General features: G+C 44.3%; 1 protein-coding gene across 2 annotated transcripts; it reads left to right on the forward strand.

Moving 5' to 3' along the window:
• The first annotated feature begins 56,857 nt into the window (after positions 1 to 56,857).
• On the forward strand, positions 56,858 to 119,096 carry DNAJB12 (DnaJ heat shock protein family (Hsp40) member B12). 2 transcript variants are annotated; one of them, XM_056530459.1, is made up of 9 exons: positions 56,858 to 57,195; positions 84,010 to 84,172; positions 95,250 to 95,395; positions 106,305 to 106,484; positions 107,225 to 107,304; positions 110,380 to 110,489; positions 114,728 to 114,900; positions 116,400 to 116,551; positions 118,496 to 119,096. In XM_056530459.1, exons 1-8 carry the CDS (start codon positions 57,063 to 57,065, stop codon positions 116,519 to 116,521), a joined length of 1,107 nt encoding a protein of 368 aa, XP_056386434.1. In that variant the 5' UTR covers positions 56,858 to 57,062; the 3' UTR covers positions 116,522 to 116,551; positions 118,496 to 119,096. The 2 variants fall into 2 exon arrangements, with proteins under 2 accessions (XP_056386434.1, XP_056386433.1); XM_056530458.1 differs by having other exon boundaries at positions 56,924 to 57,195; positions 116,400 to 116,541.
• Positions 119,097 to 140,936: the final 21,840 nt, after the last annotated feature.

Raw genomic sequence — 140,936 nt, forward strand, 5'->3', positions numbered from 1 at the left:
ATTCCCCTTGTCATCCTTGTCCACCCCTCACCCCTGTTAACCTCCGCCCCCCCATGTCCACCCCCCTTTCTCCTGAGTCCACCCTCCTGTCATCCATGTCTACCTCGGCCAACCCTGTCCAACCCCTGTTACCTATGTTCACCATCTCCTTCCACCCCTCTGACAACCTCCAATCCCCCCCCCGTCTACCTCTCTGTCACCCATGTTCATTACCTATTCTCCCCTTTATCTCTCCTGTCCACCCCTCTTTCACCCCCTTGTCACCCCTGTCCACCCCTCTAACCCCCTGTCTCCCATGTCCACCCTCTTTTAATCCATGTCCACCTTGGCCATCCCTCTGTCACCCTTGTTCACCCCCCATTCTCCACCCCACTGGCCACATCCTTGTCACCTATGTCCATCTGTTCTGTCCCTTTGTCACCCTGTCCACCCCTCTGTCACCCCCTACGCCCACCTGTCACCCATCTACACTCTTCTACACCCATCTGTCACCCATGTACACCCCTATACACCCATCTTTCACCCCTACAGCCCTATGTCACCCCCTACCACCCCCAGTCACCCATGTACACTCCTCTACACCCCTCTGTCACCCATGTAAACTTTTCTACACCCCTCTGCCACCCATGTACACTCCTCTACACCCCTCTGTTACCCATGTACACTCCTCTTTGCTGATGTGACAATGATGGCGCGGACCAGATGAAGAAGAAAAGGGATCAACGCTGATTAGAGAAGACACCATTTGTGAGTTGCTGTATAAAGCAACACTGTAATCTACATACCCACAGATAAATAGATATTGTGCATTGTGGCTTTTTCCACTTGTTTTTTTCTTTTTGTCAGTGTTCTTATTCACAGGAATATTCTTTTTAAGTGTTTTTGATCACCCATTTACACCTCTCTGTCACCCTCTACGCCCCGTCACCTATGCACAGTCTTCTATACCCCTCTGTCACCACGTACACCCATCTATCACCCATGTACACTCCTCTACACCCCTCTGCCACCCATGTACACTCCTCTACACCCCTCTGCCACCCATGTACACTCCTCTACACCCCTCTGTTATCCATGTACACTCCTCTACACTCCTTTGTTACCCATGTACACTTCTCTTTGCTCCTCTGATACCCATGTACACTAATCTACACTCCTCTATCACCCATATTTACCCCTCTATACCCCTCTGTTATCCATGTACACTACTTTATGCTCCTCTGTCACCCATGTACACTCCTCTACACCCCAAACACCCCTCTGTCACCCATGTACACAATCACTCCCTAGACCCCTTACGCCCCCTCTCACCCATGTACACTCCTCTACACCCCTCTGCCACCCATGTACACTCCACTACACCCCTCTGCCACACATGTACACTCCTCTACACCCCTCTGTCACCCATGTACACTACTCTGTAACCCATGTACAGTCCTCTATGCTCTATGCTCTTCTATTACCCATGTACACTTCTCTACGCTCCTCTGTCACCCATGTACACTCCTCTACACCCCTCTATTACCCATGTACACCCCTCTACACTCCTCTGTCACCCATGTACACTCCTCTACACCCCTCTGTCAACCATGTACACCCCTCTACACCCCTATGCAGGGCCGGACTGGGTGTGAAAACCAGCCCTGGAAAAAAATTACATACCAGCCCCTTAGTGTTGCGTCATTATACCAGCACGTCGTCATTTTCTTGTTCATAAAAGATAAACCAGGGGTAGACATGCTGTTGCTACTCCGGATGTTGTGGACTACACCTCCCATGATGCTTTGCAAGCCTTATCGGAGATGTTATCCAAGGTTACCTACCCATGCTCTAAACCAAAAATATATCATATTGCAATATATAATACCATCACCCTAGTCTTTCTCCCTCAACCTATTTACATTTCCTTCCCCACAAATATATATAATATTAAAATATATAATCACGACAGCCCAAGTTGCCTAACTTTAGACCCCTACATAATATAATCTAAAAATGCCTCATCTCAAATTCCCATGTCAGATCTTTCCCGTCCTCCACTCTTTCCTGCGCTCTAATACAATGCTGACTCCACTCCTGAGCTCTAATACAATCCCTAATCAAATACACTGCAGACCCCCCCCCCCCCACTAATACACTGCAGTCCCCCACCCCCTTAATATACTGCTGATCCCCTCCCCCTAATACACTGCTAATCCACCCTCCCCCTAATACCATGCTGATCGCCCCTCCCCCTAATACAATGCTGATTCCCCCCTCCCCCTAATACAATGCTAATTCCCCTCAGGGCCAGATTAAGGCTGCCTGGAAGTCAGAGCACTTCATTAAGTTGCCCCCCCCCCCTGACAGTTCCCCCACATTAGGTGCAGTACAGTTCCTCAACATTAGGTTCAGTACATTTCCCCCACATTAGGTGCAGTACAATTCACCCACATTAGGTGCAGTACAGTTCCCCCACATTAGGTGCAGTACAGTTCCTCCACATTAGGTGCAGTACAGTTCTCCCACATTAGGTGCGGTACAGTTCCCCCACATTAGGTGCAGTACAGTTCCCCCACATTAGGTGCAGTATAGTTCCCCCACATTAGGTGCAGTACAGTTCCCCACATTAGGTGTAGTATAGTTCCCCCACATTAGGCGCAGTATAGTTCCCCCACATTAGGTGCAGTACAGTTCCCCCACATTAGGTGAAGTACAGTTCCCCCACATTAGGTGCAGTACAGTTCACCCACAATAGGTGCAGTACAGTTCCCCCACATTAAGTGCAGTACAGTTCCCCCACATTATTTGCAGTACAGTTCCTCCACATTAGGTCCAGTACAGTTCCCCCACATTAGGTGCAGTACAGTTCCTCCACATTAGGTGCAGTACAGTTCCCCCACATTAGGTGCAGTACAGTTCCTCCACATTAGGTGCAGTACAGTTCCCCCACATTAGGTGGCGTACAGTTCCCCCACATTGGGCACAGTATAGTTCCCCCACATTAGGTTCAGTATAGTTCCCCACATTAGGTGCAGTATAGTTCCCCCACATTAGGTGCAGTACAGTTCCCCCACATTATTTGCAGTACAGTTCCTCCACATTAGGTGCAGTACAGTTCCCCCACATTAGGTGCAGTACAGTTCCCCCCCACATTAGGTGCAGTACAGTTCATCCACATTAGGTGCAGTACAGTTCCTCCACATTAGGTTCAGTACAGTTCCCCCACATTAGGTGCAGTACAGTTCCTCCACATTAGGTGCAGTACAGTTCCCCCACATTAGGTGCCGTACAGTTCCCCCACATTGGGTACAGTATAGTTCCCCCACATTAGGTTCAGTATAGTTCCCCCACATTAGATGCAGTATAGTTCCCCACATTAGGTGCAGTATAGTTCCCCCACATTAGGTGCAGTACAGTTCCCCCACATTATTTGCAGTACAGTTCCTCCACATTAGGTGCAGTACAGTTCCCCCACATTAGGTGCAGTACAGTTCCCCCCCACATTAGGTGCAGTACAGTTCCTCCACATTAGGTGCAGTACAGTTCCCCCACATTAGGTGCAGTACAGTTCCCCCATATTAGGTGCAGTATAGTTCCCCCACATTAGGTGCAGTATAGTTCCCCCACATTAGGTGTAGTATAGTTTCCCACATTAGGTGCAGTATAGTTCCTCCACATTAGGTGCAGTATAGTTTCCCCACATTAGGTGTAGTATAGCTCCCCCATATTAGGTTCAGTATAGCTCCCCCACAGACATACAGCCTTCAGCCATATACAGTGTATGGCTGGAGGCTGTATAACTGTTTACTGCCCCTCTTCAGTGTTCCGACCACCATTCCTCCGGTCGGGGGACCCCGGGGACCGTGGTCACGATCTACTGCTATGGCCTATGGGCCATAGCAGTAGGTCCCGGGAGAGGAGGTTGGAACACCGAAGATGACGTGCCGCTTGTAACTTACCATTCGCGTGCGTCCATCTTCTCACAGCTCCGCTCTGCATTTCTTCTATGGGCGCTCGCACGGGACATCAATGACATCCCTGCGTGCGCAAACTCACGTCAGCCCCTGCGTTTTTAAACTTAACGCGGAGGCCGCTGCAGAGAGGTAACCGCCGAAACATCCTTGTGTCCTGAAAAGATTTTTCGGGACAAAGGGATGTCCCTAGTATGAAGGGGGCCCCCTGTGGGTACGGGGCCCAGAGCAGGCGCTCCATAGAGCCGATGATGATCCGGCCCTGTGCATAGACACTATAACAGGGTCTGGCTTTCTGCAACTGGTCTTTACTAGACTTATTATACACCTTACTTCCGAACACATAAGCATGAGTTTAAAAAAAAATCAGCCTGCATAGGTTTGCAATTTACATCACTGTTCACACAGTCAAGTAGTGACACACTGGTCTTTACTAACTCAGGAATCTTTGTGTGCAGATTCTCTGGCGCACTCTCCTCATCTCACAACTGCAAAAAATATGGAAAGTCTCTGCCCAGTATAATTTCTACCGTAAGTTCGGCACACACCTCCATAATATGGCTCACTGTCCCAAAACATGTTTCATAGTTAATTTGAATAGACTTACCAGGCTCTGGTCAGGACTTCACAAATGGAATAATGTCCGGCATAATTCTGGAAACAGCCTGGTAACAATCCAGTTCCACAAGCAGGGGGATTCCACCCACCAGTAACTCACGGGTCCTCACATCTGTCTTGCTCCCAGCAACGGCCTTTTGATATTGACCCATTTTGCTTGCCGCGATCCATTGCCCCTAGCAACTTTCCACCACAGGCTCAGTCCTCCACTTGTACTCCTCAGCTGGGCTAGTCCGACATTCAACATGCAGGAGGTAGGGTATGCTCCTAGCAATGGCTTGACTGCAATTCGTCCGTTGGTTGCCCTTAGCAGCGTGAAGCCCGCATCCTCCACCAAATGTAAGGATTCCTCCCTTGGGATAGCTCTGGGATTGTCCTGGACACCGACACGGGACACGTTTCCACTCACGGTGAGTAGTTGCCTAGTAACATCTGGAGGGTTACAGTTTGAAGACCACTATACAGTGGTCTCTAAACTGTAGCCCTCCAGATATTGCAAAACTACAACTCCCAGCATGCCCAGACAGCCTTTTGGGCATGCTGGGATTTGTAGTTTTGCAAAACTACAACTCCCAGCATGCACGAACAGCAAATGGCTTTCTCGCCATGCTGGGAGTTGTAGTTGCGTACCTCCAGCTGTTGGATAATTACATCTCCCAGCGAGCCCTTCGGTGATCAGTACATGCTGGGAGATGTAGGTTGGAAATTACTGAGTTAGGTAACAGAACCTAACTGAAGGTATTCCAACCACTGTACCTCCAGCTGTTGCAAAAGTACAACTCCCAGCATTCACAGTCTGTGCATGCTAAGAGTTGTAGTTTTGCAATAGCTGGAGGTTTTCCCTCCCCATGTGAATGAATAGGGTACATTCACACGAGTGGTTTAACAGTGAGTTTCCTGCTTCAAGTTCGAGCTGTGGCAAATATTCTGTAGCGGCACAAACTCCTAGCGGGAAATTCACTGTAAACCCCCGCCCAAGTGAATGTACCCTAAAAACACTACACTACACTAACACAAAATAAAGGGTAAAACACTACATATACACCCCCTTACACTGTAAACCCCGCCCCCCCCCAATAAAAATTAAAAAAATGTATCATACGGCAGTGTTTCCAAAACGATGCCTCCAGCTGTTGCAAAACAACAACTCCCAGCATTTCCGGACAGCCACTGACTGTCCAGGCTTGCTGGGAGTTTAGCAACAGCTGGAGGCACCCTATTTGGGAATCACTGGCATAGAATACCCTTATGTCCACCCTTATGCAATCCCTATTTAAGTCCTCAAATGCGTATGGCACTCTCTCAGTTTGAAGCCCTGTCGTATTTCAAGGAAACAGTTTAGGGCCACATATGGGGTATTTCCGTACTTGGGAGCAATTGCATTACAAATTTTGGGGGGCTTTTTCTCCTTTCACTCCTTATGAAAAGGAAAAGTTGGGGTCTACACCAGCCTGTTAGTGTAAAAAAATAAAACAAATTACACTAACATGCTGGTGTTGCCCCATACTTTTTATTTTCACAAGAGGTAAAAGGAAAAAAAGACCCCCAAAATTTGTAACGCAATTTCTCCTGAGTACGGAAATTAACCATATGTGGGCGTAATATGCCCTGCGGATGCACAACAAGGCTCAGGAGTTTGAGCACACTATGTACATTTGAGGCCTAAATTGGTGATTTGCACAGGGGTGGCTGATTTTACAGCGGTTCTGACATAAACTCAAAAAACTAAATACCCCCATGTGACCCCATTTTGGAAACTATACCCCTCACAGAACGTAACAAGGGGTATAGTGAGCCTTGACACCCCACAGGTGCTTGACGAATTTTCATTAAAGTTGTATGGGAAAATGAAAAACAAAATGTTTTTTTTACAAAAATGCTGGTGTTACCCTAATTTTTTTTTCACAAGGGAGAGTAGGAAAAAAAAACCCCAAAATTTGTAACCCCATTTCTTCTGAGTAAGAACATACACCATATTTGGATGTAAAGTTCTCTGCGGGTGCAATACAATGCTCAGAAAATAAGGAACACCATTGGGCTTTTGAAGAGAAAATTTGTCCGGAATTGAAGGCCAAGTGTGTTTGCAAAGCCACCATAGTGCCAGAACAATGGACCCCCCCACATGTGTCCCCATTTTGGAAACTACTCCCCTCACGTAATGTAATAAGGGGAACAATGAGCATTTCTGCCCCACAGGTGTCTGACAGATTTTTGGAACAGTGGTCTGTGAAAATGAAATTGTTACGCCGAGCGCTCCGGGTCCCTGCTCCTCCCCGGAGCGCTCGTGGCGTTCCTCTCTCTGCAGCGCCCCGGTCAGACCCGCTGACCGGGAGCGCTGCACTGACATTGCCGGCGGGGATGCGATTCGCATAGCGGGATGCGCCCGCTCGCAAATCGCATCCCAAGTCACTCACCTGTCCCGGTCCCCGGCTGTCACGCTCCTTAGGGCGCGCGCGCCAGCTCTCTAAGATTTAAAGGGCCAGTGCACCAGTGATTGGTGCCTGGCCCAATCAGCCTAATTAGCTTCCACCTGCTCCCTGTCCATATTACCTCACTTCCCCTGCACTTCCGGATCTTGTTGCCTTGTGCCAGTGAAAGCGTTTAGTGTTGTCCAAAGCCTGTGTTTCCAGACCTTCTGCTATTGCTATTGACTACGAACCTTGCCGCCTGCCCCGACCTTCTGCTACGTCTGACCTTGCCTCTGCCTAGTCCTTCTGTCCCACGCCTTCTCAGCAGTCAGAGAGGCTGAGCCATTGCCGGTGGATACGACCTGGTTGCTACCGCCGCAGCAAGACCATCCCGCTTTGCGGCGGGCTCTGGTGAAAACCAGTACCAACTTAGAACCGGTCCACCGACACGGTCCACGCCAATCCCTCGCTGACACAGAGGATCCACATCCAGCCTGCCGAATCGTAACAGTAGATCCGGCTATGGATCCCGCTGAGGTGCCGCTGCCAAGTCTCGCTGACCTACCCACGGTGGTCGCCCAGCAATCGCAGCAAATTGCCCAACAAGGACAGCAGCTGTCGCAGTTGACCGCCACGTTACAGCAACTTCTGCCACTGCTACAGCAGCAACCATCTCCTCCGCCAGCTCCTGCACCTCCTCCGCAGCAAGTGGCCGCTCCTAGCCTCCGCTTGTCCCTGCCGGACAAATTTAATGGGGACTCCCGACTCTGCCGTGGCTTCTTGTCTCAATGTTCCCTGCATATGGAGATGTTGTCGGACCAATTTCCTACAGAACGGTCTAAGGTGGCGTTCGTAGTGAGTCTTCTATCTGGAAAGGCTTTGTCTTGGGCCACATCGCTCTGGGACCGCAATGATCCTGCCACAGCCACTGTCCAGTCCTTCTTCGCTGAAGTCCGTAGTGTCTTCGAGGAACCAGCCCGAGCTTCTTCTGCCGAGACTGCCCTGCTGAACCTGGTCCAGGGTAATTCTTCAGTAGGCGAGTACGCCATCCAATTTCGTACTCTTGCTTCCGAATTATCTTGGAATAACGAGGCTCTCTGAGCGACCTTTAAAAAAGGCCTATCCAGTAACATCAAGGATGTGCTGGCCGCACGAGAGATTCCTGCCAACCTGCAAGAACTTATCCATTTGGCCACCCGCATTGACATGCGTTTTTCTGAGAGACACCAGGAGCTCCGGCAGGAAAAAGACCTTGATCTCTGGGCACCTCTCTCACAGTATCCTTTGCAATCTACCCCTGTGCCTCCCGCCGAGGAGGCTATGCAAGTGGATCGGTCTCGCCTGACCCATGAAGAGAGGACTCGCCGTAGGGATAACAATTTATGTCTGTACTGCGCCAGTACCGAACACTTCTTAGTGGATTGCCCTATTCGCCCTCCACGTCTGGGAAACGCACGCACGCACCCAGCTCACGTGGGTGTGGCGTCTCTTGGTACGAAGTCTGCTTCTCCACGTCTCACTGTGCCCGTGCAGATTTCTCCTTCTGCCAACTCCTCCTTCTCAGCCACGGCCTTGTTGGACTTTGGTTCTTCTGGAAATTTTATTCTGGCTTCTTTGGTGAATAAGTTCTGCATCCCGGTGACCCGTCTCGTCAAGCCGCTCTACATTTTCTCGGTCAACGGAGTTAAATTGGACTACACCGTGCGTTACCGCACAGAACCCCTGCTCATGAGTATTGGACGGCATCACGAAAAAATTTAACTTTTTGTTTTGCCCAACTGCACCTCTGAAGTCCTCCTTGGTCTGCCATGGCTCCAACACCACTCTCCTACCCTTGATTGGACCACCGGGGAGATCAAGAGCTGGGGGGCTTCTTGCCATAAAAAATGCCTCACGTCTGCTCCCAGTCCCGTCAGTCAAACCTCAGTGTCTCCTCCTTTACCTGGTCTCCCCAAGGCCTATCTGGACTATGCTGTGTCTCCTAACACTTTGCCCCGTGCCCAGCTTCATCCTCTTCCCCCCCCTCCCCACTCCCACGCCTTCTCGTTTGCCCGCTGTTGATGAGGTTTCCCGGGACTTCTCCACCATCTGGAAAGAGACTCAAAAATCCCTCATACAGGCCTCATCCTGGATGAAGAAATATCCCGACAAAAAGAGGGGGAGACCTAAGGGCGGGGTACTGTTACGCCGAGCGCTCCGGGTCCCTGCCCCGACCTTCTGCTACGTCTGACCTTGCCTCTGTCTAGTCCTTCTGTCCCACGCCTTCTCAGCAGTCAGCGAGGTTGAGCCGTTGCCGGTGGATACGACCTGGTTGCTACCGCCGCAGCAAGACCATCCCGCTTTGCGGCGGGCTCTGGTGAAAACCAGTAGCAACTTAGAACCGGTCCATCGACACGGTCCACGCCAATCCCTCGCTGACACAGAGGATCCACATCCAGCCTGCCGAATCGTAACAGAAATATGTAATTTTTCATTTGCACAGCCCACTGTTCCAAAGATCTGTCAAATGCCAGTGGGGTGTAAATGCTCACTACACCCCTTATTAAATTCTGTGAGGGGTGTAGTTTCCAAAATGGGGTCACATGTGGGGGGTCCACTGTTCTGGCACTATGGTGGCTTTGCTAACACACTTGGGCTTTGTAAATCCACAAGGCCCCCGACTTCTATTCCAATCAAATTCTCTCTCCGAAAGCTCAATGGCACTCCAAATTCTCTCTCCTTGACGTCCACACATGGGGTATTTCCATACTGAGAAGAAATCGGGTTACAAATTTTGGGGGGCATTTTCTCCTATTACCCCTAGTAAAAATGTAAAATTTGGGGAAAAAACTGCATTTTAGTGAAAAAGAAAAATTTCATTTACACATCCGACTTTAACGAAAAGTCGTCAAACACCTGTGGGGTGTTAAGGCTCACTGGACCCCTTGTTACGTTCCCTGAGGGGTTTACTTTTCAAAATAGCATGCCATGTGTTTTTTTTTTCTTTTTTGCTGTTCTGGCACCATAGGGGCTTCCTAAATGTGACATGCCCCCCAAAAACCATTTCAGAAAAACTCACTCTCCAAAATCCCACTGTCACTCCTTCCCTTCTGAGCCCTCTAGTGCACCCACCGAGCACTTGACATACACATATGAGATATTTCCTTATTCGAGAGAAATTGGGTTACAAATTTTAGGGAGATTTCTCTCCTTTTACTCCTTGTAAAAGTTCAAAAACTGGGTCTACAAAAAATGAAGATTTTGAATTTTCTCCTTCACATTGCTGCTATTCCTGTGAAACACCTAAAGGGTTAACAAACTCACTGAAATTTTAAATACTTTGAGGGGTGCAGTTTTTATAATTGTCATTTTGCACATCTGAGGAAGGGGCGCTGTATGCCCAGAAACGCGTTATGTTTTGGCTATTTTATGGAACTTCAATAAATACGTTGATGTAGAAATATATACGAGCATCATTCTGTCCTTCTGAAGTAAGCAGTTGCGCCTGGACCTGGGTTTTTTGGTTGTACGACTATCCCTTATCCTGTTAATTTCCAGTGGATTGGAGGATCCCTATCCGGCACCCGGTGGCTGCACTGCCCAATATCTTGAACAAGCGATAAAAGTTGTTGTGTCTTGCATACACAACACAATCAGGTGAGCGGATTTAAATTTGTCCACCAACCTGTTACGGCTTTAGAATACTGCGCAATGAGAAGCTCTGCTGTCTTTTCTTTTCACATATAGACTTTGTATAAAAGTAAAAACATGTAAACTTTATGATTCCAACATAAAGTAGCCATATTGTATATGTGAATCAATATATAATTTATTTGGGATGTCCATTTTCCTTATAAGCAGAGAGTTTCAAAGTAAAAAAAAAATAAAATTATTTTTCACCAATAAATGATGCAAGCATCAACGAAAATTTAGCATTAACATAAAGTAGAATATGTCACGAAAAAACAACCTTGGAACCAGAATGAAAAGTAAAAGCATCCCAGAGTTATTAATGCTTAAAGTGACAGTGGTCAGATTTGTAAAAAAGGTGAAAATGAGCTGTGTCCTTAAGGGGTTAGACAGGTTGCAGGAAAAAATAAACATAAAGCAGGAACAAAATAAAATCCTAGACCGTCTGGTCACTAAATACACAGAACAGCACATGCCCTGACTAATAACTGGTGAGCTACCCTGAGCCAGTTTAAGGGGTACTCCGCCCCTAGCATCTTATCCCTATCCAAAGGACAGGGGATAAGATGTCAGATCGCGGGGGTCCCGCCGCTGGGGACCCCTGGGATCCCCGCTGCAGCGCCCCGCTATCATTACTGCACAGAACAAACGCGATACAGGGGCCGGAGCATCGTGACATCACGGCTCCGCCCCCTCATGAAGTCACGGCCTGCCCCCTCAATACAAGTCTATGGGAGGGGGCGTGATGGCCACCACGCCCTCTCCCATAGACTTGTATTGCACGGGGCGGGCAGTGACATCACGAGGGGGCGGAGCCATGATGTCACGATACTCCGGCCTCTGTGTCGCCGGTCATTACGCACAGAACAAGTTTGCTCTTTGCAGTAATGATAGCGGGGCGCTTCAACGGAGATCCCGGGGGTCCCCAGCGGCGGGACCCCCTCGATCTGACATCTTATCACCTATCCTTTGGATAGGGGAGAAGATGCTAGGGGCGGAGTACCCCTTTAAACATATGCCTCCTGCAACCTTTTACTCACAGTTCACACCACTCTTTGGGCCACTCACAGCTCGGGCTGTGTGTTCCTCAGCAGGACCCGAGTCTCTCCCCTACAGCCAACTTGCTGTTTCCTAGGGAGAGCAAAGACTACACTATTTCTCTTCCTTATAAACACACCTCCCTTCCCTGCTGCCTCATTAACAAGGCCACAGGTGGAGGTTTCTCCAGGGTGAGCCAGGGAAACACACCCATTCCTTGCCACAGTATCACAATATCTATCTATCTATCTAGGAAGGATGCCGCAGCACACGGAAGGTTCAAAAGTGTAAACAGTGGTTTATTCCATGATAATACAAGTTAGCAACGTTTCTGCTGCCAGTGCAGCCTTTGTCAAGCCAAAGGCTGCACTGGCAGCAGAAACGTTGCTAACTTGTATTATCATGGAATAAACCACTGTTTACACTTTTGAACCTTCCGTGTGCTGCGGCATCCTTCCTTGATGTCTGAATTGCCTTGACCGGGGCTCCACTCGCTGCTTGCACCGCTATCACAATATTGTGGGACGTGCTGCTCTAATTCTCCTGTGCTGTATCTATCTATCTATCTATATATATATGTATTATACATATTATATAATGAGGATAGTCCATCAATTATATTAGCCTGGAAACCCCAAATGAGCAAACTTTGGTCACCTCATTGCACAAGTAGTCTTCCCCTATGGTGCTGTTTCTCAGCTTCCTTTTGCTTGAAAACTATTACAACATTTATTATAAAATTAGACGGCCTGAGCAGCCCTGTAAACAAATTGCGTCACCAGTCTATAGGCTGATCACACCCAACTACGGGATATACTTCCTCCTGTGATAATTATTTGGCTCTCCTCAAATTCAATCATTCTGACATCAAATTACTTCTGTTTCTAATTTTACTTAAACCCATTAAATTTCTGCATACTTCCTAGGCCCCAGGCCCACCATCATGGAGGTACATGTCATTGTTATTTGTCTTTCCTTCAGTCCATCCTGTTGACCTCATGTGCCTCACTATTCTTCTTACCTCTCTATTGGCCTTTGTCATTTACCTTTATTATGATTCATTTTTACTGTACCTCCTATTCAAACTAAAAACTATTATCATAAAATAGCATGTGAAAAGCTTAAGAGTGAAAACAGATCTTTGACGAACCTAGCCTTGAATTTTAGAGTGTCATGGCAATTTACTATTGTATTTATATCTCATCATGGAGCTGGACAACTCTGTTTTACTTCATCTTCTTTACAGTAAGTCAGAAACTGTTAAACAAAATTAGAGAAAACTCCACACACACCAAAAACAACCTCACCATTATTATGAAGCCTTCCCATAATATTTTGTAGTGTTCCTCAGAATGCAGAGTTTAATTTGCTATTTCTTTTCCATTCTGATGATTTTTTTTTTATTAATACAAGACAACAGCGACCTCTATTGGAAAATAGGAAGAATGCATGAATACCTATTTTTTTTCTTTCTTTCTTATTTTACTTTCATGTATCTTTCTTTTGCTCATGTAAAGCAAATTCCGCAGACAGAATAGACAGACATGTCTATTCTTTCTGCAGACAACGGAATTTGAAATTCTCCTATGTGAACATTGAATTCAATAGGACTCGGCTGCTGTGGAATCTCTTTGCGGAATTCCACACGGAAATTCTGCCTTGTGACCATTGCCTCTTCTGTTGCATTGAATTTGCTTTATTTCTGAGCAGAGAAAAAGGGGCATGCAGGATTTTTTTCCCTTCATAAATAACAGATGTAGTAATTTAACCCCTTAAGGACCCAGCCATTTTACACCTTAGGACCCAGCCATTTTTTGAATATCTGACCACTGTCACTTTAAACATTAATAACTCTCGGATGCTTTTACTTATCATTCTGATTCCGAGGTCGTTTTTTCATGACATATTCTACTTTAACATAGTGGTAAAATTGTGTGGTAACTTGCATCCTTTCTTGGTGAAAAATCCCCAAATTTTATGAAAAATTTGAAAATTTAGCATTTTTCTAACTTTGAAGCTCTCTGCTTGTAAGGAAAATGAATATTCCAACTAAAAAACTTTTTAATTCACATATACAATATGTCTACTTTATGTTTGCATCATAAAGTTGACATGTTTTTACTTTTGGTAGACACCAGAGGGCTTCAAAGTTCAGCAGCAATTTTCCAATTTTTCACAAAATTTTCAAACTCACTATTTTTCAGAGACCAGTTCAGGTTTGAAGTGGATTTGAAGGGTCTTCATATTAGAAATACCCCACAAATGACCCCATTATAAAAACTGCACCCCCAAAGTATTCAAAATGACATTCAGTCAGCATCTTAACCCTTTAGGTGTTTCACAGGAATAGCAGCAAAGTAAAGGAGAAAATTCTTAATCTTCATTTTTTACGCTCGCATGTTCTTGTAGACCCAATTTTTTTTATTTTTACAAGGGGTAAAAGGAGAAAATTTATACTTATGTTTATAGCCCAATTTCTCTTGAGTAAGCACATACCTCATATGTCTATGTAAATTGTTCGGCGGGCACAGTAGAGGGCTCAGAAGGGAAGGAGCGACAAGGGGATTTTGGAGAGTATGTTTTTCTGAAATGGTTTTTGGGGGGCGTGTTGCATTTAGGAAGCCCCTATGGTGCCAGAACAGCCAAAAAAAAAAAAAACACATGGCATACCATTTTGGAAACTAGACCCCTTGAGGAACGTAACAAGGAATTAAGTGAGCCTTAATACCCCACAGGTGTTTCACGACTCTTGCATATGTAAAAAAAATTAATAAAAATGTTTCACTAAAATGTGTGTTCCCCCCCAAATGTCACATATTTGCAAGGGATAATAGCAGAAAATACCCCCCAAAATGTGTAACCCCATCTCTTCTGAGTATGGGGGTACCCCATAAGTTGACCTGAAGTGCACTACGGGCGAACTACAATGCTCAGAAGAGGAGGAGTCATATTTGGCTTTTTGAGAGCAAATTTTGCTCGGGGGGCATGTCGCATTTAGTAAGCTCCTATGGTGCCAGGAGGATAAAAGGCTTCAGAAGGAACCCGGTTCCACGGCGCTGAGCGACCAAAGCAGGTGAAGGATTAAAAGGATTTTATTGTCCAGAATGCAAAGCGTTTCGCTGCGCATGCGCAGCTTCATCAGGCATGACAGATAGAGTACACAGCAGGTTTAAATAGGTAAGATTTAACACTTTGGTTAACAAAGAAAGTGGATAAAATTTAACTGTTTCATTAAAGGGGTAGTCCAGTGGTGAAAAACTTATCCCCTATCCTAAGGATAGGGGATAAGTTTGAGATCGCGGGGGGTCCGACAGCTGGGGCCCCCTGCGATCTCTCTGTACGGGGGCCAGGCTCTCCGGCCAGATAGCGGGTGTCGACCTCCGCACGAAGCGACGGCCGACACGCCCCCTCGATACATCTCTATGGCAGAGCAGGAGATTGCCGAAGGCAGCGCTTCGGCTCTGCCAAAGAGTTGTATTGAGGGGGCGTGTCGGCCGCCGCTTCGTGCGGAGGTCGACACGCCCCCTTCCCGCGGGCTGTCGGGGCTCCGTACAGGAGATCGCAGGGGGCCCCAGCGGTCGGACCCCCGCGATCTCAAACTTATCCCCTATCCTTAGGATAGGTGATAAGTTGTTCACCACTGGGTTCACCACTGGACTACTCCTTTAACAAAGAAGATTTCTTCATTTATCATTAACCATTATTGCAAGTCGCCAGGGTCCACTGCTGTACTACAGCAGAGGATCCGGAGAACCGCAATACTACTGATAAAACATGCAAAAAATAAATAAGAATATATAGTAAGAATATTCTTCTCATCATATATCAACATTGCAAGTTGCCCGGGGAGACAGCATATGCCGAATCTGCCGTGGGATGCAATGTGTGATATACATGGAAAAATATTTTACCTTAAATATATAGTAGTATTGCAGTTCTCCGGATCCTCTGCTGTAGTACAGCAGCGGACCTTGGCGACTTGCAATAATGGTTAATGATAAATGAAGAAATCTTCTTTGTTAATGAAACAGTTACATTTTATCCACTTTCTTTGTTAACCAAAGGGTTAAATCTTACCTATTTAACTCCTTAAGGACTCAGGACGTACCGGTTCATCCTGAGCCCAGCTCCCGGTGTTTAAAACGGGGTCACGCCGCATCACACCGAGTTGGTCCCGGCTGCTAATCATAACACTGGGCTAACAGTGCGCGGCACCGATCGTTGTGCCGCGCGCTGTTAACCCTTCAGACACGGCGATCAAAGTTGACCGCCGTGTCTGAAAGTGAAACTAAACGCTTCTCGGCAGCTCAGTCGGGCTGATCGGGACATCGCGATAAAATCGCGATGTTCTGATCAGCTGGGACGCAGGTGGAGGTCTCCTTACCTGTGTCCGCGGCATCCAATCGGGGTTTGATTGCTCCAAGCCTGAGCTACAGGCTTGAGCAATCGAGCCCCTATCTCGTGAAAAAAAAGTTAACAAAGGTCATTTAACCCCTTCCCTATTAAAAATTAGAATCAGCCCCCTTTTCCCATAAAAAAAAAACTGTGTAAATAAAAATAAACATATGTGGTATCGCCGCGTGCGTAAATGTCCCATCTATAAAAATATATAATTAATTAAAGTGCATGGTCAATGGCGTACGTGCAAAAAAATTCCAAAGTCCAAAATAGCGTATTTTTGGTCACTTTTTATATCATAAAAAAATGAATAAAAAGCGATCAAAAAGTCTGATCAATACAAAAATGGTACCGATAAAAACCTCAGAACACGGTGCAAAAAATTAGCCCTCATACAGACCTGTGTGCGGAAAAATAAAAAGTTATTGGGGTCAGAAGATGACAATTTTAAACGTATACATTTTCATGCATGTAGTTATGATTTTTTTCAGAAGTGTGACAAAATCAAACCTATATAAGTAGGGTATCATATTAATTGTATGGACCTACAGAATAAAGATAAGGTGTCATTTTTACCAAAAAATGCACTGCGTAGAAACGGAAGCCCCCAAAATTACAAAATGAAATTTTTTCTTCAATTTTGTCGCACAATGATTTTTTTTTTGCAAATACATCTGAATATAGGAAATTGGATAGTACTACATATAATAGACTAAACAAACTTGAAATTGAAATGATAAATAAAAAGGTTCATAAATTTAACAGAGACAAACATGATTATGCATGTGGTCAAATACATAAATGGCCAAAAAATAATCTAGGTAACAGGAAAAATGATACAAATTATACACAAAATATTACGGCAAAATCAGGTGATTTTTCTCAAAGACCAGCTGAAAATATACCCACTTTCAGCCCTATGAGTACTGATACTACTATGAATTTTGGAAAACCTCCCAATTTTATTACCTCTTGAGTTATTTGAAATTCTTTTCGTTAAAAATCCACAAAAATTTCCACTCCAGTACCTCCGAAATCCAAAGAGACACTGAAAACCGCAGAAAAACCCGACCAAACACCTAGTCTGAACAAGACCCTCACCACTTTTCCGACATTACATGATTCATCACTCATTAAACCTCTATATAAAAATAGTTTGCCACATACATCTGCTAATATAGAATCTACCACTTGTATTTTAGATTTATCCAAATGTCGACCGGACAAAAACATCATCTGTCCGTTGCTACCACCCTTAGTTACATCTCATTCATTAACCACTTTATCAACTTCAGTTACCCCAACCTGCGGCTCATCTTCCATTACTTCGGCATCCACATCGGATCCATCATCTAATATTAATACATCCATTCTTACTGTTCATTCATCATTATCTCCATCTGGTTCTGACAGTTCTAATCTATCCTCTAATTCTACCCTTACATCCCTATCTATGTCTATGCCTTCTTCTCCGTCTTTTTTATGTTTGACACCGGTCCCTGTTCACACTGCAATCACTCACCACCACCCACCTTCACCTACCCAACCACTCCCCCCTCCACCAACTCGCCATCGTATAACCCAGTACTTCCCCCCACTGACCAGAACCACACTAAAAAGAAAAGGAAACCCCGGGGTTGTAGAGGAGGAAAGAATGAAACACATAAAACCTCCTCACAACCAGGAGTTGAAAAAGAAAAAATAACTCATAAAAAAGAAAAAAATCAAACTGTTTAACTTATCTTCTCACTTATTACTTGAAAATGAAAGTAGTTAAAGGCCAATTAAAGGCCTTTCTTTTTGTCCTGTCACATATCCTAGTGATTTTCAATTATTTTTGGATTTAAACCAAAGTCGTGCAAGTGTTAGAAAATTGACACTTGCACGACATTTCTCTATTTTATCCCATTCATCAGATATTCAAAAAGAATCCAGAGAATTCTGCTTTGTATAATTCTAATGGAGCTACTCTCAATTTTGAACTAAATAGTATTGCCAATGTGAATCCCACCCTAGTAAAAAATGTGGATGTCAGACCTCGGTCCTCCTTTTACCCCATTCACCACCGGGGCAATTTTTTAGACACTTTTTATACCTTGGTTATGAAAGATTTTGATAGCTTGACAGAAAAATCGGCCAAATTTAAATATAATGACAACCTAACTCCTCAAGAGAGAGGAGCTATTAGAAGTCTGCTGTTACGCTGAGCGCTCCGGGTCCCTGCTCCTCCCCGGAGCGCTCGCGGCGTTCGTCTCTGTGCAGCGCCCCGGTCAGACCCGCTGACCGGGAGCGCTGCACTGGTGTCACCAGCGGGGATGCGATCCGCGTAGCAGGACGCGCCCGCCCGCCGGTCGCATCCCAATCTCCTCACCTGCCCCGTCCTCTGTCTGCTCAGTCCCGGTGCACGAGGCCCCGCTCTCTAGGGCGCGCGCGCGGCGGCTCTCTGAGATTTAAAGGGCCAGTGCGCCATTGATTCATGCCTGGCCCAATCAGTACCTGCACCTGTGTCTTGTGTATATAAACCCACTTCCCCTTCCTGTCCTCGCCGGATCTTGTTGCCTTGTGCACTGTGAAAGCTTTTAGTGTGTTCCCAAGCCTGTGTACGCAGACCTTCTGCTGTTGCCCCTGACTACGACTCTTGCTGCCTGCCCGGACCTTCTGCTACGTTCGACCTTGCTCTTGCCTTGTCCCTGTGTACTGCGCCTGTCTCAGCTGTCAGCTGGGGTTGAGTTGCCATCGGGTGGAACGACCTGGGGGTTACCTGCCGCTTCATGTCCATCCCGCTTTGCGGCAGGCTCTGGTGAAAACCAGTAACCCCTTAGACTCCGTTCCCCTGGTACGGCCCACGTCATCACCCCACTGACACAGAGGATCCACCACCAGTGTCCTCACTGCATTCCAGTCCGGATCCTGACAGTAGATCCGGCCATGGATACCGCTGAGGTCCCGCTGCCTAGTGTCACTGACCTAACCACGGTGGTCGCCCAGCAATCCCAACAGATCGCGCAACAAGGACAGCAGCTGACTCAACTGACTGTCATGCTGCAACAACTTTTGCCACAGCTTCAGCAATCATCTCCTCCGCCTGCTCCTGCATCTCCTCCACAGCGAGTGGCCGCTCCCAGCCTCTGCCTGTCTCTACCAGACAAGTTTGATGGGGACTTTAAACAGTGCCGTGGATTCTTGTCCCAGTGTTCCCTACACTTGGAGATGATGTCAGACCAATTCCCCACTGAACGGTCTAAGGTGGCTTTCGTGGTCAGTCTCCTGTCTGGAATGGCCTTGTCATGGGCCACACCGCTCTGGGACCGCAACGATCCTGCCACTGCTACAATCCAGTCCTTCTTCGCTGAAGTTCGTAGTGTCTTTGAGGAGCCAGCCCGAGCCTCCTCAGCCGAGACTGCTTTGCTGAATCTCGTCCAAGGGATTTCTTCCGTAGGCGAATACGCCATCCAGTTTCGTACCCTCGCCTCAGAGCTATCCTGGAACAATGAGACCCTCTGCGCGACCTTCAAGAAAGGTCTTATCCAGTAACATCAAAGATGTCCTGGCCACATGAGAAATTCCTGCAAATCTGTCTGAACTTATCCATTTGGCCACCCGCATCGACATGCGTTTCTCTGAAAGATGCCAGGAACTTCGACAGGAAAAGGATCTTGTTCGCACCAGGCGATTTCTCTCCCCGGCTCCTCTCTACCAAAGTCCTTTGCAATCTGTTCCTGTGCCTTCCGCCGAGGAGGCTATGCAAGTGGATCGGTCCCGCCTGACCCTACAAGAGAGGACTCGCCGCCGTAACGAGAATCTGTGCCTGTACTGTGCTAGTACCGAACACTTCCTAAAAGACTGTCCTATCCGCCCTCCGCGTCAGGAGAGACGCACTCCGCTACCTCACAAAGGTGAGACGACTCTTGGTGTGAATTCTGCTTCTCCACGTCTCACTGTGCCTGTGCGGATTTCTCCTTCCGCCAACTCCTCCTTCTCAGCTGTTGCCTTCTTGGACTCTGGTTCTGCAGGAAATTTCATTTTGGCCTCTTTTGTTAATAGGTTCAGCATCCCAGTGACCAGTCTCGTCAAACCGCTCTATATTTCTTCTGTCAACGGAGAAAAGTTGGACTGCACTGTGCGCTACCGCACAGAACCCCTGCTTATGAGCATTGGACTGCATCATGAAAAGATTGAATTTCTTGTTCTGCCCAACTGCACCTCTAAAGTTCTTCTCGGCCTGCCATGGCTCCAACGTCATGCTCCTACCCTCGACTGGACCACCGGGGAGATCAAAAGTTGGGGTCCTTCTTGTCTCAAACGATGCCTCTCATCTGCTTCTACTTGTCAAACCCCTGTGGCTCCACCTATACCGGGTCTTCCCAAGGCCTACCAGGACTTTTCTGATGTTTTCTGCAAAAGGCAAGCAGAGATCTTACCACCTCATAGGCCTTATGACTGTCCCATTGACCTCCTTCCTGGTACCACTCCACCCCAGGGCAGTATTTACCCTCTGCCTGCCCCAGAGACTCAAGCCATGTCCGAGTATATCCAGGAGAACCTAAAGAGAGGTTTTATTCGGAAGTCCTCATCCCCTACTGGAGCAGGGTTTTTCTTTGTCTCTAAAAAGGATGGATCCTTACGACCATGCATTGACTACCGCGGTTTAAATAAAATCACCATCAAAAACCGCTATCCCCTGCCTTTGATCTCTGAACTCTTTGACCGTCTTCGTGGTGCTAATATATTTACTAAATTGGACTTAAGAGGCGCATATAATCTTATTCGCATCAGGAAAGATGGACATTTCGAATATCTAGTTATGCCCTTTGGGCTCTGCAACACCCCTGCAGTCTTCCAGGACTTCGTTAATGAGATATTTAAGGACTTACCTATTAAATACCTATGTTGTGGTTTACCTGGACGACATCTTGATTTTCTCCTCTAACTTGGAGGAACACCGTCGTCATGTCCATCTAGTGCTCCAAAGACTTCGTGAACACAACCTGTATGATAAAATTGAAAAATGTCTCTTTGAATGCAACAGTCTTCCTTTCCTAGGTTACCTAGTCTCTGGCCAAGGGCTTCAAATGGATCCAGATAAACTGTCAGCGGTTTTGGATTGGCCACGCCCTTCTGGACTCCGTGCTATCCAACGCTTTCTGGGATTTGTCAACTATTACCGACAGTTTATTCCCCATTTTTCCACCATTGTGGCCCCTATTGTGGCCCTGACCAGGAAGAATGCTAATCCTAAGTCATGGCCTCCTCAAGCTGATGAGGCCTTCAATCGTCTCAAAACTGCCTTCGCTTCTGCACCAGTGCTGTCCAGACCTGATCCATCGAAAACTTTCTTTCTGGAAGTTGACGCCTCCTCAGTCGGAGCCGGAGCCATACTTCTCCAAAAAAAACTCTACCGGACGTAACATTACTTGTGGTTTCTTCTCTAAAACTTTCTCTCCGGCAGAAAATAATTACTCCATTGGAGATCCTGAACTTCTGGCCATCAAGTTAGCAATCGAAGAGTGGAGGCATCTATTGGAAGGTTCCAAACATCTCATAGTCATTTACACAGACCACAAGAATCTCTCGTACCTCCAGTCTGCTCAGCATCTGAACCCTCGCCAGGTTAGATGGTCGTTGTTTTTTGCCCGCTTTAACTTCGAGATACACTTCCGTCCCGCAGACAAAAAATGTCAGAGCTGACGCCCTTTCTCGTTCCTCTGATGCCACAGAATCTGAAGCCCCTCTGCAGCATATCGTACCGCCTGAGTGCGTGGTCTCCTCTGCTCCATCCTCACTGGGACAAACTCCCCCTGGAAAGACTTTTGTTCCTCCACGCCTTCGCCTCAAGATCCTCAAATGGGGACATTCCTCTCACCTTGCTGGCCATGCCGGCATTAAAAAGTCCATCCAGCTCATTTCCCGTTTGTATTGGTGGCCTACACTAGAGGGTGATGTTACTGATTTCGTTCGGGCCTGTACTATTTGTGCCCGGGATAAAAAACCCCGCCAGAAGCCTGCTGGACTCCTCCTTCCTTTACCCGTCCCTGAGCAACCATGGTCCCAAATTGCCATGGAACAATGGCTTGGGATACACAAGGAACGCTTTCACTGGCACAATGGCAACAAGATCCGGCAAGGAAGTGAAGGGGAAGTGAGGTAATATAGGGAAGTGCACAGGTGAACATACTAATTAAAACCATGCGCCAATCAGTGACGCACTGGCCTTTAAAACGCAAAGAGCCGGCGGGCGCGCACCCTAGGGAGCGGGGCCGCGCGCGCCGGGACAGCACAGATGGGGAACGAGTCTGGTAAGCGGGTCGGGATGCGCACCGCGAGCAGGCGCGTCCCGCATCGCGAATCACATCCCGGCTGGGGACATTATCTTTAACCGAGAAGACGTCTGAGAACCCGGAGACAGGAGTAGGAGCAACAACCTTGGGAGAGAAGCGGTTAAGGATAAGCGGTTTAAGGAGAGAGACATGAAAAGCATTGGGAATACGGAGAGAAGGGGGAAGAAGGAGTTTGTAGGAGACAGGGTTGATTTGGCACTTGATTTTAAAGGGTCCAAGATAACGTGGTCCGAGTTTATAACTGGGGACACGGAAGCGGATATACTTGGCGGAGAGCCACACTTTGTCTCCAGGAGCAAAGACAGGAGGAGTTCTTCTTTTTTTGTCGGCATGTTTCTTCATCCGAGATGAGGCATGTATGAGGGATTTTTGAGTCTCTTTCCAGATGGTGGAGAAGTCCCGGGTAACCTCATCAACAGCGGGCAAACCAGAAGGCGTGGGAGAGGGGAAGAGGGTGACGGCCGTACACCACAAAGAACGGGGATTTAGCGGAGGACTCAGAGACTTTGAAATTGTACGAGAATTCGGCCCATGGTAGGAGATCGGCCCAATCATCCTGGCGTGAGGAAACAAAATGTCGCAAATAGTCACCAAGAACCTGGTTAACTCTCTCCACTTGCCCATTGGATTGGGGATGATAGGAAGACGAGAAGTTTAATTTGATTTTAAGCTGATTACAGAGGGCCCTCCAGAATTTCGACACAAATTGAACGCCTCTATCCGAGACGATATGCGTAGGAAGCCCGTGAAGGCGAAAAATGTGCAAAAAAATTGTTTCGCCAACTGTGGCGCAGAAGGAAGACCTGGAAGTGGAATAAAATGTGCCATTTTGGAGAAACGATCAACGACCACCCAAATGACTGTGTTGCCGTGGGATAAAGGCAGGTCTGTTATAAAGTCCATAGAAATCTGAGACCATGGTAGCTCAGGAACAGGCAGAGGATGAAGGAGGCCGGCAGGTTTCTGACGAGGAGTTTTGTCCTGGGCACAGACTGTACAAGCCCGAACAAAATCAGCAACATCTGCTTCCAGGGTAGGCCACCAATAAAAACGAGAGATGAGCTGGATGGACTTTTTGATGCCAGCATGGCTGGCGAGGTGTGAGGAGTGTCCCCACCTGAGGTTCCTGAGGCGCTGGCATGGAGGGACGAAGGTCTTTCCAGGCGGTGTTTGTCTGATGGATGCTGGGGAAGCGGAGATCAGACACTCAGGAGGAATAATGTGTTGCAGGGAGGCTTCCATTTCAGAGGCATCCGAGGAACGAGAGAGGGCGTCAGCCCTGATGTTCTTGTCAGCAGGGCAAAAATGAATCTCAAAATTAAAACGGGCAAAAAACAACGACCACCTAGCCTGGCGAGGGTTCAGCCGTTGGGCAGAGTGAAGACAAGAGAGATTCTTGTGATCAGTGTATATAATAATTGGGTATTTGGACCCCTCCAGCAGGTGCCTCCATTCCTCGAGGGCCAGTTTTATGGCCAGTAGTTCTCGATCACCAATGGAGTAATTTTTCTCCGCCGGAGAGAAGGTTCTAGAAAAGAAACCACAAGTAACGCCATGTCCAGAAGAGTTTTTCTGTAGGAGTACAGCTCCGGCTCCCAACGAGGAGGCGTCTACCTCCAGTGAGAAGGGTTTAGATGGATCAGGTCTGGAGACGGTTGAACGCCTCGTCTGCTTGAGGAGGCCAGGACTTAGGGTTGGCGTTTTTCTTGGTTAGGGCCACAATTGGGGCCACAATGGTGGAAAAATGTGGAATAAATTGTCTGTAGTAGTTGGCAAACCCCAAGAAACGTTGGATAGCTCGGAGTCCGGAGGGGCGTGGCCAATCCAACACGGCCAACAGTTTGTCTGGGTCCATTTGAAGTCCCTGGCCAGAGACTAAATATCCTAGGAAGGGAAGAGATTGGCATTCAAAGAAAACTTTCTCCATCTTGTCATATAACTGATTGTCCCGGAGTCTCTGAAGAACCATGCGGACATGACGGCGGTGTTCTTCGAGGTTAGAAGAGAAAATCAAAATGTCGTCCGAGTAGACCACAACACAGGTATATAATAAATCACGAAAAATTTCATTTACAAAGTCCTGGAAGACGGCAGGGGTGTTGCAAAGCCCAAAGGGCATAACCAGATATTCAAAGTGTCCGTCTCTGGTGTTAAACGCGGTCTTCCACTCGTCCCCTTCCCTGATGCGGATGAGATTATATGCACCTCTTAAATCCAATTTGGTAAAGATGTTGGCGCCACGTAGGCGGTCAAAGAGTTCCGAGATAAGAGGCAGGGGATAGCGTTTTTTTATAGTGATTTTATTAAGACCGCGGTAATCAATGCATGGTCGTAAGGAACCGTCTTTTTTGGAGACAAAGAAGAACCCTGCTCCGGCAGGGGAGGAAGACTTGCGGATAAATCCCCTTTTTAAATTTTCTTGGATGTACTCCGTCATGGCTTGTGTTTCAGGAGCAGACAGAGGATAGATTCTGCCTCAGGGTGGAGTAGTACCAGGAGGGAGATCAATAGGACAGTCATAAGGCCTGTGAGGAGGCAAAGTCTCTGCTCGTATTTTGCAAAAAACATCGGCATAGTCCAGATAGGCCTTGGGGAGACCTGGTATTGGAGGAGCCATAGGGTTTTTACTGGCAGGACTGGGAGCAGACATAAGGCATTTTTTGTAGCAAGAAGTACCCCAGTTCTTGATTTCCCCGGTGGTCCAGTCAAGGGTAGGGGAATGGCGTTGAAGCCAAGGTAGTCCGAGAAGAATTTCAGAAGTGCAGTTAGAAAGTACCAGAAATTCAATCTTTTCGTGATGGGGTCCAATGCACATTAAGAGGGTTTCTGTGCGGTAACGCACAGTACAGTCCAATCTTTCCCCATTAACTGAGGCGATGTTAGATACATTCCTGGAACAAAATAACATTAATGCAGAATTATAATACTACATCCCTTTCCCTTATCCCCTTACACCCTTCCCTTCAATTGCCTGGTTGGACTTGATGGACATATGTCTTTTTTCAACCATACTAACTATGTAACTATGATGTAGAGAGGTCTGGCGAGACTGGTCACTGGGATGTTGAACCTGATAACGAAAGAGGCCAAAATAAAATTTCCTGCAGATCCGGAATCCAAGAAGGCCACAGCTGAGAAGGAGGAGTTAGAAGAAGAAATCCGCACAGGCACAGTAAGATGTGGAGAAGCAGAGTTCACACCTAGAGCTGTCTCACCTTTGTGCGGAATCGGAGTGCGTCTTTCCTGACGTGGAGGACGGATAGGACAATCCTTCAAGAAGTGTTCGGTACTGGCACAGTACAGGCATAGGTTCTCATTGCGGCGGCGTGTCCTCTCTTGTGGTGTCAGGCGAGACCGGTCTACTTGCATAGCCTCCACGGCGGAAGGCACAGGAACAGATTGCAGCGGACCAGAGAAGAGAGGAGCCGGGGAGAGAAACCGCCTAGTGCGAACAAAGTCCATATCCTGGTGGAGCTCCTGGCGTCTTTCGGAAAAACGCATGTCAATGCGGGTGGCCAAATGAATAAGTTCATGCAGGTTGGCAGGGATTTCTCGTGCGGCCAGCACATCTTTGATGTTACTGGATAGGCCTTTTTTGAAGGTCGCGCAGAGGGCCTCGTTATTCCAAGATAATTCGGAGGCGAGAGTACGGAATTGGATGGCGTACTCGCCTACTAAAGAATTACCCTGGACCAGGTTCAGCAGGGCAGTCTCGGCAGAAGAGGCTCGGGCTGGTTCCTCGAAGACACTTCGAATCTCCGCAAAGAAAGACTGTACGGAGGCAGTGACAGGATCATTGCGGTCCCAGAGCGGTGTGGCCCATGACAGGGGTTTCCCAGACAGGAGACTAACCACGAAAGCCACCTTTGACCGTTCAGTTGGAAATTGGTTCGACATCATCTCCAAATGCAGGGAACATTGCGAGAGAAAACCACGGCAAAGTCTAGAGTCCCCATCAAACTTGTCCGGCAATGATAAACGGAGGCTGGATGCGGCCACTCGCTGCGGAGGAGGTGCAGGAGCTGGCGGAGGAGATGGTTGCTGAAGCTGTGGTAGAAGCTGCTGTAGCATAACAGTCAGTTGAGACAGCTGATGGCCTTGTTGCGCTATCTGTTGCGACTGCTGGGCGACCACCGTGGTAAGGTCAGCGACAACTGGCAGCGGGACCTCAGCGGGATCCATGGACGGATCTACTGTCAGGATTCAGCAGGCTGGAGGTGGATCCTCTGTGTCAGAGAGGGATTGGCGTGGACCGTGCCGGCGGATCGGTTCTAAGTTGCTACTGGTTTTCACCAGAGCCTGCCGCAAAGCGGGATGGTCTTGCAGCGGCGGTAGCAACCAGGTCGTATCCACCGGCAATGGCTCAACCTCTCTGACTGCTGAGATAGGCGTGGTACAAGGGATTAGGCAAGAGCAAGGTCGGACGTAGCAGAAGGTCAGGGCAGGCAGCAAGGATCGTAGTCAGGGGCAACGGCAAGAGGTCTGGAACACTGGCTTGGGATACACAAGGAACGCTTTCACTGGCACAATGGCAACAAGATCTGGCAAGGAAGTGAAGGGGAAGTGAGGTAATATAGGGAAGTGCACAGGTGAACACACTAATTAAAACCATGCGCCAATCAGTCCTCCTATCACCCCCAATCCAATGGACAAGTAGAGAGAGTAAACCAGATTCTTGGTGACTATTTGCGACATTTTGTCTCCTCCCGCCAAGATGATTGGGTCGACCTTCTGCCCTGGGCTGAATTCTCGTACAATTTCAAAAATTCGGAATCCTCTGCCAAATCCCCATACTTTGTGGTGTACGGCCGTCACCCTCTGCCCCCCCCCCTCCCCATTCCCACTTCTTCTGTACTGCCTGCTGTAGATGAAGTTACGCGGGACTTCTCTGTTTTCTGGAAGGAGACTCAAAAGTCGCTCCTACTGGCCTCGTCTCGTATGAAGAGACATGCAGATAAGAGAAGAACTCCTCCTGTCTTCGCTCCTGGGGTCAAAGTGTGGCTCTCTGCCAAATATATCCGCTTTCGTGTTCCTAGCTACAAGCTGGGTCCACGTTACCTTGGACCGTTTAAAATCAAGAGTCAAATCAATCCTGTCTCCTACAAACTTCTTCTTCCTCCTTCTCTTCGTATTCCTAACTCCTTTCATGTTTCCCTTCTCAAACCTCTTGTTCTTAACCGCTTTTCCCCCAAGGTCACCGCTCCTGCTCCTGTCTCTGGCTCCTCTGATGTCTTCACGGTAAAGGAAATCCTCGCCTCCAAGGTAGTCAGAGGTAAAAAAAAAAAAAATTCTCATTGAGAATTGTGGCCCCGAAGAGAGGTCTTGGGAACCCGAGGATAATATCCTCGACAAGGAACTCATCCATAGGTTCCTGGGCTCCAAAAAGAGGGGGAGACCAAAGGGGGGGGGTACTGTTACGCCGAGCGCTCCGGGTCCCTGCTCCTCCCTGGAGCACTCACGGCGTTCGTCTCTGTGCAGCGCCCCAGTCAGACCCGCTGATTGGGAGTGCTAAACTAGTGTCACCGGCGGGGATGCGATCCGCGTAGCGGGACACGCCCGCCCGCGGGTCGCATCCCAATCTCCTCACCTGCCCCGTCCTCTGTCTGCTCAGTCCCGGCGCGCGCGGCCCCCCTCTCTAGGGCGCGCGCGTGCCGGCTCTCTGAGATTTAAAGGGCCAGTGCGCCATTGATTGGTGCCTGGCCCAATCAGTACCTGCACCTGTGTCTTGTGTATATAAACCCAATTCCCCTTCCTGTCCTTGCCGGATCTTGTTGCCTTGTGCCCTGTGAAAGCGTTTAGTGTGTTCCCAAGCCTGTGTACCCAGATCTTCTGCTGTTGCCCCTGACTACGACTCTTGCTGCCTGCCCTGACCTTCTGCTACGTCCGACCTTGCTCTTGCCTTGTCCCTGTGTACCGCGCCTATCTCAGCTGTCAGCTGGGGTTGAGTCGCTATCGGGTGGAACGACCTGGAGGTTACCTGCCGCTGCAAGTCCATCCCGCTTTGCGGCGGGCTTTGGTGAAAACCAGTAACCCCCTAGACTCCGTTCCCCTGGTACGGCCCACGTCATCACCCCACTGACACAGAGGATCCACCACCAGTGTCCTCGCTGCATTCCAGTCCGGATCCTGACATCTGCAAAATAATAAAGACATCATTATCCGCCCTGCCGATAAAGGGGGAGGGGTCGCCATACTTGATCGGGCCAGTTACGTTGAGGAAGCCCTGAAAATTTTACCAATAGATCCGTCACTTCATAATTACCAACAATATTCTAATCTTATAGATACAGCAAATAGGAAGGGCCTTTTGAATAAAAAGGAATTAGCCTTTCTCACTGTTAAGAATTATTCTTTGCCACATTTTTATTATTTACCAAAATTGCATAAATGTTCGGTTAAGCCACTGGGTCGCCCGATTATTTCCGGGATTTCCTCCATTACAGCAAATCTTTCACATTATGTTGATTTATTTTTACAAGCCTATGTTTTAAAATTACCTTCATATCTTAAAGATTCAACACAATTAATTTTTGAACTAAATAACATTACATCACCATCCACTTTTTCTTTTTTAACACTTGATGTTTGTGCCCTTTATTCTAATATTAATACAAATTTAGGTTTATTGGCTTTGCAGGAATTTTTTCTCTTAGACACTTCCATGAATACGGATTAAATGAATTTTCTTTTACAGTCTGTTTCTTTTATTTTGGAACATAATGTTTTTTCGCTTGCTGATATTATTTACAGGCAGACCAGGGGCTGTGCTATGGCGACGCGCTTCGCACCCAGTTATGCAAAATTGTTTATTGGTTGTTTTGAGGCACTCTACATAGCTCAGTCCCTGGTCTATTCCCCCATATTGCATTTTTTCGTAGGTACATTGATGATTTATTTTTCATTTGGACAGGCACTCATACACAAGCATTAGATTTTGTTGAATATTTGAATTCCAACACTTTGGGATTCAAATTTTCTCTTAATTTTTCAGATGAAGTTATCCAATTTTTGGATCTTGAGATTTTCAAGACAGCAGGAGGTATATCTACTAGAACTCACTTCAAATCCATAGATATAAATAGCTTTTTGCACTATGACAGCGCCCCTTATCCTGACTGGCTGAGAGGCGTTCCCTATGGTCAGTATCTGAGAATACGTAAAAACTGTACCTCTGATGCTGACTTTGTTCAACAATCGTCTATTCTTAGGGACCACTTCTCAGCCAGGGGGTACCCCCAAAGCATACTGAAAAGGGCTTACCAAAATGTAAAAGAAAAAAACAGCTAGAATTGGTCACTTCTCAGGATAAAACTACAACAGTACAAGAAATTGATACCAAAAATGATAAATCCAAAAATAAAAATAAAAATAGTTTTAATACAATTGTGTTACTAACTACAATTGTCGAGCGAGCGAAATTAAAAATATCCTACAATGTAACTGGCCCATACTTTGCGGTGACCCGATATTGGAAAAAATGATACCTATTAATCCAGGTGTAACTTTTCGTCGATCTAGAAAGTTGCAGAGTCTGATAGCTCCTAATAGATTTAAAACCGATAATGGAGAAAAACAAACTCCTTCTGGATTAAAATTGGGCTGTTTCCCTTGTAATAGAGCACGATGTTTATGTTGCTCCATGATTGATACTCCAAAATTTACTTTTTCATCTACTCAAACTAAGCGAACATTTTCTATTGAACACAAAGTTAGTTGTGACACCAAGTTTACGAAGGTTCGCCGAAACGATCGTAGGGGTGGCGTCACTCCTGCTCTGCTGCTGGTATTATTAGTCACATCTTACGAGTGGTATACATGTCTGTATTTTTAACTATGTGCACTTTATAGAGGTCTTTTCTTGACCCTTTGATGTATGCACTTTATCCAATGCACCATGCACCTTTATTTGTATTATAGTATTATGCACATGAGCAGGTAGTGTCGCCCCTTTTTGTCTAAACACCCACAGTTAGTTTGTTCTTTCCCCTTTTCTATGTTTTTATGAAATTAATAAAAGCAATCATGTTTTAATCCTATTTAAATGACTCCGTTCTCTTGGTGTTTTGTCTAACAATTTTTGGAGGCCATATATGAAGCCCCTTTGTACCGGGGATGCACTTTAGACATATTGCATGTCTTATTGATATATTTACACCCCGATACTTTGTTGCTATTTTATTATTTTTCACCAAGTTTGCGGTATATCTCCTGAGTTGTAGTTGCCAATTACATTATGTGGGTCGCACAATTCAAACTGTGCGATCGAGAATGTCTAAACACAGATCTAATATAAAAAATAGTTTTTTATTGCATAGTATATCTGTTACGCCGAGCGCTCCGGGTCCCCGCTCCTCCCCGGAGCGCTCGCTTCACTTCCTCCGCTGCAGCGCCCCGGTCACATCCTCTGACCCGGGGCGCTGCGATCCTGCTGCCAGCCGGGATGCGATTCGCGATGCGGGTAGCGCCCGCTCGCGATGCGCACCCCGGCTTCCCTACCTGACTCGCTCCCCGTCTGTTCTGTCCCGGCGCGCGCGGCCCCGCTCCCTAGGGCGCGCGCGCGCCGGGTCTCTGCGATTTAAAGGGCCACTGCGCCGCTGATTGGCGCAGTGGTTCCAATTAGGGTTTTCACCTGTGCACTTCCCTATATTACCTCACTTCCCTTGCACTCCCTTGCCGGATCTTGTTGCCTTAGTGCCAGTGAAAGCGTTCCTTGTGTGTTCCTTGCCAGTGTTTCCAGACCTTCTGCCGTTGCCCCTGACTACGATCCTTGCTGCCTGCCCCGACCTTCTGCTACGTCCGACCTTGCTTCTGCCTACTCCCTTGTACCGCGCCTATCTTCAGCAGCCAGAGAGGTGAGCCGTTGCTAGTGGATACGACCTGGTCACTACCGCCGCAGCAAGACCATCCCGCTTTGCGGCGGGCTCTGGTGAAAACCAGTAGTGGCTTAGAACCGGTCCACTAGCACGGTCCACGCCAATCCCTCTCTGGCACAGAGGGTCCACTACCTGCCAGCCGGCATCGTGACAGTAGATCCGGCCATGGATCCCGCTGAAGTTCCTCTGCCAGTTGTCGCTGACCTCACCACGGTGGTCGCCCAGCAGTCACAACAGATAGCGCAACAAGGCCAACAGCTGTCTCAACTGACCGTTATGCTACAACAGTTGCTACCACAGCTTCAGCAGTCATCTCCTCCGCCAGCTCCTGCACCTCCTCCGCAGCGAGTGGCCGCTCCTGGGATACGCTTATCCTTGCCAGATAAATTTGATGGGGACTCTAAGTTTTGCCGTGGCTTTCTCTCCCAATGTTCCCTGCATCTGGAGATGATGTCGGACCTGTTTCCCACTGAAAGGTCTAAGGTGGCTTTCGTAGTCAGTCTTCTGTCCGGAAAAGCCCTGTCATGGGCCACACCGCTCTGGGACCGCAATGACCCCGTCACTGCCTCAGTACACTCCTTCTTCTCGGAAATCCGAAGTGTCTTTGAGGAACCTGCCCGAGCCTCTTCTGCTGAGACTGCCCTGTTGAACCTGGTCCAGGGTAATTCTTCCGTTGGCGAGTACGCCGTACAATTCCGTACACTTGCTTCAGAATTGTCCTGGAATAATGAGGCCCTCTGCGCGACCTTCAAAAAAGGCCTATCCAGCAACATCAAAGATGTTCTGGCCGCACGAGAAATTCCTGCTAATCTACATGAACTTATTCACCTAGCCACTCGCATTGACATGCGTTTTTCTGAAAGGCGTCAGGAACTCCGCCAAGATATGGACTCTGTTCGCACAAGGCGTTTCGTCTCCTCGGCTCCTCTCTCCTCTGGTCCCCTGCAATCTGTTCCTGTGCCCCCCGCCGTGGAGGCTATGCAGGTCGACCGGTCTCGCCTGACACCCCAAGAGAGGACACGACGCCGTATGGAGAACCTCTGCCTGTACTGTGCTAGTACCGAACACTTCCTGAGGGATTGTCCTATCCGTCCTCCCCGCCTGGAAAGACGTACGCTGGCTCCGCACAAAGGTGAGACAGTCCTTGACGTCTACTCTGCTTCTCCACGTCTTACTGTGCCTGTGCGGTTGTCTGCCTCTGCCTTCTCCTTCTCTACAGTGGCTTTCTTGGACTCTGGATCTGCAGGAAATTTTATTTTGGCCTCTCTCGTCAACAGGTTCAACATCCCAGTGACCGGTCTCGCCAGACCCCTCTACATCAATTGTGTAAATAATGAAAGATTGGACTGTACCATACGTTTCCGCACGGAGCCCCTTCTTATGAGCATCGGATCTCATCATGAGAGGATTGAACTTTTGGTCCTCCCCAATTGCACCTCGGAGATTCTCCTTGGACTTCCCTGGCTTCAACTTCATTCCCCAACCCTGGATTGGTCCACTGGGGAGATCAAGAGTTGGGGGTCCTCTTGTTCCAAGAACTGTCAAAAACCGGTTCCCAGTAACCCTTGCCGTAACTCTGTGGTTCCTCCAGTAACCGGTCTCCCTAAGGCCTATATGGACTTCGCGGATGTTTTCTGCAAAAAACAAGCTGAGACTCTACCTCCTCACAGGCCTTATGATTGCCCTATCGACCTCCTCCCGGGTACTACTCCACCCCGGGGCAGAATTTATCCTCTCTCTGCCCCAGAGACTCTTGCCATGTCCGAATACGTCCAGGAGAATCTAAAAAAGGGCTTTATCCGTAAATCCTCCTCTCCTGCCGGAGCCGGATTTTTCTTTGTGTCCAAAAAAGATGGCTCCCTACGTCCTTGCATTGACTACCGCGGTCTTAATAAAATCACGGTTAAGAACCGCTACCCCTTACCCCTCATCTCTGAACTCTTTGATCGCCTCCAAGGTGCCCACATCTTCACTAAATTGGACTTAAGAGGCGCCTATAACCTCATCCGCATCAGAGAGGGGGACGAGTGGAAAACGGCATTTAACACCAGAGATGGACACTTTGAGTATCTGGTCATGCCCTTTGGACTGTGTAATGCCCCTGCCGTCTTCCAAGACTTTGTCAATGAAATTTTTCGTGATCTATTATACTCCTGTGTTGTGGTATATCTGGACGATATCCTAATTTTTTCTGCCAATCTAGAAGAACACCGCCAGCATGTCCGTATGGTTCTTCAGAGACTTCGTGACAACCAACTCTATGCCAAAATTGAGAAATGTCTGTTTGAATGCCAATCTCTTCCTTTTCTAGGATATTTGGTCTCTGGCCAGGGACTACAGATGGATCCAGACAAACTCTCTGCCGTCTTAAATTGGCCACGCCCCTCCGGACTCCGTGCTATCCAACGCTTTTTGGGGTTCGCCAATTATTACAGGCAATTTATTCCACATTTTTCTACCATTGTGGCTCCTATCGTGGCTTTAACCAAGAAAAATGCTGATCCCAAGTCCTGGCCTCCTCAAGCAGAAGACTCCTTTAAACGACTCAAGTCTGCCTTTTCTTCGGCTCCCGTGCTCTCCAGACCTGACCCTTCCAAACCCTTCCTATTGGAGGTTGATGCCTCCTCAGTAGGAGCTGGAGCTGTTCTTCTACAAAAAAATCCTTCCGGGCATGCTGTCACTTGTGGTTTTTTTTCTAGGACCTTCTCTCCAGCGGAGAGGAACTACTCCATCGGGGATCGAGAGCTTCTAGCCATTAAATTAGCACTTGAGGAATGGAGGCATCTGCTGGAGGGATCTAGATTTCCTGTTATTATCTACACCGACCACAAGAACCTCTCCTACCTCCAGTCGGCCCAACGGCTGAATCCTCGCCAGGCCCGGTGGTCTCTGTTCTTTGCCCGATTTAATTTTGAGATTCACTTTCGTCCTGCCGATAAGAACATTAGGGCCGATGCTCTCTCTCGTTCCTCGGATGCCTCAGAAGTTGATCTCCCTCCGCAACACATCATTCCACCTGACTGCCTGATCTCCACTTCTCCTGCCTCCATCAGGCAGACTCCTCCAGGAAAGACCTTTGTTTCTCCACGCCAACGCCTCGGAATCCTCAAATGGGGTCACTCCTCCCATCTCGCAGGTCATGCGGGCATCAAGAAATCTGTGCAACTCATCTCCCGCTTCTATTGGTGGCCGACTCTGGAGACGGATGTTGGGGACTTTGTGCGAGCCTGCACTATCTGTGCCCGGGATAAGACTCCTCGCCAGAAGCCCGCTGGTTTTCTTCATCCTCTGCCTGTCCCCGAACAGCCTTGGTCTCTGATTGGTATGGATTTTATTACTGATTTACCCCCTTCCCGTGGCAACACCGTTATTTGGGTGGTCGTTGATCGATTCTCCAAAATGGCACATTTCATCCCTCTTCCTGGTCTTCCTTCTGCGCCTCAGTTGGCTAAACAATTTTTTGTACACATTTTTCGTCTTCACGGGTTGCCTACGCAGATTGTCTCGGATAGAGGGGTCCAATTCGTGTCTAAATTCTGGAGGGCTCTCTGTAAACAACTCAAGATTAAATTAAATTTTTCCTCTGCATATCATCCCCAGTCCAATGGACAAGTAGAAAGAATTAACCAGATCCTGGGTGATTATTTGCGACATTTTGTTTCCTCCCGCCAGGATGACTGGGCAGATCTCCTTCCATGGGCCGAATTTTCGTATAACTTCAGGGTCTCTGAATCTTCCTCCAAATCCCCATTTTTCGTGGTGTACGGCCGTCACCCTCTTCCCCCCCTCCCTACCCCCTTGCCCTCTGGTCTGCCCGCTGTGGATGAAATTTCTCGTGACCTTTCCATTATATGGAGAGAGACCCAAGATTCTCTTTTGCAGGCTTCTTCACGCATGAAGAGGTTCGCGGATAAGAAGAGAAGAGCTCCCCCCGTCTTTTCCCCTGGAGACAAGGTATGGCTCTCCGCTAAATATGTCCGCTTCCGTGTCCCTAGCTACAAGTTGGGACCACGCTATCTTGGTCCTTTCAAAATTTTGTGTCAAATTAATCCTGTCTCTTATAAACTTCTTCTTCCTCCTTCTCTTCGTATCCCTAATGCCTTTCACGTCTCTCTTCTCAAACCACTCATCCTCAACCGTTTTTCTCCCAAATCTGTTCCTCCCACTCCTGTTTCCGGCTCCTCGGACGTCTTCTCGGTCAAGGAAATTTTGGCTGCCAAAAAGGTCAGAGGGAAAAATTTTTTTTTAGTTGACTGGGAGGGTTGTGGTCCTGAAGAGAGATCCTGGGAACCTGAGGACAACATCCTTGACAAAAGTCTGCTCCTCAGGTTCTCAGGCTCCAAGAAGAGGGGGAGACCCAAGGGGGGGGGTACTGTTACGCCGAGCGCTCCGGGTCCCCGCTCCTCCCCGGAGCGCTCGCTTCACTTCCTCCGCTGCAGCGCCCCGGTCACATCCTCTGACCCGGGGCGCTGCGATCCTGCTGCCAGCCGGGATGCGATTCGCGATGCGGGTAGCGCCCGCTCGCGATGCGCACCCCGGCTTCCCTACCTGACTCGCTCCCCGTCTGTTCTGTCCCGGCGCGCGCGGCCCCGCTCCCTAGGGCGCGCGCGCGCCGGGTCTCTGCGATTTAAAGGGCCACTGCGCCGCTGATTGGCGCAGTGGTTCCAATTAGGGTTTTCACCTGTGCACTTCCCTATATTACCTCACTTCCCTTGCACTCCCTTGCCGGATCTTGTTGCCTTAGTGCCAGTGAAAGCGTTCCTTGTGTGTTCCTTGCCAGTGTTTCCAGACCTTCTGCCGTTGCCCCTGACTACGATCCTTGCTGCCTGCCCCGACCTTCTGCTACGTCCGACCTTGCTTCTGCCTACTCCCTTGTACCGCGCCTATCTTCAGCAGCCAGAGAGGTGAGCCGTTGCTAGTGGATACGACCTGGTCACTACCGCCGCAGCAAGACCATCCCGCTTTGCGGCGGGCTCTGGTGAAAACCAGTAGTGGCTTAGAACCGGTCCACTAGCACGGTCCACGCCAATCCCTCTCTGGCACAGAGGGTCCACTACCTGCCAGCCGGCATCGTGACAATATCTCACCACTTTTCTACAATACACAACAATAGCATCAATGATTTGCAACCTATTATTTTAGAAACCATTCCAGTAATAACTCCTAACCGCTATCAAAAATTTATAAATCGAGAATCCTATTGGATCTTTAAATTGGCCACACTTTCCCCCCAGAGACTTAATGAATCAATAGAAAATGTTCGATAGTCATTCATATAAATATAATATTTGTAATTATGTTTATATTTTTTTCCTTAATTGTTGTGCTTTGCATTTTTAGTCATTTTTGTAACATTATAATTTTTATATGTTTATATTTTTATAACTAATGATTATATTAATGTAATTACCTATATATTTAAGGTAAAATATTTTTCCATGTATATCACACATTGCATCCCACGGCAGATTTGGCATATGCTGTCTCCCCGAGCAACTCGCAATGTTGATATATGATGAGAAGAATATTCTTACTATATATTCTTATTTATTTTTTGCATGTTTTATCAGTAGTATTGTGGTTCTCCGGATCCTCTGCTGTAGTACAGCAGCAGACCCTGGCGACTTGCAATAATGGTTAATGATAAATGAAGAAATCTTCTTTCTTAATGAAACAGTTAAATTTTATCCACTTTCTTTGTTAACCAAAGGGTAAAATCTTACCTATTTAAACCTGCTGTATACTCTATCTGTCATGCCTGATGAAGCTGCGCATGCGCAGCGAAACGTGTTGCATTCTGGACAATAAAATCCTTTTAATCCTTCACCTGCTGTGGTCATTCAGTTCCTTAAGTCTTTTATCCTCTTGTGTTATATCTACCGGAGGGCAGAAGACGACCTAACATCTTCCTACGCCTACATCATTGTTGTGTATGAAGTTGCACAACCACCCAGGGTGAGCAATTTATTTATATGATTACCTCACCATTGGACCCTAAACGTTACTACTCTATGGAGCGCCTGTTTTCCTTATTCCCTATGGTGCCAGGACAGCAAAAAAAAAAACACATGGCATACCATTTTGGAAACTAGACCCCTTGAGTAACGTAACAAGGAATAAAGTGAGCCTTAATAACCCCCAGGGGTTTCACTACTTTTGCATATGTAAAAAAAGAAAAAAAATTTTCACTAATATGTGTGTTTCCCCCCAAATTTCACATTTTTACAAGGGTTAATAGCAGAAAATACCCCCCAAAATTTGTAACCCCATCTCTTCTGAGTATTGCGGTACACCATAAGTTGACCTGAAGTGCACTACGGGCGAACTACAATGCTCAGAAGAGAAGGAGTCATATTTGGCTTTTTGAGAGCAAATTTTGCTCGGGGGGGCATGTCGCATTTAGTAAGCTCCTATGGTGCCAGGAAAGCAACAAAAAAAAACACATGGCATACCATTTTGGAAACTAGACCCCTTGAGGAACGTAACAAGGAATAAAGTGAGCCTTAATACCCCATAGGTGTTTCACGACTTTTGCATATGAAAAAAAAAAAAATCACTAAAATGTGTGTTCCCCCCCAAATTTCACATTTTTGCAAGGGTTAATAGCAGAAAATACCCCCCACAATTTGTAACCCCATCTCTTTTGAGTATGGAGGTACCCCATAAGTTGACCTGAAGTGCACTACGGGCGAACTACAATGCTCAGAAAAGAAGGAGTCATATTTGGCTTTTTGAGAGCATATTTTGCTTGGGGGGCATGTCACATTTAAAAATACCCACATGGCATACCATTTTGGAAACTAGACCCCTTTAGGAACGTAACAAGGGGTACAGTGAGCATTTACCCCCCCACTGGTGTATGTCAGATCTTTGGAACAGTGGGCTGTACAAAAATTTTTATTTGCACAGCCCACTGTTCCAAAGGTCTGTCAGACACCAGTGGGGTGTAAATTCTCACTGCACCCCTCATTACATTCCGTGAGGGGTGTAGTTTCCGAAATGGGGTCACAAGTGTTTTTTTTATTTATTTTTTTGCGTTTGTCAAAACCGGTGTAACAATCAGCCACCCCTGTGCAAATCACCTCAAATGTACATGGTGCACTCTCCCTTCTGGGCCTAGTTGTGTGCCCCCAGAGCACTTTGCACCCACATATGGGGTATCTCCGTAGTCGGGAGAAATTGCATTACAAATTTTGGGGGGCTCTTTTCCCTTTTACCTCTTGTCAAAATGAAAAGTATAGGGTAAAAATTTATTTTTTTTACACTAACATGCTGGTGTAGACCCCAACTTCACCTTTTCATAAGGGGTGAAAGGAGAAAAAGCCCCCAAAAATTTGTTAGGCAATTTCTCCTGAGTACGGCGATACCCCATATGTGTCCCTAAACTGTTGCCTTGAAATACGACAGGGCTCCAAAGTGAGAGAGCGCCATGTGCATTTGAGGCCTGAATTAGGGATTTGCATAGGGGTGGACATAGGGGTATTCTACGCCAGTGATTCCCAAACAGGGTGCCTCCAGCTGTTGCAAAACTCCCAGCATGCTTGGACAGTCAACGGCTGTCCGGCAATACTGGGAGTTGTTGTTTTGCAACAGCTGGAGGCTCCATTTTGAAAACAGTGGCATACCAGACGTTTTTCATTTTTATTGGGGAGGGGGGCTGTGTAGGGGTATGTGTATATGTAGTGTTTTTTACTTTTTATTTTATTTTGTGTTAGTGTAGTGTAGTGTTTTTAGGGTACAGTCACATGGGCGGGGGATTACAGCGAGTTTCCCGCTGCGAGTTTGAGCTGCCGCACAAAATTTGCTGCATCGCAAACTTGCAGCCTCATACTCACTGTAAGCCCCCTGCCCATGTGAATTTACCCTGTACATTCACAGGGGGGGGGGGGAACCTCCAGCTGTTGCAAAACTACAACTCCCAGCATGCACAGTCTATCAGTGCATGCTGGTAGTTATAGTTTTGCAACAGCTGGAGGCACACGGGTTGGAAAACACTGAGTTAGGAAACAGACAATGTTTCCCAATCAGTGTGCCTCCAGTTGTTGCAAAACCACAACTCCCAAACATTCTCAGGCATGCTGGAAGTAGTAGTTCGGCAACATCTTTAGAGCCAGATGTTGCCGAACTACAACTCCCAGCATGCTTGGAGTTGTAGTTTTGCAACATCTGGAGGACTACAGTTTGCAGACCACTAATAAAGTGGTTCCCAATCTGTGCCCTTCCAGATGTTGCAAAACTACAACTCCCAGTATGCCAAAACTGTCCAGGCATGCTGGGAGTTGTAGTTCTGCAACATCTGAAGGGCCAGATGTTACAGAACTACAACTCCCAGCATGCCTGGACAGTAAGGGCATGCTGAGGATGTGTAGTTTTGCAACATCCGGAAGGGCACAGTGGTCCCAAAACTGTAGACCTCCAGATGTTGCAAAACTGCAACTCCCAGCATGCTCAGACACCAAGGGCTGTCTGGGCATGCTGGGAGTTGTAGTATACAGGGTCCCAATAAAGCAATGCATGTCACTTTACGGCAACGTGCATTGCTGTAAAGGGCCCGATCGCGGCTGAAGAGGAACTCACCTGTCGCCGCCGTCTTCATCGCAGGGATCCGGGTCTTCAGGGACGAGGTAAGTACCGGGGCCGGGCCCCAGCACTCCCCCCGTCCCCCGCCGCGTCCTCCAGTCTTCCTCCCATCCTCTCCGGACTTCCCGGGGCCGGGCAGGGCGGGAGGAAGTAACCGCCCCTCCCTGCGATTGGTCGGCACCTCGCTCCTAGCCTCCAGCATGGTCCTGGCTGTCTGTGACAACCGGGATCATGCAAAATTACCGGGCGGTCGGGTCCCAGAGACCCCATCAGCCCGGTATCGCCGCAGATCGCAGGGGCAATTTCCCCCGCGATTTGCGACGATCGCCGACATGGGGGGCCTACATGGCCCCCCTCGGCGTTTGCCCTGGATGCCTGCTGAAAGATTTCAACAGGCATCCGGTTCCGATCACAGGACGTCCTGGATCCTTAAGGCCCAGGGTGCCAGGATGTCCCAGGTGCCAGGTGTTAAGGACCAGAGCGTTTTTTGAACATCTAGCCAATGTCACTTTAAGCATTAATAACTCTGGGATGCTTTTACCTTTCATTCTGATTCCGAGATTCATGATTTTTCATGACATATTCTACTTTATGTTAGAGGTAAAATTTCGTCGATACTTGCATAATTTCTTGGTGAAAAATTCCAAAATTTGATGAAAAAAATAGAAAATTTCTCTCTGCTTATAAAGAAAATGGATATTCCAAATAAATTATATATTGATTCACATATACAATATGTCTACTTTATGATTACATCATAAAGTATACATGTTTTTACTTTTGGAAGACATCAGAGGGCTTCGAAGTTCAGCAGCAATTTTCCAATTTTTCACAAAATTTTCAAAATCAGAATTTTTCAGGGACCAGTTCAGTTTTGAAGTGGATTTGAAGGGCCTTCATATTCCCCACAAATTACCCCATTATAAAAACTGCACCCTCAAAGTATTCAAAATGACATTCAGTAAGTGTGTTAACCCTTTAGATGTTTCACAGGAATAGCAGCACGGTGAAGGAGAAAATTCAAAATCTTAATTTTTTTACATTCGCATGTTCTTGTAGACCCAGTTTTTGAATTTTTACAAGGGGTAAAAGGAGAGAAATCTTCCTAAAATTTGTAACCCAATTTCTCTCGATTAAGGAAATACCTCATATGTGTATGTCAAGTGTTCGGCGGGTGCACTAGAGGGCTCAGAAGGGAAGGAGCGACAGTGATATTTTGAAGAGTGAGTTTTTCTGAAATGGGTTTTGGGGGGCATGTCCCATTTAGGAAGCCCCTATGGTGCCAGGACAGCAAAAAAAAAAAAAACACATGGCATACTATTTTGTAAACTACACCCCTCAAGGAATGTAACAAGGGGTACAGTGAACCTTAACACCCCACAGGTGTTTGATGACTTTTCGTTAAAGTTGGATGTGTAAATGATTATTTTTTTCACAAAAATGCTGGTTTTCCCCCAAATTTTACATTTTTACAAGGGGAAATAGGATAAAATGCACCCAAAATGTGTAACCCCATCTCTTCTGAGTATGGAAATACCCCATGTGTGGACGTCAAGTGCACTGCGGGCGCACTACAATGCTCAGAAGAGAAGCAGCCACATTTGGCTTTTAGAAAGCAAATTTTGCTGAAATGGTTTTTGGGGGGCATGTCCCATTTAGGAAGCCCCTATGGTGCCAGGACAGCAACAAAAAAAAAACAAAAAAAAAAAACACATGGCATACTATTTTCGAAACTACACCCCTCAAGAAACGTAACAAGGGGTACAGTGAACCTTAACACCTCACAGGTGTTTTTGACGACTTTTCGTTAAAGTTAGATGTGTAAATGATTTTTTTTTCACTAAAATGCTGGTTTTCCCCCAAATTTTACATTTTTACAAGGGGTAATAGGAGAAAATTGGGCGAACTGCAATGCTCAGAAGAGAAGGAGTCACATTTGCAAATTTTGCTGAAATGGGGTGGCATGTCGCATTTAGGAAGCCCCTATGGTTCCATTACAGCAAAAAAAACAAAAAAAAAACACATGGCATACTATTTTGGAAACTACACCCCTCAAGGCACTTAACAAGGGGTACAGTGAGCCTTAACACCCCACAGGTGTTTGATAAATGTTCATTATAATGGTATGTAAAAAGGAAAAATTTGATTTTTTTTACACTAAAATGCTGAGGTTACCCGAAAATTTTCATTTTCACAAGTGGTAAAACCATAAAATGTCACTGTAAATTTGTAGATACATTTCTTTGGAGTAAGGACATACCTCACGTCTGAACGATAGGAGGTCTACGGGTGCACACCGTTCTCTTAGGAGCAGGAGCGCAGTCAGGGCCTTGAGTTTTGCATTGCTGCCTATGGAGCCAGAACAGCGGGACCCCCCCCCCCCCCCCTCAAGGGGCATTTCATGGGGTACACTAAATAACTAAAATGGGGTACAGTGGGACGTAAAAATAAAACAGGTTATGTTCCCAGAATGATGACCCAGAGCATAGCCAAAACTAAAGAATATGCCCACCCCAAACCCTATGCTCTGAATCATCATTCTAGGAATGTGATGTGTGTGGCCATCCCTAACCTGTTGCCTCAAGTGCGCACCCCGCTCAGGTGGAGAGACCATGGCGCATTTGAGGCAACATAAAAAGTCGCCGATGATAGTGACTCAGTGACCCATGACCTATTTTTGGAAAAAATACCCCCAGAGGCCCGGATGATTGGGGCAAGTGTCACATTGAGTGGTGGTATCCTTCCGTATCCCCCTCTTGTAACACACTCTGCATTTTTTCTGGGTTTGTCCCTTCTTTCCAGTGTGGGGGACTTCACCTGGAAAGTGTTGGCCTGGGACGATCCTGGCACCTATAACTTCAGTTCCTAGGGAAGTCTGGCCTGCTCTTTCCCGGTCGCCAAAGATCAGGACCTTTAGGACTTCTTCTTGGAACTGGAGGAATGTCTCTGTGTTGCCAGCGTACTGGGACAGTACAAAAGAGTTGTACATGGCAACATGTACCAAGTGGACCACAACTTTTTTGTACCATACCCATGTTTTCTGCATGGAGTTGTATGGCTTGAAGACTTGATCAGAAAGATCAACTCCCCCCATATATACCGATTGTAGTCCAGAATACAATCGGGCTTGAGGACCGTTGTTGTGGTACCTCGCACAGGGACAGGTGAGCTGCCGTTACCATGAATAGTGGTCAGCATAAGGAAATCCCTCTTATCCTTATACCTGACCAGCAACAGGTTTTCATGGGTAAGGGCACGGGATTCCCCGTTGGGCATAGGTGTCTGCAGAGAATTCAACCAGCAATGGGTACACAAGGTCCCAAACGATTTTCCTTCTAACACCCAGAGTGGGGGAACAATCTGGGGGTTCAATACGGGAATCTCGTCCCTCATACTTGTAAGTGTACCCGGAGGTACTCTCACAAAGTTTATAGAGCTTCATGCCATACCGCGCCCACTTCGAGGGAATATACTGGCGGAACATGAGTCTCCCCTTAAAACTGATAAGAGACTCATTTACTGAGAGCACCCTTAGGGGTACGTAGGCCTCCAAAAATTTGGTCACAAAGTGATGGATGACCGGCCTCACTTTGTAAAGCCGGTCATAGGTGGGATCACTTCGTGGTGGACATGCCTCATTATCTGCATTATGGAGGCATTTCCGAATGGCCTCGAACCGCCTCCGTGCCATGACCATACTGTAAAGCGGGGTCTGGTATAGGACGTCCCCGCTCCAGTACTATCTGACATTTCCCTTTTTGACCAGGCCCATATGCAGCACGAGGCCCCAAAATGTCCTCATTTCTGCTGCATCAATGGCGTACCATTCATTGAACCTGGCCAAAACAGAATCAGGGTGGTGGGCGATGAACTGCTGGGCATACAGATTCGTCTACTCCACCACAAAACTGTCACTGAAAAAATTACTGAAATAGTCAATTGCAGTAAATCCAGAATTGTTAATCCAGATTCTGGAGTCGCCAACAAACTCCGGAATCCTCCAGACAGGGGGTCTGGGGGTCTCCAGACAGGTTCACCGGAAGGGGGCTCCGGTACACTTGTCTGGCGGGTCGGACTCCTAGTATGAGCGGCATTGTCTCTCGTACTAGTGCCGGCCACTGGGCCACTTTCATGGGGGGTGCGTGGCCTTGCCTGGCGGCGTCTCCGCCGCCTTCTGGGGGGGCTCATCATCAGTACTAGATGATGAGGAGGAAGATGAAGAACACAGGAATGTAGGATCTTCATCGTCCTGACTGACAGATTTGGAGTCGGAGGCAAGAAAAGCGTATGCCTCCGCTACCAAAAATGCCCGGCGAGCCATTGCCTTTTTTTTCTACGGGGTGGGGGGGAGGGGCGTGGGGCGGGTTTGGGGAGGGGGTGTGTGTGTGGGGGGAGTATGTAGTGTGTGTTTGGTGCTAACTTTATTAAAAATCACACACGGTTATATAGGGGAGAAAAGAAAAGCTGCGGCCCCCTCAAAAAATGGGAGCAAATCGCAGCACCCTGAACCCCTAATAGGGCCCGGGTCACACTGAAAAAACTGCGGTGGACCCTTGGGGACCTATTAGGAGGGGGGTGGAATTTATTTTTTTACTTTTACTTATTGTGAATCCTACCTTTCCCTGGGTTTTATTCTGTCCCTGCTCTATGGGGACTTCTTGTCTTCTGAGGGGGCTCTTCTGAGAGGGTGGGGGGTCCCTGGCTTCCTCCAGCAGCTCTGAACGCTGACTGAACTCAGCCAGCTGGCAGAGCTGTGGGAAGATACTGTTAACCCCTCCCCTGCCGGCTGCTATTGGCTGGATGATCGTCCAGCCAATAGCAGCGATCCTGGAGGGTGACGAAATCGCCACCTCCCCATAGATCCTACACCCCCGATCCCCATGTATCTCCGGGTCAGCGGGTCACACGTGACCCGTAAGACCTGAATCGCGGCAGATCGTTGGTGTGCATTCACCAGCGATCTGAGGCGATCGCCGACATGGGGGGGTCTGATGACCCCACTCGGCATTTGCACAGGGTGCCTGCTGATCGATATCAGCAGTCACCACGGTCCGCTCCCCGCGCACGGCGGGGAACGAAATTCCCACGGACGTACGCGTACGTAATAGATCCTTAAGTATTAGGGAGCTAGGACGTACGCGTACGTCCTTGGTCCTTATGTGGTTAAGGACCAAGCGTTTTTCTGTTTTTGCACTTTCGTTTTTTCCTCCTTACCTTTTAAAAATCATAGCTCTTTCAATTTTGCACCTAAAAATCCATATGAAGGCTTATTTTTTTTTTTGCGCCACCAATTCTACTTTGTAAATACATCAGTTATTTTACCCAAAGATCTACGACGAAACAGGAAAAAAATCATTGTGCTACAAAATTGAAGAAAAAACACCATTTTGTAAATTTTGGGGGCTTCCTTTTCTACGCCGTACATTTTTCGTTAAAAATTACACTTTATCTTTATTCTGTAGGTCCATACGATTAAAATGATACCCTACTTATATAGGCTTGATTTTGTTGTACTTTTGGAAAAAATCATAACTAAATGCACGAAAATTTATACATTTAAAATTGTTCTCTTCTGACTCCAATAACTTTTTTATTTTACCGCGTATGGGGTGGTATGAAAGCTAATTTTTTGCACTGTGATCTGAATTTTTTATCGGTATCATTTTTGTTTTGATTGGACTTTTTGATCATTTTTTATTCCTTTTTTTATGGTATAAAAAGTGACCAAAAATACACTATTTTGGACTTTGGATTTTTTTTGCGCGTATGCCATTGACCGCGCAGTTTAATTTACGATATATTTTTATAGTTCGGACATTCATGCACGCGGCGATACCACATATGTTTATTTCTATTATGTTTATATATTTTTTATATGGAATTTGGGAAAAGGGAGGTGATTTAAAGGAAGTGGTTAATGTGTGCGTTTTTAACCTGTTGGGGACAAAGGGCGTATGCATACGCCCTTGCGTCCTGGTACTTAAGGACGAAGGGCGTATGCATACGCCCGTGGGAATTTCGGCCCCCGCCGCGCGCCGGGCGGGGACCGGGCCGGGGTGACTGCTGATATCTATGTGAATTCACACTTGCGATTTGCGCCGATTCCGGGTCATTACGGGTCTATGGTGACCCGGTGACCCGGAATAGAAGGGGGATCGCGGGTGTCTAAGACACCCACGATCCTCCTAAAGTGATAGGAGTGAGGTGGCAGAGTTGCCACCCCTCCTACCTCTGCTATTGGTGGTCTAGACGCGACCACCAATAGCAGATCTGGGGCGGGGTGGTTTCCTTTCGTTTTCCCCGTCCTGCCCTCCCACAATAGGGGGGGCAGAACGGGGAAAATGAAGAGGAGCGGCGCCGGAGTCCACTTACCCCTCCAGAGGGAGCGGAGCGGCGGGGATCGGCGGGCGGCGACGGAGATCTGCGGCAGCGTGCGGCAGAAGAGGACGGCTCCCGGATGCGACGGAAGCCGGTGAGTAGTTGCCTAGCAACATCTAGAGGGCTACAGTCTGACTCTAGACTGTAGCCCTCCAGATGTTGCAAAACTACAACTCCCAGCATGCCCAGACAGCTGTTTGCTGTGTGGGCATGCTGGAATTTGTAGTTTTGCAACAGCTGGAGGTCTGCAGTTTAGAGACCACTGCACAGTGATCTCTATACTGCCCTCTAGATCTTGCAAAACTACAACTCCTAGCATGCCCACACAGCTGTTTGCTGTCTGGGCATGCTGGGAGTTGTAGTTTTGCAACATCTGGAGGTCCACAGTTTGGAGATCACTGTTCAGTGGTCTCTAAATTGTAGCACTCCAGATGTTGCAAAACAACAAATTCCAGCATGCCCACACAGAAAACAGCTTTCTGGGCATGCTGGGAGTTGTAGTTGTGTACCCCCAGCTGTTGCATAACTACATCTCACAGCATGCCCTTCTGTGATCAGTCATGCTGGGAATTGTAGTTTTGCAACAGCTGGAGGCACACTGGTTGGAGAATACTGAGTTAGGTAACAGAACCTAACTCAGTATTTGCCAACCAGTGTGCCTCCAGCTGTTTCAAAACTACAACTCCCAGCATGTACTGACAGACCGTGCATGCTGGGAGTTGTAGTTTTGCAACAGCTGGAAGCTCACTGGTTGGAAAATACTGAGTTAGGTAACAGAACCTAACTGAAGGTTTTCTAACCAGTGTGCCTCCAGCTGTTGCAAAACTACAACTCCCAGCATGTACTGACAGACCGTGCATGCTGGGAGTTGTAGTTTTGAAACAGCTGGGTACATTCACACGGGCGGGTTTACAGCAAGTTTCCTGCTTCAAGTATGAGCTGCGGCAAATTTTTCGCTGCAGCGCAAATTCCTAGCGGGAAACTCACCGTAACCCGCCAGTGCGAATGTACCCTAAAAACACTACACTACACTACACATAATAAAGGGTAAAACACTACATAAACACCCCATTACACTGTCCCCCCCCCCCCCCAATAAAAATGAAAAACGTATTGTTCAGCAGTGTTTCCAAAACGGAGCCTCCAGCTGTTGCAAAACAACAACTCCCAGCATTTCCGGACAGCCACTGACTGTCCAGGCATGCTGGGAGTTTAGCAACAGCAGGAGGCACCCTGTTTGGGAATCACTGGCGTAGAATACCCCTATGTCCACCCCTATGCAATCCCTAATTTAGTCCTCAAATGCGCATGGCGCTCTCTCACTTCGGAGCCCTGTCGTATTTCAAGGAAACAGTTTAGGAACACATATGGAGTATCGCCGTACTCAGGAGAAATTGCACTACAAATTTTGGGGGGCTTTTTCTCCTTTTACCCCTTATGAAAAGGAAAAGTTGGGGTCTACACCAGCCTGTTAGTGTAAAAAAAAAATTTTTACACTAACATGCTGGTGTTGCCCTTTACTTTTTATTTTCACAAGAGGTAAAAGGAAAAAAAGACCCCCCAAATTTGTAACGCAATTTCTCCTGAGTACAGAAATACCCCATATGTGGGCGTAAAATGCTCTGCGGGCGCACAACAAGGCTCAAGATTGAGAGCGCACCATGTACATTTGAGGCCTAAATTGGTGATTTGCACAGGGGTGGCTCATTTTACAGCGGTTCTGACATAAACCCAAAAAAATAAATACCCACATGTGACCCCATTTTGGAAACTACACCCCTCATGTAATGTAACAAGGGTTACAGTGAGCATTTACGCCCCACAGGTGTCTGACAGATTTTTGGAACAGTGGTCTGTGAAAATGAAAAATGTAATTTTTTTGTTTGCACAGCCCACTGTTCCAAAGATCTGTCAAACGTCAGTGGGGTGTAAATGCTCACTGTACCCCTTATTACATTCCGTGAGGGGTGTAGTTTCCAAAATGGGGTTACATGTGGGGGGTCCACTGTTCTGGCACCACGGGGGGCTTTGTAAATGCACATGGCCCCTGACTTCCATTCCAAACAAATTATCTCTCTAAAAGCTCAATGGCGCTCCTTCTCATCTGAGCGTTCTAGTTCGCTCGCAGTGCACTTGACGTCCAAACATGGGGTATTTCCATACTCAGAAGAAATAGGGTTACAAATTTTGGGGGGCATTTTCTCCTATTACCCTTTGTAAAAAAGTAAAATTTGGGGAAAAAACTGCATTTTAGTGGATAAATATTTTTTTTTCATTTACACATCCGACTTTAACAAAAAGTTGTCAAACACCTGTGGGGTGTTAAGGCTCACCGTACCCCTTTTTACGTTCCTTGAGGGGTGTCGTTTCCATAATAGTGTGCGATGTGGGGTTTTTTGCTGTCCTGGCACCATAGGGGCTTCCTAAATGGGACATGCCCCCCAAAAACCATTTCAGAAAAACTCACTCTCCTAAATCCCATTGTTGCTCCTTAACTTCTGAGCCCTCTACTGCACCCGACAAACACTTGACATACACATATGAGGTATTTTCTTACTCGAGAGAAATTGGGTTACAAATTTTGAGAGGATTTTTTTCCTTTTACCCCTTGTAAAAATTCAAAAACTGGGTCTACAAGAACATGCCAGTGTAAAAAATGGAAGATTTTGAATTTTCTCAATCACTTTGCTGCTATTCCTGTGAAACACCTAAAGGGTTAACACACTTACTGAATGTCATTTTGAATACTTTGAGGGGTGCAGTTTTTATAATGGGGTCATTTGTGGGGTACTTCTAACCAGAAGACCCTTCAAATCCACTTCAAACCTGAACTGGTCCCTGAAAAATTCCGATTTTAAAAATTTTGCGAAAAATTGGAAAATTGTTGCTGAACTTTGAAGCCCTCTGATGTTTTCCACAAGTAAAAACTCATCAATTTTATGATGCAAACATAAAGTAGACATATTGTATATGTGAATCAATATCTAATTTATTTGGAATATCCATATTCCTTATAAGCAGAGAGCTTCAAAGTTAGAAAAATGCAAAATTTTCAAATTTTTCATGAAATTTTTGAATTTTTCACCAAGAAAAGATGCAAGTATCGCCGAAAATTTACCACTAACATAAAGTAGAATATGTCATGAAAAAACTATCTCGGAATCAAATTTATAAGTAAAAGCATACCAGAGTCATTAATGCTTAAAGTGACAGTGGTCAGATTTGCAAAAGATGCTCCCGTCCTTAGGGTCATAATGGGCTCCGTCCCCAAGGGGTTAAACTTTTTTTTTTTTTTAAACACAGGAGGTTCCATAGAATCCCATTGATCTGTGTGCTCTGCGCTTGATTGATAAAGCCTGGTCCTGCCAGGCTATATCATTCTGAGCGCCGGAGCAGCATTAAAAGCCGAATGAAAGGAGAGGTACCTCCACAGTGGATCGCCCCCCTACAATTGCGTTGTGGGGGGGGGGGGGGATTCACCGCACTGGACCACCAGGGACAGGATAAAGGCACCTTTATCCTATTAACGCTGGCTCAGGGGGCCGGCTGGTATGACATGGGCTTGAGTCGGGAGCCCGCGTCATACCCCGTTAACGGCACTCCGGTGGAAAACTATTTATTTTAACCCCTTAAGGACGCAGGACGTAAATGTACGTCCTGGTGCGGTGGTACTTAACGCACCAGGACGTACATTTACGTCCTGTGCATAACCGCGGGCATCGGAGCGATGCCCGTGTCATGCGCGGCTGATCCCGGCTGCTGATCGCAGCCAGGGACCCGCCGGTAATGGCCAACGCCCGCGATCTCACGGGCGTCCGGCATTAACCCCTCAGGTGCGGGGATCAATACAGATCCCGGCATCTGCGGCAGTGCGCGATTTAAATGAACGATCGGATCGCCCACAGCGCTGCTGCGGGGATCCGACCATACAGAACGCCGCACGGAGGTCCCCTCACCTTCCTGCTTCCGGCTCCCGGCGTCTTCTGCTCTTGTCTGTGATCGAGCAGACCAGAGCAGAAGATGACCAATAACACTGATCTGTTCTATGTCCTATACATAGAACAGATCAGTATTACCAATCATGGTATTGCTATGAATAGTCCCCTATGGGGACTATTCAAGTGTAAAAAAATTTTTTAAAAAATGTAAAAGTAAAAGTAAAAAAAAAGTGAAAAATCCCCTCCCCCAATAAAAAAGTTAAACGTCCGTTTTTTCCTATTTTACCCCCAAAAAGCATAAAAAAGTAAATTTTATACACATATTTGGTATCGCCGCGTGCGTAAATGTCCGAACTATTAAAATAAAATGTTAATGATCCCGTACGGTGAACGGTGTGAACGTAAAAAAAAAAATCCAAAATTGCTACTTTTTTAATACATTTTATGAAAAAATAAATTTATAAAAAATGTATTTAAAGTTTTTTATATGCAAATATGGTATCAGAAAAAGGGCAGATCATGGCGCAAAAAATTAGCCCTCACACCGCCCCTTATACGGAAAAATAAAAAAGTTATAGGTCATCAAAATAAAGGGATTATAAACGTACTAGTTTGGTTAAAAAGTTTGTGATTTTTTTTAAGCACAACAATAATATAAAAGTATGTAATAATGGGTATCATTTTTATCGTATTGACCCTCAGAATAAAGAACACACATCATTTTTACCGTAAATTGTACGGCGTGAAAACGAAACCTTCCAAAATTAACAAAATTGCGTTTTTCTTTTTAATTTCCCCACAAAAATAGTGTTTTTTGGTTGCACCATACATTTTATGATATAATGAGTTATGTCATTACAAAGGACAACTGGTCGCGCAAAAAACAAGCCCTCATACTAGTCTGTGGATGAAAATATAAAAGAGTTATGATTTTTAGAAGGCGAGGAGGAAAAAATGAAAACGTAAAAATTTAATTGTCTGAGTCCTTAAAGGGGTAGTCCAGTGGTGAAAAACTTATCCCCTATCCTAAGGATAGGGGATAAGTTTGAGATCACGGGGGGTCCGACTGCTGGGGCCCCCTGCGATCTCTCTGTACGGGGCCCCGGCTCTCGGCCCAGATAGCGGGTGTCGACCCCCGCACGAAGCGGCGGCCGACACGCCCCCTCAATACATCTCTATGGCAGAGCCGGAGATTGACGAAGGCAGCGCTTCGGCTCTGCCATAGAGTTGTATTGAGGGGGCGTGTCGGCCGCCGCCTCGTGCGGAGGTCGACACGCCCCCTTCGCGCGGGCTGTTGGGGCTCCGTACAGGAGATCGCAGGGGGCCCCAGATGTCGGACCCCCCGCGATCTGCAACTTATCCCCTATCCTTAGGATAGAGGATAAGTTGCTCACCACTGAGTCACCACTGGACTACTCCTTTAAGGCCAAAATGGGCTGAGTCCTTAAGGGGTTAAATCAACTGGTGCTAAAAAGTTAAATATTTGTAAATTAAAATATTAATCCTTCCAGTACTTATCAGCTGCTGTTCACTACAGAGAAACTTCTTTTATTTTCAAATTTATTTTCTGTCTGACCACAGTGCTCTCTGCTGACACCTCTGTCCATGTCAGGAACTGTCCTGCAGCTTTTTCCCACAGCAAAACTATGCTGCTCTGGCCAGTTCCTGACATGGACAATTGTGTCAGCAGAGAGCACTGTGGACAGACAGCCAAGAAATAAAAAAAATAAAAAACTTTCTCTGTAGTTAACAGCAGCTGATAAGTACTGGAAGGATTAAGATTTTTACATAGAATTAATTTACAAATCTGGTACAAAAAGACAAAACGTAGGTACACTCACCGCTCAGCGGAGACTGTAGCGTGTGGGGGTCCGGTTCACCGGGAGCTGGATCTCAGCGACGGTGCAGGAAGTATGGCGCTTGGAGTGCCATACTTCCTGCGCTGTCGTTGAGATCCAGCTCCCGGTGAACCGGACCCCCACACACTACAGTCTCCGCTGAGCGGTGAGTGCACCTACGTTTTGTCTTTTTGTACCATTTTGATACTTCATACTTGTGTGTGTGCACCCCGCAGGAGACCAGAAGATAGGTACCGAGGTTTGGTTACGTCACAGTCCAGGTGATATATGCCCTTAGTGTGCTCTCCCCTTTCTTGCCTGTGTTTGTATACTAATTTACAAATCTGTTTAACTTTCTGGCACCAGTTGATTTGAAAATATTTATTTCCACCGGAGTACCCCTTTAACACACAGGGCAATTATTGTCTTAATAGGCAGATACTAGTTTGTGTAATAGGCCCAGTGCTCAGCCAGTAAATGAGAAAATTACATAATTTTTGCAGGACTGGAAATCATTGTTCATTGGCCACACATCACCCCGAGTAACCCTGTAGAAGGGTGACTGACAATGGTGAAAGTGAAGAGCCACAGGAACAATTCAGTAACAGCTCCCTATTGAGGAACGGGTAGGTCTTTGTAAAAAGGCCCTACTGTGCAATGAGTGTGGACTGGCTGTGCCACCTAACTGGTTAGGCTTTGGATGGTGGCTTTCTAGGCAGCCCACCTGTTTTTCAGCTCCTTGGTGGTTTTGCAAAATCGCAGCATTTTGAGCCTATTGCGTTTTTCCCCCTGAAATTGTGGCGTTTTTCTCCCATAGAAGTCTATGAGAGTGAAAAAACACCAAGAAAAACGCCATGTGGGTTTTAACTTTGGCATTTTTTCAGGCGGTTTTTATTATCTTTTGGACTTAAGTGATCCAAAAAGTGATGGAGATACCTTTTTTAATAAAATTTCGTAGGGTACCATTAAAAAAAATAATAATAAAAAAGATACAGTAGTGATGGAAAAAATTGTATTTAACGAAACTTATCTTTTTTATAACAAAATTTGTATTTATTTTTTAACAGAGATCAATTTATGTGGGCAGGCAGGGCACAAAAAATATAGCCGACAATAATAAAAGTGTAGTATGTGTGTTTTTCACTTTTTTTTCTTTATTTTTTGGTGGTACTACTACTTCCAGCATGGAACACACTGCTCCATGATGGGAGTAGTAGTTCCTGTACTAATTGACAGATTGGCCGGGTTCTGTTGCGATCTTTCTGTATAATGTATACATGCGGCCGGACGCTCTTCTATATACACCAATTCATATTTCCCGCAGAGAGCTGTGATTGGCCAGATGGTTCCAGCCAATCACAACTCTCTGTGGGAAATATGAATAGGTGTATTTATACATCAGTGCAGGGGACCCTAGAAGAGCGGCCGCCCGCATCTATACATTTTACAGGAGTATCACAGCGGGTGTCAGGTACTACTACTCCCAACATGAAGTAGACTCTGTTCAATGCTGGGAGAGTAGTACCTGAGATGTAGTACCTGCATTAATAGACAGATCGCAACAGGTGTCAGAAGTTACACTCGCTGCGATCTGTCTTTTAATGAAGGTACTACAGCTACCAAAATTGAGGGAAAAAAATGTGAAACACACATACACACTTTATTAAAAAATTATTAAAAGTTCATTATAAAAATTAAACATTTCCTTAAATATATTTTTTCCCATCCCTAATGCATCCTTTTTTTTTTTTTTTGGTACCCAACACATTTTGAAATAAAACAAAAAAGGGGGCCAAAAATGCAGTTTCAACTCAAATGCAAAAATGCCAGTAAAAACGTCAGATGCAGGACATTGCACTAGCGTTTTTTTCTGGCGTTTTTTTTTCAGTGAAAAGGTAGAATCCTAGCCTCACAGTGTTTTATGTTATGTTCCCTTGAAAATAACTTAACACACAGCCATTAATGTTTAAACCAGAGCTTTCCAAACTTTTCATATTGTTGACACCCATTGTAGAAATTCATAGTTTGGTGACATCTCCCTCACCATACCACCAATTGCATGGATCATTTTGCGAGTTCTACGATGCACAAGTTGATGCCGGTATTAGTTTTAGATATGTGGCTGCTACCCCCTGTGCCATTTTATTTCCCCCTTCATCAACCCCTGTGGAATTTCATATCCCTTCATCACCCCCCGCCATTTCATCCTCCCCGTTCATTCCCCCCTGTGCCATTTCATCCTCCCTGGTCATTCCCCCTGTGCCATTTCATTCCCCATCAGCCCCTATGCCATATATTCCATCCTTCATTCCCCCTGTGCCATTTCATTCCCCATCAGCCCCTATGCCATATATTCCCTCCTTCATAACCCCTGTGCCATTTCATCTCCCCTTTATTCCACCCCCTTTGCCATTTCATTCCCCCTCTCTGATCACCCTTGTACCATTTAATTTCCCCTTTATTCCCCCGTACCACATCATGCCCCCTCTGTTCCACCCCCTCTAGCCTCCCATGTGCCACAACATTGTGCCATTGCTTTTTTTACTGGGGGACACAGGCCAGGTTGCAGACTCGGGTGCAGGGGCTTGTTGACTCGGCTGGTCTGACGTCCTCTGTGACGTCCTCCCGCTTCACAAGGGGACATCAGGGGTTTCACTCATCAGTCTTGGCAGTCACCACTGTTCACTGATTTAAAGTGGCCGCTTCCCATGCTGCTGATCTCGAACAGGCAGATGGACACTTTAAATCTGTGAGCAGCGGTGGCTGCTGCTTCATGATCGGATGGTCTTGTGACACACCTGGGGATTGCGGCCATCACACTAGTGTTCCGTGGCACCATGTTTTGAAAACTCTGGTTTAAACCTTGGCAACAAAAGTGAGCACATCCCTAAGTGGAAATATCCAAATTGAGCCCAAATTGTCAATATTTTGTGTGGCCACCATTATTTTTCAGCACTGCCTTAAGCCTGTTGGGCACGAAGTTTACCAGAGCTTTACAGAGCTTGTTAGTTTAGTCATACATTTCTAGGAGTAATAAAAGGATGTCTTAATGCATTGTTCTAATAAAAGATGCCCAAGCAGATTTTCATGAAGTATACAAGTGTTAAGTAAAACAGACATTTCAGGAGAGTAAACAGGTCTCATTTAAAGACAGTGCACTTCCTCTTGTGGCAGCCTGGGGGTAGAGTGTGTGAGGTCAACTGAGGCCCAGTGGGTATTACAGTGATGATAAGGATAGTTCTCTGTCTTCAGGGTACAGTTCTCTCTAGTCACAGTGACCAGAGTGGTTCCATGAGCTCCCCCACATTCACCCTAGGATGGCACAGTGAAAAAGTAACCGCATAGACTACATTGGTGAGGTGGTTCCCCTGGGGCAAACCTTGTGTGATGGCATTGTGGGATGCCTGTATAGGTCAGGTGCAACAATGAGACCAGACAATCTAATATTGTGAACAACTCACTGTGCTTTACTGAAAATAACTGGTTCTTTCACAAGAAAGGTAGTCTCTTGTACAGGCTAAGAGGCAAGCTGATGGCTGGAGCAGGGTAACCCCACAAAGCTGGTATGTTCTAGGGCACATGGAGCTTGATACTGTAGCTAGTCTCTTTACTCTTCTTCCTGGAGCAGATCCTAGCTGTTTGCCTCATGACTTTACACACAGTTGAGGTCAGAGATGGCAGGTTATGTCCACTTGCCTCTCACAGGTGCTGCAGTTCCCAATGGTGGGGTACAGTATTTAAAGGGTTCTAGTCTGGCAGCCACTTAGCACTAGGTCTGGCAGGACACTGAGAGCCTGGTGTCTTGCTATGGGGCCCTTATATAACGTATATAAAAGGCTGTCTTGCCTCTTTCTGTCTTCCACTTCCTGCTCTCAAAAGGGGAACCAGGTTATTGTGGTTCCAGAACCATAGCCTTAGCAGGAGATAGTAATACCCCAAGTGACTCCTGACAAAGTCTCCTGTGGAGATGGTAGTGAACTCCTAGATGTTGCCACGCTGCTTAGGATGCAGCAACACAGACTGTTAGGGGTTAACAATAAAGATGATGCCCAGCTGTATGATAGGCGGGCCATTGGGAGTTAGGTGGAGTTAAGGGACCAGAGAAAAGGGGGGGGGGGGGGGGGGGGAGAGAGAGAGAGAGTAGAGAAGAGGTGGATTATCAGGGGGTTAAAAGGGGCACGCATGTATCCGGCCGGCCTCTTTGTTGGATCTCTGGCCGGGCAGCAAACCGCTTATATATATATATATATATACCCCTTTTCAAAAGTAAATAAACATTTTGGAAAGACAGAGAATTATTTGAGCTTTGTTCTTTTTGTGTGCTCCCATCATGGTGGATGTGGTGGTGTTTGGCGGTTCTTTGCACTTGTGTGCCCTTGTACTGATGTTGTTTTCTTTTAAGATAAGTTACAGCGTGGTGGAGGAGAAATGGAAATGAGGATTTCATGGAGGGTAAAGTGCTTTGCCCGTCGAAGAGGGCGTCCAGCAGATCGCTTACCTCCGACTTTAAGAAGGTTGAGAATTTTGAGATTCAGAACGTTTGGACTCAAATGGTTATTTGAGATTGTTTACCAAAATAAACGCTGTGGCCGACCCCCAGTTGTCCAGCAAAGGTTTCCTGTTGTCAGTGTGGTTATTATTAGCATACAGCAGTTACATGAGACAATGCAGAAGTAATACGGACAGACTCTCCTAACATCTTGTTCATCTCAGTAGAGAGGCTGGACCTAGCTATATTGATATTTGCATGATAACCTTTTTGTCTCAGCCATACCTCAAGACAACAAAACAAACAACAAACAAAACACTATCAATGCCTCCAGAAATTATTCCAAATCTTTGTTTATAACCTCCCTCACTGGGAGGACAGACAAGAGGATGTACAGCACGATTCTCCAGGACACTCTCTGCCGCTATTGGCTGCTCGCCCGTCTGCTGAAGCAGGAGCGGATTGCGTCATCACCCAGCGCCACTCTCCTGATGACGCGCTTGGGGAGCGCCGCCCACCAGTTCCTATTAGCACTGATTCCGCAATGGAATCAAACCGGGATGAGGCGGAGCGCTGTATCAGCATTGCCGTGGAAGCCATTAAACTCGAGAACAATGAAAAGGCGCTGCGGTTCCTGGAGAAGGCGCAGAGATTGTTTCCCACCGGCCAAGCCCGCGGTAAGAGGCGGTATAGGGAAACCGGAGAATCGAGGGTGGGGGGAGCTGGCTCTGGGGCGGTTGCTACGTCACATGTCTTTACCGCGCGTGCGCTACTATGCGTTGTGCGCAAAGGATTGTAGGAATTATAGTTTCTTAGTGATCTACGTTTATCCTAATTTTGGAGATGAGAATGATCGTAGACTAAAGAGAGTACGGCCGGGTGTCCGGTTCTGTCCGCTACATGCTATGAACTAGGGTCTTATCACTTGTGCGGCGGTCAGCTGACCGTCTGCCTATGGTCAGACCCTGCCCTACTGTTACCTATCCACTACTGAGACACTATGGTTTTAGCCTTACATTATGAATGGCGAAGGGACCCACAATCCCTCGCGGCAAGTAACTGCTGACTACAGTTATAGTCGAAACAGCAGGGCCTGTGTGTAACAGCCCCTAAATATACACCATATGTGTGGATAGGGCAGTGCTTGTGGATGCCATGGGCATCTGTGTGCCAAGACATGTATATGACTGTAGGGGCTCAGTATATGTGACATGACAAAAGACAGCCCCTACATGTGTATATGACAGAAGGAGCTCAGTATATGTGACATGACACCTACAGCCCTCACATGTATATATGACTGTAGGGGCTCAGTATATGTGACATGACAAAAGACAGCCCCTACATGTGTATATGACAGAAGGAGCTCAGTGTATGTGACATTACACAAGACAGCCCCCACATGTATATATGACTGGAGGAGCTCAGTATATGTGACATTACACAAGACAGCCCCTACATGTATATATGACTGGAGGAGCTCAGTATATGTGACATTACACAAGACAGCCCCTACATGTATATATGACTGGAGAGGCTCAGTATATGTGACATGACACCTTCAGCTCCCCACGTGTATATGACTGTCATGTCACATATACTGAGCCCCTCCAGTCATATATATATATATATATATATATATATATATATATATATATATATATATATATATATGGGCTGTCGGTGTCATGTCACATATACTGAGCCCCTACGGTCATATATACATGTGGGGGCTGTCGGTGTCATGTCACACATGACACCCCCCACAGCCCCCACATGTGTATATGACTGTAGGGGCTCAGTATATGTGACATGACACCTACAGTCCCCACGTGTATATATAATACTGGAGTAGCCCAGTATATGTGACATGACACCTACAGCCCCCACATGTGTATATGACTGGAGGGGCTCAGTATATGTTACATGACTCCTACAGCACCCACATGTGTATATGACTGTAGGGGCTCAGTATATGTGACATGACACCTACAGTCCCCACGTGTATATATAATACTGGAGTAGCTCAGTATATGTGACATGACTCCTACAGCCCCCACATGTGTATATGACTGGAGGGGCTCAGTATATGTTACATGACTCCTACAGCCCTCACATGTATATATAACTTTGCGAAAAAGATTGTAGGAATTATAGTTTCTTAGTGATCTACGTTTATCCTAATTTTGGAGATGAGAATGATCGTAGACTGCAGAGAGTTCAGCCGGGTGTCCGGTTCTGCCTGCTACATGCTATGAACTAGGGTCTTATCACTTGTGCGGCGGTCAGCTGACCGTCTGCCTATGGTCAGACCCTGCCCTACTGTTACCTATCCACTACTGAGACACTATGGTTTTAGCCTTACATTATGAATGGCGAAGGGACCCACAATCCCTCGCGGCAAGTAACTGCTGACTACAGTTATAGTCGAAACAGCAGGGCCTGTGTGTGACAGCCCCTAAATATACACCATATGTGTGGATAGGGCAGTGCTTGTGGATGCCATGGGCATCTGTGTGCCAAGACATGTATATGACTGTAGGGGCTCAGTATATGTGACATGACACCGACAGCCCCCACATGTATATATGACTGGAGGGGCTCAGTGTATGTGACATGATACCTACAGCCACCACATGTGTATATGACTGGAGGGGCTCAATATATGTGTGAACAACATTTCAGTGTGCAGCATAGGAGGGCTGATAACAGAGAGCACTAGATGACCACTTCTCAGGTTGCATTCAGTGACATGTCTGCAGTTGTGTCCAATGGACAAAGAAAATTTGTCCATTTTTATCCCTCACCAAAAAATATTATAACTTTTATTACTGAAAAAATAATAATTGTGAGTAATCATAAGGAGTGAGGTTAAAAATAGGGATCGACCAATATTGATTTTTTTAGGGCCGATACCGATAACCTGTGAACTTTCAGGCAGATAGCCGATAACGTATACCGATATTCCATGCATCTTAATTCCCCCCCACAAATATCCTTGGTAAAATGAGGGTACATGTGTGTGTGTGTGTGCTGGTATACCCTGATAAACAGTTTGTGGTCCCGCAGAAGCCGCTGCAGATCAATGATTTAAAGTGGGCGCTTTAAATCAATGAACTGCAGTGGCTTTTGTGGGGCCAGAGACTGCCGCCGCCACCCGCTTCTTTCCCCCTGCCTGTCCTGAGTCCAACCACCGCCGCTGCCCGATTGCCTCCCCTTGCCTATCCTCTGGCCAAAGACCACCACTGCCGCTGCCTCATTGCTCCCCCCCCCCCCCCCCCCCCCCCCCCCATCCCCGATTTTATAATTACCTGTTCCCGGTGTCCGTGCTACTTCTTGCTCCTGCAGCATCCTGAGCTGTCATTGTGCGCCGGGCCACTGATATTGATATTGCTTTGAGGACCTCACTCGTCATTGCGCACAGCAGCAGCGCAGGACTCGGCCGTAGCCAGAAGTAGCACGGACCCCGGGAACAGGTAATTATAAAACCGGGGATGGGGGGAGGCAATGGGACAGCGGCGGTCTCTTTCCAGAGGATAGGCAGTGGGAGGCAATCGGGCAGAGGTGGTGTTTGGACTCATGACCCCAGGACAGGCAGGGGAGAGAAGCGTGTGGCGGTCTCTGGCCCCGCAAAAGCCGCTGCAGTTCATTGATTTAAAGCGCCCGCATTATTGGCAAGGTAATTGCCAATACAGACAACTTAGAAAATCGTGAATATCGGCCGATAATCCGATAATCGGTCGATCCCTAGTTAAAAACCCAGCATACCACCACCACCACTTCACATGTTATTTGTTGCCATCCAGCATACATTAATGCACTTCACTTCCTGGGGATACCTGCAGTGCATGCACAGGTTAACAGTGGGATTGCTGACTTTCAAAACTACAACAAAGCCCCCCCCCCCCAACATGTTTCGTCATGACATGTGACGTCCTCAGTGGTTAGTGGGGCAATGACTCCAAACAATGCTGTGTGGTGGGTTATAAAACCTCTCCTGATGTCATCAGCCCCTCCCTCTCAGATGAACGAATGATAATGATCCCCATTTCTTGATAGGGGAAACCACCTGTAAACATCCAGGTAAGTATGTCCAATCATGTTAGTATCCGCTCTATGGGGGGGATTTATCAAAGCTGTCTATTTCCCACATCAATATACAATCATGGCTGTAAATATTGGCACCCCTGAAATTTTTCAAGAAAATTAAGTATTTCTCACAGAAAATGATTGCAGTAACACATGTTTTGCTGTACACATGTTTATTCCCTTTGTGTGTATTGGAACTAAACCAAAAAAGGAGGAAAAAAACAAATTGGACATAATGTCAAACCAAACTCCAAAAATGGTCTGGACAAAATTATTTGCACCCTTATCTTAATATTTGGTTGCACACCCTTTGGAAAAAAATAACTGAAATCGTTTGCTTCCTGTAACCATCAATAAGCTTCTTACACCTCTCAGCCGGAATGTTGGACCACTCTTCCTTTGCAAACTGCTCCAGGTCTCTCTTATTGGAAAGGCGCCTTTTCCCAACAGCAATTTTATGATCTCTCCACAGATGTTCAATGGGATTTAGATCTGGACTCATTGCTGCCACTTCAGAACTCTCCAGCTCTTTGTTGCCATCCATTTCTGGGTGCTTTTTGACGTATGTTTGGGGTAATTGTCCTGCTGGAAGACCCAAGATCTTGGACGCAATCCCAGCTTTCTGACACTGGGCTGTACAGTGCGACCCAAAATCCATTGGTAATCCTCAGATTTCATGATGCCTTGCACACATTCAAGGCACCCAGTGCCAGAGGCAGCAAAACAACCCCAAAATATAATTGAACCTCCACCATATTTCACTGTAGGTACTGTGTTCTTTTCTTTGTAAGCCTCATTCCGTTTTCGGTAAACAGTAGAATGATGTTCTTTACCACAAAGCTCTATCTTGGTCTCATCTGTCCACAAGATGTTTTCCCAGAATCATTTTGGCTTACTCAAGTTCATTTTGGCAAAATGTAGTCTTGCTTTTTTATGTCTCAGTGTCAGCAGTGGGGTCCTCCTGGGTCTCCTGCCATAGCGTTTCATTTCATTTAAATGTCGACGGATAGTTCGCGCTGACACTGATACTCCCTGAGCCTGCAGGACATTATCTTTGGAACTTGTTTGGGGCTGCTTATCCACCATCCGGACTTTCCTGCATTGACACCTTTCATCAATTTTTCTCTTCTGTCCACGCCCATGTAGATTAGCCTCAGTGCCATGGGTTGCAAACTTCTTGATAATGTTGCGCACTGGACAAAGGCAAATCTAGATCTCTGGACTTGTAACCTTGAGATTGTTGATATTTTTCCACAATTTTGGTTCTCAAGTCCTCAGACAGATCTCTTCTCCTCTTTCTGTTGTCCATGCTTAGTGTGGCACACACAGACACACAATGCAAAGACTAAGTGAACTTCTCTCATTTTTATCTGCTTTCAGGTGCGATTTTTATATTGCCCACACCTGTTACTTGCCCCAGGTGAGTTTAAAGGAGCATCACATGCTTGAAACAATCTTATTATTCCACAATTTTGAAAGGGTGCCAATAATTTTGTCCAGCCCATTTTTGGAGTTTGGTGTGATATTATGTCCAATCTTTTTCTCCCTTTTTTGTTTAGGTCCAATACACACAAAGGGAATAAACATGTGTATAGCAAAACATGTGTTACTGCAATCCTTTTCTGTGAGAAATATATTTCATTTTCTTCAGGTGTGCCAACAATTACGGCCATGACTGCAGACCAAACTACAGAGCGTAAGGGTGCGTTCAAACGGAGTAATTCAAGAGGAATTTACTTGAGTAATTCCTCTTGAATTCTCCGCTCCAAATTAATTCACATCTCCTCTACTCATCGACTTTAAAGGGGTACTCCGGCGCTAAGACATCTTATCCCCTATCCAAAGGATAGGGGATAAGATGCCTTACAGCAGGGGTCCCGCCACTGGGGACCCCCGTGATCTTCCACTCCGCACCCCGTTAGCATCAGCCCCCGGAGCGTGCTCGCTCTGGGTCTGATTACTAGCGAGCACAGCATAGTGACATCACGGCTCCGCCCCCGTGTGACGTCACGCTTCTTGACGTCACTATGCTCCGTCCCTGTGATCGCTAGTAATCCGACCCGGAGCGAGCACGCTCCAGGGGGCTGATGTTAACGGGGTGCGTGCGGCGTGGAAGATCACAGGGGTCCCCAGCGGCGCACGGCTCTTGATAAATTCTGCGCACGGTCGCTATTGATATGGTCAGCACCAATGTACGAGGACAGAGGTGCTCGTGGGAGCTGCACTCTGGCCCTAACATGTTCCAACAGTGAGTCTAAAGGTGATGACGTCCAGACAGATGGAGCCCCCAATAGATCAGTAGGTTCATACTGCATCCTAATAAAATGCCAAGGCTTACTTTAGTGGGAAAACCGCTTCATGGAAGTACAATCCCTCCTATTCTTCATGCATGAGAGGGTGAAGGAAAGATCAGACAGTAAATTGCCCAGACTATTGTAAGGTTGTCCTGTATAGGGCGCAGTCATCCCAGGGAGTTGTGTAGGATCACCCTGGATGGGAAACACAGTATGAGACATGAAAATGAAAGAACAGCTAACTAGTCATGGAACGCTGGAAGTGTTGAATTAGTTGTAGTGTATCCTGATCCATTTCATTAACGCTGACGGGCATCTGAATGGTAGTCACTGGTACAGCCCTGCCATACACTGTGTGATAACTTATTGATTCCTATGACCAGGGCAGCATTTCCTATCCTTAGATCTTCTGTTCTGCTGTAACAAGGACTTGGTTATTGCGCACACACAATCTTTATATGAGACATGTCTGGTCTGTGTAAGCATTTGAGATTCCTGTGTAAACAGCCTGTGTTTAATCTGGCTGCTTATCTGCATTAGGAGCCATTGTGTATATATGATTATCAGTCAAACAGGTTGGTTATTGCCTAATGTAAAGGACCCCGCAATCAGATAACGAACAAAGAATGGAGTATTGGGATTGTGTGGCCTTAAAAATCATTGATGATCGGCCACACATCTTGAACAGGGATTGTGTGGCCAACAATGATGCAATTAAAAGGCTGTAAGAATGATTGTGATACCCTGGATCAGTGTTTCCCAACCAGGGTGCCTCCAGCTGTTGCAAAACTACAGCTCTCAGCATGCCCGAGCATGCTGGGTGCTGTAGTTTTGCAACAGCTGGAGGCACCCTGCTTTGTAAATTCTGCCCTGGATACATAATCATAGATTATTTAAAGAGTAGCTCCCACCAGAGTTGTAGTGGTGAAACACCTGGAGGCAGCCTGTGTTGAAAGCAAAAACTTTATGGCCATGGCGCTACCCTGAACACCGCTCTCAGTCCCCCCAAACCCCGCTCTCATACCTTAGTGCAGGACGTATATCCCGGGAGGCGGGGCCGGCGTGTGAGGCCAGGGAGCCAATGTGCGCTCAGCGCTCGCTCCCGCTTGTCTGACAGGCAGGGAGCGAGCGCAGGCTGAATTAATTAGGACCGATTGCCCGTCTGGCATCGGTCCGAATTAAAGGGTGATGTCACACCAGGCTGCAGCCGGCCAGTAGGAGGGAGACCTCTAGTGGACGTTTTTCAAAATTAAAATAAACTATTTTAATGATAAAAAAAAATTTATGAAAGTATATTAGAGATATGTTGTAGTACATACCGTATTTATCGGCGTATAACACGCACTTTTTAGGCTAAAATTTTTAGCCTAAAGTCTGTGTGCGTGTTATACGCCGATACACCCCCAGGAAAGGCAGGGGGAGAGAGGCCGTCGCTGCCCGCTTCTCTCCCCCTGCCTTTCCTGGGGGTCTAGAGCGCTGCTGTCGGCCCTTTTCACCCCCTGGTTATCGGCGCCCGGGGAGAGAAGCGGCGCCGACAGCCAGGGGGAGAGAAGGGGCAGCGGCACCCATTGCCGGCGCCGCTGCCCCGTTGCCTCCCCCCATCCCCGGTGGCATAATTACCTGAGTCCGGTCCGCGCTGCTCCAGGCCTCCGTCGTGCGTCCCCGGCGTCATTGCTATGCGCTGAACGGCGCGGCGCATGACGTCAGAGCGCCGCGCCGTGCATAGCAACGACGCTGGGGACGCACGACGAAGGCCTGGAGCAGCGCGGACCGGACTCAGGTAATTATGCCACCGGGGATGGGGGGAGGCAACGGGGCAGCGGCGCCGCCAATGGGTGCCGCTGCCCCTTCTCTCCCCCTGGCTGTCGGCGCCGCTTCTCTCCCCCTGGCTATCGGCGCCAGCACCGATAGTCAGGGAGACAGAACGGGCAGCGGTGCCGATAACCAGGGGGTGAAAAGGGCCGACAGCAGCGCTCTAGACCCCAGGAAAGGCAGGGGGAGAGAAGCGGGCAGCGACGGCCTCTCTCCCCCTGCCTTTCCTGGGGGTATATCGGGGTATACACGCACACACACGCACCCTCATTTTTTCATGGATATTTGGGTAAAAAACTTTTTGTACCCAAATATCCTTGGTAAAATGAGGGTGCGTGTTATAGGCCGGTGCGTGGTATACCCCGATAAATACGGTAAGTACTACAACATATAAAAAAAAAAAAGTTTGGTGACTGTGCCCATTTAAAAGATTCTTTAAACAAGCTCTGATCTACTGTATCCAGCCCAGGTGTGCCCATAGAAAAGGACCCTATTACACAGACCGATTATCGAGCAAATTAACACTTTTAGCAACTCTCATTCACAATAATTGGCCTGTGTAAAAAGGGCCAGCAAACGCTCATTCGAGGCCAATAGTGATAAGTTAAATGGTAGCACAATCTTTTGTGCTGTCATTTAACTTCTCGCTATTGGCCTCACAATGCCCTGTGTAAACTAGTGATGTGCAGCCAACATTGGTGAATTTAAAGGGGTACTCTGGTGGGAAACCTTTATTTATTTATTTATTTATTTATTTTTTAAATTAACTGGTGCCAGAAAGTAAAGTTAAACAGATTTGTAAATGACTTCTATTAAAAATAAAAAATATTTACCCTTTCAGTACTTTTTAGCAGCTGTATGCTACAGACAAAATTCTTTTCTTCTTGAATTTCTCTTTTGTGTTGTCCACAGTGCTCTCTGCTGACACTTGATGCCCGTATCAGGAACTGTCCAGAGCAGGAGAAAATCACCATAGCAAAACTATGCTGCTCTGGACAGTTCCTGACATGGACAGAGGTGTCAGCAGAGAGCACTGTGGATTAGACAAAAAAGACATTCAGAAATAAAATAATTTCCTCTGTAGCATACAGCTGCTAAAAGGTACTGGAAGGGTAAAGATTTTTTTAATAGAAGTAATTTACAAATCTGTTTAACTTTCTGGCATTAGTTCATTTAAAAAAAAAAAAGTTTTCCACCGGAGTACCCCTTTAATGGGCTGCACGATTGAGTAAGCCTTGTGAGATTGGCACTTGTTGCCTGCCTCCTATTGGCCACTCTAAAAGGGCCTATAATCAGATGGGCTGGTCATCACTATTTTAGTGGTCAATGATAGCCTCACCAGAGCAGACAGTTGTCAGGCACTGCTCAGTCTGATATCATGGTTACCTGTTTGTAAGGAAGACATTGCCTATTGTTACATCATGCTGTGCGGAGCCTTTGTGCTGCCTCATTTACTTATTATCATTGCTCTTTTGTGCTACCATTGTGTTAGTGTCTCTTTCATTTCAAATAACTTTTGACATGTCTTTTAATTGTGGTCTTGGCAGTGAAATCCCCACTGAGAAGAAGCACAGTAGCATGCTTCTCTCCCCGACTCTCTGCAGTCTTACATTCTGCAGCCCTATTATGAGACTATAGGGCCACAGAATAGAGATTGCTGCAAGCTGTGCTCCTTCTCCTGATCGCTGGGGGTCTCAGCACTGATCTTTTGATGGGTTTCTTTGACAGGTGAAAAGTTTTTTTTTTAAATGACAGGGATACTTTAGTTATTCTGTAGATTGATGATTAGGAAGGGCCTGAGCCAGATCCCTTTCCGTCTACTTCAGGGGCTCTGTAAATCCTACACTTATAGGCTGGGTTCACATTACCAGCCTGTCAAAATGGGATACCAACATATATGTGTGTGCTTACTAGACCTACCAATCGTAGCCTACCATATATCTATGGTTGAACCAGCCGGAGATAAATTGCATGTGAAATGTTTGCCATTGACATGCTGGTAATAATAAAATAATATAATGAAAAGTTATGAAATTTATTTACATAGTATGGCACCATCCAGTATTCAAAGTGTATAACAAAATGCACAATGGGGGAGATTTATCAAAACCTGCGCAGAGGAAGAGTGGTGCAGTTGCCCATAGCAACCAATCAGATTGCTTCTTTCATTTTCCACAGGCCTCTTTAGAGGCCTGTGGAAAATGAAAGAAGCAATCTGATTGGTTGCTATGAGCAACTGCACCACTCTTCCTCTGCGCAGGTTTTGATAAATCTCCCCCAATGAGCTTAGTGCTGGAGGACACACCTACTCAGTCTCTGATATCAAACGCTCTTAGCTATGTTATCGAAGGGACTGTATACTGTGGATGTCAATATATACACACACAGTCAGGTCCATAAATATTGGGACATTTTTGGCCCTATACACCACCACAATGGATTTGAAATGAAATGAACAAGATGTGCTTTAACTGCAAGTTTTCAGCTTTAACCCCTTAAGGACGCAGGGTTTTTCCGTTTTTGCATCTTCATTTTTTCCTCATCACCTTCTAAAAAATCGTAACGCTTTCAATTTTGCACATAAAATTCCATATGATGGCTTATTTTTGCGCCACCAATTCCACTTTTGCAGTGACATTAGTCATTTTACCCAAAAATCCACGGCGAAACGGAAAAAAAATTAATCGTGTGACAAAATTGAAGACAAAATGTCATTTTGTAATTTTGGGGGCTTCCGTTTCTACGCAGTGCATTTTTCAGTAAAAGTAACACCTTATGATTATTCTGTAGGTCCATACAGTTAAAATGATACCCTACATATATAGGTTGGATATTGTCGTACTTCAGAAAAAAATCATATGTACATGCAGGAAAATTTATATGGTAAAAATTCTCATCTTCTAACCCCTATAACTTTTTTTCTTTTTCCGCGTACGGGCCGGTATGAGGGCTCATTTTTTGCGCCGTGAAGTTTTTATCGGTACCATTTTTGTATTGATCGGACTTTTTGATCGCTTTTTATTCACTTTTTCATGATTTAAAAAGTGACCAAAAATACACTATTTTGGAATTTGGAATTTTTTTGCGCGTACGCCATTGACCTTCCAATTTAATTAATGATATATTTTTTATAGTTCGGACATATGTTTATTTTTATTTACACAGTTTTTTTTTTAATGGGAAAAGGGGGTGATTCAAACTTTTAATAGGGAAGGGGTTAAATGGCCTTTAACTTTTTTTTTTTATTATTATTATTATTATTTTTTTTTGCAGTGCTATAGCTCCCATAGGGAGCTATAGCACTGCACACACTGATCTCCTATGCTGATCCCTGCAAAGCCATAGCTTTGCACGGATCAGTCAGATAGGGGCTCGATTGCTCAAGTCTGTAGCTCAGGCTTGGAGAAATAAATCGACGATCGGACGCCGCGGAGAGAGGTAAGGAGACCTCCACCTGCGTTCCGATCAGCCCGACTGAGCTGCCGGTAAGCGTTTACTTTCGCTTTCAGACGCGGCGGTCAACTTGATCGCCGCGTCTGAAGGGTTAACAGCGCGTCACAGCAATCGATGCTGGGTGCTGTTAGCCCAGGGTCTCGGCTATGATTAGCAGCCAGGACCGACCCGGTGTGATGCGGGGTCACAGCGTGACCCCGTTTTAAACACCGGGCGTAGGGCATACAGGTACGCCCTATGTCCTTAAGGAGTTAATTTGAGGGTATTAACATCCAAATCAGGTGAATGGTGTAGAAATTACAACAGTTTGCATATGTGCCTCCCACTTGTTAAGGGACCAAAAGTAACGGGACAGAATAATAATCATAAATCAAACTTTCACTTTTTAACTCCTTGGGGACGGAGCCCATTGTAACCCTAAGGACCAGAGCATTTTTTTGCAAATCTGACCTCTATCACTTTATGTATTAATAACTCTGGGATGCTTTTACTTATAAATTTGATTCCGAGATTGTTTTTTTCGTGACCTATTCTACTTTGTTAGTGGTAAATTTACATCAATACTTTCTTAATAAAAAAATTCAAAAATTTCAGGAAAAATTTGAAAATGTTAGCAACTTTGAAGCTCTCTGCTTGTAAGGAAAAGGGACATGTCAAATAAATTATATATTGATTCACATATATAAATATGTCTACTTTTATGTTTGCATCATAAAGTTGATATGTTTTAACTTTTTGAAGACATTAGAGGGCTTCAAAGTATAGCAGCAATTTTCCAATTTTTCCCAGGAAATTTCAAAATCAGAATTTTTCAGGGACCAGTTAAGTTTAGAAGTGAATTTGAGGGGGTTTATGTTGGAAATTCCCTATAATGGGCCCCATTATGAAAACTGCACCCCTCCAGTATTCAAAATGACATTCAAAAAGTTTTTTTTCATTTTTACAAGGGGTAAAAAGCCCCTCAAAACTTGTAATTCATTTTCTCTCGAGTAAGGAAATACCTCCATATGTGGATGTAAAGTGCTCTGTGGGTGCACTAAAGGGCTCAGAAGGGATGGAGCGACAATGGCATTTTTGGAGAGCGAATTTTGCTGAAATCAATTTTGGGGGGGAATGTCCCATTTAGGAAGCCACATGTGGGTTTTATATGCGGAAATACCCCATATGTGGCCCTAAACTGTTGTCTTGAAATACAACATAGCTCTGAAGTGAGAGAGCTCCATGCGCATTTGAGGCCTAAATTAGGGATTTGCAATAGGGGTGGACCCGGATACAAGGATGGGGCTTGTCTCCACCAAAACCCTACAGCAGTGTTTCCCAAACAGGTTGCCTCCAGCTGTTGCAAGACTGCCAGGACAGTCTATGGCTGTCCGGCAATACTGGGAGTTGTTGTTTTGCAAGACCTGGAGGCTCCGTTTAGGAAATACTGCCATATGAGACTTTTTTCATTTTTATTGGGGGGGGGAGGGGCACGTGTAAGGGGGTGTATATGTAGTGTTTTACTTTTTATGTTGTGTGTTAGTGTAGTGTAGTGTTTTTAGGGTACATTCACACAGGCGGGGGTTCACAGTAAGTTTTCCGCTGGTAGTTTGAGCTGCGCCGGAAAATTTGCCGCAGCTTAAACTTGTAGAAGGAAGCCCACTGTAAACCCGCCCGTACGAATGTCCCCTGTACATTCACATGGGAGGGGGGGGGGGGGGTGCCCCAAACCTTCAGCTGTGGCAAAACTATAGTCTGGGTGTGCTAGGAGTTGTAGTTATGCAACAACTGATGAAGAACAGTTTGGAGACCGCTAAGTACAGTAACCCCCCGACATGCGATGGCCCCGACATATGATCAAATCGACATACGATGGCCTCTATCTATACCAGATAGATATCAGCAGTCATCCCGGTCCGATCGCCGCCCAGCGAGCGGTGGTGATCGGAAATGCGGTACGCCCTCCATCCTTAAGTGACAGGACGCAAGGGTGTATCCATACACCCTCCGTCCCCAACAGGTTAATATTTGGTTGCAAATCCTTTGCAGTCAATTACAGTCTGAAGTCTGGAACGCATAGACATCAGCAGACATTGCTGGGTTTCATCCCTGGTGATGCTCTGCCAGGCCTCTTCTGCAACTGTCCTCAGTTCCTGCTTGTTCTTGGGCCATTTTCCCTTCAGTTTTGTCTTCAGAAAGTGAAATGCATGCTCAATCGGATTCAGGTCAGGTGATTGACTTGGCCATTGCATAACATTCCACTTTTTTCGCTTAAAAAAAACTATTTGGTTGCTTTTGCAGTATGCTTTGGGTCATTGTCCATCTGCACTGTGAAGCGCCATCCAATGAGTTTTGAAGCATTTTACTGAATATGAGCAGATATTGTCAGAAACCCTCCAGAATTCATCCTGCTGCTTTTGTCAGCAGTCACATAATCAATAAATACAAGAGAAGCAGTTTCATTGGCAGCCATACATGCCAACTATGCTATGACACTACCATCACCATTTTTCACTGATGAGGTGTATGCTTAGGACCATGTTCCTTTCCTTCTCCATACTCTTCTCTTCCAATCACTCTGGTACAAGTTGATCTTGGTCTCATCTGTCCATAGGATGTTGTTCCAGAACTTTGAAGGCTTTTTTTAGATGTCGTTTGACAAACTCTAATCTTGCCTTCCTGTTTTGGAGGCTCACCAATGGTTTCCATCTTGTGGTGAACCCTCTGTATTCACTCTGCGGAAGTCTTCTCTTGATTTTTGAACAAGACAGAAATCGATGGGCACCGCAGCTATAATCATTGTGGGTGCAAAAGGTTGCCTAAAATACAGAAATCACCCAGCAAGAGCAAAAAGCTTGCAACGTATAAGTAATTGCATAAGTAATGCACACCAACACTTGTACATAAGTTGATTAATTGACTTTATTCACATAAACAAAACCAAAAAGGGGGGGGAATACAACCACCATTAAAAACACATATGAATACGCAGAGCATAGGAATGTAATCCTACCTCAACCCCCTAGCTTATGCTCAATAGCATACTGGGTTAAAGACAGTCCTATACACATGTAAATGAAGGAAAAAATGCCAGAACCTGAATAAATATAAATTGCAAATAATAGCCCAAATGAGAGAATAAATATATATATGTAAAGTGTCCGGTGCAACAAATACAATAATAAATGTAACAGCAAGTGAGCAATAAATATGTGCATATATCAAAATATGACTTCATGAGTATAGAAGCTATATACCTAATAGCAATGGCACTAGAAACATCACCTAATAACAAATGTCCCATAAATAATGGCACAATATATTCTCAAGTGCAGGTTCTGGCTTAAAAGTAGCATGAAGATAAGTGAAGCTACAGGACTGTCTCGCCAAGAGTCAGGGAGACAGCTTTTCCCACGCGTTCCGCCACCCACAGCGGTGGCTTCCTCAGGAGTGACCATTAACTCCCCCCAATGCCATATATATATATATATATATATATATATATATATATATATATATCTCCATGTAAATGATCTACACCTGTATACCTATAGTAATTACCTCTGTTTTAGCGAATCCAGCATGGCGTGTGTGTTCCTCCAAACGCAATACACAGACCTTGTTTCGCTGGAAGTGGGGCTGGTATAGTATGATGAAGGTTGCCGGAAGTGTGGCAAAACTCATATAGTTGATGAGCATGCGCTCAAATTACGTCACCACATCACGATTGTTGCGCATACACAAACCCCGTACCATAACTCTGTGACTCCTCACCCCTGCCCTACAATGCGCATGCACTAACACTCAGTGTAATATTAACAATATAGATGCACATGCCTCAGATAAATGCTCAGTTCAGGTAACACTGGTGCCCCTAATAATAAAAAAATGAGAGGAAACTGCAACAAATTTTGGAGTTATTAGTTCATGGTCCTGTGTATTGTGTAAGAGGAATCTCTTGATTGTTGACTTTGACACACATTCACCTACCTCCTGGAGAGTGTTCTTGATCTGACCAACTGTTGTGAAGGGAACAGCTGAGAAGCCAATTGTTACATTACTTTTGGTCCCTTAACAAGTGGCAGGCACATATGCAAACTGTTGTAATTCCTACACCGTTCACCTGATTTGGATGTAAATACCCTCAAATTAAAGCTGACAATCTGCAGTTAAAGCACATCTAGTTTGGTTCTATATACCATCACAATGAATTTGAAACAAAATTTTTTGAATTGTGTCGATGTCCCAATACTTACGGACCTGACTGTGTATGTGTACGTGTGTATGTGTTGCTAACATGCAGGGGTAAGTAGTAGGGACTGGTCTATCTTGTAAATTTTACATGTGTATGTATTGTTATTGTCAGGAAGGTAGAATACGTACAGTCAAAATATAGTGCACAAAAATAATGTGGTCTGACCCAGAACTTTTATAGCTGTTAGTCCATGTTGACATGTTGGAATTTCCGTGCTGGATTCCCCATTAGAATTTGGCGCAAAGATTAAACTGCAGCAGAGTCCCGTTGAATTCAGGATTCTGCTGAGCTGTGCACATGGCAGAATCTCAGTGCCTGATTCCATTTTCCATGTCCGCAGAAAGAATGAACACGTCCATTCTTTCTGCGAACTCTGCATGGAATGCATAGCAGTCTATGAGACGGCGTATTCCTAGTGCTGGCATATTTATGCCGATACCCGCAGTTTGTGGAATGTCTGCACAGGGGTTTTCCTTCTTCTGCGGTCATGGAAAACCGAATTTCCGCGCCGCACACCGCAGCAGAATCCTGTTTAATTCACCAGGACTCGGCTGCAGTGGAATCTCCGAGATGAATTCCAACATGGTGTTATAGTATCATAAACATCAAGGGAGGACACATTAATGTTGAACATTAGAAATCCGCTTTGCCACACCAGGTGCTGCATGAATCTAAACAGAAAGCCATTCAAAGTTAGGTGCCCTGGGCATAACTATCATTCTATGCAAAGCTGGCGTAAGATAACTCAGATGATGGCTATACATATAAGAATAATGCTGGCCAATTCTGCCAATTTCTGGCAACCATCTAATGTGTATAGGGCAACTTAACATTTTTTGTCAGGGGAGAGAAGAATTGGGCAGGTAGTGTTTTGTCTTATTCTTTTTGCGGTGAGATAAGGCACCCGACATGTCTTGCAGCAGCTGTGCAGGCCTCTTTTATGGGGATTGGCCCATCATCCGTAACCAGAAAGAAGTAGTGACCAGCAGAGGACCAAGAGCGTTGGCAGCTGGAAGGACAACCTGGGTGGGTTTAACACGATGTCTGCACAGTTTTGTAATCCTAGTTGTAACATCATCCAAGTCATCGGGGTGGCCATTGCCCCTGATTGACAGAGTTCCCCACTTTTGCGTATAGGAAGAGATCAGGCCATAAGACCACTTTGGTGACTCACAGACTCAGCTATGTTCCTGGCTGATTTTACAGCTAAATACACTGAAACTGTACAGACATTCACAGGGGTATGGAAATTTTGTCAAGGGACTAAAACAGGAGCACAATCTACTTGTCCCTCATGACAATCCACTTGTCTGGGCCAATTTTCATTAAATAAAAGCCATAACTCTTTTATTTTTCCATCTACAGACCCATATGTGGTCTTGTTTTTTGTGGGACCGATTCTTTTTATAATGACATCTTTTATTTTTTCATAAGGTTCTCCGAAACAAAGAAAGGGGGGGGGGGGGAGAATATATTGATGAGGTGAAATTGAGAAAAAAAAATAAAACAAAATTAAAAAGACTTGTTTTAAGGACATTACATCAAAGTTGGATCAGCCTGTAGTGTGGTTTTCCACTTTGATTTTGAGTGTGACTCCATATCCAGACCTCCATGGGTTAATAAATTTGATTTCCATTGATAATTTTTGTGTGATTTTGTTGTCAGCACATTCAGCTGTGTAAAGACTAAAGTATTTCATACAATTAGTTCATTCATTCAGATTTGGGATGTGTTATCTTAGTGTTCCCTTAATTTTTTTGAGCAGTATATTTTGTAGTTTAGGTCTTGGGTGTATATGTATGTGCCGGTCCGGTTTTCCTTTTACAGTCTAGTAAATTGTTTAAAACCAAAGGTTGTCTCTGTAGTTGCAGTTTAACCTAAGTAAAGCTCGGATTGTAATAGGTGAAGTCAGCAGAATGCAGATGTTTACAGCAGTCTGTGTCCTGTCACTACTTCTGACATAGGCCATCATGCTGCACGTGAGCAGTTCACAACAACCTCTGCTGGAGCCCGGGCTTATATTCTGCTGATAGTGCTGGGTTCTGTTCCAAATGAATACTGCCACCATCAGAGACAAGCCAGAAGACCCCATTAAGCCTTGTTTACATTGTACAGTTAATGGATATGTATTGTGTTTGTAATTTTGCAGTGAATGACTATTAGAATTGATTTGTTGAAGATTTGTTGAATTATACAGTCTTATATTTAAGCTCTAATGGATGTTGTCTGAAATCTTTTATAAAGCAGTCTGCATACTGTATATGCTTGATTATATTACCAAGACCTGTCAATCCAGAGGATCTGTATCTTGTTAGACTCCCCATTGACAATAACCATCAGGTAAATGGGCATGTTCTGTCCATCCGGGGAAAAGAAGTGTCCTCTGACACCTCAGGTAGCTCTTATCTGTGCAAAATCATAGTATTAGATGTGTTAAAAGGGTACTCCACTGCTCAGCATTTGGTACAAACTGTTACAAATGCTGGAGCCAGCTTCGGGAGATTGTGATGTCATAGCCCCGCCCCCTCAATGCATGTCTATGGGAGGGGGTGTGACATAGACTTGCATTGAGGGCACGGGGCTATGATGTCACGAGCGCCAGGCTCGTGAGTTTGTTCCAAATGCTGAGCAGTGGAGTACCCCTTTAAATTCAATGGGGGACATTTATCAAGGTGTAAAGTAGTAAAGATTTTACCCCGTTTACTTGGTGTATTGTTTGCACATTTGCTCAAAATTTACCTAAAAAGTTGCACAGGACTTGATAAATTTTGGACTTGATAAACCAGTGAGCTGCAGAGATTGGTTTAAGCTTTGTGTTCTGGCATCTGACACTTTTTGTACTTGTCCTATTAGGTGGTATAGGTTTGCGCAAACAAAATAGGCTTTGCGCAAAAAAAGTCATTTTATTTTGCGCAAATAATAAATACAGATCCACTGCAAAAAAGTGGGGTATGGTGCACCAAACAGTAGGCAATTTTTAAAGATGTAATACAAAAATTTCACAAAAAATGAAATTGCACAAAATTTGCAGGGACATTTACAGTCATGGCTGTAAATGTTGGCTCCCCTAAAATTTTTCAAGAAAATTAAGTATTTCTCACAGAAGGATTGCAGTAACACATGTCTTGCTATACACATGTTCATTCACTTTGTGTGTAGTGGAACTAAACCAAAAAAGGAGGGGAAAAAAGTTAATTGGACATAATGTCACACCATAATGTCACACACAAAATGGGCTGGACAAAATTATTGGCACCCTTAACTTAATATTTAGTTGCACACCCTTTGGAAAAAAATAACTGAAGTCAGTGGCTTCCTATGGAATAGGAATGTTGGACCACTCTTCCTTTGCAAACTGCTCCAGGTCTCTCTTATTGGAAGGGCTCCTTTACCCAACAGAAATTTTAAGATCTCTCCACAGGTGTTCAATGGGATTTAGATGTGGACTTGTTGCTGCCACTTCAGAACTCTCCAGCACTTTGTTGCCATCCATTTCTGGGTGCTTTTTGACGAATGTTTGGGGTCGTTGTCCTTCTGGAAGACCCAGGATCTCTGACGCAAACCCAGCTTTCTGACACTGGTATGGACAGTGCGACCCAAAATCCATTGGTAATCCTCAGATTTCATGTTGCCTTGCACACATTCAAGGCACCCAGTGCCAGAGACAGCACAACAACCCCAAAACATCATTGAACCTCCACCATATTTCACTGTAGGTATTGTGTTCTTTTCTTTGTAGGCCTCATTACGTTTTCGGTAAACAGTGAACATGATGTTCTTTACCAAAAAGCTCTATCTTGGTCTCATCTGTCCACAAGACTTTTTCCCGGAAGGATTTTTGGCTTACTCAAGTTCATTTTGGCAAAATGTAGTCTTGCTTTTTTATGTCTCTGTGTCAGCAGTGGGGTCCTCCTGAGTCTCCTGCCATAGCGTTTTATTTCATTTAAATGTTGATGGATAGTTTACACTGACACTGATGCTCCCTGAGCCTGCAGGACAGCTTTAATATCTTTGGAACTTGTTTGGGGTTGCTTATCCACCATCCGGACTATCCTGCGTTGACACCTTTTCATCAATTTTTTTTTTCTTCTGTCCATGCCCAGGGAGATGAGCTACAGTGCCATGGGTTGCAAACTTCTGGATAATGTTGGGCACTGTGAACAAAGGCAAATCTAGATATCTGGAGATGGACTTATAACCTTGAGATTGTTGATATGTTTCCACATTTTTGGTTCTCAAGTCCTCAGACAGTTCACTTCTCCTCTTTCTGTTGTCCATGCTTAGAGTGGCACACACAGACACACAATGCAAATACTAAGTGAACTTCTCTCCTTTTTATCTGCTTTCAGGGGCGATTTTTATATTGCCCACACCTGTTACTTGCCCCAGGTGAGTTTAAAGGAGCATCACATGCTTGAAACAATCTTATTATTCCACAATTTTGAAAGGGTGCCAATAATTTTGTCCAGCCCATTTTTGGAGTTTGGTGTGATATTATGTCCAATCTTTTCCTCCCTTTTTTTGGTTTAGTTCCAATACACACAAAGGGAATAAACATGTGTATAGCAAAACGTGTTACTGCAATCTTTTTCTGTGAGAAATACTTCATTTTCTAGAAACATTTCAGGGGTGCCAACATTTACGGCCATGACTGTAGAAGATTGAAGTGGTGTAAAGCCAATGATAAATGTCCCCCAATGTGTTTGAGCCTTGTTTGCTGGTTTTAAAATTTATATTTTGACAGAATCATGCATGCTGTAAGATCTAGCACACAAATTCTGGTTATATCATGTTTTTATGCACATTTTTTCCCCAAAGCATGTATGGCATCCAAGGAATCCAAAATTGTACCTCTGTTAGGCCTGTTCTTAGTGTTGTACATGCCTTGTGTCCAGGATATGTGTACCCTGCCATACACATCATAGCATTGCTCCCTCTGCACTATGTAGTAGCAAAGTCTTCCCCTCATCCAGTTTATTCGTAGTAGTCATAGTAAGTCAGTTGGGTTCAGAAAAAAAAACAGAGATGGTAATATGAACGAACAGAGCCCATAAGGGGCATTCTTATCGTAGACTTGCTATACTTATATATTAGACTATCACATAGGGTGTCACCCCCTCCCCCCCACCTATGCATCCCAGACACGGCCATCCAAAACCTGTTCTCCTAAGCTATTGATTTTATTGGCATAAAGGCCTTATGCCCGTATATTACTTGACCGCCTTGGTCACAATTGAGGATTGTGGAAATAACCAGCATTATAAATGGGGAACATGTCCATTGTATGTTGTACATGGGTTGATCACACAGCTTTGCTGTATCATTCGGCTGAGCCGGGTAGACTGGTTTCAGAGCATTTCCTTGGGGATTTTCTGATCTATCAGCCTTTCCTTCTGGGATGTTTCATGTATTTCTTCATAGTGAAGTAAGACATTAACTGTTTACTGACACTAACAACTTATGGGAGTTTTAATGTAAGTTTTATATGGCGGCCAGACTTACAGTATGTTGTCTGATAATGTTAATGTGGGGGATTTGCAGATGGTATAACCTCAATACCCATTACTGTTAAAAGAAAACATCACAAGATATAAGAAGTGTCTTAGTTATCTGAGGCTTAAAGCATCACTGATTCTGAAGGAAAATCTACACCAAAAGCAACATGATTTGGTGCGGATTAATCTTCTCTATTTCTGCAGATTGTTTCCAGATTTCCCCAGCAAATTTGCTTGTGTGGACCCTTGTGCCAAGTGCAGGTATATCACTAGGCACTGTGATGAGCAGTGCACATCATGGCATATACCTGCCCATTGTGTGCATGAGTCAATGATCTATGCCTGGTGCTTAAGAGGGATTCACAGAGTACAGTGGTACCTCAAGTTACAATATTAATTGGTTCCAGGGCGACCATTGTATGTTGAGATCATAACTCTATGGAAACTTGGTAGTTGGTTCTGAAGCTCCCAAAATGTCATCCAAAAATAGGAAAAAGTGAAGATTATAGAAAAATAAGTAGATAATATAGATAAAGCAAGTCCTTACATATAAAAGTAAGAAAGAGCTGCTCCAGCTGTAAATAACTGTCTATGTAGAGTAGTACAGAACATGTAATACCTCCCTGTACTGTAGGGGGTGCTACTGAACAGTCAGTCAGTGCATACACTTCAGTAATACAGGGGTTTTACCAGTGAATGCCCATTTTGATTGTTCCGTTCTTCTGGTTATTGACATGTTTCCAGATCTAGACTATCCGTAGCATTGTATGTTGAATCAGGTTTCAAGTTACAATGGTCCAGAAAAGACATTGTATGTTGAGGCCATTGTAAGTTGAGGAATCATTGTATAGGGTTTGCCCAGAATAATTTCTTGAGTTAAAAGTATTGCCAGGGCTCCAGCTGGTGGATAAAATAATCCGGTATAATCAGACATTATCATTTGACATGTATGTGTATGCAGCAAGTAAGACACTAGTAAACTTCCACACCAAGAACTGCAAGACTAAAGATACAAGAAACTTGTGTAATTGTGTCCTGATGGGCAGCTATGTTTGTGTTCCTGCATCTATCTGGGCAGACTTTTTTTTTTTTCCCCAGTTTGTCCTGTACGCTATGTGTTTTATTTTTTTTTAAAGGTATGGACTGTCCTTTTGAAAAGCATTTTTCCCCTAACTCTTGCTTTGTACTTATTTTAGTGGAAAAAAAACAAAACATGTAGGCAAATATAGGCAGCAGTGTAGGAATCAAGATGGCAGACAATCCAAGCATGCCACATCAAATATAACAGGTATACAAAAGACACAACAGCCCCTGCTGTATTACTTAAAGGGGTAGTCCAGTGGTGAAAAACTTATCCCCTATCCTAAGGATAGGGGATAAGTTTGAGATCGTGGGGGGTCCGACACCCCCCCCCCCAATACATCTCAATGGCAGAGCCGGAGATTGCCGAAGGCAGCGCTTCGGCTCTGCCATAGAGCTGTATTGAGGGGGCGTGTCGGCCGCCGCTTGGTGCGGAGGTCGACACGCCCCCTTCCCGCAGGCTGTCGGGGCTCCGTACAGGAGATCGCAGGGGGTCCCAGCAGTCGGACCCTCCACGATCTGCAACTTATCCCCTATCCTTAAGATAGGGGATAAGTTGTTCACCACTGAGTCACCGCTGGACTACTCCTTTAATACACTATGCTACACTATATAAGCAGCAAAAAATAGTGGAGTGCTTCTTTTTGTTAAGTTTGCCTGGAAACCCCTTTTTAGCCTTTTGTATGCATATTGAAACAATATTCTGTTGCACAACATAACATTGAAGGAGAACTCTGGTTCTTAACTACTTATCCCCTATCCACAGGATAAGTGTCTGACTGCGGGGGTCCGGCCGCTGGAATCCCCTACAATCTCCTGCCCGGCTCCCCAACTCTGTTCGTGCACAGGAAGTGTCGACCGACGCTCCATGCGTGTTGTCAAAAAGTATAATAAAGCAACTTACTAAAATAATGTTCGCCATACTGCACAGATCTATCATTATCAGCTGAGCTGTCTGGCTTGTAGCTATGACCTCACATCACACAGATCTCCCATCCCTGCACCCCCTTTCCTTCCTGTTTGCTCTGGACAACGCCATTGATGTGAAGAGGGGGAACTCATATATTACTGCTCATTAGATTTGAAAGAGTACCTGTCGTCATCAAACCATATTTTCTAAACTAACTCAGATTATATTCCCTAACTACTCCTAACACCACTACTGTCCTTTAAAAAAAAAAATAATAAAAATCCAGAGCTTTAAAAAGCTCTGTATTATACCTTTCCCTTTGCTCACATTGTGTGAGCTCCCGAAGGTGAAAGTGGGCGTTCCCCAGCATACGTGACTTCACTGAAGCCTTTGAAAGCTACTTCCTGAGCTTGGTCTCCTGCCAGGCCGGGAGAAGACCAAACTAATTGTTTGACTTACGCAGGGAACAGAACATAGCCACCTAGTGGCTGTTTTTTCATTCACATTAACAACATATAAATGTTGAGAATTTTTGCAGCAAGTAAATTGCAAAGTGTCTTATAATTACATAAGGAGCAATATATTAAAAGTTTAGTTTGTTGACAGGTACTCTTTAAGGCATCAGGAAGTGGGTCTTAGATAACACAGCAGTGAAACTGTTCTGGCAAAAACTACTCTGACTGAGAGAGGCTTACTATCACTTTTTAAAATCTAATGAGCAGTAATATGATTTCTCCCCTCCATATGACTTGTCACTCTCTCAGCAGACAGGAGGGGAGAGCAGAGACAGGAGCAGTTTCTGCGAATTTGGCGCAATTACAGCAAAAATAGTGCTATTCTATTGCAGTTGAGCCATTCACTGTAAAATAGCGCAATTTTGCTACTATTTCAGCGACAACACTGAAAAATTGCAACGTGGTAACGTAGCCTAAAGTAAAACCAATAAGTACCGATTGGCTTGCTGTGTTATCAGTTGGCACTCCATTAAGGACAATTCATCTGTCACAAATCTGTGTCGGAGAGAGATAGTTTAGTGTATTGTTAGCCAAGCCATGGGGGCCGTGATGAACTGCTTATATGGACCCACACAGACCCTGGAAAGAATAGAATTGGAACAAAGAAACATGGACAAGCAAAGTAACCTGCAGTTTTCTGGTTGTCTTCTTAATACACTTTGGTCCACAGAAAGAAAAAAGTTAAACATTTTTGCTGGTACTTGGATAACCACAGTAGGTTCTTAGCGCACCTCCATATTACATTCAGTTTATTCTGTTTAGCAAGAAATTGACCTATATTTGTACATCTGAACAGTTACAACATCATCACTAAGCTACGTGTGGGTTAAGATTAATGACTCCCAGGGAAATTCTAGGCTGCATTCTAAAAATAACAGCCCAGCCCAGTAAATGGAGGCACATGACGGCTCCACCACAGGAGATGGTCCGCTATATGTCTTCTCCAGTCTGACCCACTTTTCGGTTAAATCCATCTGTATCAAACGTTCTCCTGTTGGTTACTGTAATAAAGGAGCCATCACTATTTTATATAGGTTTTTATGAATATTTTAAGCATATAGCATTTTTTATTTATATTAAATTATTGACATGTATGAGTGTAAAGAAATGTACATAAACACAGACTGTGTAATAGAGTATTTTCAGGAATGGATCTTTTTAGTGGCCTTGTACAAAGACCATTAAAGGAGTACTCCCGTGGAAAACTTTATTTTTTAAATCAACTGGTGCCAGAAAGTTAAACAGATTTGGTAAATTATTTCTATTAAAAAATCTTAATCCTTCCAGTACTTTTTAGGGGCTATATACTACAGAGGAAATGCTTTACTTTTTAGATTTCTCTGATGTCATGACCACAGTGCTCTCTGCTGATCTCTGCTGTTCATTTTAGGAACTGTCCTCAGCAGCATATGTTTGCTATGGGGATTTTCTCCTGCTCTGGACAGTTCCTAAACTGGACAGCAGAGGTCAGCAGAGAGCACTGTGGTCATAACATCAGAGAAATCTAAAAAGTAAAGCTTTTCCTCTGTAGTATATAGCCCCTAAAAAGTACTGGAAGGATTAAGATTTTTTAATAGAAGTAATTTACAAATCTGTTTAACTTTCTGGCACCAGTTGATTTAAAAAATAAAGTTTTCCACAGGAGTACCCCTTTAACTCCTTGAGGACACACAGTGATTTTTCTTTTCTTTTTTTTTTCTTTTTTCGCTTTCATTTTTTTTTTTTTTTTTCCTCCTCACCTTTTTATTAGCCAAAATTCTTTCAGTTTTCTGTGCATAGAAAATCACAGCTCTTCAGCTCTCCTGGGTCATTGTAGTGCACAGCATTCCTTTTATGGCAATAGAACAAAAGGATGCTTGGGCCAATATAGATGTTGCTTTAAAAAAAATAATCAAAAAGGCGCAGGAGAAACACACCTATGGTGGATTAACAAGTGTCAAATTAAAACATTCCCTACTTATAGTCTTCCAATTTTTTTTGGGCCACAAAATTGTGCCACAAAATGGAAAGAAAAATAAAATTTAGCTAATTTTGTGGAGTTTTATTTATGCTATCTTTATTTTGTAATTACAAAAATAATTATACTAATAAAGCATTTTTTCACTACTAAAAAAGTATGCTTAAAATTGCCCTGTTCTGACCCTTATGACTTTTTTTTATTTTTTCATATTAAGGGCTGCATGAGGGCTAAGTTTTTTGTGCCTTGTTCTGTAGTTTTTTCTTGGTATCATGTTTGTTAGATGGAACTTTCTGATCGCTTTTTACTTTTATTTTTTTTCTGATATATGAGGTGACCAAAAATCTGCAAATCTGGTGTAGAGCAATGATCTGACAATGATCTGACCGAGATGCTGTGTGTTTCTTCTTGTACGGGATGCTGTGTGTTTCTTCTTGTACGGGATGCTGACTCCATTCACTATACACCTGTCATTTGCTGGTTTTAGTAGCCAGTGGCCGCCACTAATAGCCAACATAGCTACCTACTGTATTGACAGAGGCATCTAAATGGCGCTTTCAAATTGCCGTTTGTCGTGCAGTGATCCAGATCGCCCAATGTCTCACCTAGGCTTCCATGGCTCTAAAGGATTTTCTAATGACTGAGCTTGCAACTGGCAATAGAGTGCAGATGTGAGGAATTAATGCAGGACATATTTCCTGCTTTCGTTATGTATGAGCCATCTAATGGCTGTTCATTAAAGTCCCCTAATGGGACTAATAAAGTGTTAAAATATATATATAATTTTTTTGCAAATATAAATTCCCCCTTCCATACTGAAAATTTTAATCATATATGTTTCATTAAGCTATTAAACACTGTTTTGTCATATCTGGGATTTATGCATGTGCTATAAAACAAAAAGCTATGAACTATGTGACTGTCCAGAATCAGAGGGTTGTACACGGGGATAAGCAGCTCTCAAGGTGTTAAACAGTCACTCCCCTTCGCCTGCCGCCATATGCATAACATGTACCTTTGGACAAGCTGAACCTGCATGTTAATAAATAATCTAGTTGAAGATACTGACAACTGAAGAACATTTGTACTTTTTAACACTACTGTATTTGCTGTATATAGGGTTTTAATACTGGCTCTTCTTTTCAGTTGATTTCATTGTACAGATTACGGTTGTACAAATGCTGAAGATGATACTTTTCAGATTCTGTGTAGAACAAGTAAATGCAATCTTTTGTCTAAAGGCTTTAGAGATAAATCATCCAAACACTCCAATATTGATAGTACTGACTGACTGTCTTATGTGTATGGGGTCACTTAACTGTCTCCTGACAGATGATGAGGCAGAGAAGGGCCCTACTGTACCTCAGTATGTCTCTGATTTCATATGGAGATCCTAAGTGCTGGCTTCTGTAGGAATCTGAAAGATACAAAATCATTTCATGTAATTTAGGCTCCGTATGGTCTGACATTCTTCCCTGGATCAGTTTGTTCCTGGCTACACGTTAGTTACGGTTAGATAGCGTGGCCCAAAAAAATTAAAAATTTAATACAAAGTGGACTGAAAGTCAGGATAGGGGTGGGCAATGATTTATTGTCTGTGATCTTTTTTTTTTTTTTTCCTTGACCATTTCCATTGTTTTTGTTTTATGTAGCGCTCATTGAATCCCTCTCAAAAAACAACCAGTCTAACGGCACAGAGACCCCAAATCCTCGTCACCGGAAAAATGTAGCTGAACCAAGTCCATCTGCAAACGGGGAGGCCGGAGGGGAAACCGGAAAGAGTTTCACACAAGACCAGATTGATGCTGTTAAGAGGTAAGTGAACCTGACAGATCATAATGTCTATATACCTTAACCCCTTCAGGACGGAGCCCATTTTGGCCTTAAGGACCGGAGCGTTTTTTGCACATCTGACCACTGTCACTTTAAGCATTAATAACTCTGGAATGCTTTTAGTTATCATTCTGATTCCGAGATTGTTTTTTCGTGACATATTCTACTTTAACAAATGGTAAATTTTTGTCGATACTTGCATCCTTTCTTGGTGAAAAATCCGTAAATTTGATGAAAAATTTGAAAATTTAGCATTTTTCTAACTTTGAAGCTCTCTGCTTGTAAGGAAAATGGATATTACGAATACATTTTTTTTGGTTCACATATACAATATGTCTACTTTATGTTTGCATCATAAAATTGACGTGTTTTTTACTTTTGAAAGGCACCAGAGGGCTTCAACGGTCAGCAGCAATTTTCCGATTTTTCACAAAATTTTCAAACTCAGTATTTTTCAGGGACCAGTTCAGGTTTGAAGTGGATTTGAAGGGTCTTCATATTAGAAATACCCCATAAATGACCCCATTATAAAAACTACACCCCCCAAAGTATTCAAAATGACATTCAGTCAGCGTTTTAACCCTTTAGGTGTTTCACACGAATAGCAGCAAAGTGAAGGAGAAAATTCACAATCTTCATTTTTTACACTCACATGTTCTTGTAGACCCAATTTTTGAAATTTTACAAGGGGTAAAAGGACAAACTTTTTACTTGTATTTGTAGCCCAATTTCTCTCGAGTAAGCACATACCTCATATGTCTATGTAAAGTGTTCGGCGGGCGCAGTAGAGGGCTCAGAAGTGAAGGAGCGACAAGGGGATTTTGGAGAGTACGTTTTTCTGAAATGGTTTTTGGGGGGCATGTTACCTTTAGGAAGCCCTTATGGTGCCAGAACAGCAAAAAAAAAAACATGGCATACCATTTTGGAAACTAGACCCCTCGGGGAATGTAACAAGGGATAAAGTGAGCCTTAATACCCCACAGGTGTTTCACGACTTTTGCAAATGTAAAAAAAAAAAAAAAAAATTACCTAAAATGCTTGTTTTCCCCCAAAAAATTTATTTTTAAAAAGGGTAATAGCAGAAAATACCCCTAAAAATTTGAAGCCCAATTTCTCCCGATTCAGAAAACACCCCATATGGGGGTGGAAAGTGCTCTGCTGGCGCACTACAGGTCTCGGAAGAGAAGGAGTCACATTTGGCTTTTTGAACGCAAATTTTTCTCTGGTGGCATGCCGCATTTAGGAAGCCCCTATGGTGCCAGGATAGCAAAAAAAAAAAACACATGGCATACCATTTTGGAAACTAAACCCCTCGGGGAACGTAACAAGGGGTTAAGTGAACCTTTATACCCCACAGGTGTTTCACGACTTTTGCATATGTAAAAAAAAAAAAATTTTTACCTAAAATGCTTGTTTTCCCAAAAATTTTACATTTTTAAAAAGGGTAAAAGCAGAAAATACCCCCCAAAATTTGTAACACAATTTCTCCCGAGTACGGCGATACCCCATATGTGACCTAAACTGTTGCCTTGAAATACGACAGGGCTCCAAAGTGAGAGCGCCATGCGCATTTGAGGCCTAAATTAGGGATTACATAGGGGTATTCTACGCCAGTGATTCCCAAACAGGGTGCCTCCAGCTGTTGCAAAACTCCCAGCATGCCTGGACAGTCAACGGCTGTCCGACAATACTGGGAGTTGTTTTGCAACAGCTGGAGGCTCCGTTCTGGAAACAGTGGCGTACCAGACGTTTTTCATTTTTATTGGGGAGGGGAGGGGGGCTGTGTAGGGGTATGTGTATATGTAGTGTTTTTTACTTTTTATTTTATTTTTTGTGTTAGTGTAGTGTAGTGTTTTTAGGGTACAGTCACACGGGCGGGGGGTTCACAGTAGTTTCTCGCTGGCAGTTTGAGCTGCAGCAGAAAGTTTGCGGCAGCTCAAATTTGCAGCCAGATACTTACTGTAATCCTCCGCCCATGTGAGTGTACCCTGTACGTTCACATTGGGGGGGGGGGGGGGACATCCAGCTGTTGCATAACTACAACTCCCAGCATGCCCGTTGGCTGTCGGTGACTGCTGAGAGTTGCAGTTTTGCAACAACTGTAGGCACACTGGTTATGTATCACTGAGTTTGTGACCTAACTCAGTGTTTCACAACCAGTGTGCCTCCAGCTGTTGCAAAACTACAACTCCCAGCATGTACGGTGCATGGTGTACGGTGACTGCTGAGAGTTGTAGTTTGCAACAGCTGGAGGCACACCGGTCGTGAAACACTGAGTTAGGTAAAAAAAAACTCTGAGTTTCACAACCAGTGTGCCTTCAGCTGTTGCAAAACTACAACTCTCAGCAGTCACCGACAGCCAACGGGCATGCTGGGAGTTGTAGTTATGCAACCAGCAGATGCAGCACTACAACTCCCAGCATGCACTTTAGCTGTTTGTGCAAGCTGGGAGTTGTAGTTAGACAACAGCTGAAGGTACACTTTTCCATAGAAAGAATGTGCCTCCAGCTGTTGCAAAACCATAAGTCCCAGCATGCCCATAAGGGAATGCTGGGAGTTGTGGTGGTCTGCCTCCTGCTGTTGCATAACTACAGCTCCCAGCATGCCCTTTTTGCATGCTGGGAGCTGTTGCTAAGCAACAGCAGGAAGCTGTCACTCACCTCCAACGATCCAGACGCTGCAGGTCAGTCCCGCCGCCGCAGCTGCTCCTGGGGCCCCGATCCCAACAGGGGCGCCGGGGATCGGGGTCCCCAGCACCCGGGGTGCACATCCCGCACCCGCTCACGTCCTCCGGAAGAGGGGCGGAGCGGGTGCGGGAGTGACACCCGCAGCAGGCGCCGTGGTTGGTCGGCCGGTAATCCGGCCGACGAATCAGGGCGATCGTGAGGTGGCACCAGTGCCACCTCACCCCTGCAGGCTCTGACTGTTCGGGGCCGTCAGAGACGGCCCCGAACAGCCAGTAATTCCGGGTCACCGGGTCACTGGAGACCCGATTGACCCGGAATCGCCGCAGATCGCTGGACTGAATTGTCCAGCGATCTGCGGCGATCGCCGACATGGGGGGGCATAATGACCCCCCTGGGCGATATGCCGGGATGCCTGCTGAACGATTTCAGCAGGCATCCGGCTCCGGTCCCCAACCGGCTAGCGGTGGGAGCCGGAATTCCCACGGGCGTATGGATACGCCCTCGGTCCTTAAGGACTCGGGATGCAGGGCGTATCCATACGCCCTATGTCCTGAAGAGGTTAAGGACCAGGCCATTTTACACCTTAGGACCAGAGCGTTTTTTGAACATCTGACCACTGTCACTTTAAACATTAATAACTCTGGAATGCTTTTAGTTATCATTCTGATTCAGAGATTGTTTTTTCGTGACATATTCTACTTTAACATGGTGGTAAATTTTTGTGGTAACTTGCACCCTTTCTTGGTGAAAAATCCCAAAATTTGATGAAAAAATTGAAAATGTAGCATTTTTCTAACTTTGAAGCTCTCTGCTTTGTAAGGAAAATGGATATTCCAAATCATTTTTTTTTTATTCACATATATAATATGTCTACTTTATGTTTGCATCATAAAATTGACAAGTTTTTACTTTTGGAAGACACCAGAGGGCTTTCTAAGTTCAGCAGCAATTTTCCAATTTTTCACAACATTTTCGAACTCACTATTTTTCATGGACCAGTTCAGGTTTGAAGTGAATTTCATATTAGAAATACCCCATAAAAGACCCCATTATAAAAATTGCACCCCCCAAAGTATTCAAAATGACATTCAGTAAGTGTTTTAACCCTTTAGGTGAATTTTTACAAGGGGTAAAAGGAGAAAATGTATACTTATATTTGTAGCCCAATTTCTCTCGAGTAAGCACATATCTCATATGTCTATGTAAAGTGTTTGGCGGGCGCAGTAGGGGGCTCAGAAGTGAAGGAGCGACTAGGGGATTTTGGAGAGTACGTTTTTCTGAAATAGTTTTTGGGGGGCATGTTGCATTTAGGAAGCCCCTATGGTGCCAGAACACCAAAAAAAAACACATGGCATACCATTTTGGAAACTAGACCCCTTGAGGAACGTAACAAGGAATAAAGTGAGCCTTAATACCCCACAGGGGTTTCGTGACTTTTGCATATGTAAAAAAAAAAAAAAAAAATGTTTCCCCCCCCAAATTTCACATTTTTGCAAGGGTTAATAGCAGAAAATACTGCCCAAAATTTGTAGCCCCATTTCTTCTGAGTATGGAAATACCCCATGTGTGGACGTCAAGTGCCCTGCGATCGAACTACAATGCTCAGAAGAGGAGGAGCGCCATTGAGCTTTTGAAGAGTGAATTTGTTTGGAATGGTAGTCAGGGGCCATGTGCGTTTACAAAGCCCACCGTGGTGCCAGAACAGTGGACCCCCCCCCCCCCCCCACATGTGACCCCATTTTGGAAACTACACCCCTCACAGAATATAAGGGGTGCAGTGAGTATTTACACCCCACTGGCATTTGACAGATCTTTGGAACAGTGGGCTGAGCAAATGAAAAATTACATTTTTCATTTTCACGGACCACTGCTGTTCTGTGGGGTGTAAATGCTCACTGCACCCCTTGTTAAATTCTGTGAGGGGTGTAGTTTCCAAAATGGGGTCACATGGGGGGTCCACTGTTCTGGCACTATGGGGGCTTTGTAAAGACACATGGCCTTCAATTCAGGACACATTTTCTCTTCAAAATCCCAATGGTGCTCCCTCTCTTCTGAGCATTGTAGTTCGCCCGCCGAGCACTTAACATCCACATTTGGGGTATTTTCTTACTCAGAAGAAATGGGGTTACAAATTTTGGGGGGCTTTTTTCCTATTTTCCCTTGTGAAAATGAAAAATTTAGGGTAACGCCAGCATTTTAGTGAGAAAAATTTTTTTTTTTTCATTTTCCCATCAAACTTTAACGAAAATTTGTCAAACACCTGTGGGGTGTTAAGGCTCACTGTACCCCTTGTTACATTCCGTGAGGGGTGTAGTTTCCAAAATGGGGTATTTTTTTTTTTTGCGTTTGTCAGAACCGCTGTAAAATTAGCCACCCCTGTGCAAATCACCAATTTAGGCTTCAAATGTACATAGTGCACTCTCACTCTTGAGCCTTGTTATGCGCCCGCAGATCATTTGTGCCCACATCTGGGGTATTTCTGTACTCGGGAGAAATTGCGTTACAAATTTTGGGGGTCTTTTTTTTCCTTTTTACCTCTTGTGAAAATAAAAAGTAAAGGGCAACACCAGCATGTTAGTGTAAATAATTTTTTTTTTTTACACTAACAGGCTGGTGTAGACCCCAACTTTTCCTTTTCATAAGGGGTAAAAGGAGAAAAAGCACCCCCCCCCCCCCCAAATTTGTAGTGTAATTTCTCTCGAGTACGGAGATACCCCATATGTGGCCCTAAACTGTTTCCTTGAAATACGACAGGGCTACGAAGTGTGAGAGCACCATGGGCATTTGAGGACTAAATTAGGGATTGCATAGGGGTGGACATAGGGGTATTCTACGCCAGTGATTCCCAAACAGGGTGCCTCCAGCTGTTGCTAAACTCCCTGCATGCCTGGACAGTCAGTGGCTGTCCAGAAATGCTGGGAGTTGTTGTTTTGCAACAGCTGGAGGCTCCGTTTTGGAAACACTGCCGTACAATACGTTTTTAATTTTTATTGGGGGGGGGGCAGTGTAAGGGGTGTATATGTAGTGTTTTATTATGTGTTAGTGTAGTGTTTTTAGGGTACATTCGCACTGGCGGAGGTTTACAGTGAGTTCCCTGCTAGGAGTTTGCGCTGCGGCGAAAAATTTGCCGCAGCTCATACTTGAAGCAGAAAACTTACTGTAAGCCTGTCCGTGTGACTGTACCCTGTACATTCACATGGGGGGGGGGGGCAAACCTCCAGCTGTTTAAAAACTACAACTCCCAGCATGTACTGACAGACCATGCAGGCTGGGAGTTGTACTTTTGCAACTGCTGGAGGCACACTGGTTGGAAAACCTTCAGTTAGGTTCTGTTATCTAACTAAATATTTTCCAACCAGTGTGCCTCCAGCTGTTGCAAAACTACAACTCCCAGCCTGTACTGATCACCGTAGGGCATGCTGGGAGATGTAGTTATGCAACAGCTGGAGAGCTACAGCATAGAGACCACTGCAAACTGTGGCCCTCCAGATGCTGCAAAACTACAAATCCCAGCATGCCCAGACAGCAAACAATTGTGTGGGCATGCTAGGAGTTGTAGTTTTGCAAGATCTGGAGGGCTATAGTTCAGAGACTACCATATAGTGGTCTCAAACTGTAGCCCTCCAGCTGTTGCAAAACTACAACTCCCAGCATGCCCAAACAGCTGTCTGGGCATGCTGGGAGTTGTAGTTTTGCAACATCTGGAGTGCTACAGTATAGAGACCACTATACAGTGGTCTTGGACTGCAGCCCTCCAGATGTTGCTAGGCAGGGATAGGAGGGGGTGGCACCCCTGCCACCTCATTCCTACCTCTTCATGGGGATTGTGTGTGTCTTAGACTCCCGCGATCCCCCTTATATTCCGGGTCACCATAGACCCGTAATGACCCAGAATCGCGCAAATGGCTAGTGTGAATTCACTTGCGATTTTCGCCGACATGGGCATTTGCGCGGGGTGACTGCTGATCGATATCAGCAGTCACCCTGGTCCGGTCCCCGCCCGGCACGCAGCGGGGACCGAAATTCCCACGGACGTATGAGTATGTGCCTGGTCCTTAAGACCCAGGGTGCAGGGACGTACTCATACGTGCTTGGTCCTTAAGGGGTTAAAGGGGTATTCCGGAGGAAATGTTTGTTATTTTATTTTATTTTTTTTAAATCTACTGGTGGCAGAAAGTTAAACAGATTTGTAAATGACTTCTATTAAAAAAAATCTTAATCCTTCCAGCTGCTGTATGCTCCACAGGAAGTTATTTTCTTTTTCAATTTCTTTTCTGTCTGACCACAGTTCTCTCTGCTGACATCTCTATCCATGTCAGGAACTGTCCAGAGCAGGAGAAAATCCCCATAGCAAACCTCTCCTGCTCTGGTCAGTTCCTAAAATGGACAGAGGTGTCAGCAGAGAGCACTGTGGTGAGGCAGAAATAAAATTCAAAAAGAAAAGAAATTTCTGTGGAGCATACAGCAGCTGATAAGCACTGGAAGGGTTAAGATTTTTAAATAGAAGTCATTTACAAATCTGTATAACTTTCTGCCACTAGTTGTACCCCTTTAACTCTTCTCACAATATGTTATCATGGTCAATTAGCTGAAACCTCTGCAGGTCCCCAGAGAAGTGACTGTGGTGCCAGAGGCTCATTGCTTTTTGGCTTTTCCTGCGCATGAAGCTGATGGGAAGTTCTGGCCTTACAGGCTCCTGTCACAGTATATTCTGATAATGTCTCAGTGATTATATCTTCTTACAGAAAACTTCAGCAGTAACTGTCTTCAAGGTCTCAGGATTTTTAATCGCTTGCAAAAAATCAAAGCAAATAATTTTTTATAGCTATTTTGCAAACATTTTTGTATTCTGTCAAGTTTGTAGCATACAATTTTTGGCACAGAGAAGTTTATAGGGAAAAAAACAAACAAAAAAACACTAAGCCTAGAGTATACTGCGTTTTGGGAAGGCAACAAACCCCAAAGAAGCTACAAACAAAACTACGGTTCTTGTTTTTCAGTATTTCACTCTAGATGCCTAGGGTAATGAAATCTGACGTTATTTGTGTTTTAGTCAAAAATACTCCAGTGTGTGAATCCAGGTTTGGTCAGGGAACCGTTCTGGGAGTCAGCAGTGACACTCCGAACGCTCTGTAAGGCCGAGTCCATACAATCTGTTCGTGGCACACTTTGTACACACTTTTCTACCCAAAGCTTGTTCTAGATAAAAAGAGCAAAAGCATGCCCACCCAACCTTTCCCTAAGGCAGTGTTTGCCAACCAGGGTGCCTCCAGCTGTTGCAAAACTACAACTCCAAGCATGCCCAGACAGCCGATGGCTGTCTGGGCATGCTGGGAGTTGTAGTTTTACAACAGCTGGAGGCACCCTGGTTGGCAAACACTGCCCTAAGGAGTGGTAGTGGAGTAGTAGCCCCTAATTTGTCCTGTACAGTGACCCCACGACCTACGATGGCCCCGACATACGATAATTTCAACATACGATGGCCTCTCAGAGGCCATCGCATGTTGAAGGCAGCATCAACATACAATGCTTTTGTATGTCGGGGCCATCGCATAAGCGGCTATCAGACAGCGCAGACTGCTTCAGCTGCCGCCAGATAGCCGTTTAAGGTGCCCCATGTGGTTCGGTGACTATCACTTACATGTCCCCGTCGCTCCGGACTGTCCTCTTCGGGATCCCCGTCATCACGTCGCCGCGCACGCCGTCCCATCATCCAGTAGGAGCGGTGTGCGTAGCGACGTGATGACTGCGATAAGGAACAATGATCCCGGGCAATGGAGGCGGTCTGGAGCGACTGGGACGCGGCGACAGCGATGGACAGCGACATCCAGGGCAGCGGTGACGGTCTGGAGCGGCGGGGACCGGTGAGTATAACTTCCTATATTTAACATTGCATGGATCCCTCAACATATGATGGTTTCAACAAACGATGGTTCATTTGGAACGAATTACCATCGTGTGTTGAGGGACCACTGTATTGGCATCAATAATGACCCTAGAATTGGGGTATTGGAAACCCCATCATCAGGCATTAGCAGCAGGGTGTCTCCCCATTCTGCCCACTAGGTATTATCAGACGTATTCCTCTTCTCCACCACAGCAGTGCTTGTCTACAATGCATCCATTGGTGGCCAGTAGGTACATGCAGCATATTATCCTCGGTCTCTGCACATAGTTTCCTGTTCCTCCATCAGTCTCTGGTAACAGGTAGATGGCAGAGGAGCGGTCATTATGCTTTATCTGTGTGCTTTCTCCTCTTGACCGGAGCGATCAGGGACAGAATCCAGCTTCATGCATTTGGGAAGAGGTGGAAGCGTTTTAGCTGCAGAATGCATACTGTGCAGGAAGAGCTGATCTTTTAGTTGTCCTACTGGTGATAGTGGATGCATATACAGTCTATTACGTGTTAGGATCTGTTAAAGAAACTAGAGATGCACAAGCAGATCGCATCAGTTCTTATTAGTTCAGCAATAAGTCCCATACACCAGTACAGTACGTTGTGTACGTGGAGGATACTGCGGTAGAGCCTGTATTTCAGAAGGAACATTTTGTGGTTTAGAAATGAACAAAAAATGGTCTTAGATGACTTTGTTTGGGGAGATTGCCAGTGTTTCCTCAGTACATTGTGTAACAAGGGCTTTCTGAAGTAATGCCTGGCCTTAATTTAATAATATACTAAAGGTGAAACTATGCGGGGTGGGCAAAATAATGGACATTTTTTCAACAAAGCAAACAAGTAAATTATGTTAGGGTAAATGGAAACTGCCAAAAAGGATCAGTCTAAGGGTGCGTTCGCACCACGTTTTTGCAATACAGTTCCGTATCAGGTTTTTGATTGAAAAAAAGGATTCCTCAAAACCGGACTAAACTGTATCAAAACGTGTGCACAAATTTTAATCTGCATACGGTTAAAAACCGTGTACGGATTGAACAATGATGCTCGGTTGCATCCGTTGTTTAAGAAAAAAAAGTATAAGTTTTTAACTTTTCACTCCATAATAAATAGTTTCACTTGTTTGATTGGAATTTCAAGAAAAAAAAACTGTGCAAAGTCAAAAACCGTATGGTGCTAAACGGATGGAACTGTACGCACATACGGTTCTGTAGGGTTCCTATTGACTCCCATGTTATAAAAAAATAAATAAATAAATAAAAAAAAATATATGGTTTAAAGGGTACCTCTCATCAAAAAAACTTTTGATATAGTATAGATTAATGTATGCAGAATAACTTTAAAATTGCATGTTATAAAAAAATATGCTTCTTTCTATTTAATTTTCCACTTTGAAGAAATGACCACTAGGGGTCTCCCTACCAGTCCTGGCAGCAAGCATTTCAGACTCATGCTGGAGTCCTAAACACTACAAGCTGCCAGTCTGCTTTGTTCACAAAGGAGAACACTCAGAGCTGCCAGCCTGCTTTGTTCACAGCCTGTTTGGCTGTGAACAAAGCAGGCTGGCAGCTCTGAGTGTTTAGGACTCCAGCATGAGTCAGAAATGCTTGCTGACAGGACTGATCGGGAAAAATACAATAGAAAGAAGCATATTTTTCATTAACATGCTATTGGAAAGTTATTCAACATTCATTAATCTCAAATATATCAAAAGTTTATTTGATGAGAGGTACCGTTTAATACCATTTGATACGGTTTTCCACCCGGACCAAAAACCGTGGTAGGCTACGGTTTTGGGTACGAGGGGAAAAAAAACTGACAAAACCGTACAAGACGCAAAATGGATGCAACCGGAGACCTCTTTTGGCATACGGTTTTCAATGGAGAGTCAATGCATACGGTTTTCAATACGGTTCCGTACAGTTTTCACATTGAAAACTTATTTGGGAACTGTATTGCAAAAACGTGTGAATGCAGCCTAAATGAAAGACAAAATAAGACCCTTATGGACAGACTTCATCAGTATGGAGAAAATGGCTTTGGAGTTGGACATGTGTGATTGTCAAGATAATACTGGGGCGGCCCTCTAACTGCTTTAGGGAGCCATAAAGTAATAGGTGGCTATGATTATTATTATTAATAATTATAATAATTGTTTCTTTTGCACCATCAACATCCTATTCCACAGTGCTGTTCTGCATTCTGGCTTAGAAAGTTTAAAGCCTCAGGAAATTTTAGAATTCCTAAATTTACAATGTTTTTTTTTTCTGTGGTTTTACAATGGTTAGTTTTTTCTGACTGCAATCAGAGATGTTGAAAGTACAGGGCATTAAAACACAAAATAAAGTATATTCAAAAGCTACAGAAAGCACAAGAAAGCGTACAAGTTCAGTGGATTATTTTTCTGTGTTTGGCTTAAAAAAAAATAAAACAGTATACTGTTCATTTTTTATTTCTTAATATATTGTTTTACTTGTAGGATAAAACAGTGCAAAGATTATTATGAAATTTTGGGTGTAACAAGAGAAGCATCAGAAGAGGACTTGAAGAAATCGTACCGAAAACTAGCATTAAAATTTCATCCGGATAAAAATCATGCTCCTGGCGCCACTGAAGCATTTAAAGGTAGGACACTTTATAGAGCAGTAACCAAACTAAACAGACATACAGAGCCTCTCCGTAGAAGTGGCTCCCGGTCCTGCAAACTTTACTACATATACAACTTTCTGTACTATGGCCACTGCAGGGAACATTTCACATCCCAACTAAAATAGTCTCCGTTTTGGGAGTGCCCCTCTGGGGCACTCCCAAAACAGAGACTATTTTGGTTGGGATGTGAAATGTTCCCTGCAGTGGCCATAGTACAGAAAGTTGTACATGTAGTAAATACCAGTATTAATTTTCTGTAATATTTATTTTCTATTTATTTAGATTCCCTGGGGCCATAGCACAATTAGTCCTTGTGTGGTGTTGTGCTGTTTTTGCCAATAAATGTATCTTGTAGAAGACCCTTAGCCCTCCCCTCATAATATATATATATATATATATATATATATATATATATATATATATATATATATATATATATATATATATATATCATATATCTATATCTCTTTCCTTGCCGTCTATGGTGTGTCTGCAGGGTCTCCAGCAAAGTGATCTGTAAATGGGCTTGGTTCGACATCTGAAGCCAGAAGGAATGGTTACAGCTTTATGGTGTGAATTCTAGGTAGCTGTGGATGTGAAGTAGGCATTGTGCATAAATCTCAAATTGGCTTTTAGAGCTCCCCTTGGGTGCCAGTGTGTTCAGCTTGACTTCAACAGACCAAACTTTCCTTCTGGAGATTAAGGCTATGTTCACACGTGCGGACATTCCTCGGACAGTGTAGCGCCGGCAGAACAAGCACTCGGCAACGCGCCGTCACATAGATGGTAATGCATTTGCGTGGGGACTCCCCAAAAAGAACAGACATGTCTAGTCTTTCTACAGACTCCGGAATCAGGATTTCCACGGCAGACTCGGGGACTCTGCTGCAGCGGAATTCTTCTGCACAATTCCACCGTGTGAACATGGCCTAAGGAGCTGCTGGGGGTTGTAGTTGGAGAGGCTAGCAGTGCCGGCCAGCTGTTTTGTAATTAATGTGTAGGTGTCCAAATTCAGAGCCAAAAGCCCTATACAGCTCAAGCCCTTACTTTATACCCTAAAAACCTGCTGGCAGGTCTGCTTTAAGAACGCACCTTTCATTTGATTATCTGAGATGTCGTGCTGCTGATTTTCTTGTGGATTATTCAGAACACATGCTGTAGGTATACCGGGTTAACAACTGTGGTTTAACCTCTTAACAACATAGGATGTCAATGTACGTCCTGGTGGCCTGGTACTTAACTCACCAGGAAATACATTTACGTCCTATACATGATGTGAGCACCAGATCGGTGCTTGCATCATGCACGGCAGGTTCCTGCTGCTATCGGCAGCCAGGTACCCTCCGGTAATGGCGGACAACAGCAATCACGCTGATGTCCGCCATTAATCCCTCAAATGCCGTGATTAATACAGATCACGGCATCGGCGGCATTACTGTCCTTTGGATGATCGGCGTTGCCGCGGGGATCCAATCATCCAACATGGTGGTCAGAGGTCTCCTTACCTGCTCCGGCAGTCATCCCGGGGTTTTCTTCTCTGTCTGAGACTTAATCCTTCCAGTACTTATCAGATGCTGTATGATCAACAGGAGGTTCTTTTGTTTTTGAATTTCCTTTCTGTCTGACCACAGTGCTCTCTGCTGACACCTCTGTCCATGTCAGGAACTGTCCAGAGCAGAATAGGTGTGCTCTGGGGATTTGCTCCTACTCTGGATAGTTCCTGACATGGACATAGATGTCAGTAGAGAGCACTGTGGTCAGACAATGGAAATTCAAAAAGAAAAGAACTTCCTGTTGAACATACAGCAGCTAAGTACTGGAAGGATTAAGATTCTTAAATAGAAGTAATTTACAAATCTATAACTTTCTGGCACCAGTTGATTAATAAAAAAAAAAGGTTTTCAGTGGAGTACCCCGTTAACTGGTTAATGACCAAGGGGATGTTGTGTGACGTGACGTTGGGCGTGACCATGACATCATGACCCCCCCCCCAGCTGCCCACATCCAGGTGCTGCACAGAGATTGCGGGGGTCCCAGCGGCAGGACCCCTGTGATCAGACAATTTATCCCCTATCCTTTAGATAGGGAATAAGATGTCTGGGGGTGGAGCACCCCTTTAAGGATAGTAAAAGAGATGAGCTGAGAGCACAAGGATACTCCAGGTGCCAGTTTTTTCCACCAAGCCTAAGCGACGAGAGCTACTTAATATACGTAACATACGGCTGGGGTGCTCCGCTCTAATACATTTCCAAATAATTCCAAACATGTAGAACAAGAAAGAGCGAGCACTCACCACTCCTGTAGTCTTCTGTTCACTTCACTCAGACTGGCAAGGAGGATAACATGGACATGCAGGGGCGCTCAGAGGCTCACACATTTAATGATAAGGACCTAAAGAATCAAGTGCCAACCAAGAGGGGGAAGAGGCAACACCTGCCTGGTACCCTTCTGAAGTTGTATGGCAGATAAGAAACCTGGGGTATAAACCTTTGCTTGGGGGCTAGAACATATGGCAGTGATTAAAGAATGGAAGGCACCATGTATCCCTGCTCAGTCCATGATGAGGCCCAGCCTGTCCCAACGAACATTGTTAAAGAAAAAAAGAAATAATGGATGGTAGGGCACTGAACACACAGAATAATGACTGTGAAAAAGGTTCAATAAAAATATTGTTCCCTTGGAGCATCTCCTTTATATATACTACTAAGCTCTTCTAACAAAAAATGCATATAACACATAAAAAATGACACTCAAACTTCTGTCCTAACATTCCAAAAGGAGCACTTAGGGAGTGCTCTCACCACTCCCTAAGTTGTACCGACTATTACCGTTCTTCACAGGACACTTTCACCCGGCATTACAGTATCCCCAACTTTATCTCTGACTTCTCTCACCACTCTTTGCAACATCAGCCTTCCTCCTCTTCTACCAGCAGCACCAAATATACTCCAGTATCAGTGGGTAAGGCGCCCTGCCTCCTCACTACTTCCCCATGCTGTTGACTCCTTCAGCTGTGCGACCTTGTGTGATCACCTGTCATGTTCGGCAATAATCGGCCATTTAATAGAGCCATTAGCTGAGTAATAGGTGTCATACAAAGCAGCTTCTAAATCTGCAGCATTAAAGGGGTATTCCGGCCAAATACATCTTATCCCCTATTCAAAGGATGGGAGATAAGATGTCTGATCACGGAGGGTCTGCCACTGGAACACCCCCCCCCCCCCCCTCCCCGTGATCTCCATGCAGCACCCACATTCTATGCCACGCTGCTGCTCCAGTCTCTGAAACCTCTTTGTTTCCGGGACTGGAGACGTCCCCTCCATTCATGTCCATGGGAGGTGGCGTGATGGCTGTCACGCCCCCTCCAATAGACATGAATGGAGGGGGCGTTGCGTGACATCTTATCCCCTACGGGATAATATGTATTTGGCCAGAATACCCCTTTAAATCAAATTCACTGCGAAAATGGGCAATGTCTTAAAGGGGTACTCCGGTGGAAAACATTTTTTTTATTTAAATCAACTGGTGCCAGAAAGTTGAACAGAATTGTAAATTACTTCTATTAAAATATCTTTACCCTTCCAGTACTTTTTTAGCAGCTGTATGCTACAGAGGAAATTATTTTCTTTTTGAATTTCTTTTTTGTCTTGTCCACTGCTCTCTGCTGACACCTCTGTCCGTGTCAGGAACTGTCCAGAGCAGAATAGGTTTGCAATGGGGATTTTCTCCTGCTCTGGACAGTTCCTGATACGGGCATCAGGTGTCAGCAGAGAGCACTGCGGACAAGACAAAAAAATAAATTAAAGAACAAAAGAATGTCCTCTGCAGCATACTGCTCCTAAAAAGTACTGGAAGGGTAAAGATTTTTTAATAGAAGTAATTTACAAACCTGTTTAACTTTTTGGCATCAGTTGATTAAAAAAAAATATATATTTTCCACCGGAGTACCCCTTTAACATGGCCTGACTGTTAGTCACTGTGTTCTAAGCAGCCTGGTTCACAAAACATGTTTTAGTGTGTATACAAACACAAGTCCAAATAGAACGGATACACTCATAGACAAGAATGTAAAAGCTGTGGCAGAAGCAATAATTTAGAAGCGTTGCTGGGGATAGAGTAAAGGGTCTGCGGCCATTCCCTCCTTTTTATGTAAGCGTTATCTCAGCCCTGTGCAGTGCTTATCTGGTGTCATGCCTCTTCGTCTCAGTTCAGTTAACACATAAGCCATCTAGGATAAGCATCTGGAATGATCATGGGATAAAGTCCAGTGTAAATCTGATTAGTGAGCTCTCAGCTGGTAGTACACAGATTTACCTACACTCATCTCATAGGATTGACAGGGAAGCGGTTAACAAGCACCTACTGGAAACAATCACACATGCCTATAGCGCATTTATTTTTTTGTTTTGATTTTTTTTTTCTTCCTAAAATAAGTAGGTCTATGAGTTGAAAAAAGGCCTTTCTGTAAGTCAGCTGATGCCGGAAAGTTAAAGAGATTTGTAAATTACTTCTATTAAAAAATCTTAATCCTTCTAGTAATTATACGCTTCTGGATGCTCCACAGGAAGTTCCATTCTTTTTGAATTTCCTTTTTGTCTGACCACAGCACTCTCTGCTGACACCTCTGTCCATGTCAGGAACTGTCCAGAGTGGGATAGGTTTGCTCCTACTCTGGACAGTTCTTATAATGGACAGAGGTGTCAGCAGAGAGCACTGTGGTCAGACAGAAAAGAAATTCAAAAAGAAAAGAACTTCCTGTGGAGCATCCAGAAGCGTATACCGGTAATTACTAGAAGGATTAAGATTTTTAATAGAAGTAATTAACAAATCTGTTTAACTTTCTGGCACCAGTTGATTTAAAAACATTTTTTTCCAGTGGAGTACCCCTTTAACGCATCAGATGAGTCCAGTGAGCTAAACCAATAGGGGAGATTTATCAAAACATGTGCAGCGGAAAAGTTAACCTTAGCAACCAATCACATTACTACTTTTATTTTTCAGAGTGAAAAAATATGGAAGAAGCGAACTGACTGGTTGCTATGGGCAACTGGACTTTTCTTTGCACAGGTTTTGATGAATCTCCTTTGTCCTCACTAACAGGCCACACTACTATTTCTCCTCTTTTTTATCATTGCAATTGCCCCTTACTGGTCTAAAGTATTCCCTTGCAATCTATCAAACTTTTCCTACTATTTAGGGTCCTGTTAATACTGCAGCTTTAACATTTTTTATGTACCTATTATTGTTTGTGGGTTTGTGTTTTTATTATGCTTTTTATCCATCGGTTTCTTTTCATGCTGTCAAAAATCAGGTCTGTCAAGTTTCACCTATGATGGATTAGTCGCATGCATACATTTGTTGGTTCCCAGCTTGTTCCTGATTGGTAAGAAGAAACGGCAAACAGATCAGGTCTGAGCATGGACCATCTTCATGATTAACCCCTAAAGGACACAGCCCATTTTGGCATTTGGACACAGGAAATTTTCATTTTTGCGTTTTAGTTTTTGTTCCTCGCCTTCTGAGAGACGTAACTTTTTTTTCTTTCTCCATCCACAGAGCCATATGAGGGCTTGTTTTTTTTGCACACCAATAGTACTTTGCAATGCCACCTTTCATTATGCTGTAAAATGTACGGCGCAACCAAAAAAATATTTCCGGGGGGAAATTGAAAAGAAATTTGCAATTTAGCAACTTTTGGGGGGTTTTGTTTTTACGCAGTACACTTTATAGTAAAACTAACTAACTTATTTTGCTTATTCTGTTGGTCAGTATGATTAAACTGATACGAATGTTTACACACTTTTATTTTACTACTTTTTAAAACAACTCGAACTTTAACAAAATAAGTGTTTCATATTGACTGCCTATAACTTCCAAATTTTTCCATTTATGGGATTGTATGATGGCTATTTATTTATTTGTGTAAAATCAGAAAAAAGAAAACGTTTTTTTATTGGGAGAGGGGCTTATTCATTTTTATTAATGTTTTTACACTTGTTTATTCCTCAAAGGGGGGTATTTATTGCTATCTTTAGATTGCTAATTCTGATTAGATCATATGCATAGCACTGGTCAGTATTATCAGCGATCTGCTAGAAGGCAGACCAGAGAAGATCGCAGTAGATGGCCATGAGCAGTGGAATAAAGTTCTGATGTGATGGACATTGATCCCGGCATCTGAAGGGTTTTTGGTGGGCATCAGTGTGATTGCTTGCATCATCGCTGCGACATTAATGTGCAGTGCTGTGCACGAAGTTAGTCCCTGCAGCGCCATACATTTAGGGCTGGTGTCTTTATGGGGTTAAGAGCAGCCTGGATGCTCGAGATGTGTTGGAGTGAACCAAGAGTCATAGAGCCTTGTCATGTTCAAATGTTTTAAAGGGGTACTCCGGCCCTAATATATCTTATACCCTATCCAAAGGATAGGGGATAAGATGTCTGACCGCGGGGGTCCCGCTGCTGGGGACCCCACAATCTGTCATTCAGCACCCACTTTTGCGAGCTCTCTGCAGCGCTGGAGGCTCCGAGTGTGCAGCGTGACGACCACGAGGCCGGACTATCGTGACGTCACGCTGCACACTCGGAGCCTCCAGCGCTGCAGAGAGCTCGCAAAGATGAGTGCTGAATGACAGATTGCGGGGGTCCCCAGCGACGGGACCCCCACGATCAGACATCTTATCCCCTATCCTTTTGGATAGGGGATAAGATGTATTAGGGCCGGAGTACCCCTTTAAAGATGATTCAGTTAAGATGGGAATTTTATACTTTAAGTCTGGACTTTTCCTTCCTTCTAATGCCTGATTTTCATGCGATTGAAAAGTGAAATACATAGCAATCAGGAGATAAAAGGAGTTATCATGGGGAGAGAAGAGGGTACATAAAATCAGGTTTTCTTATCTAGACAGAAAAGCACTGTTTTTCACAGTTTTTAGCTGCAATTTAAATGCAGTTTATAGGGTCTTTCCAGGTACTTAAGATGCCTTTTAAATAAAAAAAAAAATAATACAGTCCCTTGCCTGATACCTCTTGATCACGGCATCTCATGTCTCACTGCTCAGCGCTTCCCGGTCTCCTCACCACACAAGGCAGTGCCCGCTTTGTCACCTATGCAGGTAATGAAATGTCTTCCAGTACTCCCATATGGTCAGTGTAAGCCACAGTTTAATTGTACCAGGTAAGAACAGAGCCTTATTAGTGCCAATACCAGAATATACTGGAGCTGCATTTCCATATACAGCTAGAACTAGACGATAACAAAAATGGGGACCTGGTGCAATTATTCCCTATCTTCCGTTTATTATCCAAACCAGCATCAGGTCCTTATCACACACCAGGGCCTTGAATGGTACAGACCGGTAGCTGGCATATAATGTTCTTGCTTGCATTAAGTCTGTTTTCTTAGGGGTTAAGGTGGATTGATGGTAAACAAGAGGATTAAGTAATATTGTCCCGCTTTGCAGTTTTTAAGCCATTTTGAGCACATGTGGTGGTATTTCCAGTGCAAGCCAGTTAATACTATGGATTGGGGAGTGTTTAAAGAGGTTAGGCAAGAGTTTGTAATCCAGAGGTAAACCTTATGTGTCTGACTTGTGTGTACATGGAGTTGTAGGATGTGTTACTATCACAGGGTTAATGTGAGGAATAGCTTTAGACAAGCACATAACATGTAGGTGTTAGTATGTCCATAAGCAGAAGTGTTAGTAACTGGAAAAATAGTAATAGCATGTCTCTTTAAATCCAGGTTATCTCAAGGGTCCACATACAGTGACTATGGGGGAGATTTATTAAAACCTGTGCAGAAGAGTGGTGCAGTTGCCCATAGCAACCAATCAGATCGCTTCTTTTATTTTTCACTGCCTCTGCTATGGGCAACTGCACTACTCTTCCTCTATACAGGTTTTATACATTTTCCACCTTTGAATCTACAACCTTCATAAGTAAGCCAGGGAAACCTTGTGGTGTGGGGGCATGAGGACTATAAGAGGACAATGGCTGAACAAACAATATGAATGTAGTCATCCACTGCAAAGCTAATGGTGACTCCATATGACTCCATGCCACCAGTTGTGAGGGGGGGTCCATTCTGGAGATATCCACAGAATATGTCCCACAGCCATCATGGAAATAATCCTGTAAAGGGGGTTTGTATGGTATGGATAGATAACTTATTTTCAATGTTTAAACATGGTAGGTACGGTATTCTTATCTGGACATTTATGGCAGCTGCTTTACACAGTGTGCATAGCTCCCATAGAGGTTAATAGGAGTTGTGTACACAACATAGCACCACTAACTGGAGCTTGAAAGTTGGAGAGACGGCATAGCCTGCGGTGCCATGCTTACTTGCACCACTTCCATTATTGTTTATGGGAGTTGCGCACATTGCGTAAAACAGCCTCCTCGGCTATTTCTGGTTTTCCAAACACTTCTAAACACTGCAGCCATGACAGACGGCCCACAATTGTGATAGAACTGGTGGTCCTAGAGGTGGGACCTGCATCTATTTATGGCATATCATGCGGTGGCGGTACTGCAGGGAAACTCAACATTTGCTGCTGGACTTCCTTGCAGATTTCTTGGGAACTGAGATACAGGACATCCTGTGATCAGCTTTTTAGTGGACAAAGACTATAAATATGGAATCCACCAGTATGGACAGGTTTTGTGTGTAGGTCCTTATGTGTTTATCCCACTTCCTATGAGGAGCCATTTTGGTTCCTGAGACCAAGACAAAATAAAATGCGATGTATATTAGAAAGCTCGGGGTTGATAATATGTTAACTTGTTAAACATAAAAAAAAATAATAATGCAATGCCTTCCATGGAGTGACTGAGCTTCTATTCCTGTGCAGTGTCTTCTATCATTTCCTGAGCAGTTTACATGTGTGACTCCATGTTACTGATGTCTTACCTAGCTGCAATGTCCATGCAGGTTCATTGAATCCTGGGTCGGGTATCCACCATTCTCTGATCATATATTCTCTGATCATACAGTCATGGCCGTAAATGTTGGCAACCCTGAAATCTTTCAAGAAAATGAAGTATTTCTCACAGAAAAGGTTTGCAGTAACACATCCTTTGCTATACACATGTTTATTCCCTTGGTATGTATTGGAACTAAACCAAAAAAGGAGGTAAAAAAGCTAATTGGACATAATGTCAAACCAAACTCCTAAAATGGCTGGACAAAATTATTGCCACCCTTTCAAAATTGTGGAAAAATAAGATTGTTTCATGCTCCTTTAAACTCACCTGGGGCAAGTAACAGGTGTGAGCAATATAAAAATCACACCTGAAAGCAGATAAAAAGGAGAGAAGTTCACTTAGACTTTGCATTGTGTGTCGGTCTGTGCCACACTAAGCATGGTCAACAGAAAGAGGAGAAGAGAACTGCCTGAGGACTTGAGAACCAAAATTTTGGAAAAATATCAACAATCTCAAGGTTACAAGTCCATCTCCTGAGATCTAGATTTGCCTTTGTCCACAGTGCGCAACATTAGCTACAGTGCCATGGGTTGCAAACTTCTTGATAATCACTGTATCAAGAGAAAAATTTATGAAAGGTGTCAACGCAGGATAGTCCAGATGGTGGATAAGCAGCCCCAAACAAGTTCCAAAGATATTCAAGCTGTCCTGCAGGCTCAGGGAGCATCAGTGTCAGCGCAATCTGTCGACATTTAAATGAAATTAAACACTATGGCAGGAGACCCAGGAGGGGTCTGCTGACACAGAGACCTAAAAAAGCAAGACTACATTTTGCCAAAATGAACTTGAGTAAGCCAAAATCCTTCTGGGAAAACATCTTATGGACAGATGAGACCACGATATAGAGCTTTTTGGTAAAGCACATCATTCTACTGTTTACCGAAATCAGAATAAGGCCTACAAAGAAAAGAACACAGTACCTACAGTGAAATATGGTGGAGGTTCAGGGATGTTTTGGGGGTTGTTCTGCTGCCTTGAATGTGTGCAAGGCATCATGAAATCTGAGGAGTACCAATGGATTTTTGGGTCGCACTGTACAGCCCAGTGTCAGAAAGTTGGGTTTTCATTCAAGATCTTTGGTCTTCCAGCAGAACAATGACCCCAAACATATGTCAAAAAGCACCCAGAAATGGATGGCAACAGAGCGGTGGAGAGTTCTAAAGTGGCCAGCAATGAGTCCAGATCTAAATCCCATTGAACACCTGTGGAGAGATCTTAAAATTGCTGTTGGGAAAAGGCGCCTTCCAATAAGCGAGACCTGGAGCAGTTTGCAAAGGAAGAGTGGTCCAACATTCCGGCTGAGAGGTGTAAGAAGCTTATTGATGGTTATAGGAAGCCACTGATTTCAGTTATTTTTTTTTCCAAAGGGTGTGCAACCAAATATTAAGTTAAGAGTGCCAATAATTTTGTCCAGCCCATTTTTGGAGTTTGGTGTGACATTATGTCCGATTTAACTTTTTTTTTTTTTTTTCCTCCCTTTTTTGTTTTAGTTCCAATATACACAAATGGACTAAATATGTGTATAGCAAAACATGTGTTACTGCAAACCTTTTCTGTGAGAAATACTTCATTTTCTAGAAAAATTTCAGGGGTGCCAACATTTACGGCCATGACTGTGTGTATATGTATATGGTAGTTCAATTAGAGATAAGAAAATCTACTGATACAAGTGTGCTACTCAGTATTGTAAAAGATGAAGAAACCCGATCGCATACATTGTATGCACTCGGCTTTATCTAAAGATCTTGATTTGTTACCTTATAAAATATGAAATAACTGACTGTAGCTGGTGATGACTCCACGATGAAGAACAAAGTTTTGACACATTTTTTATTTGTGCTTTAAATAGATTTATTTCCTTCTCCTTACATTTCCACTTTTTTGATGTTCTTGTCTTCAGCCATTGGGAATGCATATGCAGTGTTAAGCAACGCAGACAAGAGAAAGCAGTATGATCAGTTTGGAGATGAGAAGGTCAGTGCATCGCGACATGGACACGCCGACTTCCACCGAGGCTTTGAAGCTGACATCTCTCCTGAAGACCTCTTCAATATGTTCTTCGGAGGAGGATTTCCTTCTAGTAAGCTCATTTATCGTGCCTTTTCATCAATATCTGTAAAGAGATGGAATCCATCCTGGCTGTGTAGAGAAAATTGCTAAGGCTGGGTTCACACCACGTTTTTGTAATACAGTTCCCAAACACGTTTTCAATTTGAAAACCGTCCGGAACCGTATTGAAAACCGTATGCATTGACTCTCCATTGAGAACCGTATGTCAAAATATGCATCCTGTTGCATCAGTTTTGCGTCTTGTACGGTTTTGTCTTTTCTTTTTTTTTTTCTTTCTTTTTTATTTATTTATTTTTTTTTAACGTACCCAAAACCATAGCCTACCACGGTTTTTGCTCCGGGTGAAAAACCATATTGAAACCATATACGTTTTTTTTTTTTTTTTTTAACATGGGAGTCAATGGGAACCGTACAGAATCGTATGTGCGTACAGTTCCATCCGGTTTTCACCATACAGTTTTTGACTTTGCACAGTTTTTTTTTCTTGAAATTTCAATCAAACAAGTGAAACTTTATTTATAATGGAGTGAAAAGTTAAAAATGTATACGTTTTTTTCTTATAAATGGATGCAACCGGACATCATTTTTCAAACTGTAGACGGATTAAAATTTATACACATGTTTTGATACAGTTTAGTCTGGTTTTGAAGAATCCGTTTTTCATCAAAAACCTGATATTGGAACTGTATTGCAAAAATGTGGTGTGGATGCACCCTTAGTCTGATTATTTATATATTTTTTGCCTTTTAGGTAATGTTCACGTATACAGCAATGGCCGAATGCATTACACATACTCTCAGAGACAGGACAGACGAGAACACCGAGGGGATGTAAGTACTATGTATGAAAATGTTCAGAGCAGAGTTTTCCAAACAATGTCTCCAGCTTTTGCAAAACTACAACTCCTAGCATGCCCTGACAGCCAAAAGCATGCTGGGAGTTGTAGTTTTGCAACAGCTGGAGGCACGCTGTTTGGAAAACCTTGTTTCAGGAATTAGTTCAGTCTGTTGTGTGGCCACTAGGGGGAGCTTGATGACAGGTAGTATACACATAGTGCTGATATACTGTATTATTCATTCCAGATGGTCTGGATAGACTGTAATCTCATCCATCCCATCCAAAATAAATTCTTAACGAATAGTAAATTAGAAGCACAACAGCTTAGCAAATACTGTTTTTATTTTATTTTTTTATAACAGTATTTAACCTCTTAAGGACTGGGCCATTTTTTCATTTTTGCACTTTCGTTTTTCCTCCTCACCTTCTAAAAATCATAACTCTTTCAATTTTCCACCAACAGACCCATATGAGGGCTTTTTTTTTTTTTTTTTTTTGAGCCACCAATTTAACTTTTTTTAATTACATCAATCATTTCACCACATCTACAGCGAAACCAGAAAAAAAATATTTATGGAGGAAAATTGAAAAAAAAAAGCCATTTTTGTAGTTTTGGGGGGCTTTCCATTCTACACAGTGCACTTTTCAGTAAAAATGACACCTTATATTTATTCTGCAGGTCCATACAGTCGCAAGGATACCTAATTCATATAGGTTTTATTTAATTTTACTACTTTTAGTAATTATAACTACATGCACCAAAATTAGTACAGTGGTTCCTCAACATACGATGGTAATTCGTTCCAAACGACCCATCGTTTGTCGAATCCATCGTATGTTGAGGAATTCGTGCAATGTAAAGTATAGGAAGTTATACTCACCTGTCCCCGCCACTCCGGACCTCGTCCTCACTGCTCCCGATGCTGTCCCGCTGCTCCGGTGTCTTGTTCGGGATCCTCCGGCTTCTTCTGCAGGGTCTGGACCTCTCTTTCTGGTGACGTTATTACGTAATAACGACGCCGGAAAGCGAGGCCCGGACCCTGGAGAAGATACAGAAGACGCCGGAGGATCCCTAAGTGGACCCGGAGCAGCAGGGATAGGTGAGTGAACCTGTCTGGGATGCTTAAACTGCTATCCGACAGCAGCTTAAGCATTTTGAGCTGTTGGATAGTAGTTAATGCGATGGCCCCGACATATAAAAGCATCGTATGTCGATGCTGACATCGACATGCGATGGCCTCTGAGAGGCCATTGTATCTCGATTTGATCATATGTCGGGGCCATCGCATGTTGGGGGGTTACTGTATGTTTAAAATTGTCATCTTCTGACCCCTATAACTTTTTTTTTATTTTTCCGCATATGGGGATGTATGAAGGCTAATTTTTTGCGCCATGAGCTGAAGTTTTTATCGGTACCATTTTTGTTTTGCACTTTGGAATTTTATTTAACCCCTTGCAGCAAATGGATGTTCAATAACATCCATCTGCGGCAACCGAGGTATGATGCGTCCTGGTTGCTATAAGCAACCAGGACCCACGGCTAATGCCGGACATCGCCGATCGGGCTCATGTCCAGCGTTAACCCTTTAGATGTGGTGATCAAACTAGATCGCCGCGTCTAAAATGAAAGTGAACATTGCAGGTTAGAACAGTGGTGCTGTTTGGGTCCGGTGCAGTGAAATCGCGGCATCCCGAACAGCTTGCAGGACGCAAGGAGGATCCCTCCTCACTTCCTCGCTGTCTGATCGCCGAATGACTGCTCTGTGCCTGAGATCCAAAAAATTCCAAAGTTCAAAATAGTGTATATTTGGTCACTTTTTATATCATGAAAAAATGAATAAAAAGTGATCAAAAAGTCTGATAAAAAAAAAAATGGTACAGGTAAAAACTTCAGATCACGGCGCAAAAAAAGAGCCCTCATACCGCCCCATACGTGGAAAAATAAAAAAGTTGTATGGGACAGAAGATGACAATTTTAAACACGTATTGTTTTAACTGTGTGGACCTACAGAATAAAGAGATGGTGGCATTTTGACCGAAATATGTGCTGTGTAGAAACAGAAGCCCCCAAAAGTTACAAAATGGTGTTTTTCTTCAATTTTGTCGCAAAATTATTATTTTTTTTGTTTTGCTGTCGATTTTTGGGTAAAATGACTGATGTCATTACAAAGAAGAATTGGTGGCGCAAAAAATAAGCCATCATATGGATTTTTAGGTGTAAAATTGAAAGGGTTATGATTTTTTAAAAGGTAAGGAGGAAAAAATGAAAGTGGAAAAAATGCTCGGTCCTTAAGGCGGTTAAGCATAAATCACATTTATTAACTTTATTTTTTATTTTTTCCTTTTTTTTTTTTGCACAATTTTTTAGTCTCCAGAATTCTTCTGATTGCATACACTGTTTAAAGCTATGCCATAGCATAGCAGTGATCAGTGTTATCGGCACTCTGTTGTTCCAGCCTGCTGAGCAGGCATGGAGCAGCAGATCACCGATCGGACGAATAGGAGACAGGTACCCTCCCCCCATCCTCTCAGCTGTTCGTGATGCCACGATTTCACCATGGTGGTCGCGAACAGCCTGACTGAGCTGCCGGGAACCTATTACTTTCACTTTAGATGCTGCAATCAACTTTGATGGCCGCGTCTTAAGGGGTTAATGGCGCCCATCACCGCAATCGGTGATATCCGACATTAGACACGGGTCCTGGCAGCTGATAGCCGCAGGAACCCCCGGCTATGACGCGGGGTCAGCCTGTGACCCCGCATCATAGCAGCGGGGCAGGACCAGGGCGTACAGGTACGCCTTTGGTCCCCAACAGGTTAAAAGGTAAATGTGTCCACACAATACACTGGTAAAATAAGTATTACTTGTGGGTTAAGGTACCAGTGAGTAGAGGGATGTGTGAAGTCTATTGGGTTGGATCTTTTTTTGAAACATGTTTTATAAAAATGTTCCCTCTGCTAAAGTCTGGAACCTGAAGCTGTCAGTGCTTTTTCCTGCCTGAATGAACAGACCACATTGTCCATATATTACATGCTAAAACCTGTGAACATTTTATATCTCTGTCCAGGGAAGTCTGGGAATGTTCGTCCAGTTGATGCCCATTTTAATCCTGATAATCGTGTCTGCCCTGAGTCAGATGATGGTGTCCAATCCGCCTTACAGCCTGAGCCACAGACCGTAAGTACATGCAGTCTTTTCCCTGATTGGTTCTGATCTCTGCTTGTCTTCATCTGTCAAGTAGATTTTGATATAGGTAGCTTTGTTTGCTAGTATGTGGCTTTGGACCTGTTCACACTGACATGGACCTATCTGTTGTTGATTTAGTTAGTCAGGTTTCTGTTTAGAGAGACTTTTCACATTTAATGTTTTTTTTTCTATTGTTGACACAATATAAATCCATTCTTATGCCTAGAAAGCTTATTGGATATCCAGATTTCTCCCATTCATGTTTTGCCAAGCCCTGTTGCTAATGAAGAGCTTGTCCATATGTCCTATTATATAGTGTGATATAGTGCATTTGGACAAGAGATGTCCTGATCAGTCTCATCTCAATCAAAGACTTCATAGCTTATTTTTCTGGCTAAGGCTGGGTTCACACTATGTTTATCCCATTCAGGGACTGGATCCAGCTGGGGGGATGGGAAAACCGGGCACTCCTGTACCCTAGCCGGATTTGGCCAGTATCTCATTCATGCCACGGTTTTAGGTCCGGTCACAAAACCGGATACGGGGCAAAAATGAGCCAACCGGACTCCCTATCTGACTCTGGTTGGGTCATTCAAATGAATGAGATGCGGACCAGGTCCGGCTGGGGTATGGGAGTGCCCGATTTTCATTCCCCCTTCCGGATCCGTTTCCCGTTTTAATAAAATGTGGTGTGAACCCAGCCTTACAGCTGTATAACCTCTCATGCCACCATTATTTAGGGACTTGATGTAAAGTAAGTCATATGCATGTCAGCTTTTGACCAAGCACTTGTTTGGCCAACAGCGATCTCTCCCAATGCCACCATACCCTTAGATGGCCAGCTCAGCCAAGAGTTTGTGTTTTCTGAATAGACAAATGGATTGAAACCCAACCTGCCCGACCTTCTGTCCCCTGATTTCTTCTGTTGGGGAAGAGTTGTGAGGCCTCTATACATACGGCACCACAGCTGGCTGGTACTGCAGTAAAAGGCAGGTTCAGCCGCTGCATGTCTAAAGTGTATGGAGTCTCTTCACAGCACTTCCACCAAATAGAATTATACTTGAAATCAGTGGTAGGAAGATGTTGTCAAAACCTGTGTAAAGGTACAGTGGAGCAGTTTCCCATAGCAACCAATCAGATTCCAGCTTTTGTTTTAAAAAGGCCTCTAAAAAATGAAAGCTGCAATCTGGTTGCTATGGGAAACTGCTTCACTTACCTTTACACAGGTTATCATAAATCTCCTACTAGGTGTCCATGTATAGCAATGGAGCAGCTTTCCAAGGCACTAAAAAACAAACAAAAAAATACATTCTTATAAGACAAAATACCTAAGGTTGGATCATACAGAAAAAAACAAATTTGTTCTGCCTGCAAGTTGGGTTCTGCTTATAACTTTGTTCAGGGCTGAAACAACTAATGGATAATGATAAAGGTAGTTTGCGCAGGCAGGACAATATAAGCTGGCCACATGCATGGTACAGAGGTACACTATAGCGCTCATGGTCCTTTATAGAAATTCTATATACTATACCGCTATAGACCTCTGCACCGTGCATGTGGCCAGCTTCTGTAGAGGTCCATTACCATGAGCCTGATACTGTACTTCTATATACCTCTGCACCGTGCATGTGGTCAGCTTTTGTAGAGGTCCATTACCATGAGCCTGATACTGTACTTCTATATACCTCTGCACCGTGCATGTGGTCAGCTTTTGTAGAGGTCCATTACCATGAGCCTGATACTGCACTTCTATATACCTCTGCACCGTGCATGTGGCCAGCTTCTATTGAGGCCCATGAGCCTGATACTGTACTTCTATATACCTCTGCACCGTGCATGTGGTCAGCTTTTGTAGAGGTCCATTACCATGAGCCTGATACTGTACTTCTATATACCTCTGCACCGTGCATGTGGTCAGCTTCTGTAGAGGTCCATTACCATGAGCCTGATACTGCACTTCTATATACCTCTGCACTGTGCATGTGGCCAGCTTCTATTGAGGCCCATGAGCCTGATACTGTACTTCTATATACCTCTGCACCGTGCATGTGGCCAGCTTCTGTAGAGGTCCATTACCATGAGCCTGATACTGTACTTCTATATACCTCTGCACCATGCATGTGGCCAGCTTCTGTAGAGGTCCATTACCATGAGCCTGATACTGTACTTCTATATACCTCTGCACTGTGCATGTGGCCAGCTTCTGTAGAGGTCCATTACCATGAGCCTGATACTGTACTTCTATATACCTCTGCACTGTGCATGTGGCCAGCTTCTGTAGAGGTCCATTACCATGAGCCTGATACTGCACTTCTATATACCTCTGCACTGTGCATGTGGCCAGCTTCTATTGAGGCCCATGAGCCTGATACTGTACTTCTATATACCTCTGCACCATGCATGTGGCCAGCTTCTGTAGAGGACCATTACCATGAGCCTGATACTGTACTTCTATATACCTCTGCACTGTGCATGTGGCCAGCTTCTGTAGAGGTCCATTACCATGAGCCTGATACTGTACTTCTATATACCTCTGCACTGTGCATGTGGCCAGCTTCTGTAGAGGTCCATTACCATGAGCCTGATACTGCACTTCTATATACCTCTGCACTGTGCATGTGGCCAGCTTCTATTGAGGCCCATGAGCCTGATACTGTACTTCTATATACCTCTGCACCATGCATGTGGCCAGCTTCTGTAGAGGACCATTACCATGAGCCTGATACTGTACTTCTATATACCTCTGCACTGTGCATGTGGCCAGCTTCTGTAGAGGTCCATTACCATGAGCCTGATACTGTACTTCTATATACCTCTGCACTGTGCATGTGGCCAGCTTCTGTAGAGGTCCATTACCATGAGCCTGATACTGTACTTCTATATACCTCTGCACTGAGCATGTGGCCAGCTTCTGTAGAGGTCCATTACCATGAGCCTGATACTGCACTTCTATATACCTCTGCACTGTGCATGTGGCCAGCTTCTATTGAGGCCCATGAGCCTGATACTGTACTTCTATATACCTCTGCACCATGCATGTGGCCAGCTTCTGTAGAGGTCCATTACCATGAGCCTGATACTGTACTTCTATATACCTCTGCACTGTGCATGTGGCCAGCTTCTGTAGAGGTCCATTACCATGAGCCTGATACTGTACTTCTATATACCTCTGCACTGTGCATGTGGCCAGCTTCTGTAGAGGTCCATTACCATGAGCCTGATACTGTACTTCTATATACCTCTGCACTGTGCATGTGGCCAGCTTCTGTAGAGGTCCATTACCATGAGCCTGATACTGTACTTCTATATACCTCTGCACTGTGCATGTGGCCAGCTTCTGTAGAGGTCCATTACCATGAGCCTGATACTGTACTTCTATATACCTCTGCACTGTGCATGTGGCCAGCTTCTGTAGAGGTCCATTACCATGAGCCTGATACTGTACTTCTTTATACCTCTGCACTGTGCATGTGGCCAGCTTCTGTAGAGATCCATGAGCCCGATACTGTACTTCTATATACCTCTGCACCGTGCATGTGGCCAGCTTCTGTAGAGGTCCATTACCATGAGCCTGATACTGTACTTCTTTATACCTCTGCACTGTGCATGTGGCCAGCTTCTGTAGAGGTCCATGAGCCTGATACTGTACTTCTATATACCTCTGCACTGTGCATGTGGCCAGCTTCTATTGAGGCCCATGAGCCTGATACTGTACTTCTATATACCTCTGCACTGTGCATGTCGCCAGCTTCTATTGAGGCCCATGAGCCTGATACTGTACCTGTTTATTATACATCACCATCCTATCAAAATGTATACTGGCAGTTGCCCCATTCGTGCATTTACTTTGCAGGACTCAAAAGCATAGTCTGCTGTGCTTTTGAGTCACTAGTTGACATTAAAGGACAAGTCTTGTGCTCAAAAACTTATCCTCTATCTGACGGAGCGGTGGGGGGGGGGGGAGAGTGAATGGGCTCCTGCGCTCGGACCCCCCCGCAATCTAAAACTTATCCCTTATCCTCCGGATAGGGAATACGTTTTTGATCATGAGACTTGTCCTTTAAAGTGAAAGGGGTGTGCTAATACATTGGCATCCCATTTTGACAGGATGCCAATGTATAAAATAGGTCTAGAGTATAGTAAACAATTGGGATGCAGGGGTAGTTGGGTTTCTGTTGGAGATCATATTTACTGCTATTGACTCATTGTGCTGGTTCTTTTATATGCAGGTCAGTGGGTCATATACACAAGAGGTTCACTGAGCACCTTAAGGTCCCATTTTATGTGTCTGACAGCTTTGAGACAGAATATACTGGCAATAATCTACGAAATGTAGAAAGAAGCGTAGAAGAAGACTTTATAGCCAATCTAAGGAATAACTGCTGGAAGGAGAAGCAGCAGAGTAAGTACAGTAAACTTGAAAAGTGGAGAGTAAAACATGCCTAGAGCTCGATAGATAGATAACAAAATTGGATGTCCCCACAGACATAAACAGAATCTACTAGTGTATAGCCAATCTAACCTTTAGATCAGGGACAATGCTATGACAGTCTGCATTCTATTACATGTAGAAATGTCACAATTCACTACTTACATTAAATGCAATAATGCAGTATATTTTCATCAGAGGATTCAGTTAAATGTAAACAGTAGAGATGAGCGAACTTACAGTAAATTCGATTCATCACAAACTTCTCGGCTCGGAAGTTGATGACTTATCCTGCGTAAATTAGTTCAGCCTTCAGGTGCTCCGGTGGGCTGGAAAAGGTGGATACATTCCTAGGAAAGAGTCTCCTAGGACTGTATCCACCTTTTCCAGCCCACCGGAGCACCTGAAAGCTGAACTAATTTATGCAGGAAAAGTCATCAACTGCCGAGCCGAGAAGTTTGTGACGAATCGAATTTACTGTAAGTTTGCTCATCTCTAGTAAACAGCTATAGTAATTTTTCATACAATTAGTTATGCTTTTAAGGGTTACTCAGCCCCTATCCTTTGGATAGGGGATAAGATGTCTAGGGGCGAAGATGTCTGATCGCGGGGGTCCCGCTGCTGGAACACCCCCGCGAACTCTGCTGTGGCACCGCAGTCATCAGGTGCACAAAGCGGACTTCGCTCCATGCCTGATGACTAGCGATGCTGCGCTGACTCCTCCATCGTGACGTCGACATGCCCCCTCCCGTAGACTTGCATTGAGGGGTGTGGTTGTGATGTCATGAGGGGGTGTGGCCATGACATCATTAGCCTCCGGTGCAGCAGCCGGCATTCTAAAGGAATGCGGCGTACCCTTTTAAGTGAACACTCTGACCAATCAAGTTCACTTTTTGTTGAGTTGTAGATGTAATGTCAGCATATAGAGAAAGCATAAAGTCACAACATGGATGAATCCCTGATGTATATTTTCAAGTAGGGATGAGCAAATCCACAGAAAGCCTTTGGTTCTTACACAATAGTTTGGTCAGTTGTTCTGTTCTGCACCAAAAAAATTGACCAAAATATAGTGTGCGTACCCAGCCAAAGATTTGCTGAATCTGCTGTTGATCAATTTCTTCTCGTAAAAGTGATTCCACTTTCCAAGAGTTCTGGTTCACCAGAAAAGTCTGGTATGAGGCTGAGGTGTCCTAAAACTGTGTCTTACCAGATGTCTTAGGGGAATCAATATACTAGGGAAGCAGAACAACGTTTTCAAAACGAGACCAATCCATGGCCAATTCAGCAAATCTAGTTGTAGATTCACACAACTCAATTTACAAGCATTCACTATAACCTATAATCCACTAGTGCAGAATAGATCATATTCTAAAATGATAACCTGCATGAAATGGTTAATGTTAACTATTTTCAGCTGTGTGATTGATGCTTCATGTGAAGGTGACTCCGCTAACTTTTCTGTTTACTTTCAGAGGAGGGATTACTGTACAGAGCTCGATACTTTGGGGACGCTGACCTGTACCAGAGAGCACAAAGGATGGGTACCCCAAGTTGTAACAGACTGACTGAAGTCCAGGCCTCAATGCATGGCTAGTCTCTGCTTAGCACAATGGAGTAAGCACAGGTGCCTACTTACCAACTTTCTGGGTTCACTAAAGCCTGTGTCATATTTGCCTATGGAAAAATTGTCAAGTGTTCTTAACAAAAAAAAGGGTATTCTGGGGGAATTTTCAAATCACTGGTGCCAGAAAGTTATACATATTTCTAAATAACCTCTATTTAAAAATCTCAATTCTTCCATTACTTATCAGCTGCTGTGTGCCCTGAGGTCATTCATGCAGTTCTTTCCTATCCTACAGGGTGCTCCCTGCTGCCTCCTCTATCTATTTTGGGAATTGTCCAGAGCACAAGCAAATTCCAAGAGAAAACATCTCCTGCTGTGGACAGTTCATGACACATACAGCAGGGAGCATTCTGTCAAACTGGAAAGAACTACAAACAAAATATTATTTTTTTTCTGTAAAATACCCCATTTAATATTTTACAGAAAAGTACGGGGGAGTGAGAGCATTGCTATTTTATATACTTCTGTAAAATCAGCAGACAAACAGTAGGAACCAAACATTACATAATACCAGCAGTAAGAGGCACCAGAAGCAAATCCCGTGGCTTGTCCTTATCACGACTGAGCGGAGAGACACAGTCAACTACCGTAATCGTTTACATTGCCAACAATTTGTGTTCTTCTACAGTATGCAACAATTTTAGTGTAAGAGCACATACTTCTCATGCTCCGATCATACCAGCCCAGCATTATTTTATACATTTACTTATAGTGCTTCTATTTAATGAGAGCCGGTCAATGGTTTTACTAGTGAGGTCTGCTCCAAATGCAGTATAGATTCGTATGTGAGACACTTCTTATTTCATTAAAGGGGTAATCCAAGTTTTCTTATATTTCTCGAACCTTTCCCAGCATTCTGTGCAGCTCGAGTAAAAGCATCAATAAATAGGATAATTCTGAATATTTTTTTTTTCACTTGCTTGCACTTTCCCACTGTAAGCTTAATGGAGTACTCCACTGGACGCTGTTTTTGCGCTGCGGTGGTCAGCCATGCCCCTCATGACATCACTGTCACGCCCCCTCTATGCAAGTCTATGGGAGGGGGCGTGACGGTAGTCACGCCCCCTCTCATTGACTTGCATTGGGGGGGGGCATGGCCGACCACCACAGCGCGAAAACAGCGCTCGGAACATTTACTGCTGAACGCTGGCCAGTGTAGTACCCCTTTAAGACTTGTGTTTGTGAGTTTATAGCAGGGGAATGCAAGTGAGCAGATAGATTGAAATGACAGATTCTTTCTTCCTGTTTCTTTGTTTTGTGAGACAGTCCATTTAAAACTTTTTTTTTTTTTAATGATTTTATACATTATTTTCCACAATGGAAAATCCACAGCAGATTTTGTTCCTACCTATAATGGGTTTGCTTCAAACATGCAGCAGATTATGTATATCTGAATGTACCCTCAGAGCCCATGCACACTATGAAACATTTAAAAATACAGTATAATCTGCACACAGCCTAGAGCAGGAGAAGTTTAGCAGATTGAGATTCTCGAGAACGAGAGAGGGAGAGGGAGAGGGAGATAGAGAGAGAGAGAGAGAGAGAGAGAGGGGGGGGGGAGAACACAAACAACTTGTAATATATTCATGTAGATCTCTGATCATTCTGGGCTAAGTATTCAAGTAGGTGGTCCTGCTCAGTGATTGACAGCCATCTGTAGAAGTGTGCATATAGAGAGCTGTCAATCACTGAACAGTACCACCCACCTGATATGCAAATAAGGAGAGCTCTTTCAGCCAGGGCTGGAGACAGCTAGCTGCAATGACTTGGCACCTCTTTCCCAACTGAATATACAACTATGGGTTCTGTAAAATGGCACAGACATTCAGAGTAAATCGTACACCGTTGTGTGTTCCCTTTAACACAGTGTAAGTGCATTTCCTAAAGTTTGGTGCTGTCGGCCATTTTCAGTACATTCTGAATACTTTGTCCTGTTTTTTGCAGATATTCGAAGTAGCTGGAAATCTTTGGCAATACACTATGTTCCAAGAGACACGTGGCCTCGGTTCCTGCTGGGGGGCCTGGAGCGCATTGTTCCCTAGTGCGTTACTGACTCTTCAACCTGATTTAAAAATTCAGAAATGTCAAAGCACAATCCTCTTGACATTTTTCGGCACTGGATGCTATACAAGCAGGACTGAACCTCCTCTCAGCTTCTTCCCACTACCCCGATACATTGCCCATAGACTTTACACTCTCCTCTAGGATAATATAAGCTCTGCTGCAGTTGGGAAGAAGATGACCTTCTGTGCGCCAAGAAGCCAGATCCCCGAGACTGTGGCCTGATTACTATGACTAACCGTACCGGAATCTGAAGACTTTTAGAACAAAGAGATGAAAAGAGAAAATCTATTTAGAATTAATTTATAGCTGTATATATGTTGTACTTTTCAAGAGAATTAATTCAGCAGCTCCTCTATTTAAACCGTTGTGTGAATCTTTGTGTTGGCGTTGGCCAAAAGCTGAGTCTTTCGTATTTAAAATAATTGCATCGACTGAAGTATATATAATAAATTTAGAGACAATTTAAATGTGTACATTTCATTGTTTCCTTTTAGGAGAGAGTATTGAAAATTGTGGTCTTAAAGGGTTACTCCACTGGCCAGCGTTCGGAAGTAAATGTTCCAAACGCTGTTATCGCGCTGCAGGGGTCAGCCATGCCCCTCGTGACATCTTTGCCATGCCCTGTCAATGCAAGTCACGCCCCCTCCCATTGACTTGCATTGAGGGGCGTGACCATGATGTCACGAGGGGCGTGGCCGACCCCTGCGGCGCGAAAACAGCGTTCGGAACATTTGCTTTCGAACGCTGGCCAGTGGAGTAACCCTTTGAGGCAAATCTCAGATTCTGCTTTGCTTTAATAGCTGTTTATGTATTTCACAACATTTCTGGCCTGGTGGACATACCCTGGTTTTCAAACTTCCACTATGCTGGCAATAAGAACCCAAACTCACACAGATATTCCTATTGGTTGTAATATCTTCTTAATGTGTAGAAGAAGACCATATTGCATATGTATCTGACCGTTATCACTGTATTGTCGGATGCAAGAAATGCTGCATCTTTTATTTGCAGCTTTAGGGGGCTTTCACACTGCACTGAAATGCTGCAGATTTGTTCGGGATTTGGAGCTCCCATATTGCAGTAAAAACTAGGTTTATATTGCATTTGAGCAGTATGAATCCGTGGGCATCACGCCAAAAACAGGATGCCGACATATATACTGAAACAGAAAGCAAAGGGCACCATTAATTTCAATGACTTTAATAGCGTATGCAATATTTTAAGCAGATTGGACAAAGCAGGAGATCCTTTCCACTTAAAATATTCCATACCTCCCAAACCCAGACTTACTGAACGACTCACTTCCAACCATTGAAATGAATGGTGCCCCCTGCTCTCTGTTACAATGTATGTCTGCTTTATGTTTTCAGTGGAATACTTTTGACAGACTGCTAAAAGGCAGTATAAACCTAGCCAACTGGAAAAATCCACAACAGACCTACAGCATTTGAGTTGTGTGAAAGTACCCTTTGGCTAGGTTCACACATCAAAAAATTTATGAACATATTTAACGTCTGCATCTTTCTTAATCTGCAAAAAAAAATCTGCAATTTCTTTTTACTGCTTATACAGCCCTTTTTATGTGGATTACAGGCAAAAAATTTGTGCATTAAATATGTTGGTACAATTTTCCAATATGAGAACTTATCATTAGGCTATGACTCCTCTGCTCAGCGTTTGGAACAAAATGTTCTGAACGCTTAGGCTAGGTTCACACTACGGAATTACCGCCTGCAATTCCGCTTTGAAATTGGAGGCAGAAATTCCGCTTGCTAAAATGTATAGTGTAGTGAATGGATTTCCTTTCACAAATTCAAACTTCATAATTTGTGAACGGAAAATCTGCTTGGAAATTTCCGCCTGAAGAATGGCGTTGCTCATTCTTCTGACGGAAATACTCGCAGAACACATTGCAGTCTATTGGAGACTGCACTGTCCGCACGGTCTTAGCGCCGACTGATTCAGCCAGCACTGGCCGCACTCGGAAGTTTTCTGCCCGGAGATTCCGTAGTGTGAACCTGGCCTTAGAGCCAGCAGTGTCCACAGTGCTCTCTGCGGACACCTATGTCCATGCCAGGAACTGTCTGGAGCAGAAGAGGTTTGCTATGGGGATTTGCTCCTACTTTGGACAATTCCTGACAGGGCAGAGATGTCAGCAGAGAGCACTGTGCACAGATAGAAAAGAAATTCAAAAAGAAAAGAACTTTCTCTGTAGTAAACAGCAGCTGATAAGTACTAAAAGGATTAAGGATTTTTTTTATTTTATAGAAGTAATTTACAAATCTGTTTAACTTTCTGGCACCAGTTTATTTAAAATAAATAGTTTTCCACCGGAGTACCCCTTTAACCTCTTAAGGACACAGGTCGTACCTGTACGCCCTGCGCCCGGTCCCGGCGGCTAATAGCGTGCGACACCGATCGTTGTGCCGCGCGCTATTAACCCTTTAGACGCGGCGTTCAAAATTGATCACCGCGTCTGAAATGAAAGTAAAGGCTTCCCGGCAGCTCAGTGGGGCTGATCGTGAAATCGCGATGTCCCGATCAGCTAGGACGCAGCAGCAGGGTCTCTTACCTGCCTCTGTCTCGTCCAATCGGCAATTGATTGCTCCAAGCAAGAAATCCAGGCTTGAGCAATCGACTGCCGATAACACTGATCTTTGCCGTGTCAATGCATGGCAATGATCTGTGTATGAGATTGGTATGTGCAGTGAAATAGCCACCAGGGGGGCTATAACACTGCAAAAAAATTGTGTTTAAAAAAAAGGAAGAAAAAGTTAATAAAGATCATTTAACCGTTCCCTAATAAAAGTAAGAATCACCCCCCCCCCCCCCCTTCCCATTAAAGAAAAAAGTGTAAATAAAAATAAACATATGTGGCATCGCTGCGTGTGGAAATGTCCGAACTATAAAAATATATCATTAAACGCCACGGTTAATGGCGTACATGCAAGAAAATTCCAAAGTCCAAAATAGTGTATTTTTGGTCACTTTTTATATCATGAATAAAAAGCAATCAAAAGGTCAGATCAAAAAATGAGCCCTATTCAGCCCGTTCACGGAAAAATAAAAAAGTTATAGAGGTCAGAAGATGACAATTTTAAACGTATACATTTTCCTGCATGTAGATTTTTTCAGATGTAATACAAAATCAAACCTATATAAGTAGGGTATCATTTTAACCATATGGACCTACAGAATGAAGGTGTCATTTTTACCAAAAAACGCACTGCGTAGAAACAAGCCCCGAAAAGTTACAAAATGGCATTTTTTCTTAAATTTTTATCACACAATGAATTTTTTTTTTTGTTTCGCTGTGGATTTTTTGTAAAATGACTGTCACTGCAAAGTAGAATTTGGGGGTGCAAAAAATAAGCCATAATATGGAATTTTAGGTGCAAAATTTAAAGCGTTATGATTTTTAGAAGGTGATGAGGAAAAAATGAAAATGCAAATACTTAAAAACCCTGCGTCCTTAAAGGGGTACTCCGGTGAAGACCTTTTTTCTTTTAAATCAACTGGTGCCAGAAAGTTAAACAGATTTGTAAGTTGCTTCAATTAAAAAAATCTTAATCCTTCCTGTACTTATTAGCTGCTGAATACTACAGAGGAAATTCTTTTCTTTTTGGAATTCTCTCTGATGACATCACGAGCACAGTTCTCTTTGCTGACGTCATTATTATAATAATAATCATAACCCTTTATTTATTGTTGTCCTTAGTGGGATTTGAACCCAAGTCCCAAGCACTGCAAGGCAGCAGTGCTAACCACCAAGCCACCATGCTGCCCTTAGCATACATCTGCTATGCACGGTTGCTAAAATGGACAGAGATGTCAGCAGAGAGCACTGTGCTCGTGATGTCATCAGTGTTCCAAAAAGAAAGGAATTTCCTCTGTAGCATTCAGCAGCTAATAAGTACTGGAAGGATTAAGAATTTTTAATAGAAGTAATTTACAAATATGTTAAACTTTCTGGCACCAGTTGATTTAAAGGAAAAAGGTTTTCACCGGAGTACCCCTGGGGTTAAATGGAACAGTTGATCTTGTGATGTATGATCTCACACGTTCTATGTATGCACTACCATTGAAGGTAACTGGAGCTGAACAAGCTTTTAGAAGGACAATCTGCAAACATTACATGCACACAGCGAACATGTCATTTCAGGACCATATTTTACTGATTTGAAAACAGGAAAATAAGCGCTCACCAAAGCACCTTCCCCTAATGTCAGTACATACGAGTCCGCCTCCACAAGGCAGCAGTAAAACCACCAGTACAGTCATTATTTACTTTGCCACTTACAAAATCAAAGTGTTCATGTTGCTGAAAGGATTGAAATCACCCATCCTGAAATAGCCAAAAATAGACAGGTGAGGTGGCAGGGTATGCAGTGATTTGAACTTGGTCTTGCCACAATTCTCAGTAGCAGAAACTCTCTTGTCACAAGTATGCATGATATTCTGCTTCTCCTGGGACTGTAGGTAATAAGTGTCTATAACACATAGAAAGGTGGCAGGGAGCATATGACAAGGGGGGGTATTTATCAATTTTGCCTGTTGACCGTTTCTTTTTACCCTTTTTTTTTCACTTTGGTTTTTGTGGACATGCACCAAATTTATCATTTGGTGCAAGTTGTTAGTAATTTTGGCTGAAATGTTGAAATCAGCTGTTCACAGCGCCTTTTACACAGAACTTACCACCACAGAGGACGCGTATTTTACCCTGTAGAGCAGCCATTTCGGAGTCCCTCCTGCAGGATATCAGCAAGCGACATGAGTTATTTTCTTTTGTGGGGTTTATAGCCACCATGGGAAATGGATTTTATTTTCAACTTGGGTTTTCTTTTTTTTTTTTTGTTTTGTTACTTTAGTGCAGTGGTCTTCAACCTGCGGACCTCCAGATGTTGCAAAACTACAATTCCCAGCATGCCCGGACAGCCGTTGGCTGTCCGGGCATGCTGGGAGTTGTGGTTTTGCAACATCTGGAGGTCCGCAGGTTGGAGACCACTGCTTTAGTGCTTACCTTTCCTGAACCTGTGTGGCCATGTCCAATGCTGGCTCAACGGAGGGTGAAGGTTCCTCAGAGACAACTATGTCGCAGGATAGTATTGAGCAGCCCTGGAGGCGTCGCTGCTTTCACAAAAAAAAAAAAAATGTTTAAGGGTGTGTTCCCACAGGGCAGCAGCGCAAAATTTACAGCAGCAGCGGGAAATACGCTGCGTATTCCTCGCTCACTATACACACAGGGCTTTCCGGAGACAGCCCAATGTGTATAGTGAGTTTTGGAGGCGGAGCCGCGCGTCACAGTCACGCCGCCGCACGGCCCCGCCTCTAAAACTCACTACACACATAGGGCTGCTGCCGGAAAGCCCTGTGTGTATAGTGAGCGAGGAATACACAGCGTGTATACGCCCTGTGGGAACGCACCCTAATGTATTTTGATGCCTTTACATTTTCAGACATTGGTAAGTGTGTTTTCCATGTGCAAAATTTCTTGGCGGGGATTTGCGCCAAAATTGTGCCAAAGATCGATTGGCGCAAATGATGAATTACTGATTAAAGTTGAAATCGCATACAGGACCGTGTGATTTTGAGAAAGTTGTAAAAATGACAGTGGAGAAGATGCGACAAACTTTGGCGCAAAAAGACACTGCGCCAAAGTATTGCGCCAAAGTTACGTGAAAAAAAACACATAAATCCTTTGATAAATACCCCCCAATATCTTTAAACCCTTAGGTTTTCAGTGACCACTGACACTCCACTCGTTTATTAGGAGGTGTTGGCCTAAATTAGGAGCAGATTACCTGAAGACTGAGGATTTATCCAAAAACAAATAAAAAAAAAATCTTTAAAATGGTGAAGAGACCTAGTTGAGTGATCATACAGGAGCTGGGAATGTATCGGAGGCTTACAGCAAGATGGGCTATTGAGAGTTTTACGAAAACTGTGTCACCAGCTCTCGGAGCTAGAATGACTGTCACCCAACTTTCCTGGAAAACAACATTACTAAGAAATAAATGAAAATAATTTTTTTTATTGACTGACAGAAAAGGATGGTTCAATTACTGGTGATTGTTGGTGGGGAAAGCTTTTAGGGCTCTGTTTACATACCGTATTGTTTTGCGGTAACTTCTTTTGTTTTTGGCATGATTTTCTAAACTCACAAAACTTTACTTCACATTATACTCTGAATATGCTGAGGATTTATCCCTTGCATTGAAAGGGTGAAATGCGCAGCGGATCCACGACATAACAGGCATGCCTTCAAATGCAAGTACTTTTGCTAATGTGCCAGAATTCAGATGCAATTGGATATAAAAAAATAAAATAAAAAAAAATTTCCGCTGGGTATGAAGAATAGGCCATCTCCTCAGTAAAAATGGGGGTTGCACCTTTAAGAGAGGATGTGACCTAAACATGACAAGCTCGGGATCAGGAAGTACATCAAATGTAACACACCTACTGCTCTTAAACAGGAAGCAGTACAGTAAAGAGTATGTGTTTGTTTTTTTTGTTTTTTTACTGTATGGCTTAAGGAGGTATCACTCTTAAAGGGGTACTCCGGTGAAAACCATTTTTCTTTTAAATCAACTGGTGGCAGAAAGTTGAACATATTTGTAAATTACTTCTATTAAAAAAAAAAATCTTAATCCTTCCAGTACTTATTAGCTGCTGAATGCTACAGAGGAAATTCCTTTCTTTTTGGAACACTGATGACATCACGAGCACAGTGCTCTCTGCTGACATCTCTGTCCATTTTAGCAACCATGCATAGCAGATGTATGCTAAGGGCAGCATGGGGGCTCATTGGTTAGCACTGCTGCCTTACAGTGCTGGGGACTTCGGTTCAAATCCCACTAAGGACAACAATAAATAAAGCGTTATTATTATTATAATAAAGTCAGCAGAGAGATCTGTGCTCGTGATGTCATCAGAGAGCATTCCAAAAAGAAAATAATTTCCTCTGTAGTATTCAGCAGCTAATAAGTACAGGAAGGATTAAGATTTTTTAATAGAAGTAATTTACAAATATGTTTAACTTTCTGCCACCAGTTGATTTAAAAGAAAAAAGGTTTTCACCGGAGTACCCCTTTAAGTTTTCTTTACAAAAAGGGGGGGGGGGGGGGAAAGCACCTGATTTTGGACGCAATCCAACTAAAACTGCATTAAAAAAAAAAGCATAAATCATCCCTGTGAAACTGGCCTAAAGCTGTTTTTTTTTTTTTTGCTGTTAAGGGTATGTTCACATCTGGCAGCCGTCACCAAACTACTTTGTGGGTAGGACCATGCGGCCCTGTACCGTCACCATTAACGGCAATGTATTCAGCACAAAGAATGAAGATGTTCTTTCTTTGCACAGATCAATTTCAGCGGCTGAAATTCTGCAGTGTAAACGGGTCCGCGCAAGACCCATTCACACTAATGTTAGGGGTTCACACCATGGAGTTTCGATAACCAATTTTTCAGTGTTAACATGTCCTTAGAGTGGAACATAAAGAAGGTATAGGCAAGACATTCCACTTTTCTCCTAGCTTTGGCTTCAAAAATTGCATCAAAAGAGAACATGTACGGGCACCCAGCAAACACTTAGGGCAGCTGGCAGAATTTTGAAACAGGTTATGTATGTTAGTGGAAAAAGAGAGCGATTAAAAAAATAAAGCAAAGTATTCCTAGCATTACTGAATAATTGATGTAGATCCAAGTGCATATTTCAGGAGAGAAAGCTCAGATTAAAGGACATGGTTTAATTGAGTCTTAAGTCCATGACTATATTATTTCCAGAGACCTTAATTATTTCTTAGATGAGTTAAGTGCTTGTCACAGGTCCTGCATGTCCCAAGTGGAGCTTTATTTACACAACTATAAAGATATTCAATTTTTTTCCTTCTCAAACTTTGCAAAAAAACAGGGTGTATAGTGTAATGTTATGTTACATCTTGTACAAACAAGCTGACCACCCCCCCCCCCCCCCCCCCCAAACCGAGAAAGGCAGACTTAGGCACCTTTTAGACTGTGTTAAAGGGGTACTTCTCTGGAAAACTTTTTTTTTTAAAATCAACTGGTGCCAGAAAGTTAAACAAATTTGTAAATTTCTTCTATTAACAAATCTTAATCCATCCAGTACTTATCAGCTGCTGTATAGTCCACAGGAAGTTCTTTTCTTTTTGAATTTCCTTTTTGGCTGACCACATTGCTCTTTGCTGACACCTCTGTCCGTTTTGGGAACTGTCCAGAGTAGGAGCAAATCCCCATAGCAAACCTATCCTGCTCTGGACAGTTCCTGACATGGACAGAGGTGTCAGCAGAGAGCACTGTCCTCAGACAAAAAATAAATTCAAAAAGAAAAGAACTTCCTGTGGATCTTACAGCAGCTAAGTACTGGAAGGATTAAGATTTTTTTTTAAAGAAGTAATTTGCAAATCTGTTTAACTTTCTGGCTCCAGTTGATTTTAAAAAAAAAATGTATTTTCCAATGGAGTACCCCTTTAAGCAGCCCCTTGGACATATATGTTGGGGGAGTTCACTAAGTGGGATTCTTTATACACAAGGTCCCATAGTAGAAAGACATCCCGTGCAATATACTTTTTTTTTTTTTTTTTCAAAAGAATAGCGTGAAGGTCCGCATAATTTCATCCAGCAGACTTAACCGCATACATGGACACACTTTTAGCCTCCTTCAGTTATGAGGGTCTATGGATCTGTTTAATAGTGCCATGGCATGCTTTCGATAGGAACAGACTCCCTTCACTCAAAGGGATAAAAGAACCAAAATATTTAGCAACTTATACATTATTGGAGATAACACTCCTAACTCTGCATATTAAAGGTTTTTTCTTCATCCTTTGAGCCCTTGATGAGTTATAATACAAGTTATAATACAGCTCTATATGCTTCTATTTCCTCCGTGTGGTGCTTTGTCCTGTTTTCATGCCTAGGACCAACCCCCGGAAGTGCTGTAGTGCAAGCCTTTTTACTTTACTGTTGTCTCTGACCTTTCCCAGCATTCAATGCAACCAGCTATCCACTCACCTACTGCAGCATAGCCACACCCCCTGCAAACCATGTGACTTATAACATATTGTCTCTGTAAATTAAAAAATTGCACTATGACACTTCCGGGTGTAGGTCCTGTGCATGAAAACAGGACAAAGCAGTGCATGGAAGTAATAGAAGCATATTACACAGTATTATAATTTGGCATCATGGGCTCAAAGGATAAAAAAAAATAAAAAAATCCTGAAATACTCCTTAAGGACCAGGCACGTATGAGTACGTCCCTTCGCCCTGGGTCTTAAAGGGGTTCTCCGGTGCTTACACATCTTATCCCCTATCCAAAGGATAGGGGATAAGATGCCTGATCGCGGGAGTCCCGTAGCTGGGGACGCCCGTGATCATGCACGCGGCACCCCGTTTGTAATCAGTCCCCGGAGCGTGATAGCTATCACGCCCCCTCCTGTAGGCTTGCATTGAGGGGCAGCCCTGATCTTCTTGCAGGGTAGGAGTGAGGTCGCAGTGATGCGATCTCCTCCTATCCCCTGCCATTGGTCAGAACTGATTCTGACCAATGGCAGAGCAGGACAGTGGGTTGCCATGGCAACCCCCCGTTCTGCCCACCCCTGGATGTTGAGGGGAACATGGGGAGAAGATGCCTGGGAACAGCTGATCATCGCTGAGACTGCTGGATCCTGGCTCAGGTAGGGAAGCGACTAGTGTTGAGCGGCATAGGCCATATTCGAATTCGCGAATATTCGCGAATATATGGACGAATATTCGTCATATATTCGCGAATATTCGCATATTCGTTATATTGTCGTTTTATTTTCGCGTATGCGAAAATACGCGCATGCGAAAATTCGCATATGTGGAAATTCGCATATGCGGAAAATAGCATATGCTAATTTTCGCATATGCGTATTTTCGCACGCCAGTCTCACACAGTAGTATTACAGCCTTCTTTACACCACACAAGCTGGAGTCAGAGAGGGGTGATCACTGTGATGTGTACTGTGAAGAAAAAAAAAAAAAACGAATATTCGTAATTACGAATATATAGCGCTATATTCGCGAAATTCGCGAATTCGCGAATATGCGATATTCGCGAATAATATTCGAATTGCGAATATTCGCGAGCAACACTAGAAGCGACATGGGGGGGGGGGATGAAAGTGAAAGTATAATGATCTTTACTGTGGCAACCACTAGGAAGGCCAAACTGCAACTCCCAGCATGCCCAGACAGCCTGTCTGTCTGGGCATGCTGGGAGTTGTAGTTTGGCAACATCTGGAGGGTCACAGTTTGGGGACCACTGTTACAGTGGTGCCCAAACTATAGCCCTCCAGATGTTGCCAAACTACAACTCTCAGCATGCCTAGACTGCCCAGGCATGCTGGGAGTTGTAGTTCTTTAACATCTGTCCCTTCAGATTTTGCAATTTTCATGAAATTTTTGAAAATTGCTGCTCTACTTTGAAGCCCTCTAATTTTTTCAAAAAGTAAAAATATGTCCATTTTATGATGCCAACATAAAGTGGACATATTGTATTTGTGAATAAAAATAAAATTTATTTGGAATATCCATTTTCCTTACAAGCAGAGAGCTTCAAAGTTAGAAAAATGCAAAATTTTCATGAAATTTGGGGATTTTTCACCAAAAAAAGGAAGCAACTAACGACGAAAATTTACCACCAAAATAAAGTAGAATATGTCACGAAAAAACAATCTCAGAATCAGAATATTCTGTAAAAGCGTTTTAGAGATATTAATTCTTAAAGTGACAGTGGTCAGATGTGCAAAAAACGCTCTGGTCCTACAGTGAAAATTGGCCTGGTCCTTAAGGGGTTAAATGGGCACTCACATTAAAAACATTTTTGCTATTTCACTCCTTATGGTAAATAAAAAAGATTTCTAATATACTTTGGTTAAACAAAAATGAAGTTTTCTATGTTTTATTTGTGCTTAAAAAAGCTCAAGAGCACATTTCCCCCCATCTTATACGCTGTGAACCGAAGCCCAAACACAGGAAGTGCAGCCTGGAGTGCTGAAGGGGGGGGGGGGGTGTCCAACCAACAGCATATGGCAGTTAATGAGGCTGGACACCCCCCCCCCCCCCCCCCTCAGCACTCCAGGCTGCAATTTCTGTGTTTGGTCCTCAGTCCCAAGTCTGTCTATAAGATGGGGAAAATGTGCTCTTGAGCTTTTTTTAAGCACAAATAAAAGATAGAAAACTTCATTTTTTTTTAAAACAAAGTATATTAGAAATATTTTTTATTTACCATAAGGAGTGCAATAGCAAACATTTATTTTAATGAGAGTTACGTATGAGTACGTCCTAAGTCCGGTCCCTGTCTATAACGCGGGGTCCCGGCGTGACGATCGTTAGGCCACGCGCTATTAACCCTTCCGATGCGGCGCTCAAAGCTGTGCGCTGCATCGAAAGTGAAAGTAAATGCTTCCCGGCTGCTCAGTCGGGCTGATCGGGGTCATCGCGATAAAATCGCGATCCCCAATCAGCTACCCGGAGAGAAGAAGGTCCCTACCTTCTTCCGTCGGCGTCCCGGCTCTGATTGATTCCTCCATGCCTGAGTTACAGGCTGGAGCAATCAACCGCCGATTACACAGCTTGTTGCCATGCAAAGGCAAAGCAACAATCTGTGTATGCAATCAATCATTGCAAGCTCATAGGTCCCTATAGGAGCTATGAGCTTGTAAAAAAAAAGTTAACCCTTTCAGGTATTCCCTTCTGAATTAAAAGTTGAAATCATCCGGCATTTCCTAGTAACAAAATAAAACAGTGTAAATAAAAATAAACATATGTGGTATCGCCGCGTGCGGAAATTTTATAAAAATATACCGCTTTTTAAACCGCACGTTCAATGGCGTACACGCAAAAAAATTCTAAAGTCCAAAATAGCGCATTTTTGATCACTTTTTATACCACAAAAAAGTGAATAAAAAGTGATCAAAAAATCTAAGCAGAACAAAAATGATACCGCTAAAACTTCAGATCACGGCGCAAAAAATTAGCCCTCATACCACCCTGAACACAGAAAAATAAAAAGTTATAGGGCTCAGAAAATGACAATTTTAAACGTATAAATTTTCCTGCATGTATTTATGATTTTTTTCTGAAGTAATACAAAATCAAACCTATATAAGTAGGGTATCATTTTAACCGTATGGACCTACAGAATAAAGATAAGGTGTCATTTTTACCGAAAAATTTACTGTGTAGAAACGGAAGCACGGAATTTACAAAAGGGCATTTTTTCTTCAAGTTTGTCGCACAATGAATTTTTTTTCCGTTTCGCCTTGGATTTTTCGGTAAAATGACTAATGTCACTGTAAAGTAGAATTGGTGGCGCAAAAAATAAGCATTAATACAGATTTTTAGGCGCAAAATTGAAAGGGTTATGATTTTTTAAAAGGCAAGGAGGAAAAAACGAAAATGCAAAAACGTGAAATCGCTCAGTCCTTAAGGGGTTAAGGAAGGTAGACTGCTCGTGTCAATGTGCCTGAAATTAGTATCTAAGGCTATGCTCCTATCACCATTGCCGATGTATACCATAACGTATTTCCAACTGGCCCATTGAGTTGGACCAGTTTTTCATAATAAATAGGGTACTTCCAGCTGTTGCAAAACTACAATTCCCAGCTTGCTCGGACAGCCAAAGGCTGTCCGAGCAAGCAGGGAGTTGTAGTTTTGCAACAGCTGGAGGCACCCTTGTTGATAAACACTAAGTTAGACCAACGTAGTGAACTAGAGACTACGCTCGGTCCATTCTCCAAACATATACATTCATGTATATGTTCATGTATATTCATGTATATGGAGGCAACGCTTTTGAGTCCTACTAAATTAAAGTACAGTAGACTTTTTTGACAGGCTGTCGACATATACCCTGACTGTATCGGGAAACTTTGGTAACACAGCCTAACATGCAGAATGTTGCTAACAGGAAATACAAGCAGAACAATGGTTGCAAAAACCAAATATGATTTATTTTCTTACAAGGTATTTTTTTTTATTTTTATTTTTTTTATTCCTTCATGTACATAATTTATACCGTTTATGTTTTATGGGCAATATGTAGATAAAGAAATATATATTAAAATATCTCCCTGTGCTGAACTCCTATTCTTGGATAGTTAACAGCTGTCCATGCCACATGCCCTGCATTCATCTGATTGTGAACACATAGTGGACACTTCAGAATATTATACTGCTGATCACTCCGAGAAATGCATTGTCTGGAGTCAAATAACTTCATCCACTACCCAGATGGGCCAAAAATAGACCAAGCTACATGCCATGCAGAGTTCCTTCTGTGTTTGGACAAACCACATGGATACATAGATCATTATTAACATAACTGGAGTTTTTCATATATATGACTTATTTCTGGCATTTTTATAGACATGGGAAAATACCAGAAAACTTGCCAGAAAAACTACACCCAGCCCACGGAGTGTAAGGAGATAAGTAGTGATGCACAGCATCACTACTTACCTCCGTTGGCCATATGGCATACAGCAGTGCAAAGTGCAACACTGTATGCTGTAGTAAAGCCCAGACTCACATTACTATACTGATGGGAGTCCCTGCTCCTAGCAGGGCTAAGCTGGGCCTGCAGCTATAAAGACACAGGTACAGCTTAGGTTGTGCAGGAGGTACGCACTGTACCCTTCTCAGCAAGAACATACAGCAAACAAGCGATCTCTATAGATCGCTGGTTTAATGTAACCCCTTGCAGGGTTGAGTGGTATGCGCTGGTGGCCCAGAAACGTAAGAGTAAATTTGTGCTATTGTGCAGCGTAACTTAAAGTGTAGCTGTCCTTTAAAAATCTTTTGACATGCCATAAAGGACAGGTACACTTTAACCCCTTAAGGACTCAGGGTTTTTCAGTTTTTGCACTTTCGTTTTTTCCTCCTTACCTTTTAAAAATCATAACCCTTTCAATTTTCCACCTAAAAATCCATATTATGGCTTATTTTTTGCGTCACCAATTCTACTTTGCAGTGACATTAGTCATTTTACCCCAAAATTCACGGCGAAACGGAAAAAAAAATCATTGTGCAACAAAATAGAAGAAAAACACAATTTTGTAACTTTTGGGGGCTTCCGTTTCTACGCAGTGCATATTTCGGTGCAAATTACACCTTATCATTATTCTGTTGGTCCATACGGTTAAAATGATACCCTACTTATATAGGTTTCATTTTGTCATACTTCTGGAAAAAATCATAACTACATGCAGGAAAATTTATACGTTTAAAAATGTCATCTTCTGACCCCTATAACTTTTTTATTTTTCCACGTACAGGGCGGTATGAGGACTCATTTTTTGCGCCGTGATTTGAAGTTTTTATTGGTATGATTTTTGTTTTGATCACTTTTTATTCATTTTTTAATGGTATAAAAAGTGACCAAAAATACGCTTTTTTTGACTTTGGAATTTTTTTGCGTGTACGCCATTGACCGTGCGGTTTAATTAATGATATAATTTTATAGTTCGGACATTTACGCATGCGGCGATACCACATATGTTTATTTATTTTATTTTTTTACACTGTTTTAGTTTTTTTTATGGGAAAAGGGGGGTGATTCAAACTTTTATTAGGGAAGGGGTTAAATGACCTTTATTAACACTTTTTTTTTACTTTTTTTTTTGCAGTGTTATAGGTCCCATAGGGACCAATAACACTGCACACACTGATCTCTTGCACAGATCACTGGGGTGTATTAACACGCCTGTGATCAGTGTTATCGGTGCTTGACTGCTCCTGCCTGGATCTCAGGCACGGAGCAGTCATTCGTCGATCGGACACCAAGGAGGCAGGTAAGGGCCCTCCCGGTGTCCTGTAAGCTGTTCGGGACACCGCGATTTCACCGCGGTGGTCCCGAACAGCCCGACTGAGCAGACGGGTCACTTTCACTTTAGAAGCGGCGATCAGCTTTGACCGCCGCTTCTAAAGGGTTAATACCGCACATCGCCGCGATCGACGATGTGTGGTATTAGCCGCGGGTCCTGGCCGTTGATGAGTGCCGGGACCGACGCGATATGATGCGGGATCGTGGCGAGATCCCGCTTCATATCGCGGGAGCCGGCGCAGGACGTAAATATACGTCCTGCGTCGTTAAGGGGTTAAGTTGCGCTGCACAACAGCGCAAATTAACTCTTAAATTGCTGGGCCACCAGCACATACCACTCAGCAGAGCAAGGGGTTACATTAAACCAGCGATCTATTTTTGAAATTTTTTTTTTTGAAGGTGTGTTTTTAACCCCATTTTCACCTTAAGGACTCAAAACAATCTTCGTTTTGCACTTTCTTTTTATCCTACTCACCTTCTAAAAATCATAACACGTTCAATTTTGCACCTACAGACCCATATAAGGGCTTGTTTTTTGAGTCACCATTTGTACTTTGCAATGACATTACTTATTTTATAAGCCGGGGCTTAGCGTTAGCCCCAAAAACAGCTAGCGATAAACCCCAATTATTACGTCAAAGCGGTACCGAGAAGAGCCAATATCAACAGTATCTGGCTGATAATTAAAATAGAGGGAACTTCACACTTTTTTAAAACCTGTTTGTTGTCGGAGCTACATTGTGTGACTGTCGTACCTTAAAGGGGTACTCCGGTGCTTAGACATCTTATCCCCTATCCAAAGGGGATCCCCTGTGATCGCCCGTAATCAGACCCAGAGCGAACACGCTCCGGGGACTGATTACAAACGGGGTGCCGCGTGCATGATCACGGGGGTCCCCAGCGGCGGGACTCCCGCGGTCAAGCATCTTATCCCCTATCCTTTGGATAGGGGATAAGATGTCTAAGCACCGGAGTACCCCTTTAAACCCTAAATACCTACACTAAGCAGCTTTGGTTACTGCATAAGTGTGAACATAATATCCTAAGCACCAACTACCTAACTAAGCAGCTTGAGGTGTGCCATTACTGCTGTGTGAGAGTACACCTAAGAGAGGGCATACCCTAATAAGAGTAAAAGTAATATGATGACTGAATTTAGAAAAAGAATACAAGGGGGGGGGGGGGCAGACCAATGGTGAGGCTTTTATGTACACTCTGCCCCTCCCACAAATACAGGCTGACACTTGGAGTTGTCCAGAGGTTGGGCAGAAAAAGTCCCATCTTTTCTACTTCCCACCACTAACCTCACTTCCGACCTCTCCTTGTCTCGGAACTATACCTTGCAAGACAAGAGTGGGTGGGCAAAACCATGCCCGCACGCTACGGCCAATAGCTATACAATGTTGTCACAACATGATTGTCAGGGTCCGGACTAGCGGCTGGTGAAGACACTGGAGGTGAATCCTCTGTGCCAGAGAGGCGACGACGCGGGCCGTACTGGGGAATTGGTTCTAAGCAGTTACTGGTGTTCACCAGAGCCCGCCTCAAAGCAGGATGGACTTGCTGCGGCAGTAACTACCAGGTCGTGTTCTCCAGTAGTGACTCAACCTCTCTGGCAGCTGAGACTGGCGCGGTACACAAGGACTAGACAGAGGCAAGGTCAGACGTAGCAGAATTTCAGGGCAGGCAGCGAGGTTCGTAGTCAGGGGCAACAGCAGAAGGTCTGGGTACACAGGCTTGGAACACACTATAACGCTTTCTCAGGGCACAAGGCAACAAGATCCGGCAAGGAGAGGAAGGGGAAGTTGGTTTTTATATGTTAGGGAGTGATTGGGAGTGATTTGGCCAGGCACCAATTAGTGGTGCACTGGCCCTTTAAAGTTTAGCAAGCCGGCGTGCGCGCGCCCCAGGGAGCGGGGCCGCGCGCGCGCCGGGAGGAAGCAGACGGGGGCGAGAGGTGAGTGACTTGGTGCGCAATCTGAGGGCGGGCACGAGCCGTGCCTCGGATCGCGTCCCCTCCGGGGACCAGGGAGCATCGCTCGCGGTCAGCAATGCCGACCGGAGCACTGCAGACAGAAGCACGCCATGAGTGCTCCGGGGAGGCAGCGGGACCCGGAGCGCTCAGCATGACAATGATGCTGCTTTAGGACATTGTGTGCAGGCGTGGTTTGACCTGCAGGAAATTAAACTATCACCCGCCCCCCTCTTGTTTCGCAAGGTATAGTCCAAGACAAGGAAATAGCATAAGTGGACAACCCCTTTAAAGGGGTACTCTGGTGGAAAGCATTTTTTTTTTTTTTTAATCAACTGGTGCCAGAAAGTTAAATTGATTTGTAAATTCTATTGAAAAATCTTAATCCTTCCATTACTTATCAGCTGCTGTATGCTCAAGAGGAATTTATTTTCTGTCTGACCACAGTGTTCTCTGCTGACACCTCTGTCGATGTCAGGAAATGCCTAGAGTAGGAGCAAATCCCCATAGCAAACCTATCCTGCTCTGTACTGTTCCTGACATGGAAAGAGGTGTCAGCAGAGAGTACTCTGGTCAGACGGAAAAACGGAAGCCCCCAAAAGTAACAAAATTGCATTTTTTCTTTTTGTTGCACAATTAACTTTATTTCCGTTTCAACGTGAATTTTTCGGTAAAATTACTAATGTCACTGCAATGTAGAATTGGTGACGCAAAACATAAGCCATAATATGGAATTTTAGGTGCAAAATTTAAAGTGTTATGATTTTTAAAAAGTAAGGAGGAAAAAAACGAAAGTGCAAAAACTGAAAAACCCTGAGTCCTTAAGGGGTTAAATACCTCTGTAATCTTCCTACAACATTGCACCTTGACATGCATCATGGATGATCAGTAGGGGAGAATTCACTGACTTCTGGAGGCACTATACATCATCCCTCATAAAAGCATTACAAAAAATAAAGATTACACATGTGGGTTTAGGTTAATACTTAATACACTATAATTTGTCTTTAATAAAAAAAAAAGTCTGGGGCACACCCGATGCGCAAATCCTCGGCTAGAAGAGACTGCCCCAGGCTGGGATTTTGATGGGGAGCTGCTCTCCATTGTTTTCCATACTTGGCAAGTTATTGCCTCAACAATCCTGGGCATGAAATACAATCTTCTTTCATACAGTACTTGCTTATTAAAAGGTGGAGGCCAAACAAATCTCTGGTGAACTTAATCACCATTATTAACAGTATATATAAAAAAACTTCTTCTTGAGGAAAGTTTCCATATTGCATTGTTCTTATTTTTCAGCTGGCTACGTGTATGTCTGCATGTGACGGCACATCTCCCACAGCTGCATTGTCTACCTGTATGGCCTCAGGATATAAAACAATGTGAACAGCAATTGAATGAGTTTGTTACTAATTTCACCAAAACCATCATCATATGCTTAGGAATCCATGGGCATTTTTCTGGTAATGTAAATAAATGGGCTGCTTTATACACCATTCATATGCCCCCGAAAAAATCTGAATTTAGTAAAGATGCTGCAGAGGTTCACAGTATGTTCATAATTGTAATAGACAAAAAAAAAGCTGAACATTAGCTTAAATGGGCAATATAATTAAAACAAAATTTTTGCAATTGCACTCCTTATGGTAAATAAAAAATCTTTCTAATATACTTTGTTTAAAAAAAAAAAAAGTTTAATTTGTGTATAAAAAAGCTGCCACTAGGTGTCTCTTGCACTTTTTTTTTTAACTCCTGCTGGCCTGGCAAAAGTCCAAAATCAGGAAAGTCAGTCTGGAGTGCTGAGGGGTGTGTGTGCAGCCTTAGCCAATCATAGCTCATCTCACACTGAACTGCTCTGGGCTGTGCATAGCAGAGTGAGGGAGGAAGTTCTCTCCTGTATGGCTTCAAATGATGTCATGCCTGCTGGAGAATGCCCCCTCCCAGTCTGTGAATCTGACTGAGCTTGAGCAGCAGAAAATACTGAGCAATATCAAGATAGAAAACTAAAAAATTATAAAAAATAAAGGAAGGGGTGGTTTATCATGATGGGGCAGTGAACTGGGAGGATTATAACATTTAACAAGATCATGAGAGGTACTCTTTAATTGAACTGGATCAACTAGAATATACGGATCAGTATTTGGACTAGGTGTTTGACTAAAAGTAAAAAAAAAGTATACTGTGCACAGTACAGCAGAATCTCACTGAAATCAATGATACTCTGCTGCGGCGGAATGTACTCATGGAATTCTTTAGCGGAATTCCATACAGAATGTTCATCATGTGAACATAGCCCAAGAGATCTTATGAAACAAGCACTGTAACATAACATCAGGACAAGTTTGCATTCACTGATCCTCCAGTAAGGAATTTAAAGGGGTACACATTATTATTATTTTTTTTTTTTATCAACTGGTGCCAGAAATGTAAACAGATTTGTAAATTACTTCTATTTAAGGGTACGTTCACACGTGCGGATTTTCAGCCTATTTTACGCTGCAGATCCGCTGGTGAAGGCCCGCTCTATGCTGGCTTTACATGTGCCTGCTGGTAGTGGCAATACGCCGCTACCAGCAGGCACACTGCCATGTGCGAGTCGCAGTATACTCACACATCGCAGGAGCTCTCTACCTAGCTCAGAGCAGGCAGAGCGACCGCAATGTGCGAGTAAGCCACACACATCGCTGCAGTGTGTCTGCTCGTAGCGGTGTATTGCCGCTACCAGCAGGCACATGTAAAGCCAGCATAGAGCGGGCCTTCACCAGCGGATCCGCAGCTAAATACACTGTGAAAATCCGCGTGTGTGAATGTACCCTAAAAATCTTAATCCTTCCAGTACTTATCAGCTGCTGTATACTACAGAGGAAGTTATTTTCTTTTTTAATTTATTTTCTGTATGACCACAGTGCTCTCTGCTGACATCTCTGTCCATGTCAGGAACTGTCTAGAGTAGGAGAAAATCCTCATAGCAAACCTATCCTGCTCTGGACGGTTCCTGACATGGACAGAGGTGTCAGCAGAGAGCACTGTGGTAAGACGGAAAAGAAATTCAAAAAGAAAATAACTTCCTCTGTAGTATACAGCAGCTGATAAGTACTGGAAGGATTAAGATTTTTAAATAGAAGTAATTTACAAATCTGTTTAACTTTCTGGCACCAGTCAATTAAAAGAAAATTGTTTTCCACTGGAGTACCCTTTTAAACAAAGAAAGCCATATAGCTGTTGCTTATTCCGTGGTAAATATAACAAGATATAAAAGGGTCTATTTACACAGCAGAATTCCCCCTCAAATTAAAGCCTATAGACTTCTATGGAATTCTGCATTCCCATTTACGCTTCTGAATTTCCGCTTGTGGAATTCCGCACGCAGAAATTCAGAAGTGTGAATGGGAGTGTGGAATTCCATAGAAGTCTATAGGCTTTAATTTAAGGCAGAATTCCGCAAGCGGGAATTCTGCCGTGTACGTTCACACGTGCAGATTTTCGCAGCGTATTTCGCTGCAGATCCGCCGCTGAAGGACCCTCTGTATTCTGCCTTTACATGTGCCTGCTCGGAGCGGCAATACGCCTCTCCGAGCATACACACTGCGATGTGCAAGTTGCCGCGCGCATGCGCAGTATGCTCTCCGCCTAGCTTATTGAGCAGGGGGAGCGGCCGCCATGTGTGCGAGTACACCGTGCATGCGCGGCGACTTGCACATCGCAGTGTGTCTGCTTGGAGAGGCGTATTGCCGCTCCGAGCAGGCACATATAAAGGCAGCATATGGTAGGTCCTTCAGCGGCGGATGCACAGCGAAAATCCACACGTGTGAACGCACCGTAAGACGTTTTTCTAACCAGCACCCTTCCTACCTTTGTTCAACCTGCACAAAGTCTCAGTCATTGGCTGCTATACTTTATTTTTTTTTTTTATTAAAAATCTCCTTGATAGAGTAACCCACAGAAAGCATTTCTAGGTTCTAGAACAGTGGTCTAAAACTGTGGCCCTCCAGATGTTGCAAAACTTCAACTCCCAGCCGTTGGCTGGGAGTTGAAGTTTTGCAACATCTGGAGGGCCACAGTTTAAGACCACTGTTCTAGAACAAAAGACCACTACTAGGCATCAACCAGAATGTATCCTTTATTTAAGTTTCCTCCAGTGCACACACATACAATTGCGCATGCTGTTCACCGGGCCTGCATGTTTACACCAGGTGTCCCATATTTCCTGTCCCCGGGATAGTGCAGGTGTTTAGGATCGAAGCACAAGATGTTCAGATCATGAATGAGCCATTTAAAGTCTGTGTGCATGGGAATGTGTGTGTGGATTATATGACTTGCACTAAAGGTAAATCCATCTTTGCACACAATGAAAGGAATGTATAAAGACTGCTGTTTCACATGCTTTATTTATTTTGGCAATAAAGCAGCCCAATGCTCCAAAATGTCTGCTAGTTCCGAGTTTAGATTTTAGCTACAATTTATGCTACGTCTGTAGTGTAAATTGTAAAAAATCTGGCACTGTAGGAGAGATATCATGCCTTTTTTCCTGTTTTTGGAAAAAAAATGCTTAATTACAGATAAAAAAAAAAATTACAAGCATGGACAAAAACAGAACATGCGTTTTCCAATTAAACCTATTGACTTTTATGGACGAAAACTGTACCAGGTGGGATCCTTTGGAACATGCTGTGTATTAAAGGGGTTATCCAGGAATCGAAAAACAGAACTCATTTATTTCGAAAACCACTCCCTGTCTGTCTCCACTTTGGATATGGTAAATTAGCTTGGCTCCATTCACTTCAATGGAACTCAGCTGCAGAACCACAACCAACCTGGAGACAGACTATTTTTCGATTCCTGGACAACCCCTTTAAAAGCAATGCTATTTACATTAAAAAGCGTATAAAAAAATAGAAATGTGAATAAGAGCATTTCCATTTAGTTTCACTGTTTCCGTTAGAGGATGTTTGATTTTGCTGTATACAAAAATATACTCAGCTACGCTATTGTGTACCGCAAATCAGTTGACATCCTTTTTCTTTTCTTTTTTTTATAATGGAAGTCAATAGGAAACAGATTCTGCTGCATGGCACACGGCAGAAACTGTTTTTAATATCTGTTTTTTTTTTTTTTTTCAGGTGTATAAAAAGTATAGCTTAAAAGGAAACAAAAACGCAGCGTTAACCCACCCTTAGCAACATTTTTTCAATGGTAAGAAAGAGAACAAACATGGATCTTACATACAGAAGCATGAATGGGTCCTTAACCCCTTAACGACACAGGACGTAAATGTACGTTCTGGTGCCCTGGTACTTAACGCACCAGGACGTACATTTACGTTCTGTACACGACCGCGGGCACCGAAGTGGTACTCGTGTCATGCGCGGCAGGTCCTGGCTACGATCAGCGATCACGCTGATGTGCGCCATTAACCCCCCCCCCCCCCGATGCCGTGATACAGATCGCGGCATCTGCAGAAGTGCGCGGTCGGTAAAATGGAT

Source organism: Hyla sarda, chromosome 7 (assembly GCF_029499605.1).
Source record: "Hyla sarda isolate aHylSar1 chromosome 7, aHylSar1.hap1, whole genome shotgun sequence".
NCBI lineage: Eukaryota > Metazoa > Chordata > Amphibia > Anura > Hylidae > Hyla > Hyla sarda.

What these genes read in the sequence shown, in the direction of transcription:
- DNAJB12 (XM_056530459.1), top strand. Translation starts at nt 57,063, where the DNA reads ATGGAATCAAACCGGGATGAGGCGGAGCGCTGTATCAGCATTGCCGTG. An exon ending in CAGATTGATGCTGTTAAGAG is followed by an intron (nt 84,173 to 95,249) that starts GTAAGTGAACCT and finishes TTTTACTTGTAG; the next exon opens with GATAAAACAGTGCAAAGATT. An exon ending in CTGGAAGGAGAAGCAGCAGA is followed by an intron (nt 114,901 to 116,399) that starts GTAAGTACAGTA and finishes GTTTACTTTCAG; the next exon opens with AGGAGGGATTACTGTACAGA.